Here is a 144,179-nt window from a genome sequence, read left to right on the forward strand (position 1 = left end):
ACCGATCATTTACAGCAATGAATATGCGGCTCCTCCTCTATGGGAGGTGGAGCCACCTATTCATTTCTGTAATGAGCGGTGCCATGTGGCCACTCAGTACAGGAAGAATCTGCAGCGCCAGGGACTGCAGGGACCGCGCCGCAGCAGGTAAGTATAACTACACAGCCCCCACTCCCCCTCACCTGCCGACCCCCGGGTATATGACTCAAGTATAAGCCGAGAGGGGGACTTTCAGCCCAAAAAAGTGGGCTGAAAATCTCAGCTTATACTCGAGTATATACGGTACTTAAATGCGCTGTCAAATCTCAGATACAGGTAAATGGCATGATCTCTGGCTTCCACCAGATACTCGCAACGCCATTGAGGGGACATGATGGGTTGCAATGGCAGCCATGGGCCTGCTGAAGGCCACTGTTGCCACTACTTTGGTACTCAAAACTACAACACCCCAAAAACAAGCCCTCATATGTTTGGCAAAACATTTAAAGGGAATCTGTCAGTAGGATTTTGCTGCCTCGTCTAAGAACATTCCCGTGTAGACAAAGAAGCGGAATCCAGAGTTATTAGATTTAGCAATGAAGCAGAGCTGAGGAAGCTAACCCCGCCCACACCAAACTCTCTACATACAGTGTCCATAGACAGTGAGGTGCCTATCACAGGAGGGAGTTTGTTAGACCAGGGCTCAAGTGACCAGCTAGCCACAGCAATGATAATCTACTGGTACTAAAATAATCATTGTAAGCAAACAAAACCTGGAACTTGGGCATAGCTGAAATCTATGTATTATACCCTATAGCATGCTGTCTTCAGATTACATAGCAAAAACCTGCTGACACATTCCCTTTAAGTTATGGCTCTTGGAAGGAGGGGAGGGAGGACGAAAACACGAAACCAGAAATTCTCCTGGAGTTAAGAAGACAATGACTTTGTACTGCTTTGGAGGACAATAAATCGTCAGGAGAGACAAATGTTCACTTTATTTATTTCACTGTGGATTAGGTGGAAACTTTATTATGTCAATTTTGAAATAAAAAAGCAAATCAAAACAATTCCTCCAACTCACACATATCAATCCATTTTAATAAAGCAAGTTATATTTTTCCACCTTTATTTTGGATGAACTATTCCATATTTATTGAAGTCAGCAATTCATTTATAATACAGCTCTGAAAAATAAACAATTCCAACTCTAAAATCATACTTGTATTAAAATATGAAGTGGGTATTATATTATTTTACAAGCTTGTAAGCCATAGTATACTTTGGTAAAATTGTAACATTTGACAATACACCACACTAAAAACAAAATCTGATTGAAGCAAACCTCTACTACATTACTTTGTCTATAGACATGGGATAGCGTTTTATATAACATGCTCTAGTTCAGTAATTTGGCACAAAGAACCCATAATGACCACTGGATGAAGGTTTTTAGTAAACAGCAAAATGGATGAAATTCACATAGAAAGATTGTTTTTCCATACTCATCATAAAAGACTCTAGGACTTGCATATAAAAACTGGTGCAAATAAAAAGTGTAGCAGATGCCTAATACAACCAATCAGATCAATTCATTCATTTATTTACTGGAAAAAAAACCTGAAAGCTGAATTCTGACTGGTTAACATGAAAACCACTTACTATATACTGTTTTTTTTATACATTAAAATTCCCATTTCTAGAAAGTATACAACACTTTCTTACAGAATCAGTAGGATTAGTATAGGTAGTTTGAGGCTATGAATGGGTGGTAGCCTCGGACACGGCTCAGGTGGGATATGGCACGATCATAAGCCACCTGCACAGATTTGCGGATGCTTGTTTTTCGACCTTCCAACATTTTCAGCTTGTCTACTGTATCATCAGCTCCCAAAGGTAATACCTTATTACTTGGAAGCCATTGCCTATAAGAAAAGAAGATGCATTTTATAATGCAACGTAATAAAATGGAAATTAAACTAAAGAAAACAAACATGATTTTGCAAAAATTTACAAAGTCCCAAGCATTATACATTTTACAAATAGTCAAAGTCTGGTGAGATTCTTTGCTAACAAACACTATACCAAGCAACAAAAAGCCTAAAATGCTTAAAGGGAACCTGTCACCTGGTAACAGGTTCGCTTTAACCCCTTAAAGACTTGCCTATATTAGGCCTTCAGGACAGAGAAATTTCTTCTTTGTCTCCTCATTGTCACATTCCAGAAGCCATTTTTTTTTATTTCATCGTCATTATATCAGTAGGTCCCTGACCGGAAAGGTGCGGTACAGTGTCAGAATGTTAAACTAAGAGCCTCGTCTCCAGATGTGTACATTTCTGCTTATCCGCAGTTCATTAATGAATTACTTTTGGATGTGCGGTCCATGTCTTTCTTCAGCTATGATAAAACAGATTCATTTTTGTTTTTTTCTCGCAGTAAAGAGTAAATAAAAGTAGGGTAATATATTATTTAAGAGTTCCTAAATTTTCTGACAGCCTTACATTTTGCAATTTTTTGTCAATGAAATTGTATACTTTTTGAGAGACAAGATATTTGTTTTCAGTGGTGCAGTTTTCTGATAACAATGATCAAAAAGTCGTATATATTACAATGTTTTGGAGGTGGAATGTTCAAAATTAATTATGGAATTTTTGTAGTTTTTCACTATCCAGCTTACTTGACATTGACTTTATTCTGCAGTTCAATACAATAATGACAGTACCCAATTTATATAGTTTGTTTTATCATTATTCACAATTTATTTTTTCTTCTCAGCCCACATTCACACGTCCATTATTTTCAGTCTCATGGATGAAAAGTACCAATATAAGGCTATGGGTCCATGAAAAATACATACAGGTATGGCTGAAAGTGTTGGCACCCTTGAAATTGTTCCAAAAAATTAAGTATTTCTCCCAGAATATACTGCAATTAGAAATGTTCTGTTTACAGACATGTTTATTTCCTTTGAGAAAAAAAAAAAGAGAAAAAAGGCAAATTGGACATAATTTCACACCAAACCCCCAAAATGGGCAGGACAAAATTGCTGGCAGCCTCAACTTAATGAGGTTGTTCACTACTTTTACACTGATGACCTCTCTTTGATAAAGACCTATGACAGCTTGGAACATGGTTATAAGATGACGGAATAAACCAAACTTTTGAAATGCATCACCCTGGACTGGACGTCGTTTGCTTTTCTTTATGCTATCCTTAGGATAGGTCATCAAATTCTGAACGGCTGGGGCCCGACACCTCACCAGCTATTATTAGTGTCAGGAGCCAGTGACAGAAAGTACTCACTTGTCAAGCTGCTCTGTCTACTTGTAGCCGGGGTTTTGTACTGCATATCTGCCTTGTGTTCAAATCAATAGGAGGCGGATGTGTAGTACTCTGCAGCGTCTACTACAAGTAAACGGAGCAACTTGGTAAGAAAGTGCTTCCTGCCAGTGGCCGCCGACACCATTGAGAGCCGATCAGCAGGGGTGCTGGGTGTCAGACCCCAGCTTTTGAGACATCGATGACCTATCCTAAGAATAGGTCATCAATGTAAAAGTAGTACACAACCACTTTAATATTTGCTTGCGCAACCTTTGGACTAACTGAAATGAATAGCTTCCTATAACCATCAGCAAGATTCTTACAACTCAACTAGAATTTTGGACCACTTTTCTTCTGCAAACTGCTCCAGGTCTCTCATATCTGAAGGGGGTCTTCTCCCAACAGCAATTTTAAGACCTCTCCACAGATGGGATTTAGATCTGGACTCATTGGCAGCCACTTCAGAACTCTCCAGCGCTGTTTCCATCCATTTCTGGGTGCTTCTTGAAGTATGTTTGGTGTCATTGTCCTGCTAGAAGACCCATGACCTAGAATGCAAACCCAGCTTTCTGACATTGCGACTCAAAATCCATTGGTATTCTTCAAATTTCATGATGCCATGCACTATTATGCCATGCATTATTAACCAAAAACCTCTATCTTGGTCTCATCTGTCTACAAGACACTTTCCCGCAAGGATTTTGACTTGCACATATACATTTTGGCAAATGGCAGTGTAGCTTTTTTAAGTCTCTGTGTCAGATGTGGGGTCCTCCTGGGTCTCCTGCCATAGCGTTTCATTTCATTACAATGTTAACAGATTGTTCTCGCTGACACTGATGCACCCTGAGCCTGCAGGATAGCTTGAATTTCTTTTGAACTTGATTGGGGCTGCTTATCCAAAATCTGTACTATCCTACATTTCAACCTTTCATCAATTATTCTCCACCGTCTACGTCCAGGTAGATTACCTACGATGCCAAGGGTTGTAAACTTTTTGATTGTGATACGCCATGTGGACAAGGTAACATCAAGATCTTTGGAGATTGTTGAAATTTTTCAACAATTTTGGTTCTCAAGTTCTCAGACAGTTCTCTTCTCCATGATTAGTGTGGCATACACAGACAGAATGCAAAGATTGAGTCAACTTCTTATCTTTTTACCTGGTTTCAGGTGTGAGTTTCATATTGTCTACACCTGTTACTTGCCACAGGTGAGTTTGAACGAGCATTATATAAGTTGATTACCCATAAATTTGGGAGGGTGCCAACAATTTTGTACAGCCATTTTTGGGGTTATGTGTGAAATTATGCTCAACTTGCCTTTTTTATGTTGTTCCAAAACACACAAAGGAAATAAACATGTGTATAACAAAACATGTGCATTTGCAGTAATTTATTGTTTGAGAAATACTTTATTTTCTGTAACAATTTCAAGGGTGCCAGCACTTTCAGCCATGTCTGTCCACAGCACACAGATTATCATTCATGCGCTGTCTGTATTTAACATTGCAAACGATAGGAGAAGCTTTGTAATTTATCCATCTTGGACTCAAACCAAACACTGATACTAAGCGTACCATTTTTTCACATACATGTTTAAACACCAAAGTGTGAATGAGGTCTTAAAAGTATTTTTTGTGTGGGGGTGGGGAGCAAGCAGCATTTTGGTGGGATGACGGACCCAGAAGATCTGGACGATGAGAAAGAGTCCAAGGTACATCTGCCAAAAGGTTCAATTAAGTCCATGTACCAAGCACTCCGAGGCCAATCTGGTGCAATGAGGATAACTGGAATTCCCTCTGTCTTGACTTTCTTGAGGAGTCTGGGCAGAAGAGGAAGAGGTGGGAATAGCTAAGGTAGGAAGAACTGAAATCAGGGAATTGTCAATGTGTCGGTCGTGACTGCCTGAGCTTCCAGAGATCTTTTGACGAATCTTGGTCCCTTCTGGATACTAACAGATTGACATCTGGTGTGCCCCACCAACGACAAATCTGCGTGAACACCTCGGGGTGAAAAGTCCATTCTCCTGTTGCTACCTGCAGGCGACTTAAGAAGCCTGCTGCCCACTTGTCCACTCCAGGCATATGAAACGCCGAGATCTGAGGAACATTGTCCTCTGCCCATCTCAGTATGTCTGCTAAGTCTTCTATGGCGGATAGAGTCCACGTCCCTCCTTGGCTGTTGATATAGGCTACTGCCGTGGCACTGTGACTGGATCCTGATGGACAATCCTAGAACTATGTGCTGCCAATGTAGAAGAGCCAAAAGGACGGCACTGAGCTTCAACACATTGATTGGAAGGAGTCTCTCCTGACTGTTCCAGGATTCTTGATCCGACAAGTGGTAGAAGATGCCCCCATCCGATAAGGCCGGCATCTGTGGTCAGAACTAGTGATGAGCAAGTGTACTTGTTGCTCGAGTGATCTCCGATTATTTGTTAGTGTTCGGAGATTAAGTTTTCATCGCCTCAGCTGAATGATTTACAGCTATTAGCCAGCCTGAGTACATGTGGGGGTTGCTGGTTGCTAGGGAAAACTCACATGTAATCAAGCTGTCTAGTAGCTGTAAATCATTCAGCTGCGGTGATGAAAACTTAACCTCCGAACATTAACAAATACTAGGAGGTCACCCGAGTGTGCTCGGGAAAATGAGCAATGAGTACACTCGCTCATCACTAGTGAGAACATGCCACTGGTGGGGCACAAGGAGCTGGTTATTAAGTACAACGTCAACCACCACCAGAGAAACTGGAGACAGCAAAGTGCAAGGAAGACTAGACTGACAAAAGACTGTATTGACCTGTCCCAACAGGCCAAAAGTGTGTTCTGTACAGGCTTTGAATTAAATTGTGCAAACGGGACGGCCTCGAATGTTGCTTTTCATCTTTCCTAGGACTCCCATGCAAAACAGGAGAGAATGTCTCTCTGGAAGGAAGAATGACGCTTGAGTTGTATAGAGTATCATCCCTAGATACCGAAGCCTCCGAGTTGGAACTAATATAGACTTTGCCCTGTTTACAATCCATCCGAATTGCTCAAGAGAATCTAGAACAATTTGCACTCTCTCTAAATTCTGAGAAAATGAATACGCCTTGACCAGAATTTCATCCAGATAGGGGATTACAACCATCCCCCTAGTCCGAAGGTAAGCCATAACTGGGGACAGAACCAAGGGCACGGTTGCAGCTCAAAGAGAAGGGCCCTGAATTGAAAGTGATCTTGCTTTGCTGTCAACCAGGGAAACTGAAGTTGAGCCAGAAAGATAGACATTCAGGACTCCCATCTTCATGTTCCCATTAGGCTGTGTGCACACGATGCAGATTTGTTGCAGAATTTTCTGCATAAAATCTGCACTAAATCTGCATCTCCTGGCAGAATCCGCAGGTGCGTTTTTTATGCGTTTTTTGTGCAGATTTTACCAATGGATTTCTATTATGGAGGGGTGCAGAAACGCTGCAGAACTGCACAAAAGAAGTGACATGCACTTCTTTGAAATCTGCAGCGTTTCTGCGCAGATTTTTCAGCACCATGTGCACAGCTTTTTTTTTTTTTTTCACATTGATTTACATTGTACTGTAAATGACAGTGCAGTTCTGCAGCGTTTCTGCTGCAGAAAAATCTGCTGCAGTTCTGCACTAAATCTGCATCGTGTGCACATACCCTTAAGGACAAAAACTCCCCAGCCTCCATGGGTGCTATAACCGATCGAAGTGACTCCATCCTGAAGTGACACAGATGTACCCAATTTGTTCAGCTATATAAGATCCAGAATGGGTCGTACCGAACCATCCTTTTGGGAATGACAAATAAGTTTGAGTAGAAACTTCTGAAGTGTTCTGAAGGAGAAACCTTCATGATTACTCCTGCTTGAAGCAGGGAAGCTATTGCTTGATCAAAACTGACTCTTATACTGGGGGGACAAGATCTGAAAAACGATCTTGTGGAAGAGTGATAAACTATTTTGTTGCCAGAAGAGACAACCTCTCTAACCCATAAATCACTGACAGGCAAACTTGTAAGAGACTTCTTTGAAGCCAAATTTGGTCTCCATACTTTGAGCCATAAAATACAATGAATAGCCACTCAATTGCTTGCCGACTGGGCAGCGCACTCAGCCGCATCTAATAATGTCGAATATAAGTATCTGCCTGCCTGTGAAATCTGATCCACAACATCAGCCTCCTGGGAACCAGACAAAATATTGTGCAGTAAATGCTTTGCCCAAGCAGTAACTTTCTTAGAAACTCAAGTAGCAGCAAAAGTAGGTCTTTCATCTGTCTGTGGGGTCCTCCAAGTGCCGCTACCTCAACAAGAGGTAAAGTAGATGTCCTAGATAGGCAAGATATGGGAGTATCAACCAAAGGCAGAGCAGACACAGATTCTACCAACTACTTTGGTCTCATCTGACCACATGACCTTCTCCCTTGCCTCCTCTGGATCAACCAGATGGTCACTGGTGAACTTCAAACGGGCCTGGACATGTGCACGCGTGAGCAGGGGGACCTTGCGTGCCCTGCAGGATTTTAATACATGACGACGTGGTGTGTTACTAACAGTAATTTTGAGACTGCTCCCAGCTCTCTTCAGGTCATTGACCAGATCCTACAGTGTAGTTCTGGGCAAATTCCTGACTTTTCTCAGAATCATCCTCACTCCTTGAGCTGAGAACTTGCATGAAGCCCCAGACCGAGGAACATTGACAGTCATCTTGTGTTTCTTCCATTTTCTAATAATTGTGCTAACAGTTGTTGCCTTCTTACCAAGCTGCTTGCCCATTACCCTGTACCCCACTCCCAGCCTTGTGCAGGTCTACAATATTGTCCCTGATGTCCTTAGACAGCTTTTTGGTCTTGGCCATGGCGGAGAGGTTGGAATGTGATTAATTGAATTTGTGGACAGGTGTCTTTTATACAGGTAATGAGTTTAAATAGGTGCAATTAATACATGTAATGAGTGCAGAGTAGGAGGGCTTCTTAAAGAACAAACTACTAGGTCTGTGAGAGTTAGAATTCTTGTTGATTGGTAGGTGATCCAATATACTTATTTCATGCAATAAAATGCAAGTTATTTAAAAATCACACAATGATTTTCTGTTTTTTATTTTTAGAGTGTCTCTCACAGTTGAAGTATACCTAAGATTAGAATTACAAACCTCTACATTCTTTGTAGGTGGGAAAACTTGCAAAATCGAAAGTATTAAATACCTATTTTCCCCACTGTATATTTGGAAGTAGTTATAGGTGCTGGTCTAGAATTCTGACATGGGTAACAGATAAGACCACAAAATAAGAATACAAATATCTAGGTAATTCCAAAGAGTTAACATACTTTTTTTCCTGCAATTATTATATTCTTATACATAATATTATTGAGTGCATTAGTAGAGCAAATTGCCATTATCAGAACAAAGTAGCTTTCTCACCAGGTTCTTTTATTGTCAAAAAATAAAACCAAAAAGAGTTTCTGTCCAGCATTTTCCAGCTGGCGCTGCTCCCCCAACTTAAGAACATCTAATGGTGGCACAGGAATGGGTATTCCGTTGTGAAGTAAGCCCTCTCTAGGCATGTTCGGATCAATAATCTGAAGTAAAAAAATAATAGTTAACAGCATGCTTAGCAACTCAGGACTGACAATCATCACCAGATGTGTTTCTTACCAAGGCAGGATAAGAGGGATATCCGCGGCATTTAGCCCAAACTAACTGAAGAGGCTTAAGCTCTGCACAACTATCCAATGTCATTCGACGACTTTCTGTTAAGAAAGGTGTACAGATTTCGAAAAGTTCAAAAATATTTTCAAAGTACTACAGATAAATATAACTAAGTTCATTCTTAAACTGGTTGTCCACAACTTGGACAACCACCCCCAGTTGCTATATTCCACTGTGTAACATAACACAAGCGTATACGCACCTGAGGTCTTGTTCCATCAACGTCAGTGTCTGATCTCTCAGAGCTTGCGTGACTTTTTATGCCATGAGAGCCCTGCATCCAGTCAGTGGCCACTTTACTTTCTTTAGACAAAACTAATTTGGAAGTAAGAGCTGCTGTCTGACTTCCTCCGGATGTCTGTTTGGTTTGATAGAAGTGAGAATGAAGCAGCCGCTGATTGCCTATATCACGTGAGGCATGCTGCAAATATCACACGAGCAACGGGAGACCAGACACAGATATGGCTGGAACAGCGTCGGTGGAGAGTTCAGGTCGTTATTTTATTTTTATGGGGGAATATATAGCGAGTAGTGGGCAACCCCTTTAAGAGTTTGTTCTCAACATGATAAATGGTTATAATTGCAAAGCGCTTTTAAAACCAAGTAACTTTGGAATATATTAACCACTTCCTGCCACAACCAACTTTTACTATATCACATAAGGTTTGATCACATAGTATAAAATGAAGTGACCTAGACCATGGTACTTGTAAAAACAACAGTTTATTAGAAAATAATTATAATATAAAAACAGAGTATAACTTATAAAGAAGGAAGGTACTGGACCATGTAAACGAGGGACAAAAAAGCCATAGGCTACACCCAAATAGTGGGCCGACATAACATACAGGCATAATAAATACACCAATGAAAAATATACCATATGTACATAAGAACCTGTGATGAGAAAACCATCTACTCAAAGTGTGCTCATATTATCCATGCTATTCAGAGGTAGGCTACGCTCATCCTCTAATATGGCACATGATTATCTGCAACAGGCACTGTGTGTTGTACTAGGGTGGATAAATTACCTTAAAGTCAGCCACATGGGTAAATGCCCCGGCGTCCCTCTGGCAGGTGCCTGTTGCAGATAATCATGTGCCATATTAGAGGATGAGCGTAGCCTACCTCTGAATAGCATGGATAATATGAGCACACTTTGAGTAGATGGTTTTCTCATCACAGGTTCTTATGTACATATGGTATATTTTTCATTGGTGTATTTATTATGCCTCTATGTTATGTCGGCCCACTATTTGGGTGTAGCCTATGGCTTTTTTTGTCCCTCGTTTACATGGTCCAGTACCTTCCTTCTTTATAAGTTATATTCTGTTTTTATATTATAATTATTTTCTAATAAACTGTTAGTTTTTACAAGTACCATGGTCTAGGTCACTTCATTTTATACTATGTGATCAAACCTTATGTGATATAGTAACTGTTATGGTACCAAGTCCCCCAGTTAGGAAGGACATTGATAGTATGATATTGAGCAAACTATTGTGAATATACACAACCAACTTTTGCATTATGTTTTTTCCTCCCCTTTGTCCAACACCCATAACTTTATATTTTTCCATCAACATACTGTGGCCATCTGAAGGCTTGTTTTTTTTTTTGTGAAGTCGTAGTTTTGTTTGACACCATTCATTTTATAATATAATGTACTGGAAAACGGAATAATACAAAAAAAAATTGAAAAAAAAATTAAAGTACATTGTAATTGAAAACAAAAAACAAACTTCAATTTCTCCATTTTTGGAAGTTTTATTTTTACAATGTTCATTGTGTGATAAAAATGACAAGGCATCATGATTATTCAGGCAAATATGATTACGGTGATACAAAATTTGTATGCTTTTCTACTTTGGTAGTGAAATAAAATGTGAAAAAATACTGTTTTAGGTTGCCATTTTCTGGGACAAATAAATGTTGTTTTTATTAATACTAATTTGGGGTATACACAATGTTTTGATCACATTTTTTTTTTTTTTTCCATATTAGAGGATGAGCGTAGCCTACCTCTGAATAGCATGGATAATATGAGCACACTTTGAGTAGATGGTTTTCTCATCACAGGTACACTGAGGTACACTGACCAAAAAAAAACCAAAATGACACTTAAGAGTTTCAATTTTTTTTTTTTTGCTCTATGATGTTGGGCTATAAATTTTAGATTTTTGTAGATCTAACTTTCACAAATCTGATCGCTTGTCCTACAGTACTGTCTAAAAGCTTTAGGAAGTTGTGGAAAAACTGCTGCAAAGAAAGAATGCTTTCAAGACTGAACATCTTCCGAGTTTAAAGGGAAATGGTTCTCAAGGTTTCCCAAATCTTGGTGTCCTAATAGCTGAGAAATACATGCCTATACTTCAGGTACGACCTGGGGCTGAAATTCAGTCCTGGCATTTGAAATCACACAGGCCCATGTTGTCCCAGTCCCCCTGAACCAGATGCGATATATTACTAATATTACCCTGGATGAAGGAAAGGATGATTTTCTACAAGACCAGTATTTCTAATGATTCCCGTGGCATGCTGGGGTAAGTGATGGAGTCAGCAACTTTGTGCTCCATCACAACTCTTAACAGCATTGGTGTCTTGAGAACACCGAGTCTGTTAGCAACTTAGCAGAGAAGGCAGCCCATGACCAGACAGGCCATTCTGGCATTTGCCAGAATGGCCAGTCCAGCCCTGCTATACTTACAGTGGGAGGAAATAATTATTTGATCCCTAGCTGATTTTGTAAGTTTGCCCACTGACAGACATGAACAGAGTATAATTTTAAGGGCAGGTTAATTTTAACAATGAGAGATCGAATATCAAAAATAAAATCAAGAAAATCACATTGTATAAATTACATACATTTATCTGCATTTTGCAGTGAGAAATAAGTATTTGATCCCCTACCAACCATTAAGAGTTCTGATTCCTACAGACCGGTTAGACGCTCCTAATCAACTCATTACCTACATTAAAGACAGCTGCTCACGGTCCTATGGGCGTTGGTTCTGGCCCCTCTCCCCACCCCAAGTCGGCGTGCTGTACCCATTCCGTTCTGTGAATAGCGTTGTTCGCGTACAGGCCCGCACGTGCACCTGGGATCCAACGGCATTGTGCAGATGAGCGCGCGGCTGCCGCTATCTTGAGTTCCCAGGATGCTTTGCGAAATTACCCATATGACTTAACGGTCTCGCGAGACCGCTAGGTCTTATGGGTAATTTTGCAAAGCATTACATTCTTTTACTATTGAAGCCGCATAGGCAGCATCAATAGTAAAAGGTTGGGGACACACAGGGTTAATAGCGGCAGTAACGGAATGCGTTACTGCCGGCATTAACCCTGTGTTAGCGGTGACCGGAGGGGAGTATGGAGCGTGCGGGGAGCAGAGCGCCGGGGACACAGTGCGGGGGAGCAGAGCGCCAGGGACACAGTGCGGGGGAGCAGAGGGCCGGGGACACAGTGCGGGGGAGCAGAGCGCCGGGGACACAGTGCGGGGGAGCAGAGCGCCGGGGACACAGTGCGGGGAGCAGAGCGCCGGGGACACAGTGCGGGGAGCGGAGCGCCGGGGACACCGACTACGGGGAGCGGAGCGCCGGGGACACTGACTACGGGGAGCGGAGCGCCGGGGACAGTGACTGCAGGGAGCGGAGCGTCGGGGACAGTGACTGCGGGGAGCGGGCGCCGGCCACTGACTGCGGGGAGTATGGAGCGGCCATTTTCTTCTGGACTGTGCCTGTCGCTGATTGGTCGTGGCTATATTGCGGCAACCAATCAGCAACTTGGATTTTCATGATAGACAGAGGCCAGGACCAATGAATATCCATGACAAAAGGATAGACAGACAGACGGAAGTACCCCTTAGACAATTATGTATATAGATGTTTTTTTGCCTTTTTTAATTTTTAACATGAACTAAAAGCTTTATATATTTTTATCCATATGGTTCTCTTCTTCGGGCAACCCGTATGTTGGTCCGTATGGAATTATGTACAGTCTTTGTATTGAATTCTTACAGATAGGTGTTGCAAAAGTAAAAACAAAACCTTCCATTCTGCTAGTTATGTTCAAAATATTCAATTCCCTTCTATCAATGGAAACCATTTTATTTTAATCCAGGGGGAGAAACAAAAAATCTCTCCATGTTACCGACACACAGATTCATACTGTTCGCAAGCTTCAACCAAAACAGATTGTTCACAATGGAAAAAACATACACAATAAAAGATTGAAAGTACAGATGGTCACAACTGTTCGGAATGTCTACAGAAAATATGTTGCAAATTGGATCCCTTTTCTTCATACTAGGCTTTATTTGCTCATGCTGTAATCACTTACCTTGATTGTCATCGCCATTCATGGTTTCAAGCAGCGGTATGTGTGAGAGCGCTGGTTTTCCTAGAGGAGTTATATTCCTGAAATAACAAACATCGCATTAACTAATAAGCCAATCTTACACATACTTACATTCTTTCCTCATTATCTGTAACGGATTCTCAGTGAGAAGATACAGACAATGGTTATTGTTAGATTACAAATACTTACATGCATAATGATGTTAGGGGCCCATTTAGACAGGTCGATTATGGGGGAACCAGTGTTCACAGGACATCCAGCCAATTACGGTACCCCACGAAAGAACAAGGTGTTCATTCGTTGAGTGATGATTTTTTAGCAGACCTAAAAATCATTCTCGGCAGCACATTGTCTTGTGTAAACAGGGCAGGCGCTGCAGATAACATGATATTCTATGTGCACAGAACGATTGTATTAATAATCATTGTGTGCGCATAGAATTGCGGTCTGCCTGTCTAAATAGGCCAATAACTGGAACCTAACAAGTGATTCCTGCTGTCCAAATCATGGGCAGCATGATCAGTCACTGACTGTATGATCACAGCTATAAACGATTGTCTCCGAAACATCTAGCAATTCAGAGAAAAACACACTTAATAGCCGTTGGGGACCGACTCGCCCGGTGCACTGGTCGTACAGTTGGATCCCTGGCATATGAAAACCATGTGCGCAATGTCAGAAAAAAAAAGTTCACACTAGTATGGCTGCTTTTCAGTTTCCACATTATCTACAAAAAATATAGAATAAAAAGCTTAAAAAATGGCAACAAAAATGTCTAATGCAAATAAAAAAAAAAGCCCTCAGCCTGTTCAACAGAAGGAAAAAACGGTAGCGTATGGAGGCTCCTATTGGTTTTTCTCTGCAGGAGATATATTATACATATATAGCTTTGGGACAACAACCAAAGAGAAGCTCACAATTACATTACAACATTAGTATGGATATTCACTAAAAGCACAATTAGCATGCCTACTCAAAATTAGTGAATAAACCAATTAAAAAGTGTAAATAAAATATATAGTTTCATTAAATCATAATATTCAAATATTACAAGACATTAAAAATAAAGGGGACCAAACGACAAAATATACAGAGACCACTGCACAAAGATTTTAGTAATGGGTATACTGACTAAATAATGATCATACATATTAAAGTCCCATATAAATAGCCTATTAAATAAATATAGATAAGTATAGTAAACATACACATCTGAAAAAAGGCATAGAAAAAGAAGGGAGTATAATAAGATAATATATACCAGTGGTCAGTGCCCAGTGGATCCTGTGACTCCAACACACGTTTCGCCTAGTGGCTTTGAGATATTTTAATATTATGATTTAATAAAATTATATAGAGTACAGACCAAAAGTTTGGACACACATTCTCATTTAAAGATTTTTCTGTATTTTCAGGACTATGAAAATGTAAATTCACACTGAAGGCATCAAAACTATGAATTAACACATGTGGAATTATATACTTAACAAAAAAGTGTGAAACAACTGAAAATATTTCTTATATTCTAGGTTCTTCAAAGTAGCCACCTTTTGCTTTGATGACTGCTTTGCACACTCTTGGCATTCTCTTGATGAGCTTCAAGAGGTAGTCACCGGAAATGGTTTTCACTTCACAGATGTGCCCTGTCAGGTTTAATAAGTGGGATTTCTTGACTTATAAATGGGGTTGGGACCATCAGTTGTGTTGTGCAGAAGTCTGGTGGATACACAGCTGATAGTCCTACTGAATAGACTGTTAGAATTTGTATTATGGCAAGAAAAAAGCAGCTAAGTAAAGAAAAAAAGAGTGGCCATAATTACTTTAAGAAATGAAGGTCAGTCAATCCGAAAAATTGGGAAAACGTTGAAAGTGTCCCCAAGTGCAGTTGCAAAAACCATCAAGCACTACAAAGAAACTGGCTCACATGAGGACCGCCCCAGGAAAGGAAGACCAAGAGTCACCTCTGCTTCTGAGGATAAGTTTATCCGAGTCACCAGCCTCAGAAATAGCAGGTTAACAGCAGCTCAGATTAGACACCAGGTCAATGCCACACAGAGTTCTAGCAGCAGATACATCTCTACAACTGTTAAGAGGAGACTTTGTGCAGCAGGCCTTCATGGTAAAATAGCTGCTAGGAAACCACTGCTAAGGACAGGCAACAAGCAGAAGAGACTTGTTTGGGCTAAAGAACACAAGGAATGAACATTAGACCAGTGGAAATCTGTGCTTTGGTCTGATGAGTTCAAATTTGAGATCTTTGGTTCCAACCACAGCGTCTTTGTGCGACGCAGAAAAGGTGAACGAATGGACTCTACATGCTTGGTTCCCACCATGAAGCATGGAGGAGGAGGTGTGATGGTGTGGGGGTGCTTTGCTGGTGAGACTGTTGGGGATTTATTCAAAATTGAAGGCATACTGAACCAGCATGGCTACCACAGCATCTTGCAGCGGCATGCTATGCCATCCGGTTTGCGTTTAGTTGGACCATCATTTCTTTTTCAACAGGACAACGACCCCAAGCACATCTCCAGGCTGTGTAAGGACTATTTGACTAAGAAAGAGAGTGATGGGGTACTACGCCAGATGACCTGGCCTCCACAGTCACCAGACCTGAACCCAATAGAGATGGTTTGGGGTGAGCTGGACCGCAGAGTGAAGGCAAAAGGGCCAACAAGTGCTAAACATCTCTGGGAACTGCTTCAAGATTGTTGGAAGTCCATTTCGGTGACTACCTCTTGAAGCTCATCAAGAGAATGCCAAGAGTGTGCAAAGCAGTCTTCAAAGCAGAAGGTGGCTACTTTGAAGAACCTAGAATATAAGACATTTTCAGTTGTTTCACACTTTTTTGTTAAGTATATAATTCCACATGTGTTAATTCATAGTTTTTTTAACCAATCAATGTTTATTGAAAAATTTTGCATATTAAACAACACATAAGACGGGGGGGAGGAAAGGTAATAAGGGGAAAGGTCCAATGCATAACATATTAAAGACCACAATGTAATCAGTACAAAATACACAAATACAGTGTCAGATAAAGCCAAAAAGAACAGAATTAGAGAAGCATACAATTTAAATAAGGGAGAGAGCAGACTGGGATATATATGCCGAGGACATCCAGGGGTCCCACCACGAGAGGACCCTAGCTCTCCTCGATAGACCCTGAGCCATAATAACCTCATAGCAGAAGTGTAAGTCGATCCTGGAGATCAGCTCTGCTCTGGAGGGGACATCCGAGGATTTCCAATGCTTCGCGATACATTGTCTAGCGGCAACTAGGATATTAGAGACTATGGGTTGAAGGGGGGAGGGGAGATCAATGAGGGAGATGCCCAGAACAGCGAGCTGACCACTCAGCACAAGGGGGAGACGGGTCAGATCAACAATCAAAGCCTCCACTTCGCGCCAGAAGACCTGAATCTGCGGGCACGACCACCAGACGTGAGAGGAAGAAGGCGCCGCATTGTCTCCAGCAGAGAGGGGAGGAAGCTGGGAAAACCTTCGCCAGGTGGACGGGGGTGAGGTACCAATGGAGCTGAATTTTTTGCACCTGTTCCAAGTGGCCAAGGCAAGACGAAAACCTGGGAGGGTGAACCATAGCAAATTGCCAATCCTCCAGGGGGGCCTCAAAACCCAGCGCGGACTCCCAGGAAGACATGAAAGGAAGCTTGTCAGTAGAACCAGATGAAATGAGGGCTTTATAGATTATGGAGATGCCATGTGGCATAATAGTGGCCGGTCTGAAGAATCTGTGGGCCGGATCCTCTGTCAAAGGCGGGGGCGCCCCGAATGGCCGACATGTCCTGAGAAAGCTGCGAATCTGCAGGTATTGAAAGAAGTCATACTTAGTAAGGGAGAATCTCCCTGAGAGGTCCTCAAACGACAAAATGCCGTCCGAGCCGAAAAGGTCCGCCACCCGGAGCACCCCACGCCTCGTCCAGGAGGAAAGAGAAATGTGGCCAATGGCACACTCCAGAGCCTGCAAAGAAACATAGTCAAACATAAACATTAGATGGGAAGTACTGAGCAGCGCCCATAGTTTAGAAGCATTCCTAATTGAACGGAGACAGGGGCCCACAAGAGGGACTTGAAGCAACTGAAGCTCCAAGAGCAATCTAAGCGAGTTTTTGGGGGCAAAATGAGATTCAATCAAAAACCAGGGCAAACAAGAGTTCCCCTCCCACCATATTTTAAGGGGCTCAAGGATCGCCGCCCTATAGTAAGACTGCACCGCAGGAGCTCCCAACCCCCCCACAGAGTACGGTAGGGACATGATCCGACGCTTGACCCTATGGGGCTTCTTATTCCAAATAAACCGGTCTATAAGGGATTGAAAAGCTGAAATAAACTTCGAGGGTATGAAAAGGGGGAGGCACCGAAAAAGGTACATTATTTTGGGAAGGAATAGCATTTTCGCCGTTTGTATGCGGGCCATCCACGAGAGGGACGCACTTGATAATTGCTCCATGCCCCTCCTAACCTCCAAAAGAGTTTCTTCACAATTCATACGGACTATGTTATCTAGCTTAGTTATCCTGATGCCTAGGTACGTAAAGCCCAAGGGAGCCCAAATAAACGCATATTGAGATTGAATTTGAATCTGAAGGGGAGCGGGGAGGAAAAGGGGAAAAATTGTGGATTTGGACAAATTAAGCTTATAATATGAAACCGCCGAAAACTCAGATAGGATGGAAGTGATCGCATTCAGTGAGGTTAAGGGTGAGGTGCAGGTCAGGACCACGTCGTCGGCATAGAGACCGATTTTATGTTCAGATCCCCCCACCTCGACTCCCTTTATGTCCGCGCACTGCCTGACCATGGCAGCCAAAGGCTCCATGATCAGAGCAAAGATGATAGGGGAGAGGGGGCAGCCCTGACGAGTACCATTCCGAATAGGGAATGTCCGAGACCTGAATCCCGCCGATCGAACCGACGCGCAAGGATTGGAATATAATGCCATAACCGCTTTGCCAATCTGCCTGGTGAGCCCAAATTTCTCCAGTGTGAGTTCAATATAACCCCAGTGCACCCTGTCGAACGCCTTTTCGGCATCCAGCGACAGGAATACACTGGGGAGGCTCCCCCTCTCCACCACATCCAAGAGATCAACCAGGCGCCTGGTGCCATCCCTGGTCTGTCTGCCAGGAACAAACCCAACTTGGTCGGGGTGGATGAGACTAGGAAGGACCGAGAATAATCTGTTGGCCCAGACTTTTGCATGAAACTTCACGTCGCAGTTTAGAAGTGCTATCGGGCGGAAGTTCCCCGAAGATGTTGTGGGTTTCCCTTGTTTGGGGAGAGTCGCAATGGAAGCCTCCAACCCCTCCGCCCTAATACTGCCAACCGACGACCAATTATTAAAAAGGCGCAAAAGATAGGGCGAGAGGATAGAAAAGAACCGAGCATAGTAAAGGAAAGAAAAGCCATCAGGCCCCGGGGAAGAACTCTTATTGGCCTCTCTAACAATCTGCGAGAGTTCAGACTCGACAATGGGAGCGCTTAGGAAAGAGAGCTGCTCCTGGGTGACCGAGGGGAGATTAGCCCTCTCCAAGAACGCCAAAATTGACTCCCGCGAAGGCTGGGGAATCCCTGGGTCAGACCCGAGGTCATAGAGAGAGGAATAATAAGATGCAAACTCCTCAGCAATCTGAATCGGGTTGCGAACCTGGGAGCCGTCAGGCCTGAGCAAAAATGGGATCTTGGATTGAGCCTCTCTCTTCCTAACACGTCTGGCCAGAACAGCGCCCGCTCGATCCCCCATTGTGTAAAATTTGGCTCTAGTTTTCCTCAGGGCCTTCTCAGCCTTGTGGAGGAGTAGATTACGAACATGCATTCGGGCTTTAGAAAGGTCAGAAAGAAGCGCTGGAGTGGGGGCTAGTTTATGGGCAGACTCCAAACGAGATAATTCGTCTAGGGCTATATGGAGGGCCGCATTGTACTTCCTCTTAGCCTTTGCCGCCAGCTTAATGAAATGGCCCCTAATTACCGCCTTGTGGGCGAACCAGAGGGTGTCATCACCTATGCCAGGGGTGTCATTGGAGGCAAAAAATTCCCCCAAGGCCTCCTCTATACATTGGGAGTTGGATTGGTCAGCAAGGAGATGGGCATTGAGACGCCAGTACGCAGGGGGTCTGATGGCCAAGGGGTCTTTCAGGGCAAGGGACACCGGGGCATGGTCCGACCAGGTGATACTGCCTATATCCGATGAGATGCAGTGAGGAAGAGCCACGTCATTCACCAGCACAAAATCAATCCTGCTATAGGAACCGTGCCTGGGAGACAAAAATGTGTAATCTCTCTCACCGCAATGCAGATATCGCCAGACATCATGCAAGTGGAAAGAGTCAGCTAGAGGCCCGATCTCGCATCTAGTCAGGGAAGAGGCAGAGCAGTCAAGAACCCTAGACATTGGGGCATTGAAGTCACCAGCAATCAGTTTGTGACCGTGTTGGATGTCGTGTAGAGTTTTGAAAACGCCCTCCAGAAACTTAAGCTGCCCTACGTTAGGAGCGTAGATCGAGGCAATAGTATAGGGGGCATTATTAATAAGGCATAGAACCACAATGAATCTACCCAACGGATCCGCTATAGAGCGAACCAGCTGAAAGGAGTTGGACCTGCTGAAAAAAATGGCTACTCCCGCCTTTTTTGACGGGCCATTGGCGAAAAACTGATGCGGGTATAAACCTGATTGCATTCTGGGATTATCACATTCCAGCAAGTGAGTTTCCTGAAGACATACAATATCATGGTGGGATTTGCCCAACTGACGCCAGACCACAGACCTCTTGCCCGGCGAGTTGAGGCCATTAACGTTAATTGAATACAGTGAGATACTCATTGGAAAGACATAAAAACAGTTTTACAATCCTCAGACACCGATAGTCTGTGCAAAGGCATAGAAAACATGTGGCCAATAGACTAGGACATAAGTAAGGGCAGACCGGGAACAGGGAGGGGAGAAAAAGGGAAACAAACAAGACATACGACAAATAAACCAGTGGACCGAGGTCCATTCAGGGATACCCTGAGTCCAGAAGGTGAGAATCAGAAAAACAGTTCACCTATGGGGCAAACAAATGCTGCGGGAACTCTCAAAAGAGAAACCAACGCAGCTTCAAAAAAAAAGAAAAAGGAAAAACCAAGTGTATCCGTGCGGGAAAATAGCCAGGAACCATAGTTGCAGTGGGCTCAGGCCACCTCCCAGTCCGGTGTAATGCGGGCCCTGAAGCCTCCGCCAGCTCCAGGCTTAGAAAGGTTCACGGAGATCGAGGGGTCTGGAGTCGGGAGTCCCCATTTAGAGAGAGCAGAAGCTGCGTGGGACGGAGTTAGGCAGGTGGTGATTGATCCGTCTTTGCGGATGAGCAGCTTGGTAGGGAACCCCCAACGGTACAGGATGCCCTTCTCTCTAAGGATGGTAGTGTAGGGGGCAAAGGCCCTCCGCAGGGCCAAAGTACCCGGGGAAAGATCCGGAAAGACTGAGATGCTTGCAAATCTTTCAGGGAGAGCTGGGTTCCTCCTCAGGGCCTGTAGAAAGTCCTCTTTCATTTCGAAAAAATGTATGCGTGCCAGCACATCTCTGGGGATGGAGGGCCCCAGGCCAGAGGGTTTAGGGATCCTATGCACGCGGTCAATTATGAAGTCCTTTGGCGCGAACTGCGGTAGGGCCGCCGCCATAAAGTCCTGCAGAAATAGCTTCAAATCCCCTGCTAGGACAGACTCCTCAATGCCTCTAAGTTTGACGTTATTTCTCCTGGACCTATCTTCCAGGTCCAGGGCTTTAGAGTGAGTTTTAGCGGCCAGGGTTTGCAGGGTCTCATGGGCGTCCCAGAGATCGTTATGAGAAGAAACTAGCTCTGCCATCTTGCGTTCCAAACGGTCCGTGCGATTACCCAGCTCCGCCACCTCCCCTCTCAACTCAGCCAACATAGTGCGCATATCGTCTTGGATGGAGGTTCTGAGATCTCCAAGTAGTCCTTTGAGGAGAGAAGCAGTCACCGGACCGTCGGCCGAATCAGACGCCGTACCGCTTGAATTTAACGCTGCTCCGCCTGAATGCGACGCTGCTCCGCCTGGATGCGACGCTGCTCCGCCTGAATGCGACGCCGCAGCGCCGGACTGCGACGCCTGAGCGTTGCGTTGTGAAGAGCGGGAAGGCCTGGGGGAGGACGGCGCCATCTTGGATACCGGCGGTGGCTGTGGGGTGGCCGCAAAGAAGTCAGGAATTCTCCTGGAGGGGTCACGGGTGCCAGCTCTGGATTTCCCCATACACTCACCGACGCACCGGGAGCCAGTACCGATGTTTTGGAGGCAAACGAGGACACCGGAGAGGTAGAAATGTGCCGCTTTAAGGTTCCTGGCTGAGGAGCTCCCGCTCTGTGCGACCTACTCCATCGGCAGACAGGCCACGCCCCACTGTTAATTCATAGTTTTGATGCCTTCAGTGTGAATTTACAATTTTCATAGTCATGAAAATACAGAAAAATCTTTAAATGAGAAGATGTGTCCAAACTTTTGGTCTGTACTGTATTTTATATACACCTTTTTGATTTGGTTTATTCACTAACACCAAGTAAGTTTACATAAATAGCTTAACAAAATGTACAGAAATACAATCTCAGATTGGCACACACATCTCAGGTAAACAGACACACACGAAGCTTGGGTGAGCAGACACACACACACACGAAGCTTGGGTGAACAGACACACACGAAGCTTGGGTGAACAGACACGAACAGACACACACGAAGCTTGGGTGAACAGACACACACACGAAGCTTGGGTGAACAGACACACACACACACACGAAGCTTGGGTGAACAGACACACACACACACACACGAAGCTTGGGTGAACAGACACACACGAAGCTTGGGTGGACACACGAAGCTTGGGTGAACAGACACGAACAGACACACACGAAGCTTGGGTGAACAGACACACACGAAGCTTGGGTGAACAGACACACACACGAAGCTTGGGTGAACAGACACACACACACGAAGCTTGGGTGAACAGACACATGAAGCTTGGGTGAACAGACACACACGAAGCTTGGGTGAACAGACACACGAATCCTGGGTGAACAGACACACGAATCCTGGGTGAACAGACACACGAATCCTGGGTGAACAGACACACACACGCGAAGTTGGATATACATACAGCTCAGATTGTACACACTGCAGCAAAACAACAAGGGCTGTGGATGGCGTCCTAGTGGAATTGTAACTTCTTACTGACTTTTTTTAAAGTAACAAATTTGCAAATACTAATATATTTTCATTTCTAAAGCAACGAGCAAACATTTAAGTCTTCGGGAAATCCCTTCCACAAGCAAAACAATAAAAAAAATGCTAATTTAGTGAACTGGAACAAAAAGGTCCAATAAAACATTTTTTTCTTTATACTACAATTGTTTAGTGGAAAGTGGTGGTGTAGTCTGTATATGCTGAAATGTGCCAATAGCAGACATTACCTACCCAGAGGAATAGAAGGTTGATTCTTCAGGGCATTCACAACTCTTGACTAAGACAGAGCCACTTCCTGCACCTCCATTACTGACGTCTGGGGCACACAATGTAGGTCAAAAAGTTAATATGTTATACATATTTACAATAAAAAAAAAAAACGCGATTCACATTTAAAAAAATACAAAAAACAAAACATATCCTTTATGGAGAAGGTAAACTCCAATACATCCTAGATGCAAAAATAAATGCAAATGTGTCCACAAACAAGTTTCCGATAAACAAACTAACTCCTGGCGCTGCAGAAGAGCCTGCAGTCCTACTGGAGCACTAGTACATTATTAACCACTAGATGGTGGCCTGATTCCAACGCATCGGGTATTCTAGAATATGCATGAACACGTAGTATATTGCACAGCCCACGTAGTATATTGCACAGCCCACGTAGTATATTGCCCAGTGACGTAGTATATTGCCCAGCGACGTAGTATATTGCCCAGCCACGTAGTATATTGCCCAGCCACGTAGTATATTGCCCAGCCACGTAGTATATTGCCCAGCCACATATTATATTGCAGTGACGTAGTATATTGCCCAGTCACGTAGTATATTGCCCAGTCACGTAGTATATTGCACAGCCACGTAGTATATTGCACAGCCACGTAGTATATTGCACAGCCACGTAATATATTGCACAGCCACGTAGTATATTGCACAGCCACGTAGTATATTGCACAGCCACGTAGTATATTGCACAGCCACATAGTATATTGCACAGCCACTTAGTATATTGCACAGCCACTTAGTATATTGCACAGCCACGTAGTATATTGCACAGCCACGTAGTATATTGCACAGCCACGTAGTATATTGCACAGCCACGTAGTATATTGCCCTATGTAGTATATAGCAGCCACGCGGTATGTTACACAGCCCATGTAGTATACAGCAGTGTGGGCACCATATCCCTGTTAAAAAAATAATTAAAATAAAAAATAGTTATATACTCACCTCCTGGGATCCAGTGGAGCTCCGGCGCTAGGCTGCCGCCATCTTCCGTTCCCAGGATGCATTGCGAAATTACCCAGATGACTTAGCGGTCTCGCGAAAATGCTAAGTCTTCTGGCTAATTTCGCAATGCATCGCCAGGAACGGAAGATGGTGGCCCGCGCAAGCGGCTCAGCGGACAAAGGAGGGTGAGTATAGCAGGTTTTTTGTTTTTTAATTATTTTTAACATTACATTTTTTTACTATTGATGGCGGCATAACGCGGTCCGTTACCGCCAGCATTAACCCCGTGTGAGTGGAGGGGAGTATGCGGGCGCCAGGCACTGACTGCGGGGAGTAAGGACCGGCCATTTTCTTCCGGACTGTGCCCGTTGCTGATTGGTCGCAGCAAAACAGCCACGACCAATCAGCGACTTGGATTTCCAGGACAGACAGAGGCCGCGACCAATGAATATCCGTGACAGAAAGACAGACAGACAGAAAGACGAAAGTGACCCATAGACAATTATATAGTAGATTGTCGGCCCGGCAAACACAGCATCTAGGGGTTTCGTCAGCGGGAGTGGGCTCCCTTTGTTTCTCTAAGGGTGCCATATCATGATCACCGTGACACATTTTTTCCTACAATTCTGTTAAAGAAGTGCATATGTAAGATATCACTGCATATATAACAAGTAACAATGATAAGGTAACACTACAAAAGGCATGGTGAAGAATGTTACAATTATCAGAAAAAGAACACCAAATGAATTACCTCCATATGGTAACATTAAAAATTGACCCAGTGTTGTGTAGCATATTATTATTTACAACTAGCTGAAGAGCCCGGCGTTGCCTGGGCATAGTAAATATCTGTGGTTAGTTATAGCACCTCACTTCTCTTATTTTCCCATCACGCCTCATTTTCCCAATCACATCTTTCATTTTCCCCCTCACATCCCTCATTTTCTCCCGCACACCTCTCATTCCCCCCTAACACTTGTCATTTCGACCTCACATCTGTCATTTTCCGATCACTCCACTATTTTCCCTCACTCCTCTCATTTTGCACTCACACCTTTTCATTTTCACCTCACACCTCATTTTCACCTCAGTATATACAGGTTTGTCATCTCCCTTAGTATACACCTGTTTGTCATCTCCTGTATATAGTATATACCCGTATGTCATCTCCCCTGTATATAGTATATACCTGTATGTCATCTCCTCCTATATATAGTATATACCTGTATGTCATCTCCTTCTATATATAGCATATACCTGTATGTCATCTCCTCCTGTATATAGTATATACCTGTAGGTCATCTGCTCCTGTATATAGTATATACCTGTGTGTAATCTCCTCCTGTATATAGTATATACCTGTGTGTCATCTCTCCTGTATATAGTATATATCTGTGTATCATCTCCCCTGTATATAGTATATACCTGTGTGTCATCTCCTCCTGTATTAGACCTCGTTCACACGTTATTTGCTCAATATTTTTACCTCAGTATTTGTAAGCTAAATTGTCAGCCTGATAAATCTCCAGCCAACAGGAAGCCCTACCCCTGGCAGTATATATTAGCTCACACATACAGATAATAGACAGGTCATGTGACTGACAGCTGCTGTTTTCCTATATGGTACATTTGTTGCTCTTGTAGTTTGTCTGCTTATTAATCAGATTTTTATTTTTGATGGATAATACCAGACTTGTGTGTGTTTTAGGGCGAGTTTCGTGTGTCAAGTTGTGTGTTGAGTTGCGTGTGGCGACATGCATGTAGCGACTTTTGTGAGATGAGTTTTGTGTGGCAACCTGCGTGTAGCAACTTTTTGTGTGTCGAGTTGCATGTGACAGGTTAGTGTAGCAAGTTGTGTGCAGCAAGTTTTGCGCATGGCGAGTTTTGCGCGTGACAAGTTTTATGTGTGGTGCCTTTTGAGTATGTGCAAGTTTTGTGTGAAGCAACTTTTGCATGTGTTGCAACTTTTGTGCATGTGGCAATTTTTCCGCATGTGCAAGATTTGCGTGTGGCGAGTTTTCCATGAGGTGAGTTTTGCACTTGTGGCGAGTTTTGCGTGAGCCTAGTTTTTGCATGTGGCGAGTTTTGCGCGTGGCGAGTTTTGAGCGGCGACTTTTGTGTTTCGACTTTTATGTGGCGAGGTTGGTGTATGTGTGGTGAAATGTGTCCTGAGGGTGGTATGTGTGTTCAAGCACGTAGTAGTTTGTGGCGCATTTTGTGTGTGTGTTCATATCCCCGTGTGTGGTGAGTATCCCATGTCGGGGCCCCACCTTATCAACTGTACGGTATATACTCTTTGGCGCCATTGCTCTCATTCTTTAAGTGCCCCTTGTTCACATCTGGCACCTGTCAATTTGCCTCCAACACTTTTCCTTTCACTTTTCAACATTATGTAGATAGGGGCAAAATTGTTTGGTGAATTGGAAAGCGCGGGGTTAAAATTTCACCTCACAACATAGCCTATAACGCTCTCGGGGTCCAGACGTGTGACTGTGCAAAATTTTGTGGCTGTAGCTGTGACGCCTCTAACACTTTTCCTTTCACTTTTTCCCCATTATGTAGATAGGGACAAAATTGTATGACGCTCTCGGGGTCCAGACGTGTGACTGTGCAAAATTTTGTGGCTGTAGGTGCGACGCCTCCAACACTTTTCCTTTCACTTTTTCCCCATTATGTAGATAGGGACAAAATTGTTTGTTGAATTGGAAAGCGCAGGGTTAAAATTTCACCTCACAACATAGCCTATGACACTCTCAGGGTCCAGACGTGTGACTGTGCAAAATTTTGTGGCTGTAGCTGCGACGGTGCAGATGCCAATCCCGAACATACATACATACACACACACACACACACACACACACACACATTCAGCTTTATATATTAGATGCAACCCTATGGGTGATGATGTCACTGTATGGCATCCATCATAGATCTCCATCATACATAATACCTAGTGAGTGGTATGTCGGACTGTGGCTACTCCTTATCTGAAAGCCTCGCTCTGTAATACATGGCCTAAAATGACTGAAAAATGTGATTGAGCACAAGGTGAAGCCCGAAATTACCCAATTTTAAATTTACAAAAATGACCAGCCATTGTTACGTCACAAACTATATACGGTAACCTGCAGAAACACAACAAATTGACAGCATCACCAGTGGCCGATAAAATGAAACATCTGGCTCTCTAGCTCTGTACAAAGGCTTTAAGCAGGTTACAAAGCTTTAAAAACAAAAACAAATGGAGTTGATGCTATGTTCCCACAATGATTAATAGTCACAGAAAATCTTCAACATCAAAACCGCACCAATTAGCTATATTAGGTAACTTTTTTATGCATTTGTGGATTCTTTTTAAATGTTTTTGATGTTGCAGTGTTAGGCTACTTCCCCACGATCAGGAACAGTAGCGTTTTGGATGAAGCGTATTTTCGAGGCGTCCAAAACGCTGCATTCTACATTACACACACAGTGCACAGGATTTATAGGAATCTCATGCCCACTGTGCTTCTGTTAAACCCTTCCCGACCTTTGACGCAGTGTATGCGTTATGAAAACCTGTGCCAATCCGACCCGTGACGCAGCATATGCGTCATGGTCGGATTGCGCTCCTGCAGGCCGGGTGAAAGGGTTAACTGTAATTTCACCCGACCTGCAGAGACAGGGGGGAGTGGTACTTGAGCCCAAGGGGGAGTGGCTCCGCCCCCTCCCCCCCCCCCCTCCCGAGGCTACAATAGCTCTGATTGGCTGTTGAAAGTGACGTTTCACTTTCAATCAGAGCGATAGTAATATTTCACCAATGAAAATTGGTGAAATATTACAATCCAGCCTTGGCCAATGCTGCAATAGCATCAGTCCAATCTCCCCCTCCGCAGTCCAATCTCCCCCTCCGCAGTCCAATCTCCCCCTCCGCAGTCCAATCTCCCCCTCCGCAGTCCAATCTCCCCCTCCGCAGTCCAATCTCCCCCTCCGCAGTCCGATCTCCCCCTCCGCAGTCCGATCTCCCCCTCCGCAGTCCGATCTCCCCCTCCGCAGTCCGATCTCCCCCTCCGCAGTCCGATCTCCCCCTCCGCAGTCCGATCTCCCCCTCCGCAGTCCGATCTCCCCCTCCGCAGTCCGATCTCCCCCTCCGCAGTCCGATCTCCCCCTCCGCAGTCCGATCTCCCCCTCCGCAGTCCGATCTCCCCCTCCGCAGTCCGATCTCCCCCTCCGCAGTCCGATCTCCCCCTCCGCAGTCCGATCTCCCCCTCCGCAGTCCGATCTCCCCCTCCGCAGTCCGATCTCCCCCTCCGCAGTCTGATCTCCCCCTCCGCAGTCCGATCTCCCCCCCCCCTCAGAGTCCGATCTCCTCCCCCCATGGGCGCCGCCATCTTCCGGCCGGCATATTAGTTCCAGGTACATTTTGATCGCTGTGATAAAACCATAGAATCACAGAGATCAAAATAAAAAAAAATAATAAATAACCCCCCCCCCCCCCTCGCTTTATCATCCCCATAGGTAGGGACAATAATAAAATAAAGAAAAATTATTTACTTTTATTTTTCCACTAGGGTTAGGGTTAGAATTAAGGTCAGAACTAGGCTATGTGCACACGGTGCAGATTTGGCTGCGGATCCGCAGTGGATTGGCCGCTGCGGATTCGTAGCAGTTTTCTGGCTGGGGTTAGGGTTAGAATTAGGCTATGTACACAGTGCGGATTTGGCTGCGGATCTGCAGCGGATTGGCCGCTGCGGATTCGTAGCAGGTTTCCATCACGTTTACAGTACCATGTAAACCTATGGAAAACCAAATCCGCTGTGCCCATGGTGCGGAAAATACCATGCGGAAATGCTGCGTTGTATTTTCTGCAGTCAATGTTTTGTGCGGATTCCGTGGCGTTTTAAACCTGTTCCTCAATAGGAATCCGCAGGTGAAATCCGCACAAAAAACACTGGAAATCTGTGGTATATCCGCAGGTAAAACGCAGTGCGCTTTACCTGTGGATTTTTCAAAAATTGTGTGGAAAAATCATCACACGAATCCGCAACGTGGGCACATAGCCTTAGGATTAGGGTTGGAATTAGGGTTAGGGTTGGAATTAGGGTTAAGATTAGAGTTCGGGGTGTGTTGGGGCTAGTGTTGGAGTTAGAATTGAGGGGTTTCCACTGTTTAGGTACATCAGGGGTCCCCAAACGCGCCATCATTGATTTTCAGCCAATCTTGCGTTCAAAATGTCAAATGGTGCTCCCTCCCTTCCGAGCCCCAACGTGCGCCAAACAGTGGTTTACCAAAACATATGGGTTATCAGCGTACTCAAGAAAAATTGCACAACAACTTTGGGGGTCTAATTTCTCCTGTTACCCTTGGGAAAATAAAAAAAGGGGGCTAAGAACTTATTTTTGTGGAAAAAAGATTTTTTATTTTCACGGCTCTGCGTTATAAATTTCTGTGAAGCACTTGGGGGTTCAAAGTGCTCACCACACATCTAGATAATTTCCTTGGGGGGTCTAGTTTCCAAAATGGGGTCACTTGTGGGGGGTTTCTACTGTTTAGGCACATCAGGGGCTCTGCAAACGCAACGTGATGCCCGCAGACCATTCCATCAAAGTCTGCATTTCAAAACGTCACTACTTCCCTTTCGAGCCCTGACGTGTGCCCAAACAGTGGTTTCCCCCCACATATATGGTATCAGCGTACTCAGGACAAGCTGGACAACAACTTTTGGGGTCCAATTTCTCCTGTTACCCTTGTGAAAATAAAAAATTGCTTGCTAAAATATAATTTTTGAGGAAAGAAAAATGATTTTTTATTTTCACAGCTCTGCTTTATAAACTTCTGTGAAGCACTTTGGGGTTTAAAGTGCTCACCACACATCTAGATAAGTTCCTTGGGGGGGTCTAGTTTCCGAAATGGGGTCACTTGTGGGGGAGCTCCAATGTTTAGGCACACATGGGCTCTCCAAACGCAACATGGTGTCCGCTAACGGTTGGAGCTAATTTTTCATTCAAAAAGTTAAATGGCGCTCCTTTCCTTCCGAGCCCTGCCGTGTGCCCAAACAGTGGTTTACCCCCACATGTGAGGTATCGGTGTACTTATCCTGTTGCCCATATAAAAATGAAAAAAATGAGGCTAAAAGAATTTTCAGAACAGGCGCCGGAAAGCCTCCTGAACTGCCTGTCAGATCGCTGATCTGACACACTGTTATGCAAAGTGTCAGATCAGTGATCTGATGAAATATTGTGATGTCCCACCCTGGGACAATGTTCTAAGGTGTAAAAAAAATAAATAAAATGTATAAAGAAAAAACAAAATCCCCAAATAAAGAAAAAAAATAAAATAATTTTCCAATAACTCCATTTATGTAAAAACAAAAGCAATAAAAGTACACATTTGGAGTCGCCGCGTCCGTAAAGACCCGCTTTATAAAACTATCCCACTAATTAACCCCTTCAGTGAACACCGCAAAAAAAAAAAAAAAAAAGAGGCAAAAAACAATGCTTTATCATCATACTGCCGAACAAAAAGTGTAATAAAATGTGATCAAAAAGACGGATATAAATAACCATGATACCACTGAAAACATCATCTTGTCCCGCAAAAAAAAGCCGCCATACAGCATCATCAGCAGAAAAATAAAAGTTATAGCTCTAAGAATAAACTGATGCAAAAACAATTATTTTTTTATAAAGTTTTTATTGTGTAAAAGCGCCAAAACATAAAAAAGACATCATTTATATATCGCTATAATCGTACTAACCCGAATAAAGCTGCTTTATCAATTTTACCACACGCGGAATGCCCCCCCCCCCCCCCTAAAAGAAATTCAGGAATTGCTGTTTTTTGTTCATTCTGCCTCCCAAAAATTGGAATAAAAAGCGATCAAAAAATGTCATGTGCCCGAACATGGTACCAATAAAAACGTCAACTCGTCCCGCAAAAAACAAGACCTCACATGACTCTCTGGGCCAAAATATGGATAAATTATAGCTCTCAAAATGTGGTGATGCAAAAACTATTTTTTTCAATAAAAAGCGTCTTTTAGTGTGTGACGGCTGCCAATCATAAAAATCTGCCAAAAAAATATGCTATGAAAGTGAATCAAACCCCCCTTGATCACCCCCTTAGTTAGGGAAAAATAATAAAATTTTAAAAAATGTATTCATTTCCATTTTCCCATTAGGGTTAGGGTTGGGGCTAAAGTTAGGGTTTGGATTTAATTTTAATGTTGGGATTAGGGTTAGGGGTGTGGTTAGGGTTATGGTTGGGATTAGGGTTAGGGGTGTGTTTGCGTTAGGGTTTCAGTTAGAATTGGGGGGTTTCCACTGTTTAGGCACATCAGGGGCTCTCCAAACGTGACATGGCATCCGATCTCAATTCCAGCCAATTCTGCGTTGAAAAAGTAAAACAGTGCTCCTTCCCTTCCGAGCTCTCCTGTGCGCCCAAACAGGCGTTTACCCCAACATATGGGGTATCCGCATACTCAGGACAAATTGGACAACAACTTTTGGGGTCCAATTTCTCCTGTTACCCTTGGGAAAATACAAAATCGGGGGTGAAAAAATAATTTTTGTGGAAAAAAAAAAAGATTTTTTATTTTCACGGCTCTGCGTTATAAACTGTAGTGAAACACTTGGGGGTTCCAAGTTCTCACAACACATCTAGATAAGTTACTTGGGGGGTCTAGTTTCCAATATGGGGTCATTTGTGGGGGGTTTCTACTGTGTAGGTACATCAGGGGCTCTGCAAATGCAATGTGACGCCTGCAGACCAATCCATCTAAGTCTGCATTCCAAACTGCACTCCTTCTCTTCCGAGCTCTGCCGTGCACCCAAACGGTGGTTCCCCCCAACATATGAGGTTTCAGCGTACTCAGTACAAATTGGACAACTTTTGGGGTCCAATTTCTCCTGTTACCCTTGGGAAAATAAAAAATTGCGGGCTAAAAGATCATTTTGTGGGAAAAAAAATAGGTTTTTTTTTTAATTTTCACGGCTCTACATTCTAAACTTTAGTGAAACAATTGGGGTTTAAAGTGCTCACCACAAATCTAGATGAGTTCCTTAGGGGGTCTACTTTCCAAAATGGGGTCACTTGTCGGGGGTTTCCACTGTTTAGGCACATCAGGGGCTCTCCAAACGCGACATGGGCTCCGATCTCAATTCCAGCCAATTTTGCATTAAAAAGTCAAATGGTGCTCCTTCCCTTCCGAGCACTGCCATGCGCCCAAACAGTGGTTTACCCCCACATATGGGGTATCAGCATACTCAGGACAAATTGCACAACAACTTTTGTGGTCCAATTTCTCCTGTTACCCTTGGAAAAATAAAACAAATTGGATCTAAAGTAAAAATTTTGTGAAAAAAAGTTAAATGTTCAATTTTTTTTAAACATTCCAAAAATTCCTGTGAAGCACCTGAAGGGTTAATAAACACTTTGAATGTGGTTTTGAGTACCTTGAGGGGTGCAGTTTTTAGAATGGTGTCACTTTTGGGCATTTTCTGTCATATAGACCCCTCAAAGTGACTTCAAGTGTGAGGTGGTCCCTAAAAAAAAAAATGTTTTTTCAAATTTTGTTGTAAAAATTTGAAATTGATGGTCAACTTTTAACCCTTCTAACTTCCTAACAAAAAAAATTATGTTTCCAAAATTGTGCTAATGTAAAGCAGACATGTGGGGAATGTTATTTATTAACTATTTTGTATGATATGACTCTCTAATTTAAGGGCATAAAAACAAATTTTAAAAATTGCTAAATTTTCTAAATTTTTGCCAAATTTTCATTTTTTCACAAATAAACGCAAGTCAAATCGAAGAAATTTTACCACTATCAAAGTACAATATGTCATGAGAAAACAAATCTCAGAATCACCAGGATCCGTTGAAGTGTTTCAGAGTTATGGCCTCAAAGTGACAGAGGTCAGAATTGAAAAAAATGGCCTGGTCAGGAAGTTGAAAACAGGCTTCGGGGTAAAGGGATTAAGTACTCCCTGTTGTAAAAAAAAAAAAAAAAATAATTATATATATATATATATATATATATATATATATATATATATATATATATATATATATATATATATATATATATATATATATATGTAATTGTCTAAGGGTCTGCTTGTCTGTAACCGAAATCCCGCGTCGCTGATTGATAAACTACATACATATACTATTCCTACAAAGACCACGAAGTAATGCCATAGTAGAAGATTAAAATGTCATTTTATTACACATATGCGTACAATACAATAATCAAACAAAAAGGAGAGGGGGGGGGGGGGGAGGGAAAGCAACACAAAAATAGCCACAATACCAAAATATAATGCACTCCAAAGTGCTAAAAAGATGTTTGAATAATATACACCAAATGCTTTTCCTGTTCACTACATACATATACTAGAGGGAGAATAACATGAAGGACAGTGAGGGAGAGAATAACATGGAGGACAGTCTGTGAGGGAGAGAATAACATGGAGAACAGTCTGTAAGGAAGAGAATAACATGGAGAACAGTCTGAGGGAGAGAATAACATGGAGGACAGTCTGTGAGGGAGAGAATAACATGGAGAACAGTCTGCGAGGGAGAGAATAACATGGAGGACAGTGTGAGGGAGAGAATAACATGGCGGACAGTCTGAGGGAGAGAACAACATGGAGGACAGTGTGTAAGGGAGAGAATAAAAATTTTCCCTGTTTTTAAGTTTATCATATGATTAAAAAAAATGTCTTTGAAAACTATAAGTCATCCTGTAGAAAATGAGCTATCATACAGCGATAGATGACTAAAAGTTTTGACTCTTAAAATAAAGACAGGAGAAAAACAATGAGTGTATCCAATGGGTTAAAAAATAAATGTAAGCACCAATGCTTATATGAATACTAGATGGTGGCCCGATTCTAATGCATCGGGTATCTACTATATAATCGTCTAATTCTGTCTGTCTGTAATGGACATCCCACATCGCTGATTGGTCCCGCCAGCTGCCCGCGACCAATCAGCAACAGGCGCAGTCCGGCCGCAAATTGGGGCGGGATTTGAACCACGCTTCGCAGATTGGTCACGCCTGACAGAATTTGCCGGGTAAAATATATACATTATCAGTGAAGCGGTGTTTAAATCCCGTGCCAATATCACTGATTGGTCGCGGTCGGAGGGATATGGAGATATATATATATTTTCGAGTATAAGCCGAGGTATTCAGCCCATTTTTTGGGACTGAAAGTCCCCCTCTCAGCTTATACTCGAGTCGTCCCCGGGGGTCGGCAGGTGAGGGGAGGCGGGGGCTGTCTAGTTATACTTACCTACTCCCGGCGCGGTCCCTGCAGTCCCTGCTTCTTCCAGCGCTGCATCTTCTTCCTGTATTGAGCGGTCACATGGTACCGCTCATTACAGTCATGAATATGCAGCTTCACCTCCCATAGAGGTGGAGCTGCATATTCATGACTGAAAATGAGCGGTAACTGTGACCGCTCAATACAGGATGAAGATGCAGCTCCGGGAGAAGCCGGGATCGCGCCAGGAGCTGGTAAGTATACGGGGAGGGGAGCGCTGCGCGATATTTACCTGCTCCTCGTTCCGGTGCGGCTCCGTCTCCAGCGTCCTCTGGCAGTGACGCTCAGGTCAGAGGGCGCGGTGACGTAGTCAGTGCGCGCCCTCTGCTGAGCGTCAGTACTGGAGACGAAGCCGCACGAGGAGCAGGTAAATATTGAAAGCGCCGGCGTCCTGAGCAAGAGGTGAGTGTGATTTTTTTATTTTTTTTTATTGCAGCAGCAGCATATATTGGACAGCTTTATATGGAGCATCTATGGGGCAATAATCAACGGTGCAGAGCATTATATATGGCACAGCTTTATAAGGAGCATCTATGGGACCATAATGAACGGTGCAGAGCATTCCACATGGCACAGCTTTATGTGGAGCATCTATGGGGCCATAATGAACGGTGCAGAGCATTCCATATGGCACAGCTTTATGTGGAGCATCTATGGGGCCATAATCAACGGTGCAGAGCATTATATTTGGCACAGCTTTATATGGAGCATCTATGGGGCCATAATGAACGGTGCAGAGCATTATATATGGGGCACAGCTTTATATGGAGCATCTATGGGGCCATAATGAACAGTGCAGAGCATTATATATGGCACAGCTTTATGTGGAGCATCTATGGGGCCATGATGAACGGTGCAGAGCATTTTATATGGGGCACAGCTTTATGTGGAGCATCTATGGGGCAATAATGAACGGTATGGATCATCTATTTTTATTTTTGAAAGTCACCGGTAGCTGCTGCATTTCGTACCCTAGGCTTATACTCGAGTCAATAAGTTTTCCCAGTTTCTTGTGGCAAAATTAGGGGGGGGGTCGGCTTATACTCGAGAGAGAGATATTTTATATATATATATATATATATATATATATTGTGATGCAGCGGTTGGACCATACACAGTGAAACGGCGGTGACCCAGGCAAGTTCAAATAAAACGTTCTTTTATTGTGTTACTTCACACAGTCAATATAGTATTCAGCTTCTTCATACAGTCCATTAATAATGCATGGCTATATGACGCAGTCAATACACAGGCTGAACTTCCCTCTGTCCAGTTTCCCTGGGTGACCGCACGCCGGAAACAAGTCTCTGTACTCACTCAGCGCACTGCACTCTTCATCCTCTGGAGTGCAGCCGGGTACACATAAGACAGCCCAAGACGCAGGGTGTCAGTCTCTCTGGTTCCTTTAGCCTCTGTGTTGCTCCACACAGAGACACCTCTGCAGACAACTGCCCTGTCTGCTTCCAAGAACACACTGACACCATTCCCCCAATACTACAGGGCTTTTTAATCAGTCACTGCTTCACTCTTCTAATTACAGCCACAGCTGTGGCTGTAGCACGCCATCATGGCTTCACTACGATTCCTTGCACGTTCTGGAGAGCACATACAGCGCCCCCTAGCTGTAACAGGGGTCACTGCCTATATATATATATATATATATATATATATATATATATATATGTTAAAACTTTTGCACTGCACATCAGAGGCCATAATAGAGAATTACAGTTTGATTTGCATACTTTTGCACTGATTAGGTTGAAATTCATCTCCACAAGTATTACACAAATTCAACTGTCCGAGAATAAATACAACTCTCAATAAAATAAAGTTATCGCACTGCCCACCACCATATAGTATCAACTACAATATACTATTATAAAGTAGAAAGGCACCTGTAGGCGGATGGAAGATAGTTTTCTCTTCATCACTTCCACTGCCACCGAAAGATTGTCGAGTTTTTACAGATGTTACTTTTGTGTTATTCTGGGATTTTCCCAATGTTAAAGAAGTCCTTCTTGAATTGTGAACAGGCGAGAGATTCTTTGCCTTATGGACAGGATTATGAGCTATACGTTGCAGAGAAGGGGGGTGCTCATGAGCAGTGGCATTTTGCATTGGCAGACTTGGATTTGCTGGTTCAAGCATAGGAGGATGCACTGGTTTGCCTTCTAAAATGATAAAAGTTGCACATACGACTTATGAATATACACTGAAAAGGGACGGCTATAAACTATAGATCACATACTCTGGCTACTGAATTTGCAGTTTCATATACACACGGTGTGCACAATTATTAGGCAAGGGAATATTTAGACCATATCATTTTTAGGAAGATTTTCCAACGCCAAGCTGTAGAAACTTGAATGCTTATCGGGGGAAGATGATCAGGTGATGTGTTATTTGTGTGATGAGCGAGGATGTGACCTAAGGATATCCGCACCCTTTATCAAGGTATACATAAATATTAGGTAGCTTATATTCAGGCAAAATGGGCCAAAAATAGGAACTAGCCCTACCGGTAATTGTATTTCCATGAGTCCATCATGACAGCACATCAGGTGGGTAGTCCTACTCATCCTCTAGGGACAAGAAAAACACGATTGGTAAAACACTGAGGGTGAAGTGGAGAGGTGGGGTTTAACCTATCACCACACCAGGATGGATGCAACTCGCTTTTATTGAATTCTCACACACAAATGTTAATTTCACTTAAGTATTCAGAATTCAGGGGAGGGAAAGTAATGGTGCTGTCATGACGGACTCCTGGAAATACAATTACCGGTAGGACCAATTCCTATTTTCCCAGGACGTTCCTCATGACAGCACAATAGGAGAAATACCAAATACGTGGCATATCACGGTGGGACTACTGCCTGAAGGACTTTCCAGCCGTAGGCTAGCTTTTGATCTGATATTATGTCTAGTTTGCAGTGCCTAAAGTAGTTAGGTTAGACCAGGTTGTGGCCCTGAGGTTCTGGTCTACTGAGGCTCCCGCTCTTTTGGCCCAAGACACAGAAATTGCTCTTGTGCATTGAGCTTTAATGTTAGCGGGGATTCACTCTTATCCGATTCGCATGCCAGAGATATGGCTGAAGTAATCCATTAGTATAAGGTCGCTTTGACACTTTTCTGGCCTTATTCCTTCCTGAATACTTTAGAAACAGATTGGAGTCCGGTGTCCAGCATTCTGTACCTTCCATGTAAAAGCATCATTGATCTTATTTTGTCCAGAGTGTGGAATAAGCTTTCCTTCTCGTTCTTTGGAAGCAGACAAAATGATGGTAGAACAATCTCTTGGTTCAAGTTTCTTTAGACACTACCGTCGGAAGGGAAGAAGCGTTGAGTGTGAATATTAATCGGTCCTCAAAGATTTGCAGATAAGGATCCCTTACTGACAACATCTGGATCTTCCTCCAACCGTTTTGCCATCTTTGGGTTAGCTGATGAAGCACTTCCAGATTTAGCTCCTATTTGGAGAACCAGACTTTCCTGCTGAGAAAAAAATGCCTCCTGGTTTTAAGAACCCTTAAAGTGCACTGCTGAGATGGAAAGAACGGTTCTTTCTGCTCATTGAAATATTTGCTGCTCTAGGGCCTGCAGGAGGAAAGGAAACTGTTGTGGCGTTGTCTGAAAAAGCCTTTATGTGATGATCTTGGCATTGTTGGAGTATCTCCCAAACTGCCCTTAACTCTCTGTAATTGGACACTTTATTTCAATCTTCCAGGAACCATGCACCCTGAAGGTATTGATCTTCCACTTCTGCTCCCCAGCCTATCTAGCTTGCGTTGGTGTTAATGCAGATGAAGGGGGATAGGATCTATGGTACTCCTTCCTGGAGTTTCTTCGGGGATGTCCACCATAACAGAGAATCTCAGGCCTGCCGGGTCCTTCATTCTCTTGTCTAGACCAGATGGATGTCTGTTCCAGACTAACAGGATTGCTTCTTGTAACTGTCTTGATTGGGCCTGACTCCACCGAAAGCTTGGGATAAAAGAGCTCATCAGGCCTAGGATCCTCACGGAATACCTGATGGAGACCGTTCTTTTTCTGAAAAGTATGAATTCTGTCCTTGATTTTGTCCTACTTCATAAGGGGTAGGGAAGGCATTCTGTGAAGTAAGGCGAGGAGAACTCCCAAGAACACCTTTTGAGTGTCTGGTTGTAAGTCAAACTTTCCTCAATGAAAGGGCCACCCTACATCTTCTATTGTGTCGCTAGTCTGGGCAAGCTGTTGATTGAGGAGGATGGTTGAATCGGTCACTGAATGGAAATCACCCAGATATGGGATTACAATAATTACTTTTTTTTTCTCAAGAAGGCTGCCACCTTCGTCATTATCTTTGTAAAGATACAAGGTGCTGAGGAAAGGCTGAATGGTAGAAGCCGGAACTGGAAGTGGTGGATTGTTCCCTGATGTTTTATTGCAAACCTCAATTGTTAGTTGCTGGGGTAAATGGGCACATGGTAATAAGAGTCTCTCAAATCTAATGTGCACATTACTGAATCCCTCTCTATCAACGGGATGCTTGATTTTACTGTCTCCATTTTTTAATTTCTTGTACCTGACCCATTGATTTAGGCATTTCAGATTTATAATGGTACGGTATTTGCCCAAAGGCTTTCTTATGGAAAAAAGGGAGGAATAGCGACCGTGTCCTATCTTTGAAAGGGGTACTGGACTTATTGTCCCTGATTTCAGAAGGTCTCCGATATTCCCCCCGGAGTTTTTTTGAGGCAAAGAGGGACTGTTACATGGTACTATTGTGGGGGGGAGATGGGAAAAAGTCTATTCTGCAAGCTTACCCTATGGTTTGCAGAATCCACTGGTTGTTTGTAATGGACTGCTACCCTTACACTTTCCTGACGTCAGGATCTCTCTGATGGGCCGGAAAAAAACTGGGTGGATCTACCCTTAACTCCCTTGGGATCACTCCACCTTCCCATTTTACCCTTTGACCTGTAATCCTGTGTGTGGGACTCACGGGGTCTATGAAAGGAATAATACTTTCTTGATTTTTCATCTAGGAACCTTTTTGGTCATCGCAGGCCATTTCTAAAATGTCATTTGAAACTGCACTGAAGACATGTGTGTAAGAGAACGGGATAGAACAGAGTTGGTTTTGCAAACTTCACAAATTCCGCAGAGGCATCCACCATGAATTGTGTCACAATTTTCAACATAGGGAAGGAATCTAGCATGACCTCTCTGAGGGTGTTGGATTTTAACTGGGCTGTTAAATGGACTTGGCTACTGAGGTGGCAGCCATATTGGACTTAGTGATAGCAGCTGAAGACTCCCAACTTCTTTTTAGTAATCCCTCTGCCTTCCTATTCATAGTATCATGAATACAGGAAGATTTCTCAAAGGGTATTGAGGTCTTTGTCGCTACTTTGGTGATGGGAATGTCAACCAATGGCATCTATTCACAAATCTTTCCATGAGGATCCAGATCGTGAGGGGGCCTCTGTCCTATTGTAAAAGAGATAGGAGAATTGTACATTTAAATATAAGGTTTCAGCCTTACAGAAAGGGACAGAAGTAACTATGGGGGATCACTTACACTGTCCAGGGACTGTTCAGCTGGTGTGTCTGAGAGAAGGATTAGTATCAATTGTTCAGACTGCACACGCCAAACCCCATGACAGCACCCTTTTTTAGGGCCTTGCCTTGTCCAGATCTATCGATATCCCCATCTCCTTTCCTTGTGTTCCCTCCTCTAAACCGGATATGCCATTCACCTGGAACGCATGCGCGTCATCAAAAGGTGTACGGACCGTAAATGAGTTTCCATACTGGAGCGCATGCACACCTGGAGGTTCCGCCATCAGATGCAGTATAACACTGAGATCGCTCCGGAGAAGGAAGCAGCGAAGTTAGGAGCCGTGTCTCGCTCTACTGAGGGACCCATGCCCAGCGAGGTATCAGCCTGGAGCCTCTTGACAGAGGGAAGGGAGAGATCGACCCCCTCCGATACCACAGAGTTCCCAGATAAATCTTTGCACTGATGAACCCTCTCTCCTGCTAGGGACAGGAAAACACTGAGGGAGAGGTATAGGGAGAGGGTTTACCTCTCATGGGTTTCCTGTCCCTAGAGGATAAGTAGGACTACGTCCTGTTGTGCTGTTGAGGGACGTCCTGGGAAAAAGATTTAACTGACTCTGAACAATCAAAAAGAGAAGGATGCATCACTCTTCACATTGCTAAGATAGTGGAGTGTGATCACAGAACCATCAAAAGTTTTGTTGCAAATAGTCAACAAGGTAATAAAAAAACGTGTTGGGAAAAAAAAAAAAAAAGACGCATATTAGCTGCCAAAGATTTGAGAAGAATCAAACATGAAGCGATCAGGAAACCATTATCAGCCAGTGATGTCATTCTAGGACTGCAACCTCCTTGGAGTGCCCAAAAGTACAAGGTGATTAGCACTCAGACATGGCCAAGGTAAGGAAGGCTGAAATCTTACTACCATTGAACGTAAACTATAAGTCGTCAAGACAGGAAGACAGGGCCAAGAAAAAGCTGTAGACCTATTTTTTTTTAAGGCTTTATGGACTGATGAGATGAGGCAACTCTTGACAGATCAGATGGATGGGCCTGTGACTTGATCAATAACAGACACAGACCTCCACTTCAACTAAGATGGAGGTGGTGTACTGCTAAGGGCTGGTATTATTAAAGATGAGCTTATTGGACCTTTTACGGGTGAAGATGGACTCAAACCTACTGGCAGTATTTCTAAGACACTATCTTCAAGCAATGGTACAGCAAAAAGACTGCATCATTCAAGAAAACCATGATAGTTATACAGGACCATGCTCCATCATATGCATCAAAGTCTCCAATGTTTGGCTAGATAGTAAAGGCCTTAAAGATAAAGAATAATGAAATGAGCCCCCTTCCTCAACTTTTGGGCCCTTCTTAAACAGGAAATTTGCAAAGAAAAAACAGTCACCACTCTGAACAGTGTCTGGTGTTGTTCAAAAAGTTGTTAATCAGCAGATTAAGAAACTGAATCTCCATGGTTGGAAGGCTTATGGATGTTAGTTTTAAAAACGGTGGCTATATCGGTCACTGATATTTATAGATGAAAAGAAATAATGGACTTTTACTGTCTTAAATATTCTGGTTTCAGGTTTTTGACAGACAGAACTCTAGATGTTCAATAATAAAAATAATCATCAAAAATACAAATTGCCTAGTAATAGTGCACACCATGTAGTTCTAACCCTGTAGTGTAGGGGTGGGGAACCTTTTTTCTGCCAAGGGCCATTTGGATATTTATACCATCATTTGGGGGCCATATAAAATTATCGACATGAAAATGACCCTGCTATACTTGGTTGAATATTTAATTAACTCACCCCTAATGTGACGTCTGAAACTGCTTCTCTTTGGTGCTGCTGTGAGGTTAGGTGTATAGATGATGTTGCTACTTATAACTGCTTTTCCAGATTTACATTGGTCTGGAGAGCAGGCCACTCTTTCCAATGATAAGTTTTGTAAAGAACTCACAACAGTAAGTTGTACTAAACAAATCTATATTACGCTGCAAGTCTACTCATAGTGGGAAATTCATCACTGCTCACTTTACATTTATAGAAGTCAGGCAGTGGGAGATCTGCAGTATATACATCACACAGGAGCCACGGGAAGGGGGGGCATGGGCATAGACATCACAAAGGAGCAACAGGGGCTTGGCCTCAGACATTAAATAGGAGCCATGGTGGCGTTGGCGTAGACATCACAAGAGACACAGGGGCTGCGGCATAGACATCACAAGAGACACCGGGGCTGCGGCATAGACATCACAGAGGACACCGGGGCTGGGGCATCGCCATCACACAAGACACACATGGGCTGGGGGCATAGACATCACAGGAGACACCGGGGCTGGGGCATAGACAACACAGGAGACACTGGGGCATAGACATCACACAAGACATGGGGGCTAACTCTGCCCAACGCTACCAACTTCGCCCACAAAAGTATGTCCTGATCAGAGTGGTCGTAATCATTCATTACATGCTACGAGGACATATTCTTTCACTGCATGCGCCACAGCATTCAATAGTAAATGCTGCGTGTGCATGCTGGCAGAGTAAAAAGAAATTAGAGTAGGCGGCTATCAAAATGCAGTAGCCTGCTCGATCACGGAGGTCTCCAGGAATCTGCCCGGGGCCGAAGAAAAGGTGATCACAGGCCTCAGGTTCCACACCCCTGCTGTCATGGGTGCACTGGTCCTGTTATATAAAACACAACCAATGCACCATTTTGGACCAGACTATCTTTTCCTGCTAATGCTATGGACTACAAAAGAGGCAATAACAATAAATAGAGGGTGGAATATAATATATGGTCCTTGTAATTAACAAGTGCTTTGTTAAGAGAGGTTATCCAGGATTTTTTTTTCACCAATGTGTCTAAAAAACCTGCATGTTGTACCCAGCGCTGGCTCAGAGTAGCCACTGACCGCTTCTGCTAGCGATTCATCTGCTCAGTGTCAACAAAGTCAATCTTCAGGGCTGCTCTGTCGTCAGGGTGTGACAGCTGGTGGCATGCTGATCGACAGCTGGCTTCCCATGGTTAGAAGCAGACTGTCAATCAGCATGATGTCCGCAATGACACCCCGTCAACAGAGCAGATAAGAAAAGCCGGAAGCTGCTGAATCGCCAAAAAAAGCGGACTGTAACTACTCTGTACCAGCAAAAATTGGCACTGAGTATAACAGGCAGATAGTTAGCAACTAACTGCCTGTTATTGTATAAGAACATTTTTTTTTTTTATAAGAACCCAGATAACCCCTATAAAGAAAAATTAAAGGTAAAAATGCTTACCTTCGTTACATGGTTGGTAATTCATCCGGTCATGATTGGTATATATTGCTGCCATAGGTAAATTGCTTGACTAGGCGCGTTTTACCCCAGATATATCAGTTGATCACTATATAGCCAGCTTTGTAACAACTCATTTACATTTTTTTTTTTTTTTAAACCTTTAAAGAATTTTTCCAGGGGTTAAAACATTGAAAGTCCTTAGAACAGGTCAAAATGTGTGAGGTTTTGGTATACCATCTTATAACAAACCATAACAAAGGCATCATATCACTTGCTGGTGCTGGAAAAGCGACACCACCCTTTCATTGCTCACGCAGATACAGAGGCTCATCCATATGTGCGGCTCAGGATTTATGCTACGCTGATCAGCAAAATTCTGGGGTCAAACATCCACCAATCATATGGGAAAGACAAAAATGTTGGCAGAAGGGTAGGGTTCCAAAGACTAACGGAGCAAAATGGAATATGTACTAGCACTGTTTTTTCCAGATGGGAGACCAGGATCTCACGTTCTGGTAATTGGTAGACACAGCAAACGTTGGACCCCAAGTATTATACCTTCATTGCAGATAAAATGGTCTAAATTTATAAACGTTTAATTTGCATAAATGAAATGAAAAAGTATTCACCTGTGCAAGCCTCCAGGACTTCATTGTTACATGGTATAAGCCTTTGTCGTAGAATGTTTATTTCCCTGCGTAACGACCTCAGGCGCCTTGTCCGGGCTCCACTAGATCGCATGTTGCTGACTATGTCCAGTTTCTCCAAGAGTTCTTTGAGCTGGTATTCGGGGGGCAGGTGGGCCCTGTTTTCTGGACATAAGAGCTCATCCACTGAAACAATACAGAACATAGCAAGTTACTACAATAGCCCACACGTTCTCACTGTACTAGTACTATTCATACCGTGTGAAGAGAAAGGCACAGGGACTGAGACACAGACACTAGCACTCTCCGGATTCCACAGCTCCCTGTATAATGAGCATATGGCACGATATAATTTAGCACTGGGTATATTAGATTGGAAAAGGTTTCCGATTCTAAAACCGCAAATTCATTGAAATATTCATTCTAAATATAGGCCAAGCGAGTTATTGTTTCAGTAATGAAGCAGTCGACGGTGGAACAGTCTTGGGAAGAGAATATAATGGCTACCATCTTGTGGGTTAATTCAGAATGAAGGTTAATTGTCTCTTCTTAGATAAATTCTTTTTGGATGTGTTTTAAATTGAAATATATTCCCCCGACGCCTACACTGGGCTGCTAGGTTGCCAACCATCACATAGACAGTCTGTAAAAATCGGGCAGATTTTTCTTCTGCAAATACCAAACATGTGAACATGCCCTATGACGGATTTCCAATGTGTCCAGAAATACATATGTTGGCTGCGTTTGATTTTTTGATAAGCAGTCCAGGAAAATACAAACTTGTTAGCCCTGCTTATGTACCTTCACTGCCGGGGATAAATCATCGATTGAGAAGGCGCAAGTCTCCGCTATTGGAATGAGCCAGGCAACCAACCCCGGTCATACACGGCACTGTTCACACTGCTTGACAGTATAGATTTTACATTTAAAACACCGCTAAAAAAACCTTCGTTTTCTAACTGGACAACCCATTTAACCGATTCTCGACTAGACACAGTTATGAATTTGTGCTGGAAAAAGGGAAAACATTTCCAACTGAAAGGGAAAAAGCGAAGTGTGTATTCAATGGGCAGTAAAACCGCATTAGCAACATGAATATGGCAATAGCAAGCTTACACAGATGTTTAACGTATATATTGTATACTGCATATTGAGGAATTGTGCGTTTCGTTTTTTTTTTGTTTAATTTCACCTAATTTGGTAAGGTCTTTCCTTTTTTCAGTATATATGGTAAAATTAATGGTGCTATGCAAAAACAACAGGCTGTTATACAGTCTGCCATATTATGAAAAAATATTGCCACTCTCTAAAACTCAAACTTTAATTTTACAGTTGATGAAGTGCATGCTTACAAGAGTGGAGGGAGGGGGCTTGCTTTTGCTTGGGGAGCTGTAGTTTGTATTGGTACCATTCACTGTGTTTGTTTTTCGGATGTGAAATGAAAGATTTTTAGATTTATTTTAACCCCTTTACCCCCAAGGGTGGTTTGCACGTTAATGACCAGGCCAATTTTTACAATTCTGACCACTGTCCCTTTATGAGGTTATAACTCTGGAACACTTCAACCAATCCCGGTGATTCTGACATTGTTTTCTCGTGACATATTGTACTTCATGATAGTGGTAAAATTTCTTTGATATTACCTGCGTTTATGAAAAAAAATGGAAATTTGGCAAAAATTTTGAAAATTTCACAATTTTCAAACTTTGAATTTTTATATAATTAAATCACAGAGATATGTCACACAAAATACTTAATAAGTAACATTTCCCACATGTCTACTTTACATCAGCACAAAAGTTTTTCTTGTTAGGGAGTTATAAGGGTTAAAAGCTGACCAGCAATTTCTCATTTTTACAACACCATTTTTTTTTTTTTAGGGACCATATCTCATTTGAAGTCATTTTGAGGGGTCTATATGATAGAAAATGCCCAAGTGTGACACCATTCTAAAAACTGCACCCCTCAAGGTGCTCAAAACCACATTCAAGAAGTTTATTAACCCTTCAGGTGTTTCACAGGAATTTTTAGAATGTTTAAATAAAAATGAACATTTAACTTTTTTTCACAAAAAATTTAATTCAGCTCCAATTTGTTTTATTTTACCAAGGGTAACATGAGAAAATGGACCCCAAAGGTTGTTGTACAATTTGTCCTGAGCACACTGATACCCCACATGTGGGGGTAAACCACTGTCTGGGTGCATGGCAGAGCTCGGAAGCGAAGGAGCGCCATTTGACTTTTCATTGCAAAATTTACTGGAATTGAGATGGGATGCCATGTTGCGTTTGGAGAGCCCCTGATGTGCCTAAACATTGAAACCCCCCACAAGTGACACCATTTTGGAAAGTAGACCCCCTAAGGAACTTATCTAGATGTGTGGTGAGCACTTTGACCCACCAAGTGCTTCACAGAAGTTTATAATGCAGAGCTGTAAAAATAAAAAAATCATATTTTTTCACAAAAATGATCTTTTTGCCCCCAATTTTTTATTTTCCCATGGGTAAGAGAAGAAATTGGACCCCAAACTTTGTTGTAAAGTTTGTCCTGAGTACGCCGATACCTCATATGTGGGGGTAAACCACTGTTTGGGCGCATGGCAGAGCTCGGAAGCGAAGGAGCGCCATTTGACTTTTCAATGCAAAATTGACTGGAATTGAGATGGGATGCCATGTTGCGTTTGGAGAGCCACTGATGTGCCTAAACATTGAAACCCCCCACAAGTGACACCATTTTGGAAAGTAGACCCTTTAAGGAACTCATCTAGGTGTGTTGTGAGAGCTTTGAACCCCCAAGTGTTTCACTACAGTTTAGAACGCAGAGCCGTGAAAATAAAAAATCTTTTTTTTCCCCACAAAAATTATTTTTTAACCCCCAGTTTTGTATTTTCCCAAGGGTAAGAGGGGAAATAGGACCCCAAAAGTTGTTGTCCAATTTGTCCTGAGTACACCGATACCCCATATGTTGGGGCAAACCCCTGTGTGGGCACACGGGAGAGCTCGGAAGGGAAGGAACACTGTTTTACTATTTCAACGCAGACTTAGCTGGAATTGAGATCGGACGCCATGTCGCATTTGGAGAGCCCCTGATGTGTCTAAACAGTGGAAACCCCCCAGTGGAAACCCTAATCCAAACACACCCCTAACCCTAATCCCAACCCTATTCCCAACCGTAAATGTAATCCAAACTTTAGCCCCAACCCTAACGTTAGCTCCAGCCCAAACCCTAACTGTAGCCTTAACCCTAGCCCCAACCCTAACCTTAGCCCTAACCCTAGCCCTAACCCTAGCCCTAACCCTAGCCCTAACCCTAGCCCTAACCCTAGACCTAGCGGGAAAATGGAAATAAATACATTTTTTAAAAATGTTTTATTTTTCCCTAACTAAGGGGGTGATGAAGGGGGGTTTGATTTACTTTTATAGCGGGTTTTTTAGCGGATTTTTATGATTGGCAGCAGTCACACACTGAAAGACGCTTTTTATTGCAAAAAATATTTTTTGCGTTACCACATTTTGAGAGCTATAATTTTTCCATATTTTGGTCCACAGAGTCATGTGAGGTCTTTTTTTTTTGCGGGACGAGTGGACGTTTTTATTGGTAACATTTTCGGGCACGTGACAATTTTTGATCGCTTTTTATTCCGATTTTTGTGAGGCAGAATGACCGAAAACCAGCTATTCATGAATTTATTTTAGGGGGGTGTTTATACCGTTCTGCGTTTGGTAAAATGGATAAAGCAGTTTTATTCTTCAAAACAGTATGATTACAGCGATAACTCATTTATAATTTTTTTTATGTTTTGGCGCTTCTATACGATAAAAACTATTTTATAGAAAAAATTATTTTTGCATCGCTTTATTCTGAGGACTATAACTTTTATTTTTTCGCTGATGATGCTGTATGGCGGCTCGTTTTTTGTGGGATAAGATGACGTTTTCAGCGGTACCATGGTTATTTATTTCGTTCTTTTTGATCGCGTGTTATTCCACTTTTTGTTTGGCGGTTGAGTTGTTTGCCTTTTTTTTTTTTTTTTTTTTTTTTTTAACCGCGTTCACCGAAGGGGTTAACTAGCGCGACAGTTTTATAGGTGGGGTCCTATAAGTGCGCCACCGCTGCCTGAAGAATCCTTCTACCCAGACTCGCATCTGCAGAGGTCTGAGAGTGGATATTGTATTGTTTGGAAAAGGTATGCAGACTAGACCATGTCGCAGCCTTGCAAACCTGTTCTGCTGAGGCCTAGTGCCGAATTGCCCAGGAAGCCCCCACTGCTCTAGTGGAGTGAGATCTGATTCCAGCCGGAACCACCATGCCCCTGGCGCGGTAGGCTTCCTGAATAGCTGAACGTATCCACCTGGCCAAAGTAGATTTTGAGGCCGCAAATCCCTTCCTGCGACCCTCCGGGAGGACAAACAGAGCATCCGTCTGTCGAAAAGGAACTGTCCGAGAAATGTACCTCCTCAGCGCTCTCACTAGATCCAGCGTATGGAGGGCTTTTTCCACACAGTGCGTCGGTTCCGGGCAAAAAGAGGGAAGAACTAGATCCTCGTTAATGTGGAACGAGGAAACTACCTTTGGCAAGAAGGAGGGCGCTGGTCTGAGAACCACCTTATCCTAATAGAACTGTAGAAAAGGAACACGACAAGAAAGAGCTGACAGCTCTGATACCCACCTAATGGAGGTTATGGCCACCAAGAATACGACTTTCCAGGAAAGGAAAGATAAAGAAATGTCCTGAAGGGGTTCGAAAGGACCTTCCTGTAAGGCCTTTAAGACTAAATTAAGGTCCCAAGCCTCCAGAAGAGTCCTATAAGGGGGACCTTATGAGCGACTCCCTGAAAGAAGGTCTTTACCTGAAGGTTAGTAGCGATCCTGTGCTGAAAAAGCAGCTGTACTAGGTCTGCATACCATGAACGACGTAGCCAATCCGGGGCGACCAGAATAGCTGGCACTCCCTCTGACTTGATTTTCTTGATCACCTTCGGGAGCAGTGCCAGAGGGGGGAACAGATATGGGAGATGACATTGGTTCCAAGCCAGGAACAACACATCCACGGCGATAGCCTGTGGATCTCGATACCGGGTGACAAACCTGGGCACATTGGCATTCCTCCCGGAAGCCATTAGATCCACGTCCGGAGTCCCCCATTGATGACATATTTGTTGAAATACCCCCGGATGGAGAGACCATTCCCTGGACGCAAGGCCCTGTCGACTGAGGAAATCCGCCGTCCAGTTCTCTTCGCCCGGAATGTGGACTGCCGAAATTACTGAGTGATTCCTCTCGGCTCAGTAAGGTATTTGCTTTACTTCCTGCATGGCCGCCTTGCTGCTGGGGCCCCCCGATTTATATATGCCACGACCGTGGCATTGTCCGATTGAATCCGGACAGGATGGCCCACCAGAAGATGATGGAAATGCTGCAAAGCCAGTCGAACTGCCCGAATCTCTAAGATTGATCGGGAGACTTGACTCCCAAGCGGACCAGCGCCCCTGAGCTGTGTGGTGAAAGAACACTGCTCCCCAACCTAGGAGACTGGCATCCATTGTCACCACTAGCCAATGGGTCAGAGGAAAGGGTTTCCCCTTTAGTAGGGACGAGCTGGTTAACCACCATGAGAGAGCCTGTCTGACCTGGGGGGACAGACGTGACCTGACGTTGAGGGAGAATGGATTCTTGTCCCATGCTGCTAAAACAACATGTTGGAGAGGTTGAAGATGAAGTTGCGCAAATGGTACTGCTTCTATTGTCACAACCATCCTCCCTAAGACCCTCATGCAGGACCGGATTGTATGACAGCTTGGCTGCCAAAGGACCCTCACCTCTCGCCGGAGAGCCAGGACCTTGTCCTAGGGCAGGATCGTAAGATCCTGAGAGGTGTCAAAAATTAACCCTAGAAACGAAATTTTCCGAGATGGTACAAGGGATGTCTTTCTTAAATTCACTAGCCAACCCAGACGAGAAAGAGTGTCTAGAGAAATGCTGACATTTTCCTCGCAGGCCTGAAAAGATGGCCCCTTGATAAGAAGGTCGTCTAGATATGGTAAAACCAGTATGCCTCAGGAGTGCAGAATGGCCACAACTGTCGCCATGACCTTTGTGAACACCCTGGGAGCGGAGGCCAGCCCGAAGGGTAAAGCCCTGAACTGGAAATGTAGGTTGTTTATGGCAAAACGTAGAAATCTTTGATGTGAAGGAAATATGGGAATATGCAGGTAGGCATCTTGAATGTCTATTGAGGCTAAGAATTCCCCCTTTTCCATTGACGCAATGACCGACCGAAGAGATTCCATTCGGAAGTGACGAATGTTGACAAACCTGTTTAAGCGTTTCAGGTCCAGAATGGGCCTTACCGGTCCATCCTTTTTGAGCATTACAAACAGGTTGGAATGGAACCCCTGAAATCTCTCCTCCTTTGGAACTGGAATGATAACCCCGCGGAGTTGAAGGGACTCTATAGAATTGAACAGGGCTTGACGTCGGGATTCGGACCTGGGGAGATGGGACGGAAAGAACCGGTGTGGCGGTTGACAAACCAACTCTATCTCGTATCCTGAAGACACCAGCTCTCCCACCCACCTGTCGTGAACCGAGTTGAGCCAGGCCTGGTGAAACAAAAGTAGGCGTCCGCCCACTCTGTCGGCGGAGATCCGAGGATGCCTCCAGTCACTTGGCCGAAAACCTATGGGACCTAGATCCCCTCGATCTAGGGAGCTGGGAACGCATTCTTCCCAATGGATTAGCTCTATAGGAGACCCGATTATCTTGGTCCTAGTTGGGTCGACCCTGCGCAGGGGTTTGAAACGGGCCTGAAACTGGCGACTAAAAGGCTGTCTAATCCTTGGGATAAAATTGCTTTTCCCTCCTGTGGCATCAGAAATGAGCTGATCCAGCTTCTCTCCGAACAAACGACCCCCCTGATACGGGAGGGTTGTAAGGGATTTCTTAGAGGTAGAATCTGCTCGCCATGTTCTTAACCAGAGAGCCCTTCTAATGGCAATAGCGTTTGCTCCCGATGATGCAGCACAGTCTGCTGCATCTAAGGACGCATTAATCAGATAGCTCCCTGCAAGAGCCATCTGATTTGACATTTCGTTCAACTCCACTGGCAAGTCCCTCTCTTGAAGGGCCTTTGTCAAAGATTCTGACCAAAACATCATAGCCTTAGCAACCCAAGTTACCGCAAAAGGAAAAAGGGCTGAACCTGAATCCTCAAAAACGGAACGAGTCAAACTTTCTATAAGGCGATCCTTAGGATCCTTAACAGAAGAGCCGTTGGGAAGGGATTACAGAGTGTTAGAGGCCAGGCGGGACACCGGAGGATCGACCGAAGGGGATTCTGCCCATTTATTCCGTAGCTCAGGAGTAAAAGGGTATCTTGCCTTCAAGGCTTTTTGCCCTGAAAAACGTCTGTCCTAGTGCTCCCGATGCCGCTGAACCAGATCCTCAAACTCAGGGTGAGATGAAAAAACCTTATGAGACTGTTTGGCCCGCTTAAACGAAATTTTGTTTTCCGAGGTTAAGGCGGGTTCATCATCTATTCCCAGGATCTGGTTGACGGCCTCAATCAGGCTGTCTACAGACTCCTGAAACCCAGGAGTCTCTAAATTAAGGGACTCCTCCGAATCATAGTCTGACCCGAGTTCCCAGCTTCCTGCTGGGGAAGGTGAGCGAGAGACGGAACTCCAGGATGCTGATGCACCTGATGACCCGGGAGATGCTGTGAGAGTTCGCTTCCCCCGCGTCTGCCTAGCGTGGGTGCGGCCCCTACAGGCCGGAGGTTCCTGAGAAATGGAGGATCTCTCTAAGACAGATGAACTGCTGTCCCTGACTCCAGCAGGGGTCTGAAGGGACTCGATTGCCTTAGTTTGGGACGCCATGGATTGCAATAATGACATAACCCATTCCGGTGGAACCACCCCAGTCTCTGTCTGAGATGCAGGAGTAATCGCAGGGGAAATTGCTGGGGAACTCGCAGGGGGGGGGGGGCTCCTGAGCGCGTTCAGAGTCGCAGGCTTCGCAATGACGATTACTCTGGGCATGCGGAAAAGGAGACAGACAGGCTACACATACGGTATATAGGACTGTGTGAGATTTGATCCTTCTAGACATGGTGATCTGCAGATGCTATAAATCGGGGGCTCTAAATTGGGGAAAAGGAGATGCTTCTGCTGTCAGGTTGGGGGAAGAAGCACTTACCCCAGTCCTGTGTCCCTGCACGTACTGTGGAACTGATCATCAAAACGGCGAGAGTGTGCCACCTTTATTCTGTGCCGACATCCGGGGGAGGAACCGCCGGGATTGCAGCGCCGCTGCGGCCTATGGCAGGCTGAAGCCAGGACCTAGATTTCCCCTCAGCGAAGAAAGGAGGGGCGGACCCGGACCTAGATGCGCCAGAGGGGGCGGGGCCTCTGTGTGCAGCCTATCCCGGCCGGAAGCCGGGGAAACGACCTCATGATTGCTCCGGAAGAGCACGCTGAGATGCTAGGTAGCAGCCTGGCGACGCGCTGGAAAGGCCGCGGTGCCGGCTGCACTGACCCGGCTGCGGTGCCGCCTGGTGTCGGAAGGATAGCGGCGCCGCCTAGAGTTTGGGAGGATCGCGGCGGCGGTCCGGCAAAGGGATGCGGTGCTGTCGTCCCCACCGCCAGCCGACCCTGCATAGATGCCTTTTCAAGGTAGCCCGTGCTGTATCAGGAGCCCCCCCTTCTGCAATCTGTACCTGGTCAGTGTGCTTAAAGATTTAGCGGGGGGGAGGGCAGAAGAGAAGACGGTGCAGGAACCCCGGCTCCATCTTCCCACCCTGGGATGAGGAGAGGTACCGTCCACCACCCCTCTATCATCTCTGCTGAATCATTGTTGTAGTAAACAGGGGGTCGCATGGACATCCGCGAGCACCTGAACAGCCTATGGTTTTTGTTACCTTAGGGTGGTCAGGACTAAGTCCGGTATGTAATCCCACGTCGCGGGAAAGGACACGTGGAGAGTACTCGCACGTGCTCGCCCGTTGCTGGTTTGGGGAGATCGGACCCCTTCAAAAAGGGTCCGTCGCCCCTCTCAATCCTTTAAGATGTAGAGAAGAAAAAAAAGGGGCCCAAAGGTTCCGGGACCCAGACGTGTACCTCCTTCAGACACCAAGCCTGAACTGGATTCTCTGGTAGCCAGTGTCAGGGTGTATACGACGGGGGAGGAGCTTAACTTTTTTATGTTTACTTAGTGTCAGCCTTCTGGCGGCAGAAGTATACACCCACAGTCCTGTGTCCCCCAATGAGGCGGAGGAGAAATATACCCGTGACATATTCAATACTTCTTTCACCCGCTTTATTCATGTACATAAATGTATAGATTTGCATCCAGTAGGCCCCGACCTACACAGTAACCAATCTACAACCCTCAAATCACATTAGAACCATTTAAAAGCCACTGTCAGAGACAGACAGAATCATCTGAATGATTCAATAGCAGTGATAGGAACTAGCTCTGCTGTTAGAGGCAGGTGCCAGCAGAAGACTGCCGCCAGCCTCTGCTGCGTATGGAATGCTCTTATTTCCCGAGAGTATTTCATACAAATGCACCTGACGAATGTTAGGAATGGGATCAAATTTACTATTTATTTTTTATTAGTAAAATGCCATTTATAATTTCTAATTTAAAAAGTGTTCCTACAGAAAGGAAAACATGCAGGAAACGTGTTGCTTAAATGCGCAGAATCTGTGAGGTCACGGATGCAGCCTGTCAAAAACTGCGGGACCAGGGGAGGACGAATAGAGCTGGATTTATTGTTTCTATCAAAAGCAAGCCGATAGGCATTACAAACCTATTAATAAAAAAAAAAACTCTATACTTTTGCTATTATTCTTTCAGAAATTTAAAATTTGTAAGTTAGTTTCCTTACCCTCCTCCCATGAAAAACGATAGTAGTCATCACTAGGAGGCTTCTCGGGAAGATGCGCCATTGTGCATGGATCATAGCCAATGCTTTCTGCTTGGTGCCTGGCATTACATAGTATTGCTGTGCCCAATTGGTGAAGATGTAGAGCAGCTTGATGAAACACAGTATCCCGAGAATTATAACGCAAGCAATTAGAAACCATTAAATTAAAGTCATTCTCAAAAGCTAGAAAGGACGAGTACTGGTGACACTCTAGTTTGTGGCGCATTGTTGAAAAGTCCATGGGCTGCAGAACAAAATCCATGTAGTCTGGTACCTAAGAAAAAAGTTGAGTTGTTACAAAATCTTTAAATCACATCTTAGTTAACAATTAAAGAAAAAAAGAAAAGTTACCTCTTTGAGGTTAACTGGTTCATTAAAGATGTTGGCAGAGTCTTTTTCCTGTAACCGGTCCAGAGTGGTCCGGAGGAATACATTGAATGGAGTCAACTGCAACTCCATAGCTGCTTGGTGTAACTTTACCTAAATAAAAACAATAGAAACAGTGAGATTGGAAGAAAAAAGACAAACATGCACCCAGCTCACCACATTATCATGTAGAAAGATCCAGAGAAAGCCCAAACGCCCACCATGAAAAACATGACAATTGTCCTCGAAAAATCCTTTTGGACACCAAATATGATCAGTGACATGAGAACATACAACTGATCAATAACCCATTACCAGCAGTCTAGTAGCCATAACTGTAACCAAACCTGAACGCTACTGGGAGTAATACACTTCATTCCCTCCTGGCAGCGGGGATCTAAGTGCAGGCGCCGGACAGGTTCAGAGCGCGATTAATCTGCACATTAACCCCATATCTGCAGGTTAAGTGTGTTTTTTTTCACATGACAGGTTCCCTTTAAAATGAACCTGATGCATGTATCAGGCACTGGCTGTACAATCTGAGCCATGTATGTTTTACTCTGAAATCTGCAGTGCGTCAGAGAATAGCATACTTTAGTAGCTGGCAGGAGCGACCCGCACTGTAGACTAGCTGGACAGGTGGGTCCCGGGGGCTTCTCCCTGCTCTTCTATTAATATCACAATATTCTATTATAGCAGGGTTTTCTCTTAAATGCTGCAGCGTTCCAGAGTAAAACATATGGCCAAGGTGATACAGTCAGTGACTGACACGCGGCCCACAGATTGAGCATGTATCAAGTGTTATCCTCTTTTTATAATTAAAATGAAACTAAGAAGAAAATACAAGCAAAAATGCAAAACAAAAGACTTTTTTAAACAATGCCAAGTAAAAAGAAAAAAAAACATTTAAACTCAGACTTTCCATACTGGCACAGATTACATTACAATCAGCACTTGGCTGCACTGATCTGCACAATCCGCTTATCATCAAGGTATCATTCATCTACTAATTAATCATAAAGATGCTCAAGATCTCGGCTCACTGAGCCACTTCACTTCACAGAAAAGAAATCTCACTTACTTGTTCTCTTTTTAGTTTCTCCCTTTTGCGGATTAGTTCTGTAAGCAATCTGGCCCTTTCAAGGTCATGACGAAGTTTTTGCCAGTACTTGATTGCCTCCTTGACTGAAGAAGACTGAGTGTTTCTTTCTTTCTGCAGGTCAAAATAAGGTAGGTTATATTTCCTAGAAATGGGTTACTAAGGCAGGTGGGATGCCCAACTAAAGTTCTCTGCTGCCACTATCTTAATTTATAGAGGTTATTATCAATTTCACTATATACTGCAATATTAAAGTGCATATAATCCTATGTAACACCCATAAAAATCCAGTAAAAAGGTGTTACATATCTTCGGAACTATAAAATATGCATCAAGAAAAACTAAAGCTTGCCAAGCAAAAAACAACCACCCAATACAGGTCCATTAGATTCCTTGAAGTTTTGAGGGGTTTATGTAAGCTAATAAAATATAGTTTGATGTCTCCGTAATCGCACGGACCTGAAGAATTCTTTTTACCACTGAATCTGTCACCCCGGAATGCTGTAGATAAGCCCCGATGTAACCTGAAAGATAAGAAAAACAAGTTAGATTATACTCACCCAGGGGCCGTCCGGGTCCGATAGGAGTCTGTGTCCGGATCCAGCGCCTCCCATCTTCATGCGATGACGTCCTCTTTGCTTCCTGTTGTGGCTCCTGTGTAGGCGTAATTCTCTGCCCTGTTGAGGGCAGAGCAAAGTACTGCAGTGCGCAGGCGCTGGGCTTCTCGGACCTTTCCCGGCACCTGCGCACTGCAGTACTTTGCTCTGCACTCAACAGGACAGAGAATTACGCCTACACAGGAGCCACAACAGGAAGCAAAGAGGACGTCATCACATGAAGATGGGAGGCGCTGGACCCGGACACCGACGCGTATCGGACCCGGACAGGACCGCCCCTGGGTCAGTATAATCTAAGTTGTCTTTCTTTTCAGGTTACATTGGGGGCTTATCTACAGCATGACAGCAGTGGCCGCAGCTTATATGCGAAAAATGAGGTGACAGATACAGTAATAAAAGAACCCAAAAACAATTTTTTGCATCTTCTTCCTCACTAATTCACACTAAATTTTATTCCCCGCCCCCCACCCCCCCGTTTCTCAGTAAAATATATATAGTAAAGAGAATGAGGCCATTCCAGTCTACAATGTGTCTGACAAAAAAAAAAAAACAAGCCCTGCACGTCAACATAAAAATAAAAAAATCAAAGTGTTGCTAGGAGTCTAAAGGTACCGTTACACTAAGCGACGCTGCAGCGATATAGACAACGATCCGACCTAAACTAGATCGCTGGAGCGTCGCTGTTTAGGTCGCTGTAGAGACGTCAAACACAGCAACTCCAGAACGATGCAGGAGCGATCCAGTGACGTAACGGCGACTCACTTATCGTTCTCGCTCCATGTAAAACGTTGCTGGCGTCGTTGCTTTTGATGTCAAACATGACGAATCACGCCAATAAAGTTCTGGCCTTCTAGCTCCGACCAGCGATATAACAGCAGGATCCAGATCGCTGCTGCGTGTCAAACACAATGAGATCGCTATCCAGGACGCTGCAACGTCACAGATTGTTGTCGTTCTCGTTGCAAAGTTGCTCAGTGTGACGGTACCTTTAGAAGAAGATGAGGGAAAAATAAAAGCTCGGCTCCTGAGCCCCTCCACCCCTTCCCATAATTTCGCAGGAAAGGGTTGAAATCGGGGTTGTGGAGTCGGAGCCCATTTTGGTGGAGTTAGAGTTGGAGTCATGGAAATTGAGGAGTCCGAGTTGGAGTCGGAGGTTTGGCTTACAGACTCCACAGCTCTGGTTAAAATAATTGTGGTTGAGGAAACAGACCCACAAAAGTCCTTCATCAGGTTTATTATGGATCACTACTACCAACATTCTTATGGAATTCTGTATCTCACCTGTCCACCTCTTTGGGACTGTGTGTAAGAGTGAAGTCGTCGGATTAGAGGGGCTCCATTCCTAGACTGGCGTTTCAGTAGCCAATAGCTATGAAGATGTTGCAGGAATTGAGTCTTTTTCTGCAAGCAAACTCCACCAGATATCTTAATTAACCTAATAACAAAAACATACAAACTACACATTGTAATCACTAAAAATATTAATATACTATGTACACACCCAAAATAATTTTTAATGAGTAAGAATTCTCCGCTCCTGCATGTACATAGATTAGAAGTCTGTCTATTGTTGCAACTGCGGGGCAATAAGGCCCGTGGTATTGCCATCTTCTGGGTTCAATGCTTAGCACAAGAAAAACTTCAATTCAGTGAATTTTATTGGACTGGTTTCTATTTGTGCACATGCCGCTTAAAAAAAAAAACCCCAAAGAAAATAAACGCCCAGCTGAAAAAGTCTTTGAAGAATTCTCTCTAGTCTTGTCCACGGCCCAAGTGCATTTTTATCAGCCATAACAAAAGCCAACTTTATACAAGAGCTGGAGAAAGACTATAATATGACTTTCACAAATTCCAAACTATGATCAGAAAAACATCAATACAAGGCAATAAGGGGAGAAAACAAGACGAAATTAGAAAGAGTAGAGAAAGAAGGACCGTGGGTAATGACATCAAAGGAAATAAAAAAAACACATCAAGTCTTAGAGCCCACATCTGCAGGAACTTGTGTTAGACATTAGCAATATTAAATAGCTTATCATTTGTCATTATTCATCACGGTTTAGATTTAAGGTACATCGCTAAGCTTTAACCCCTTCGTGACCAAACCAACGGATCCCACTGAGTCAGACTGATTTTTCGTGAAATATTGTACTCCATGTTAGGGGTAAAATTTCTTTGCTAAGATTTGCGTTTGTGAAAAAAAAATGGAAATTTGGCAAAAATGTTGCCATTTTCGAACTTTCTGATTTAAGGGCACAAAAATTAAGAGACAGGCCACACAAAACAGTTAATAAATAACATTTCCCAAATGTGTACTTTACATCAGCACAATTCTGGAAACAATTTATTTGTGTTATGAAGTTATAAGGGTCAAAAGTTGACCAGCGATTTCTAATTATTCCAACAAAAAATTTTTTATTTTCACAAGGGTAACAGGAGATTTTGGGGTCCATATTATGTTGTGCAATTTCTCCTGAGAACACCAATACACCCATATGATGGGGAAAGCCACTGTTTGGGAGCATGGCAGGGCTCAGAAGGGAGGGAGCACCGTTTGACTTTTTGAATGCAAAATTGGCAGGAATTGATGGCAGGCACCACGTCGTGCTTGGAGACCCCCTGATGTGCCTAAACAGTGGAAACTCCCAATTCTAACCAACCCTAGCACAGCCCTAAACCCAACCCCAACAGTAACCCCAACCCCGGCAGTAACCCCATCCCCGGCAGTAACCCCAACCCTGGCAGTAACCCCAACTCTAATCCCAGCTCTAAGGTCAACCACAAACAATTGGGAAATTTTTTTTTATTATTTTTACCTAACTAAGGGGTTGACAAAGGGGGGTTGATTTACTATTTTTTTTTTGTAATTTTGATTACTCTGATAGGATCTATCACAATGATCGAAATGAACCAATAGGAAAAATCTCCTATTGTTGCCGGCTACCGGCCAGCAGATCTCAGCAGGCACACTGCATTTTCTTCCAGGAAGATGATGTGAAAGGCCGGAGGACGGAGTAGGAAAATCCGGGAACCCCATTTCTTTCTCCTCTGGTATCCTAGATCATATCAGAGGCGAGATAAATCAATGGAAAACCATACTTTTTTGTGATTGCCATTACTCAGTTTATAACAGTGATCACGTGACAGGTGATTGTAAAAAAACAACCGAATCATGTTTCCGACGTTGGGGGGGAACTATACACTTATTTCTCAGAGGCGCTGAGGAATAAGTACCCTTAACTGCTGCCGTTAAAAGGCGAATCAGCAGTTGTTAAGGGAATTTGTCAGTAGGCTCAGCCCTCATAAGTCGTCTATATGTGCATGCAGGTCATAGGAAGCTGAATAAAGTGATACATTGATATCTGTGATCCGATGTCTTATTCCAGAAAAATCCACATTTTTTTTTTAATATGTAAATAAGTTGGACACTGGTCTGCATGAGAATCTGCCTCCAGAGAGTATTTTAAACAATTGTCTAAGGGTCACTTCCGTCTGTAACGGATATTCATTGGTTGCGGCCTCTGTCTGATTGTTTGCGGCAAAAACAGCCACGACCAATTAGCAACGGGCACATTCCGGAAGAAAATGGCCGCTCTTTACTCCCCGCAGTCAGTGCCCGGCGCCCGCATACTCCACTCCGGTCACCGCTCACACAGGGTTAATGCCGGCGGTAACGGACCGCGTTATGCCGCGGGTAACGTTACCGCTGCTATTAACCCTGTGTGTCCCCAACTTTTTACTATTGATGCTGCCTATGCGGCATCAATAGTAAAAAAACGTAATGTTAAAAATGATAAAAACACAAAAAACCTGCTCTTCTCACTCTCCGTAGTCCGCTGAGCCGGCCACCATCTTCTGTTCCCCGCGATGCATTGCGAAATTATCCAGAAGACTTAGCGGTCTCACGAGACCGCTAAGTAATCTGGGTAATTTCGCAATGCATCCTGGGAACGGAAGATGGCGGCAGCCGTGCGCGTATCGCCAGAGCTTCGCTGGATGCCAGGGTTGAGTGTATAACTTTTTTATTTTAATTATTTTTTATTTTTTTTTAACAGGGATATGGTGCCCATACTGCTGTATACTACGTGGGCTGTGTTAGATACCGCGTGGCTGCTATATACTACATAGGCAGTGTTATATACTATGTGGGCTGTGTTCTATACTGCGTAGGCAGTGTTATATACTACGTGGCTGTCATATACTGCGTGGGCTGTGTTATATACTACGTGGCTGCCATATACTGCGTGGGCTGTGTTATATACTACGTGGCTGCCCTATACTGCGTGGGCTGTGTTATATACTACGTGGCTGCCCTATACTGCGTGGGCTGTGTTATATACTACGTGGCTGCCCTATACTGCGTGGGCTGTGTTCTATACTACGTGGCTGCCATATACTGCGTGGGCTGTGCTATATACTACGTGGCTGCTATATACTGCGTGGGCTGTGTTATATACTACGTGGCTGCCATATACTGCGTGGGCTGTGTTATATACTACGTGGCTGCTATATACTGCGTGGGCTATGGTATATACTACGTGGCTGCTATATACTGCGTGGGCAATGTTATATACTACTTGGCTGCCATATACTGCGTGGGCTGTGTTATATACTACGTGGCTGCCATATACTGCATTGGGCTGTGTTATATCCTACATGGCTGCCATATACTGCATGGGCTGTGTTATATACTACGTGGCTGCCATATACTGCGTGGGCTGTGTTATATACTATGTGGCTGCTATATATTGCGTGGGCTGTTATATACTACGTGGCTGCTATATACTGCGTGGGCTGTGTTATATACTACGTGGCTGCCATATACTGCGTGGGCTATGGTATATACTACGTGGCTGCTATATACTGCGTGGGCAATGTTATATACTACTTGGCTGCCATATACTGCGTGGGCTGTGTTAGATACCGCGTGGCTGCTATATACTACATAGGCAGTGTTATATACTATGTGGGCTGTGTTCTATACTGCGTAGGCAGTGTTATATACTACGTGGCTGTCATATACTGCGTGGGCTCTGTTATATACTACGTGGCTGCCATATACTACGTGGCTGCCATATACTGCGTGGGCTGTGTTATATACTACGTGGCTGCCCTATACTGCGTGGGCTGTGTTCTATACTAAGTGGCTGCCATATACTGCGTGGGCTGTGCTATATACTACGTGGCTGCTATATACTGCGTGGGCTGTGTTATATACTACGTGGCTGCCATATACTGCGTGGGCTGTGTTATATACTACGTGGCTGCTATATACTGCGTGGGCTATGGTATATACTACGTGGCTGCTATATACTGCGTGGGCAATGTTATATACTACTTGGCTGCCATATACTGCGTGGGCTGTGTTATATACTACGTGGCTGCCATATACTGCATTGGGCTGTGTTATATCCTACATGGCTGCCATATACTGCATGGGCTGTGTTATATACTACGTGGCTGCCATATACTGCGTGGGCTGTGTTATATACTATGTGGCTGCTATATATTGCGTGGGCTGTTATATACTACGTGGCTGCTATATACTGCGTGGGCTGTGTTATATACTACGTGGCTGCCATATACTGCGTGGGCTGCGTTATATACTACGTGGCTGCCATATACTGCGTAGGCTGTGTTATATACTACATAGGCAGTGTTATATACTATGTGGGCTGTGTTCTATACTGCGTGGGCTGCGTTATATACTACGTGGCTGCCATATACTGCGTGGGCTGTGTTATATACTACGTGGCCGCTATATAATGCATGGGCTGTGTTATATACTACTACGTGGTGCTATATACTGCGTGGGCAGTGTTATATACTATGTGGCTGCTACAGTGGGGCAAAAAAGTATTTAGTCAGTCAGCAATAGTGCAAGTTCCACCACTTAAAAAGATGAGAGGCGTCTGTAATTTACATCATAGGTAGACCTCAACTATGGGAGACAAACTGAGAAAAAAAAAATCCAGAAAATCACATTGTCTGTTTTTTTATCATTTTTTTTGCATATTATAGTGGAAAATAAGTATTTGGTCAGAAACAAACAATCAAGATTTCTGGCTCTCACAGACCTGTAACTTCTTCTTTAAGAGTCTCCTCTTTCATCCACTCATTACCTGTAGTAATGACACCTGTTTAAACTTGTTATCAGTATAAAAAGACACCTGTGCACACCCTCAAACAGTCTGACTCCAAACTCCACTATGGTGAAGACCAAAGAGCTGTCAAAGGACACCAGAAACAAAATTGTAGCCCTGCACCAGGCTGGGAAGATTGAATCTGCAATAGCCAACCAGCTTGGAGTGAAGAAATCAACAGTGGGAGCAATAATTAGAAAATGGAAGACATACAAGACCACTGATAATCTCCCTCGATCTGGGGCTCCACGCAAAATCCCACCCCGTGGGGTCAGAATGATCACAAGAACGGTGAGCAAAAATCCCAGAACCACGTGGGGGGACCTAGTGAATGAACTGCAGAGAGCTGGGACCAATGTAACAAGGCCTACCATAAGTAACACACTACGCCACCATGGACTCAGATCCTGCAGTGCCAGACGTGTCCCACTGCTTAAGCCAGTACATGTCCGGGCCCGTCTGAAGTTTGCTAGAGAGCATTTGGATGATCCAGAGGAGTTTTGGGAGAATGTCCTATGGTCTGATGAAACCAAACTGGAACTGTTTGGTAGAAAAACAACTTGTCGTGTTTGGAGGAAAAAGAATACTGAGTTGCATCCATCAAACACCATACCTACTGTAAAGCATGGTGGTGGAAACTTCATGCTTTGGGGCTGTTTCTCTGCAAAGGGGCCAGGACGACTGATCCGGGTACATGAAAGAATGAATGGGGCCATGTATCGTGAGATTTTGAGTGCAAACCTCCTTCCATCAGCAAGGGCATTGAAGATGAAACGTGGCTGGGTCTTTCAACATGACAATGATCCAAAGCACACCGCCAGGGCAACGAAGGAGTGGCTTCGTAGAAGCATTTCAAGGTCCTGGAGTGGCCTAGCCAGTCTCCAGATCTCAACCCTATAGAAAACCTTTGGAGGGAGTTGAAAGTCCGTGTTGCCAAGCGAAAAGCCAAAAACATCACTGCTCTAGAGGAGATCTGCATGGAGGAATGGGCCAACATACCAACAACAGTGTGTGGCAACCTTGTGAAGACTTGCAGAAAACGTTTGACCTCTGTCATTGCCAACAAAGGATATATTACAAAGTATTGAGATGAAATTTTGTTTCTGACCAAATACTTATTTTCCACCATAATATGCAAATAAAATGTTAAAAAAACAGACAATGTGATTTTCTGGATTTTTTTTTATCAGTTTGTCTCCCATAGTTGAGGTTTACCTATGATGTAAATTACAGACGCCTCTCATCTTTTTAAGTGGTGGAACTTGCACTATTGCTGACTGACTAAATACTTTTTTGCCCCACTGTATATACTGCGTAGGCTGTTCTATATATTATGTGGCCAGTGTTATATACTGCGTGGGCTGTGTTATATACTACGTCGCCTGTGTTATATACTGCGTGGGCTGCGTTATATACTACGTGGCTGCCATATACTGCGTGGGCTGTGTTATATACTACATAGGCAGTGTTATATACTATGTGGGCTGTGTTCTATACTGCGTGGGCAGTGTTATATACTACGTGGCTGCTATATACTGCGTGGGCAGTGTTATATACTACGTGGCTGCTATATACTGCGTGGGCAGTGTTATATACGTGGCCGCTATATACTGCATGAGCTGTGTTATATACTACTACGTGGTGCTATATACTGCGTGGGCTCTGTTCTATACTACTACGTGGCGCTATATACTGCGTGGGCAGTGTTATATACTATGTGGCTGCTATATACTGCGTGGGCTGTGCTATATATTATGTGGCCAGTGTTATATACTGCGTGGGCTGTGTTATATACTACGTCGCCTGTGTTATATACTGTGTGGCTGCTATATACTGCGTGGGCTGTGTTATATAGTACGTGGCTGTGTTATATACTGCGTGGCCACTGTTATATATTGCGTGGCCTGCATTATCGCATCGGGTATTCTACAATATGTATGTATATAGCAGTCACATAGTTTATAGCACAGGCCACGTAGTATTTGTCTGTTATATACTACATGGCTCCTATATACTACGTGGTCTGTGCTATATACTATGTGGCTGCTATTTACATACATACATATTCTAGAATACCCGATCCGTTAGAATCGGGCCACCATTTAGTTTTAAATAAAAGCAGACATTACCAGTGTGAGACATGTAGGTAATACAGAACAGTAGAACTGAACTCTCTTCTTGCAAGCACATTTTTTGCAGCTCTCTGAGCACTGCTGTATTGCAACAACATCACCACCCTGTCTGCCTGTGAGATGGAAGTAGAAGGTGAGAGGAACCTGCAGATGTGTTAGTTATAAACACACACAGCTCTGCAGTGAGATCAGGAGAGCAGAGAGGGGGCATTATATATCACATTGGTAACTCCCTTTTAGTTGCAATAAACTCGAGGTAGATTATCTTGCTGATCAGGTCACAGATATCAAGGACCATATATTCGGCTTCCTATGACCTACATGCCCATATAAACTGCTTAGAAGGGTTGATCCTACTGACAGATTTCCTTAAAATTGGAGATCCCCTTTAAGAAAACTTTTTCATAGGCTGCAGTAGGTGCGATGTCAGCGCTGCAGATAAACCACAGAGACCGGGGAAGCAGAGAAGAGCCGGTACTAGACCCAGTGAGTTAATACTTTTTTTTTTTTTTATAGCAATCACAGCAAAAGGAAGAATGTTTTTTTGAAAGGGAATAATCTCTTTAAACACCTTCCTGACATCCGCCGCACAAGAAGAAAGCGGATGCATGGAGCGGGCTCACGGGGAGAGCTCGTCCCACACGCAGTAGGTAATGGCTGGGGTTAGAGCCAGGATCTGCCTCTAACAAGCATCACCCACAATTGTTAACCTGCTAAATGCCACTGTCAAACCGGACAGCGGCATTAACACTGCACTGGCATGGGGCACATCATTCTAAGCGCCAACTGGTGCACCTATGACAATCACGGATTGCTGAGGGGTTGCTGAGGGTCTGCGCCTGTCATTACAACAGACAATGAGTTAGCACTGCGGTATATGGCCCAAGTGATCAAATGATCGCAGCTTCAGGTCCCCTAAGAAAAGTAATAAACAGTGAAAAAAAAAACCCCCATAGAATTCCAAGTTACCTCACTTTCCCTCCCATTAAAAATAAAGATAAAAAGAAAATCTGAAAAAAAATTAGACATCTGTGGTATTGCCGCATTAAGAAAAGTCCAACGTATCAAAACATAAAAATAATGAACTCTATCGGTAAACACCATAAGTGGAAAAAAAAAATAACCACCACCAAAATTACGTGTTTTTTTTTTTTGGTTGCTGCAATAAGCAACCAAAACGTCATGTGGCTATAATTATCATTGCGGTTAAGAGAATAAATGAAATGGGTTTCTTAAAGGGAAGCCATCATCAGGATTTTTAAAATACAATTATGTTTTGTTCCCATCACCATCTTTATTGAAAAGAAAAACCCCAAAAATAAATTAGTAATCCTGAAATGTTCACACTTGCCACTAGGACTTTTATTTTAGACTCCTAATGCCTATAATTTCAGGAAAGGTTTTTAGAGGAAGGATCACACTGACATGTAACACATCTATACACAAGTCATAACACAGGAGCCACCAATCACAGTAGGCACACGTCAGCCTGCTCCACCTCACTGCCCAATGACGTCTGCTCAGGCAAACGGACACTTCAATGCAAGAGACAGGATCAGGTTCTGACCATTATGGTTATGTACACGTGTTGTTTCTTGAAACAACAGGAAGTTAGAATCTAAACAAGCTCTAGACTCTGCTAGTGTGATAAAAAAAGAATTCTTGCAATTTTATCTCTAAACACAAATTGCAACAAAGGAAGAAAAATTAAAAAGTATAGAAAAAAAAATTACAATAATACTGGATTTAAACTCTAGATTATTTTCTGATGGTAACTCCCCTTTAATGTCTTTAGAAACTTTAAAGGGAATCTGCCACCCCAAAATTTGCCTATAAGCTGCGGCCACCGGCATCAGGGGCTTATCTACAGCATCCTGTAATGCTGTAGATAAGCCCCTGATGTATCCTGAAAGATGAGAAAAACAGATTATATTATACTCGCCCAGGGGCGGTCCCGGTCTGGTCCGATGGGTGGCGCGGTCCTCTTCTTTTCTTTCTGTCGCGGCTCCTGCGCACTGCAGTACTTTGCTCTGCCCTCAACAGGGCAGACAAAGTACACCTGCGTAGGAGACGCGACAGGAAGACAAGAAGAGGACGTGATCGTATGAAGATGGGAGGGGCTGGATCCGGACCGCGAAACCCATCGGACCAGACCGCCCCTGGGTGAGTATAATATAATCTGTTTTTCTTATCTTTCAGGTTGCATCGGGGGCTTATCTACAGCATTAAAGGGAAGGTGCCGCAATTTTGTTTTTGTATTAAAAATGATTGTTTATATAAACAATTATTTTTAATACAAAATCATTTTTTTTAACTTTAATATATTTTTTATTATTAATTATTTTTGCAGCCACTGGGCGCCGCCATTTTGCTTTGCAGCAGTGTAAGAGTCCCAGCAGGACACTTAGGCCGGCTTCACACTTGCGAGTTTTACGGACGTAAGAGCGCAGAAACTACGTCCGTAAAACTCGCAAAAAATACGGCACAATTATTCTCTATGCCTCTGCTCCTATCTGCCGTATTTTACTGATCAGTATTATACGGCCGTACAAAATCGCAGCATGCTGCGTTTGTCACCGTACTGCGCAAGAAATACGCCAATGAAAGTCTATGGAAGCGTGAAAAATATGGATTACACACGGACAAGCAGTGTGACTTGCGAGAAATACGCAGCACTGTTAGAGAGAAAAGCCGGCAATTCAGTGCAGTGTACAGTAAAATCACACTGACAGCTTACAGTAGAATAGGTAGAATAAATGTGTACACATAGAATAGGTATATATATATATATATATATATATATATATATATATATATATATATATATATATATATATATATATATATATATATATATATATATATGTCAGTGAGACACATATATGTATATATATATATATATTACTATTTATTCCAGCGCTATACAGCTTGAAAGCCGGTAATTCAATTACCGGCTTTTTCTTTCTCCTTCCTAAAACCCGACATGATTTGAGACATGGTTTACATACAGTAAACCATGTCTTCTCTCCATTTTTTTTGCAGATTCCATTTTTTTTTGCAGATTCCACACTACTAATGTCAGTAGTGTGTATCTGCAAAATTTGGCCGTTCTAGCTCTTAAAATAAAGGGTTAAATGGCGGAAAAAATTGGCGTGGGCTCCCGCGCAATTTTCTCCGCCAGAGTAGTAAAGCCAGTGACTGAGGGCAGATATTAATAGCCTGGAGAGGGTCCACGGTTATTGGCCCCCCCCTGGCTAAAAACATCTGCCCCCAGCCACCCCAGAAAAGGCACATCTGGAAGATGCGCCTATTCTGGCACTTGGCCACTCTCTTCCCATTCCCGTGTAGCGGTGGGATATGGGGTAATGAAGGGTTAATGCCACCTTGCTATTGTAAGGTGACATTAAGCCTAATTAATAATGGAGAGGCGTCAATTATGACACCTATCCATTATTAATCCAATTGTAGTAAAGGGTTAAATAAAACACAAACACATTATTAAAAATTATTTTAATAAAATAAAAACAATGGTTGTTGGAGTATTTTATTCTACGCCCAATCCAGTCACTGAAGACCCTCGTTCTGTGAAAGAAAAAACATAATAAACCAACAATATACTTACCCTCCGCAGATCTGTAACGTCCAACGATGTAAATCCTTCTGAAGGGGTTAAAACATTTTGCAGCAAGGAGCTTTGCTAATGCAATGCTACTCCTCGCTGCAAAACCCCGGGGAATGAGTCTAAATATAGATCAATGAGCTATATTTAGCTTCATTTGCGGTGAGGCGCCCTCTGCTGGATGTTCATAGATCGTGGGAACTTTGATCATTGATCTATATTTAGACTCATTCTCCGGGGTTTTGCAGCGAGGAGTAGCATTGCATTAGCAAAGCTCCTTGCTGCAAAATGTTTTAACCCCTTCAGAAGGATTTACATCGTTGGACGTTACAGATCTGCGGAGGGTAAGTATATTGTTGGTTTATTATGTTTTTTCTTTCACAGAACGAGGGTCTTCAGTGACTGGATTGGGCGTAGAATAAAATACTCCAACAACCATTGTTTTTATTTCATTAAAATAATTTTTAATAATGTGTTTGTGTTTTATTTAACCCTTTACTACAATTGGATTAATAATGGATAGGTGTCATAATTGACGCCTCTCCATTATTAATTAGGCTTAATGTCACCTTACAATAGCAAGGTGGCATTAACCCTTCATTACCCCATATCCCACCGCTACACGGGAATGGGAAGAGAGTGGCCAAGTGCCAGAATAGGCGCATCTTCCAGATGTGCCTGTTCTGGGGTGGCTGGGGGCAGATGTTTTTAGCCAGGGGGGGGCCAATAACCGTGGACCCTCTCCAGGCTATTAATATCTGCCCTCAGTCACTGGCTTTACTACTCTGGCGGAGAAAATTGCGCGGGAGCCCACGCCAATTTTTTCCGCCATTTAACCCTTTATTTTAAGAGCTAGAACGGCCAAATTTTGCAGATACACACTACTGACATTAGTAGTGTGGAATCTGCAAAAAAAATGGAGAGAAGACATGGTTTACTGTATGTAAACCATGTCTCAAATCATGTCGGGTTTTAGGAAGGAGAAAGAAAAAGCCGGTAATTGAATTACCGGCTTTCAAGCTGTATAGCGCTGGAAAAAATAGTAATATATATACATATAGGTGTCTACTGACTATAATATATATATATATATATATATATATATATATATATATATATATATATATATATATATATATATATATATATATATATATATATACACACACAGTATATATATATTTTTTTTTCTTTTTGGGACACATGGATCATTTCTATAGCGGTATGTTGGTTTTGCAAGCCTGCGAGAAAACCACGCAGTACGGATGCCATACGGATTACATACGGAGGATGCCATGCGCAAAAAACGCTGACACACCCTGCCTACGGAGGAGCTACGGACCACTATTTTCGGGACATTTCAGCGTATTACGGCCGTAATATACGGACCGTATTTTCATACGCTGAGTGTGAAGCCGGCCTTACACTGTGCTGCCCTGGACATAGGAGGCTGCAGTCGGCGTCCGACCCATTAGCTACAATTATAAACTGCTCTCTGCTCTGATGTGGCCACGCCCCCTGGGCTGTCTCCACATCACAGCAGAGGCAGGAGATCGGCGCCATCTTGCCTCAGCCCACAGTGGTGTGTACCTGTGAGCTCCACTGTGACTGAGAGCTGCTCCCCTCACACTGTCAGCGGCCGTTCCCTGTCCTCTGCTGCCTGGTGTGTGGCTGTAATCCCTAGAGAGGGTGAAGGAATGCTGCCGTCTGATGTCCTCTTATCTGGAGCTGCAGAGAGGTAACAGAGGGGGATGGGGGAGGCTCTGTGCTGCTCCGACCTCACTGCAGCTCCTCACAGGACATCAGACCCTGCATCTATCAATATACTGTGCTGAGCCAAGTATCTAATCCTCTCCTGTGTGATAGTGTCTGCTGGCCCGTGTATCTAATCCTCTCATGTGATACTATGCTGAGCCATGCATCTAATCCTCTCCTGTGTGATACTATGCTGAGCCGTGCATCTAATCCTCTCCTGTATGATACTATGCTGAGCCATGCATCTAATCCTCTCCTGTGTGATATTATGCTGAGCCGTGTATCTAATCCTGTCCTGTGTGATACTGTCTGCTGAGCCGTGTATCTAATCCTCTCCTTTGTGATACTGTCTGCTGAGCCGTGTATCTAATCCTATACTGTGATACTATGCTGAGCCATGCATCTAATCCTCTCCTGTGTGATATTATGCTGAGCCGTGTATCTAATCCTGTCCTGTGTGATACTGTCTGCTGAGCCGTGTATCTAATCCTATACTGTGTGATACTATGCTGAGCCGTGTATCTAATCCTATACTGTGTGATAGTATGCTGAGCCATGCATCTAATCCTCTCCTGTGTGATATTATGCTGAGCCGTGTATCTAATCCTGTCCTGTGTGATACTGTCTGCTGAGCCGTGTATCTAATCCTCTCCTGTGTGATACTGTCTGCTGAGCCGTGTATCTAATCCTATCCTGTGATACTGACTGCTGAGCCGTGTATCTAATCCTATACTGTGTGATATTATGCTGAGCCGTGTATCTAATCCTCTCTTGTGTGATACTGTCTGGTGAACCGTGTATCTAATCCTCTCCTATGCACTCCTCTCCCCCCTGCATATCTTTCCCCATTGCACACACAACTCAATGCGTGCGATAACAGGAGCTGCGGGCGTCATGCTGTATTATGGCATTATGTGAGATCTATATGACGGTATTATGTGATCTGTATGGTGGTATTATGCTTGATCAGTATTGTGAGAATTATATGGTGGTATTGTGTGTGTGATCTATATGGCAGTATTATGTGAGAACACTGGCAGCATTATGTGTGATCTATATGGCGGTATTATGTGAGAACAATGGCAGCATTATGTGTGATCTATATGGCGGTATTATGTGAGAACACTGGCAGCATTATGGGTGATCTATATGGCGGTATGTGAGAACACTGGCGGTATTATGTGTGATCTATATGGCGGTATTATGTGAGAACACTGGCAGCATTATGTGTGATCTATATGGCGGTATGTGAGAACACTGGTGGTATTGTGTGATCTATATGGCGGTATTATGTGAGAACACTATGGCAGTATTATGTGTGATCTATATGGCGGTATTATGTGAGAACACTGGCAGTATGTGTGATCTATATGGCGGTATGTGAGAACACTGGTGGTATTATGTGTGATCTATATGGCGGTATGTGAGAACACTGGTGGTATTATGTGTGATCTATATGGCGGTATTATGTGAGAACACTGGCAGTAGTATCTTCAGAAAGGGGACCCATTCTATGGTGGTTCTGGCTGAGCACCTGCACGCGGGTCTGGGGTAATAGAGGGGGCAGCATGACCTCCAGTTAGGTGCAGTCAGGGCTGGTGAGGCAGCTGAAGAGAGGGGTCTCATTTTTATCATTACTATATGGCTACATTTCCTTCCCAACGTCATCCCAGACTGCGCCTGTCACCTCGCTTTCACACATCGCCAGGACAGGATGGAGAAGACAGGATCTGAGGAGGGGAATGGGGTCTTTGCATGCAAAGTCTGGATCAGACCAGGCCATCAATCCGCAGAAATGTTTCCTGGATTTCTGTGGAGCAGACGGTCCATCCATGTGTATAAAAGACAGTGCTCTATGTACAATCCCTGGTTGCTCCGCGCACCAAACAGGGGGCCCCCCCATAGACCAGCACACTGCTCTCCTGAAATACTCTGTGCGGCTGTCACCCTGCTCCATCCACCACATATCTCCCAGAATCCTTGCTGCCTGCCATCCTCGGTGACTGTCTACTTGTCAGTATAAGGCTGCTTTCACACTAGCGTCGGTACGGGCCCGTTGCAGTGCGACGTACTGACGCATGATGTGAAAGAAATGCCCGATGTGGGCAGCGGAAGCAGTCTTACGACGCTTCCGTTGCCCCATTGTAAGGTATGGGGAGGATGGGGCGGAGTTTCGGCCGTGCATGCACGGTCAAAAATGGCGGACTCGACGCACAAACAAACGTTACATGTAATGTCGGTAATGTTAGTCTATGGGGAAAAAACGCATCCTGCAGACAACTTTGCAGGATGTGTTTTTTCTCCTGAACGACGCATTACAACGTACAGCCAACAACGCTAGTGTGAAAGTAGCCTAAGGCTGCCGTCCACGTTCAGTATTTGGTCAGTATTTTACCTCAGTATTTGTAGATAAAACCAGGAGTGGGTGATAAATACAGAAGTGGTGCATATGTTTCTATTATACTTTTCTTCTAATTGTTCCACTCCTGGTTTTGGCTTACAAATACTGAGGTAAAATACTGACCAAATACTGATAGTGTGATGGCAGCCTTACTCTGCAGTCACCAACAAAATGGCTGCTCACTGGGTCCCTGAATCTCATCCTCTCTAATCCCTTAGCAAACACCCAGAAGGGGAGGAGACATCACACAGGTCAGCAGACTCCGCCCATAATTACTGCAGTGCTGTAATGTGAGCTATTTGTACATTAGGTTTTTCTGAAATTTCAGCAGCTGCTCCCCCTAGTGTTTAAAAGTGGAAATTCCAAAACTTTTCAAATTATTTTTCATATTTTACTAAATTATAAACAAATGATAATATTTTTTAAGAACATGTAATCATTAATTCTTTACATTTTTACAATTTCTGCAAAAAAAATTTTTTTGATGGCACCTTCCCTTTAAATAATGCTGTAGATAAGCTCCTGATGCCGGTGGCCGCAGGTTATAGGCAAATTTTGGGGCGACAGATTCCCTTTAAAAAACAAACATGTTAAAAGTGCTTGTCCTGGGTAAATTTTCAGACAAACTAAAGTAACAGAATAAAGGAAATTATTGACTATAGGTGAAGAAGTTCTGCAATACAAAATACTCCCACCAAATGCACAACTGAACCAACACCTGCTCCTAAAATTTTAAGGGTGGTACATCTTTTGGAGGAGTAGTGGTACTAGGCATTAGCTAAATGGGACTTCATAATTAGCTTCAAGAAGTGAGACATTTATAGATATTTTAGAAACCTATTTAACAGTTCTTTAATGGAAAATTATATTATGTCAACATTTATGCCACTTCGGACTCAAGCAGACTAGCATTTAAACGTGCTGCCAAAGGTTTTCGATCAGGTAGCACACTGACCCATGTTGTTCAGATGGATGATTTGTTTGTTCCAACCGTCTGTAGGGGGGGAAAAAAAAAAAACACAGCCAGCACTAGATTGGCCCGACTTACAAACAAGAACAGTGCATGTAAATGGCTGGCAGTTCTTGCACACAGTCACAATCGGAACCAGTCAGGTCTGCGATTTGCAGGGGTGATTGGCCCGAGGTTTCATACACTCGTCTTCAGCTGGCCTTACACCAAGAAGGCATGCTTACTCTAGGTTCCGTATCCCTTTGATTGGATTTTTTTTTCTTTTAGGCCAAGTTCACATTAGGTGTTTTTGCATTTTTTTTCCATGCTAATTTTCAGCTGCGCTTTACAGTACCAGCAAAATCTAGGAGATTTCAGAATCTCATGCACGCATGTTTTTTGCACCATGGAGCATGTCACTTCTTTCAGCATTTTTCACCCACTGAAATAAATGGGTGGTGAGAAAAAAAAAAGCAGGCATCAGGTTTTGCTGTGCATTTTGTGCCACAACCTGATTCTATAGAATAGGACTTTTTTGTCTCCAACAGCCGTAGCCCAGTGTTCTGGCAGCAGCTGTCAACCATTCAGATGCTGCGGTCTCTGACAGCAGCATTTAAATGGTAAACCTCAAAGAGTGTATACCATGCCTAGATCCATGGCACTTCCAAACATTACATAAATCAAAAAAATAGACGGGAAGCTATATGCCATAAGATTACATGAACATTTTTATTGATACAATATTAAAAGATTCAACGTACAACCAGTTAGTATGGGGACAGCAATATGCAAAAAAACAGCCAAAATAAAGTACACAATTTACAGGTGAATCATCACCTTTAAGAATGGAGCTGCTATTAGAATTGAAGTGAAGATTAAATATTTATAAATTTGTGGAGCAATGAAGCTTCCAAATTATTTTTATATATCATACATAGTGAAGTAGTCAAAATATAACAAGCCTCATAACAGTGTTTGTAATATCCTTTGACATATTCCATTGTCAATCCCTATAATAGTAACTGCCTCCACGTGATTCAGCCACAGAAAAAGTATGAAAATGTTTTCAATTAGTGCCCAATTATGATGTATACAACAAAAAAATCCATAAAAAGGGGGCATGATAGTAAGAAACAGGGATAGGAAACCTTAAAAATGGAAGTAAAGATAGTAAGTACTGTGGCACCCGACGCGCGTTTCGCGTTTAAGCTTTTTCAAAAGGAGTGTGCATGTGCACGTCAACACCCAGCACTCAGGAGCGAAGCATGCGGAGGCATGTATTCCTATGCGGCTGCACGCTCCGATCTGAGTGCCGGGTATTAACATGCAAGACTCATCAGAGTTTCTCGCAAGCGAGTATGAGGCCTAACACTCTAAGCTCAGTGGCCACTTCCATCTGAGAACATCCTGCTTGAAGCCTCGGTACTAGGGTTGAGCGACCTTCACTTTTATAGGATCGGGTCGGGTTTCACGAAACCCGACTTTTGGAAAAGTCGGGTCGAGTGAAATCGGCCGATCCTATAAAAAAGTCGGGGTCGGGCGAAACTCGAAACCCAATGCAGTGCATTGGGTTTCCATGGTTCCCAGGGTCTGAAGGAGCGGAAACTCTCCTTCAGGCCCTGGGATCCATATTTAAGTGTAAAATATAGAATTAAAATAAAAAATATCCTTATACTTACCCTCTGACGCGCCCTGGTACTAACCGGGAACCTTCCTTCCTTAGAATCAGCCTTCCAGGACCTTCGGTGACGTCGCGGCTTGTGATTGGCCGCGCGGCCGCCCATTTGACCGCTCGCGCGGCCAATCACAAGCCGCGACGTCACCGAAGGTCCTGGAAGGGCTGATTCTTAGGAAGGAAGGCTGTCGGAAGGAAGCAGGGCGCTTCCGAGGGTGAGTATATTCCTATTAGGTATATACTCACCCTCGGAAGCGCCCTGCTTCCTTCCGACAGCCTTCCTTCCTAAGAATCAGCCCTTCCAGGACCTTCGGTGACGTCGCGGGTGACGTCGCGGCTTGTGATTGGCCGCGCGAGCGGTCACATGGGCGGCCGCGCGGCCAATCACAAGCCGCGACGTCACGGCAAGGTCCTAGAAGCGCGGATTCGAAGGAGGAAGGCTGCCGGTTAGTACCAGGGCGCGTCAGAGGGTAAGTATTGCAATATTTTTTATTTTAATTCTATATTTTACACTTTAATCTGAATTCCGATACCAATTCCCGATATCTTAAACATATCGGGAATCGGGATCGGAATTCCGATTCCAGATTCAAAAGATCGCCGACTTCATGGCCGACCCCCCCACTGGGGTCGGGTCGGGTTTCATGAAACCCGACCTTGCCAAAAGTCGGCGACTTTTGAACAATTTCGACCCGTTTCGCTCAACCCTACTCGGTACAATTGTGACGTGTCGTCTTGGTCTCGTGATATCAAATGTGAAGAGCATGATGAGGGGGACTGTTTAATATGAATTATAACTACACCCCGAAATGTATTGGCCGATTCGTGGATCAGATACCTGTTGTGAATTTTGCCATTTAGCTCCTTGTTAGAGATCAGCAAGTTGTGCAGAAAGAACTGAAACATTGAACAGTAGGGTGTGTGCATTCAAAGGGTTTAGACACGTCACATTAAGGTCTCCTGACAAGACTAGAGTGCATTTTAGGTTCATCCTGAAATTTCACCAGAAAGCCAAATATCCCTAACTATACACATGTTTGCTATCGCCATAATTGTACTGGCCTGGATATTCTTGTTTCCTGGTAACTTTACCACACAATGAATGAGGCGAAACAAAAAAAAAAAATAAAGGTGGAATTGCATTTTTTTTTTTTTTCAACATTTCGTCCTATTTGGACTTTTTTCCCCAATTTTCAGTACATTATATGGTAAAATGGATCGTATCATTCAAAACAACAACTTGTCCACAAAAACAAAACAAGCATTCATACACATGTCAACAGAAAAATAAGTGAAGGAAAATAAAAACAGACAGAAGTGCAAACACAAAAAAAAAAAATGCCCCGTCCTGATAGGGTTAAAGAGGCACTGACATTTTGTGAAAAAGAAAGAAAACTGTATATAGTTTGATTGGATTCAAGACGAGATATTTCCATAGATGGAAAGGAGGGTTCTACTAGACCACAATATGTTGAGACTCCAGTGAAATCTTCCTCCTACAGTTACATCAGAAGGGTCTATTCCTTGACACTTTTAGTGCTCTAGGTAAAGAACATGGTCACATTTTCATCTGCTAATGAGTTTGTAGAATTATAGGAGCTAGACGCTTACATCTACTTAAAGGGAACCTGTCACCCCGTTTTTTGAGATTGAGCTATAAATACTGTTAAATAGGGCCTGCGCTGTGTGTTCCTATAGTGTATGTAGTGTACCCCGATTCCCCATGTATGCTGAGAAATAACTTACCAAAGTCGCCGTTTTCGCCTGTCAATCAGGCTGGTCAGGTCGGGAGGGTGTGGTGACATTGCTGGTTCTTCCTCAGCTTTACGTTGGTGGCGTAGTGGCGTAGTGGTGAACAAGCAGCGCGCGATCTGCGCTGTCATCCCTTTCGTCGGTGGGGGCGGCCATCTTCCTGGGGCCGCGCATGCGCAGATCGAGTGCTCTGCTGCACGGGGCTTCAGGAAAATGGCCGCGGGAGGCCGCGCGTGCGCATTAGAGATCGCGGCGGCCATTTTCCCAAAGCCGAGTTTGCATCTCGGCTTTGGGAAAATGTCCGCCGCGATCTCTAATGCGCACGCGCGTCATCCCGCGGCCATTTTCCTGAAGCCCCGTGCAGCAGAGCACTCGATCTGCGCACGCGCGGCCCCAGGAAGATGGCCGCCCCCACCGACGAAAGGGATGACAGCGCAGATCGCGCGCTGCTTGTTCACCACTACGCCACCAACGTAAAGCTGAGGAAGAACCAGCAATGTCACCACGCCCTCCCGACCTGACCAGCCTGATTGACAGGCGAAAACGGCGACTTTGGTAAGTTATTTCTCAGCATACATGGGGAATCAGGGTACACTACATACACTATAGGAACACACAGCGCAGGCCCTATTTAACAGTATTTATAGCTCAATCTCAAAAAACGGGGTGATAGGTTCCCTTTAACATAAGAAATTTTTATGTATTAAAGACAGTCAGCAGGTTCACCCCCCACTCCCCAAAACTATTGAAACATGCATGTCGCCCTCTCAGACGGGTCCAGTAATACCTTTACATTGCTAGTCTGTCCCTCTGTTACTGAGAAATCAGAGTTTAAATTGCTATGAAAATGAGGATTTAAATCTGAATCCTATGTCACTCCAGCTCTACTCTGCATAACACCACATCCTCTGGCTTGACTAACACAGCCTGTATATGGTGTGACTTCTGGCATAGGAGCAGTCTGTCAAGAAGGAGGCGGCCATGCTAGGAGGGTAATAGAGATGGAGTGACAGAGTCTTCAGAACTATAGAATAATTTGCATATCAAATACAATGCCGATTTCTCAGTAACCGATGAACAGACTGGCCATATAAAGATATTCCTGGACTGGTCTTTGAAACAGCTACATGTGTATATAAATAATTTAAGGTGTGATACCAAGCTGACAGGTTCATTTTAAAAAATATCAATTACATGTATTTTATCACCAGACATTTAAGTATTACAAATCCTCCCCCACATCCCATTATTTTTAGTATTAATTCCATTAGTAATTTGTTTCATTACCCGGTGGCTCAGTGGTTAGCACTGCAGCCTTGCAGCGCTGGGGTCTTGGGTTCAAATCCCACCAAGGACAACATCTGCAAGGTTCTCCGGTTTCCTCCTACACTCCAAAGACATACTGATAGGGGAATGTAGATTGTGAATCCCAATGGGGACAGTGCTGATAATGTCCAGAACGCGCTGTAGAATTAAAGGGAACCTGTCACCCCGTTTTTTGAGATTGAGCTATAAATACTGTTAAATAGGGCCTGCGCTGTGTGTTCCTATAGTGTATGTAGTGTATCCCGATTCCCCATGTATGCTGAGAAATAACTTACCAAAGTCGCCGTTTTCGCCTGTCAATCAGGCTGGTCAGGTCGGGAGGGCGTGGTGACATCGCTGGTTCTTCCTCAGCTTTACGTTGGTGGCGTAGTGGTGAAGACACAGCGCGCGATCTGCTCTGTCATCCCTTTCGTCGGTGGGGGCGGCCATCTTCCTGGGGCCGCGCGTGCGCAGATCGAGTGCTCTGCTGCACGGGGCTTCAGGAAAATAGAATTATTCTTACCGTTAATTCGGTTTCTAGGAGCCTTCCACGACAGCCACCAGGAGGTTGTCTCCATTCCCTAATGGGGGACAGGAAGCACAAGAGGTTAAAAACCCCTCCCACCTCCCATTAACCAGTGACTTACAACAGAACCCATAGCACCGGTTACCTTTAGGTTCTCAGAAAAATATCCAAGAACATCGGGAGGGAATTAATGCTGTCGTGGAAGGCTCCTAGAAACCGAATTAACGGTAAGAATAATTCTATTTTCTCTAGTAGCCTTCCACGACAGCCACCAGGAGGAATGCCAACCAATTCTGTATTTAGGGAGGGACCACAGCTTGAAGAACCTTTCGGCCAAAAGCAAGATCCCGATTGGACCAGAAGTCCAATCTATAATGCTTAGTAAAAGTGTGTAGGGAAGACCATGTTGCTGCCCTGCAAATCTGCTCCGATGAAGCGCCAGCCCTTTCAGCCCAAGAGACAGAAGTAGATCTGGTGGAATGGGCTTTTAGGCCCGCAGGAACAGCAATATTCTGAGTTGAGTATGCTTCAGAAATGGCCTTTTTTATCCAGTTGGCAATGGTACTCTTCGCTACCTTCTTGCCTTTGTTTCTGCCAGAAAGATGAACGAAGAGATTGTTGTCAATTCTAAATGATTTAGTATGTTCTAAGTAATATAACACTATACGTCGTACATCCAAAGTATGGAATCTGTGTTCTTCCGGATTTGAAGGATTGTGACAGAACGATGGGAGGACTATATCCTGTGATCGATGAAATTCTGACACTACTTTCGGTAGGAAACAAGGATCTGGACGGAACACAATGGAATCATATCTTATGGCAAGATAAGGTTCTCTTATTGAAAGGGCTTGTATTTCCCCTACTCTTCTTGCAGTAGAAATTGCAACCAAGAAGGCCGTCTTGTAGGACAGAAGTTGCGAGGAACAAGATGATAATGGCTCAAATGGAGGAGCCGTAAGACCCTTTAGGACTATGTTTAAGTCCCACGATGGCACGAAAATTTGTCTTCTTGGACAATGTCTTGATGCTGCGACCATAAACCTCTTTATCCAACGATGACCCGCAAGGTCCCGATCAAAGACGGAACTTAAGGCTGACACTTGAACTTTCAAGGTACTTGGCTTCAGCCCCAACTCTAATCCTTTTTGTAAAAAATCTAATATTTGTGAAATATTAGGATGAAAAGGGTCAGGTTTATGAGGATGACACCACGAGGAGAATCTATTCCAGATTTTGCCATATATGGCATTGGTAACAGGTTTTCTAGATTTCTGTAGAGTAGATATTACCGACTCTGAAAGGCCCCTAGCTCTTAGTACCTGGGCTTCAATAGCCAGGCTGCCAGTTTGAACTTCTGTGGTTCTGGATGATAAAAGGGGCCCTGGCAGAGGAGATCTTCTGATACTTGAAGAAAGACTGGACCGTCCACCTTCAATTCTTCGATGAGGTGGTACCAGCTCCTCTTCGGCCATGCTGGAGCTACTAAGATAGTCTGGACTTGATCGTCCCAGATCTTCCGGAGGGTCTTCGCAAGTAACGGTATTGGAGGGAACCCGTATGCTAGATGGAACCTCCAAGTATGAGCAAAGGCGGCTACTCCTTGAGACCTGTCCTTGGGGTTTAGGGAGAAGTAGTTCTCGACTTGTGCATTCTGGCTGGACGCTAGAAGGTCTATATCGGGAAGACCCCACCTGTCTGTCAACATTTTGAAAACGTCCGCCTTCAGGCTCCACTCTCCTGGATGTAAGACGTGACGACTTAGGCGATCTGCCTGAACGTTCACCGACCCCTTGAGGTGTATCGCTGAAAGTGAGAGGAGATGTTTCTCTGCCCAGCAAAATATTCTGTTTGAAATTGCTCTTAGTTGGTTGAACTTTGGACTCCCCTGGTGTTTTAGATGCGCAACAGTCGTCATATTGTCCGAGTACACTCTGACATGTTGACCTATAACGAGACTGCTGGCTGCCAGAAGGGCCCTCTCCACTGCCAACAGTTCTCTGGAGTTGGAGGAACCTGAGCTTTCCTTCTGATTCCAGAGACCCTGGAATGGAATTTGCGAGACCACTGCTCCCCAACCTTTTTGACTGGCGTCCGTTGTTACTGTAATTAGCGGATCTTGCACCCAGTCGACCCCCTTCAGTAGGTTTGATTGGATCGCCCACCAGGTTAACGAGGCTTTTACCTTCCCTGGAGTGTAAACTCTTCTGTTTAGGGAATTTGGATTCCCGTTCCAGTTCCCTAAGATGTGCGCCTGCAAAACTCTGGAGTGGCTCTGAGCCCACTGGACTGATTGTATACAGGCCGTCATTGAACCCAGAAGAGACATCGCAACCCGTAAGGTCGGAGAACGTTGTTTCCTGAAGTCTGAGACCTTGGAAATTAGATTCATCCGATGTTCCTCTGGTAGGAAGGATTTTTGACCTTCTGAATCCAAGAGGACTCCGAGGAATTTCCTCACCTTTGATGGTGATAGCTGAGACTTTAGATTTGGAATCCAACCCAAAAGCTGTAAGATGTTCAGAGTTTTGGAAATTCTCTGATTGAGAACTTCGGCGGAAGGACCAATTATTAACAGGTCGTCCAAGTATGGTACTATAGCGATGTCTTGGCTCCTGATATGGGCTACTGCTTCCGCCATGACTCTGGAAAACACCCTTAGGGCTGAGGAGCTCCCGAAGGGGAGAACATTGTACTGGAAATGTAAGATTTTTTGGTTGAATTGGACCGCAAATCTCAGGTATTTCCTGTGCCGAGGATGTATTGGAATATGGAAATAGGCATCCTTGAGGTCTATTGTTGCCATATATGAATGAGGAGCTATTAGAGGGATGGCTGTTTTTACTGATTCCATCTTGAACTTGCGGTAAGTTATGTATTTGTTGAGAGCTTTCATATTTATTATAATACGAGATTGCCCGGAAGGCTTTTTTATCATGAAGATACGGGAATAGTGTCCTTCCCCTTGCTCGTTCACCGGGACTATGGATATAGCTCTTGAGTCTAGCAAGTCCTGTATTCCAGCCATCATCAACTTTTGAGTCTCCCGAGATGACGGGGAGGTGACTCTTAAGATCCTGGGAGGAGGCGCATCGAACTCTATCAGTAGACCCTGTTGGATTACACTCACCACCCAGGGACTGTTGGAGATATTCTGCCAACTGTGAACGAAGTTCGAAAGCCTCCCCCCCACCGGATCGGAGTCATTGCTTTTCTTGTTGTGTTTGTTGGGGAATAAGGATGTTCTTAGGCTTCCCCTTAGCATAACTCCACCTCCCGGTCTTTCCTTTCCCTTTACCCTGGGAGGGATGGGGCTGGGAGGGTCGAAAAAAACGCTTCCTGGGAGGTCTCTGTTCAGGAAGGGTTTTCTTTCTGTCTGTGGCTTTCTCTAAGATGTCACCCTTGAAGGGAATAGAACACAGTTTTATTTTTGACGTAATGTCTCCGCTCCACATCTTTAACCAGAGAGCTCTTCTGGCTGAATTTGTCTGGACCAAGGATCTGGCGGCCACCCGGATAGATTCTAGTGAGGCATCTGCAAGGAAACCTGTTGCCCTGTGTAAGATAGGCAAAGAGTCCAGTACCTCCTCTCTTGGGGTACCCTGAGAGATGTGGCTTTCTAACTCTTGTATCCAACGAAAGAGAGCGGGCCACGCAGGTGGATGCTATATTGTACCTGAGGGCTGAGGTAGACGTTTCCCAGGATTTTTTGAGAAGGCTCTCAATCTTCCTATCCAAGGGGTCTTTTAATTGGGAGGAATCCTCGAACGGCAGAGCCGTCGTTTTAGCCACTCTAGCCACCTGGACATCAATTTTTGGAATGTCCCATTTTATTAGGTCCTCCTCAAGAGGGAACCGATGCTTAAAGTCTGGAGGCGTTGTTAGCCGTTTCTCAGGCAATTCCCATTATTAATCATATCAATTATGCTTTTATGGACGGGGGAACCCGGGTTGTTTTTCAGTATGTATGCCGAACAGTTCGTCTTGTATAGACTGAGGAACTGATTCCTCTTTTAGCCCCATAGTGTTCCTCACTGCAGATACCAACTCCTCAATATATTCAGAGGAAAAAAGGTATTTCCTAATTTCCGCAGATTTACGGGGTACCGCATCTTCCCATTTGACAGAGGAAGACGTATAAGACCCCTCAGACTCTGACTCAGAGTACTCCTGGATTTTCCTCTTTTTAGGGAGTGATGGACCAGGTGAGGATGGTGGTGGCGGTGGAGGTGGGGCGAGTGTGGCCAAAGAGGTTTGAACCTCCTGCCTAACCAAGGAGCGAATTTCATCAAAGAAGGGTGTTCCGCTCTGACGATTTTATCCGTACAAGGTTGGCATAACTTTTTCTCCCAATCTGGTGGCATTTTTACATTACAGGTGGCACATTTGCGCTTGGTAATGTCTTTAGGGCCAGGCTTGACTCCCTGCAATGAGAGAGGAAGCCGTGTAAGAAAAGGTATATTAAAAAATGTGCCTTTAAATGGGACCCCCTCTGCCGTACTTACTAGGGCTTGGGGAGCGCTGGGCTCTGCAGCTGCAGGGCAAGACGCATCCATGCTTACAGCAGCTTACCTGAGACGTCTTCGCAGCTTATGTAGAAAATAAGCCTGCACCAGCGCGTGGCAATTAGCCGCCCCTCCCCCTCCGGAGTCCCAGGCAGGCAAGAAAACTAACACAGGTACTCTGCTTAGAGCCGCCGCAGCAGCGCACCAGGAACCTCTCCATGCCCCATGGGGGACAGGAAAGACACTGGTTAATGGGAGGTGGGAGGGGTTTTTAACCTCTTGTGCTTCCTGTCCCCCATTAGGGAATGGAGACAACCTCCTGGTGGCTGTCGTGGAAGGCTACTAGAGAAAATGGCCGCGGGATGCCGCGCGTGCGCATTAGAGATCGCGGCGGCCATTTTCCCAAAGCCGAGTTTGCATCTCGGCTTTGGGAAAATGGCCGCCGCGATCTCTAATGCGCACGCGCGGCATCCCGCGGCCATTTTCCTGAAGCCCCGTGCAGCAGAGCACTCGATCTGCGCACGCGCGGCCCCAGGAAGATGGCCGCCTCCACCGACGAAAGGGATGACAGCGCAGATCGCGCGCTGTGTCTTCACCACTACGCCACCAACGTAAAGCTGAGGAAGAACCAGCGATGTCACCACGCCCTCCCGACCTGACCAGCCTGATTGACAGGCGAAAACGGCGACTTTGGTAAGTTATTTCTCAGCATACATGGGGAATCGGGGTACACTACATACACTATAGGAACACACAGCGCAGGCCCTATTTAACAGTATTTATAGCTCAATCTCAAAAAACGGGGTGACAGGTTCCCTTTAATGGCGCTTTCTGCTCTTCTGGTGCTTAGGGGCTCCGTATATGGAGTTCCCAAACTGTTCTAGGAAAATGTGTTTGCCAGGAAGCAAATAGAAATCTGTCCCTCCCGAGTCTCGTCGTGTGGCCAAGTAGTACTGTACAGCTATGTTCAGCAAAAATCACGTGACAAATTTTGGTGCCATCTTTACACATTTCACTTTGAAAATATGTAAAATTTGGGGCTAAAACTAAATATTTGTGATAAAAATTCAATTATGTTTTTCTTCACCACCCAATGGTATAGCATGGTCACACACTTGTGTCAATATGATCACTGCACACTTCGATTGAGAGGTGTACAGTATTTTTTGGACTATAAGACGCACCCCAAATTTTCAAAAGGAAAATAGGGGGAAAAAAAATAATGTGTCAAATGGGGGTCCGTCTTACAGTCCGAATTCAGCTTACCGGGGGGGAATAGGCACAGGTGCAGGAGTGGTCACAGGGGTTGTTTGGTGGTCCAGGCTGGTGCGGTGGCCTCTGGGAAATCCCATCCCAGGCTGGTGCGGCAGCAGCAGCGCCCTCTGCTGGGACAGCGGTGCTCTGCCGGCATTTTGCCAGAGCCCAGAGGCCCCCGCAGCTCCATTGCTGTGATGCGGTGGCCTCCAGGAAAAACGGCCGCTAGGAGCAGCATGCTCAGATTCAGATCTCGGGGACACCCCAAAAAATATATATGTTTAAAAAAAATGATGCTAATGTAGACATGTGGAAAATGTTATTTAACACCTATTCTGTTTGATAAAACTTAATGGTCTAAGGGCATAAAATATCAAAGTTTGAAAATTGCTAAATTTTCAACATTTTTTGTCAAATTTTAGATATTTTCACAAAAACAAAACTTATAATATAGACGTAAATTTAGTACCATCATGATGCATACTGTGTCACGAAAAAACAAAAACCTCAGAATCAGTGGGATCCCTTGAAGCGTTCCAGGGCTATTACATCATAAAGTTGCAACAGGAACAGAATAGCCGGTCTCAGGAGTGCAGAAGGAGAACACAGACACCAGTTTAGGGTAAAACCACAACGCGTTTCAACGGCGTGCGCCGTCTTCTTCAGGTGGCTATTGGTTGAAACGCGTTGTGGTTTTACCCTAAACTGGTGTCTGTGCTCTCCTGCGCTCCTGAGACCGGCTATTCTGTTCCTGTTGCAAGTCTTTCTCCCCCGTTGTGGGGTATCCGGCTGGAGCTGCGGGGACCTGTGCACTTATTTCCTCCTCATTGGGACGGCCGCTAGCGCTCCTTCCACAAACCGCCATTTGTTGTTCTACATTACATCATAAAGTGACACTGGTCAAGAATGAAAAATTTGGCCTGGTCAGGAAGGTGAAACGAGGCTTGGGGGTGAAGGGGTTAAAGTTACCATCACACTTGATATATGAATTAAATTCCCACTTTTTTCTTTTCTATCCCTGGGTCGTCAATAACTTACATGCTAATACTCATCATGAGTAGGGACTAGAAAGCAGTAAAATGTTACCTCGATAGGAACAATACATTACCGGAGCCACAGATTGCATTCAATACCATTGAGTAAACCATATTACACCACAATCTGTTTTTAGTTAATTGGATTATTTATTTTATATTCTTTTATTTTTCAACAGATTTTTGATGAGGTTAAGAGGTCTGTAAATTCCCTTAATACTAATTAATAGGGGTGGGGAAGGGGGTCATCATTTTACTTTCTAGTTATCTCCATTACAATAAAATGTCATAACACAATTCCCACCACAAAACATTTAAAAAATGTAGATATTTATAGTTATCTTCACTACGGCGCCAGCCATTTTCCTATAAAAAAAAAATATAATATTCCTTTTGGACAGTATTGATCACCTTACCTACACAAAGGAATCTGTATGACAGTCATAAGTGGCACAGGACCTCTCCTACGCAATGACTCCATGTTGCTTTTTTCAAGGATCTTCTGATGGAACTTCTTCCCATTTTTCCTCTTCTTATTTTTCTCATCTTTATCTGTTATTACCCTGTCCTGGTCAATGACTTCTTCAAGATAACTCTTGATGGGTCCCTTCTGTGGGCTGTCAGGGGGGCAATGGGCATCACAATATGCAGTCTTGCGGACAGTGTAGGTGGTGCCATTAAGCCCAGTTTCACGGAGTGGTTCCACCTTCATAAACAATCCAGCTCTTTGTGCACATGTGACATGAAATGCTGCGTAACAGTTCACCTTGTGACACTGAATGGATGCACCATGTCCTTTCTGCTTACAGATGTAACAGGTTAGCTTCCACCGAGCAGGGGGAATATTATCCACACCTTCAATGGGTTCAAGAAACACTGTATTAGCAAAGCATACCTCTGGAACCCAAATTGCACATACTACATGAGCCCATCGGCCATCAGTAGTCTGTTTAAATGCACCGCCCTGGTTGGGGCAAAGAACACAACTGACCGGTTTGGATGGTGACTGCAGACAGCAACGACAGAGCCACTGTCCTTCTGGGATGTATGGTACACCATAGCACTCTTGATGAACTGCAAGGTTGCACATGTCACAAAACAATATAGCATTACTATTATGGCACTCATCATCCAGGCATACACAACAAAATGCATTTTCATCAATAGGTGAATGTGTCACACCAATACAGCGGTTTTGAAGGTAGGACTCCTTCTCCAACTTGTCCAACAAAAGTTCAAATGTGTCAGCAGGTACTGTAGAAAAGCCATCACTCTGACGTTTCTCATTGATCATACCCAACCAGGCCAGATCAGTCTCATCAAGATCATACTCAACATCTTTGTCTATCTCTTCCACAGGACGCTCAATAAAACGATAAAATTTGTCAGGCAAAATAGGGTTTTCCAGTGTGTTTTCTACAGAAACGGTCTCTACTACACGGAACACGGGGTGTGGTAGCTGTTCCAAATTGGCATTCACTGCATGTTGTGGGCACAGCTCACGCTTTTTACCTTTGGTGGAGGTTTTCCGACAGTTGATTGAAAGCGTTAACTCAGTGTTTTCCTTATTGCTATTGCACTCGGTTATGTCTTGAGCTGTAAGTTCATCCTCAGAAACAATCCGAAGAGGTTCAAAAATACTGATTCTGTGGAGACGCCCTTCAATCTCAACATCTACCATTCGCTGTGCTTGAGCATAGGTCAGAGTCTCTCGGGTGGGTGCACATGAAAAACAGCAAGGGGATGAAGAGTGTGGTCCGCCGACATCTTGATGAGCTTTGCGCCTTGGTTTTCTCATGTCCGTAAAGTGCGTTTCTGAAAAGGAGAAAATTATAATACAATGAGAAAGATAAGACTGGTTACAATGGAATCTAGAAACAGGAGGCAATAAACACCAATAAGCTTATTATAATCAAGTCACATAAACCCCTAGAGACAAAGCATAGGGTGTTTTCTATGCCTCTCAGCAAAAGACTATCCATGTGAAGTATTCTAGGAGTGATACCTTTATTGGCTAACCAGAAAATAATATGTTTGCAAGCTTTCAGAGCACAGTGGCAGAAGACTGAAATCTGCTGCTTTATTTCAGACCTTTGTATAATTTGAAAAAGCAAATAGAAATCCTAAAAGTTTTTTTTTTTTATTATGAAGACATCTACATGTTCATGATTTACTCATTAAAGTCACTTTCAAATGGGTGTATTTCAGTCTGTACTTTGCGCCCTATAGATGAAGGTGCTACCCAACATGGACATGTCGCAGTTAAAAATGTGGTTTACAGCTTTATTTCAATTTGTATGTTGGATTTCCACAATTTATATGATAAAAATATATAAATAATCTAATTCTATTTTATATATAGATTCTAAAACAGGCATTTGTTTTGTTTTAAATGTTTTTACTGTGTATTAACAACATTGATAGGAAAACAGAAACGGAACATTCTCTCTGGAACTGTCTGACAGGTGTGAGCAGGGCTGCCACTAGGAATTTCAGGGCCCCATATTGGAAAAATTTTCAGGCCCCCTTGAGACTCCACCCCAGCTCTGCCTTCATCTTTCGAACATTCCACAGTCCCACCGCCCACTCTTGGAAAAACTCCACTTCATCACCAATCACACATTAACAGTTCCCATCAAACACCAGATCACATACATAACCAGCAGCTTATGTTTTGGCCAAAAGATTTTTTAAGCCGCCATCACGACAAGGTAGACTCTTTTGGCCGGGCCCTACTCTACTCCAATCCAATACTCTGTTTAGGTATATTTGTATTTATTTTTCTTAAGGGAATGGGTCACATACATTTTTTAAATAACCAATAATACCATAAACAAGGGACAAATACAGTCACATCATGACCAGAACCCATATTACCACCACATAGTGACTGAATAATTCCACATACAGGGACAAATACTGCCACACCAAGGCTGGACCATATATTACCACCCCATAGTGACCGAATACTACCATATACAAGGAAGAAATACAGTCACACCATGACCAGATCACATATTAACATCACATAGTGACTGAAAACTACAATACTGATCATTAATAAAAAAAACATAACACTAATATTGCCATAAGTGCCATTATACACAGGAACTTTGTACATAGTGTCTGTGGGAGAGAAGGAGAACACGCCGAGAAATATATCACAAGCCACTGCAAATTAATATAGCTGGTGGGTGCCGTACCTGCCGGTGATTTCAGCCGAATTGAGGAAGAAAGGGCGTTTCCAGCACGTCCATCCAGTTTAATGAAAGTTTTTCATTAGAACAGTTTAAAAACCAATGGTAAAAATGAGAGAAAAACTCTCAGCTTAATACTTTTCTGACGCACCTCGGCACCCTTAATCATAGGATAACAGTTTTTAAACTGTTCTAATAAAAATAATAATAATAATATAACCCCTTTCCGACATCGGGCATAAGAGTACACCGATGTCAGACTCCCTCCCTTTGATGTGGGCTGCGGCGCTGAGCCCACATCTTTTCCTGGCACATTTCAGCCATTTTGAACAGCTGACATGTGCCTCTAACATCTGCGGGTGGAAACACGATCCATCCGTGGCTGTTAACTAGTTAAATGCCGCTGTCAATCTCTGACAGCGGCATTTAACTTGTGCTGCGGACTAGGATAGCGCTATATAAGCAAAGCATAATAATGTTACACCAAGCCAAGATACACCGAGCGCCTGTACTTTTTTGAATACTCACTTTGTGCTGTCAAATTCCCTTTAAGAAAACGCTGTGCCAGATGCCTAATACTAGCATCTGTCACCCAAAGGGTAGTATGACGTATATGTCATGAGCTTTTCCTTGACTGATCCATTTAATGGATGTCATTATGGGTGACAGGTGCCACTATTAAACACCAGTTTATTTGATCCAGTAAACAGATGCCAATATGCCATATGGGGGACAGATCCAATATCATAGGCTAAAAACTTCTGATAACTAGATCCCTCATTAAGAACTATTAAGCCTACAGTGGATCTGTTAAACAGATAGCGGTGACACAGACCATGCATCACCCATAGACTTCATGTTAAAATAAAAAACATTGAAGATATGCATTTTTTTTTTTTTAAAAGAGCAGCCTGGGAGATGAAAAGGTGTAGTATACTACACTACTCTGCACCTCCATAGGTTACAGGTGTCCAGTGGCTGCCGATAAGCAATGTCGGATGAGCGCTGCAGCCTATGGCTGCCAGGAGAGCAGAGCAGATGCACAGATCTGGAAAGTGCGCTTTATTATTATTTTTTGCAGCAATTTGGGGACATTCATAACGAAATATCCAGTAATGGACAATCCCTTTAATCCCACAAATCTTTCAGCACCAATAAACTACAGATGTGCTCTCATTTCAAACAACTATGCTTTAGGTTACTGTCTGAAAGGGGGTTTAATACCCTAAACCGACAGCATCAATGATACCTAGGATCCAGTTATTTCAGGTTATCAAACCTCACTTTGGACAGGACTTGCAGGTATACGTCCAGACATCTGCCACCATCATGTTCATCAGAAACTGGACTGTCTGAAATGCTTAAATGGTACTTATGAGCTATGTAAAGGATCGGTCAGTAATAGATTGGTGGACCAACAACCCACGGATCAGCTATTTGCTCATGACAGATCTCCACATTCTGAACAGAGGGGCTGCTGCCTAAAGAAAAGGAGCTGTGCAGCAAGACCTAGCAACTTCCGGCATAGGACACTAGAGTAGAGCTGTGCAGCAACACCTAGCAACTGCCGGGATAGGACACAAGAGCAGGGCTGTGCAGCAAAACCTAGCAACTTCCGGCATAGGACACTAGAGCAGAGCTGTGCAGCAAGACCTAGCAACTGCCGGCATAGGACACCAGAGCAGGGCCGTGCAGCAAGACCTAGCAACTTCCGGCATAGGACACTAGAGCAGAGCTGTGCATCAAGACCTAGCAACTGCCGGCATAGGACACCAGAGCAGGGCCGTGCAGCAAGACCTAGCAACTTACGGCATAAGACACTAGAGCAGAGCTGTGCAGCAATACCTAGCAACTGCTGGCATAGGACACCAGAGCAGGGCTGTGTAGCAAGACCTAGCAACTTCCGGCATAGGACACGAAAGCAGAGCTGTGCAGCAAGACCTAGCAACTGCCGGCATAGGACACCAGAGCAAGGCTGTGCAGCAAAACCTAGCAACTTCCGGCATAGGACACCAGAGCAGGGCTGTGCAGCAAGACCTAGCAACTGCCGGCATAGGACACTAGAGCAGAGCTGTGCAGCAAGACCTAGCAACTGCCGGCATAGGACACTAGAGCAGAGCTGTGCAGCAAGACCTAGCAACTGCCTGCATAGGACACTAGAGCAGAGCTGTGCAGCAAGACCTAGCAACTGCCTGCATAGGACACCAGACCAGGGCCGTGCAGCAAGACCTAGCAACTTACAGCATAAGACACTAGAGCAGAGCTGTGCAGCAAGACCTAGCAACTGCCGGCATAGGACACCAGAGCAGGGCTGTGCAGCAAGACCTAGCAACTTCCGGCATAGGACACGAGAGCAGAGCTGTGCAGCAAGACCTAGCAACTGCCGGCATAGGACACCAGAGCAGGGCTGTGTAGCAAGACCTAGCAACTTCCGGCATAGGACACGAGAGCAGAGCTGTGCAGCAAGACCTAGCAACTGCCGGCATAGGACACCAGAGCAAGGCTGTGCAGCAAAACCTAGCAACTTCCGGCATAGGACACTTGAGCAGAGCTGTGCAGCAAGACCTAGCAACTGCCTGCATAGGACACCAGAGCAGGGCCGTGCAGCAAGACCTAGCAACTTCCGGCATAGGACACGAGAGCAGAGCTGTGCAGCAAGACCTAGCAACTGCCGGCATAGAACACGAGAGCAGAGCTGTGCTGCTATAACAAGCAACTTCCGGCATAGGACACGAGAGCAGAGCTGTGCAGCAAGACCTAGCAACTACCGGCATAGAACACGAGAGCAGAGCTGTGCTGCTATACCAAGCAACTTCCAGCATAGGACACTAGAGGAGAGCTGTTCTGCATATCCTAGCACAGGACACTAGAGCAGAGCTGTGCTTTAGGACCTAGCACCTGCCAACATAGGACACTAGAGCAGAGCTGTGCTGCTATACCCGGCACTTGCCGGCATAGGACACTAGAGCAGAACTGTGCTGCAATACCTAGCACCTGCCGCATAGGACACTAGAGCAGAGCTGTGCTGCAATACCTAGCACCTGCCGGCATAGGACACTAGGGTAGAGCTGTGCTGCAATACCTAGCACCTGCCGGCATAGGACACTAGGGCGGAACTATGCTCAGTAGCTCAATTTAAAGTGTTTACATCCGTCAACATTAGAGGGAATGGTGGGTTAGACCCCAAACTGCTATTGATGATCTATCCTGACAGGTGATCAATATTATATGCCCGGAAAAACCCTTAAGGCTGGGATTACAGTTGCGAGTGCAATGCGAGAAACTAGCAAGTGTGACCCCGGCCTTAAAAGTGAATCAGCCAGAAGGATAAATCCTCCTACGCCGCTCATAATGGCACACTGGCAAGCGTTTTGTTTGTTTTCCCATGATCTAATTGCGTTCTTCTTCATGTCATACACACATCAGAACATCACGTAATAAGTACAATTTATGCATCAGGCATGTCTCCTATGTTATAGAGATGGGCGATAAGACATGGGGTAAACAAACATCGTATATGGCAACGCGCATCTCATGACGGCAATATGGTGTCACATACATCTAACAAGACTCAAGTATAGCTATAGCAAAAGTATACATATATACAGAAATGCCCATTAATCCCGCCCCTCTATTGCTCTGGTGACATATGTGTTAACTCACATCTGTATATAACTTCAATATTGCTGCTGTTTAGCAGTGAGAGATGACACATGATTATTAAACGTGCATGCATCAGACGACACATGAGCATACGCAGGAGCATCAGATGACACATGATTATAATACACACACACACATTACATGGCTGTACATACACACACATATTACATGGCTGTACATACACACACATATTACATGGCTGTACATACACACACATATTACATGGCTGTACATACACACACATATTACATGGCTGTACATACACACACATATTACATGGCTGTACATACACACACATTACATGGCTGTACATACACACACATTACATGGCTGTACATACACACACATTACATGGCTGTACATACACACACATTACATGGCTGTACATACACACACATTACATGGCTGTACATACACACATATTACATGGCTATACATACACACATTACATGGCTATACATACACACACATTACATGGCTATACATACACACACATTACATGGCTATACATACACACACATTACATGGCTATACATACACACACATTACATGGCTATACATACACACACATTACATGGCTATACATACACACACACATTACATGGCTATACATACACACACACATTACATGGCTATACATACAAACACATTACATGGCTATACATACAAACACATTACATGGCTATACATACACACACATATTACATGGCTGTACATACACACATTACATGGCTGTACATACACACACATATTACATGGCTGTACATACACACACATATTACATGGCTGTACATACACACACATATTACATGGCTGTACATACACACACATATTACATGGCTGTACATACACACACATATTACATGGCTGTACATACATACACACATTACATGGCTATACATACACACATTACATGGCTATACATACACACATTACATGGCTGTACATACACACACATTACATGGCTGTACATACACACACATTACATGGCTGTACATACATACACACAGTACATGGCTATACATACACACATTACATGGCTATACATACACACATATTACATGGCTATACATACACACATTACATGGCTATACATACACACATTACATGGCTATACATACACACATATTACATGGCTATACATACACACATATTACATGGCTATACATACACACATTACATGGCTATACATACACACATTACATGGCTATACATACACACATATTACATGGCTATATACACACATATATTACATGGCTATACATACACACATATTACATGGCTATACATACACACATATTACATGGCTGTACATACACACATATTACATGGCTGTACATACACACATATTACATGGCTGTACATACACACATTACATGGCTATATACACACACATATTACATGGCTATATACACACAGATTACATGGCTATATACACACACATTACATGGCTGTACATACACACATATTACATGGCTGTACATACACACATTACATGGCTGTACATACACACATATTACATGGCTGTACATACACACATATTACATGGCTGTACATACACACATATTACATGGCTGTACATACACACATATTACATGGCTGTACATACACACATATTACATGGCTGTACATACACACATATTACATGGCTGTACATACACACATATTACATGGCTGTACATACACACATATTACATGGCTGTACATACACACATATTACATGGCTGTACATACACAATTACATGGCTGTACATACACACATATTACATGGCTGTACATACACACATATTACATGGCTGTACATACACACATATTACATGGCTGTACATACACACATATTACATGGCTGTACATACACACATATTACATGGCTATACTTACACATCAGCAGCTGCTTCCTTTCCCTCTGAGCGGCTCTCGGCGCCTCCTTGGCATTAGCCCTAGCAGAGCGGAGCCGGCAGGACACACGGAGAAGGGCGGTCAGCTGCAGCACGGCAGGGAAACATGGCTGACCACACACGGGGAATGTGCGCCGCTCTCACAGCTGAGAACGGCCGGAGGGCAGACACAATCCTGCTGGAAGAGCCCAACAACATGGAAGGAGACGGCTGACCGTTCACCACAGCGGCGCACGGAGGAGGGAACGGCCATATACGTGCGTGGATCACATGATTCGGTCACGTACGTTACACAGTCCGTGCACTGTGCAGTAACTGATCTAACCGTGCAAATGACATCAACAGCCACGGAGAGCGACACAGCGAAGGAGGAGCTACGGGAAAGGGGAGGAGCACCAGAGGAATCCAGGGAGGAAGAGAACATTTCCCAGCCGCCGCCGCCATATTTCCGCTTCCGGAGCACAAAGTGAACGCTGCGGCGTGATGAGGGAACAGCAGACATGGCTTCCGTACACTGTGGAGAATGGATTGTGCTTATTGTAAGGGCTCCTGGTGGGTCCTCCCTGCAGCCCATACAGTACAGTAGTGACAGTGAGGGGTCTATCGTGTTCTCCTGGTTTGTCCTCCCTGCAGCCCATACAGTGCGGTAGTGAGGGGTCTATCATGTGTGGGCTCCTGGTGGGTCCTCCCTGCAGCCCATACAGTACAGTAGTGAGGGGTCTATCATGTGTGGGCTCCTGATGGGTCCTCCCTGCAGCCCATACAGTACAGTAGTGAGGGGTCTATCATGCGTGGGCTCCTGATGGGTCCTCCCTGCAGCCCATACAGTACAGTAGTGAGGGGTCTATCATGCATGGGCTCCTGATGGGTCCTCCCTGCAGCCCATACAGTACAGTAGTGAGGGGTCTATCATGTGTGGGCTCCTGATGGGTCCTCCCTGCAGCCCATACAGTACAGTAGTGAGGGGTCTATCATGCGTGGGCTCCTGGTTGGTCCTCCCTGCAGCCCATACAGTACAGTAGTGAGGGGTCTATCATGCATGGGCTCCTGATGGGTCCTCCCTGCAGCCCATACAGTACAGTAGTGAGGGGTCTATCATGCGTGGGCTCCTGGTTGGTCCTCCCTGCAGCCCATACAGTGCAGTAGTGAGGGGTCTATCATGCGTGGGCTCCTGGTTTGTCCTCCATGCAGCCCATACAGTACAGTAGTGAGGGGTCTATCGTGTGGGCTCCTGTTTTGTCCTCCCTGCAGCCCATACAGTGCAGTAGTGAGGGGTCTATCATGTGTGGGCTCCTGGTGGGTCCTCCCTGCAGCCCATACAGTACAGTAGTGAGGGGTCTATCATGTGTGGGCTCCTGGTGGGTCCTCCCTGCAGCCCATACAGTACAGTAGTGAGGGGTCTATCATGTGTGGGCTCCTGATGGGTCCTCCCTGCTGCCCATACAGTGCAGTAGTGAGGGGTCTATCTTGTGTGGGTGTCAGGATTCCCTGACCGCTGCCACCAACTTGTCACGATTCACACCGTGATAGTCACCCCTACGTCACGGATCGGGGTGACTTTGGGCCAACAGACGGCTATCACATGTGCAGGGGGGCTTATCTTAGTTATCCCTCCACTCCACAATGTGATGAAAAAAAACACAAGGCTATTGACCTCTTAGTTTACAGCAGGGGCTTATTCTAGGTATCCCACTGCTCTTCAATATACCACAAACTGCAGGGATTTATGTATATCCTGCTTACAGTTCCACTTAAAACTTGCAGCTTTCTGGCGCCCCCCTTACTCTCAGGTCAGATGAGGTACTGCACCTGGGGTAATTAGTCACCAGAAAGGCTGCCTGCTATGTACTGGCTATTGGGCACGCTGCAGCGACGCAATAAACTACTCCCACTCAGGCAGGAACAATAATTATCAACGCCGCAGTCGCTACAACATCCAAAAGCCTGCACACAGTATCGCTGCCACCAGCTCCAGTTAAACGGGTCCAAAGCTAACCCAACACAGTAGCGTAATTCCCTTCAAGAGACAGGGTATGTTTACAGCATGGAGAATGAACTAATATTAAATATTATGTCCCATAAAAATTAGGCAGTGCTTTATCAAAAATATTTTATAAAGATGTTACAAATGAGACAATTGCAAATATGTACAGGGTAATTATAACATAAAGGGGATTAAAAGAGAAAAGATAACACTCACATGTTCTCAGTTCATTGCATTGCAGGCAACCATACGTCCCAGTTCATTGGACGTGCTCAGGTCTCTCCAAGAGAAGGCAAGAAATCAAGAAGACTGAGCTGGGGATCTTGGCAGACAGTTATAGCTTCAGCCTGTGACATCCCAGAAAGGGGTTGGATCACCTCGTCCCTCCTACCTCTTCAGTCTAACTAAACTTTAAACTATTTTCTCTAATTTCTATAACTTCGCTACAAAACATGTCATAGTCATTAACAACCCAGCATTCATCTCGGATTAACGTGGGCATTCTAAGGAGATCAAATATGTCCTATCTGGGATACATATTTACAGAGAAATCCCTACTTCTTTACCAGATGGAGTTAGAAGCCCGTGTTTAGAGGGATGGGCAGATCCACCGAGGGACAGTAAGAATATATATTTTCGTGTTCTTAACGTAAACGGTTTGCATAATATCTTACCAAAACAGAACAAAGAACTTCCATGGATTTCTGGAAACTTCTAGACACTTCTAAACAGTTCTCTGCTAGAGGAAGATTTGAGCCTAGTCGTAAATACCTTTCGGCCATAAAACTTCCCCCAGTACATTGGCAAGGCAGCTCGACTGAGTGAAAGGGAAGGGGGGCTTTTTTAGCCCGCAGCCTGCTAAAAAGAGAAACTACTTATATGATATTTCATACCATATCGTCACACCTCCTTTTTGGTGTGCGCTAGGGAGGTAGAACCCCACGGTATGCCTCCATGAGCATCTCAGTAGGTTCACCCTAGCGGGACAGTCCATCTGCATTCCCATGCTCCTTGCCCGTTTTGTGTTCAATGGTGAAGTCAAACTGCTGAAGGGCAAGGCTCCAGCGTAGCAACCTGCCGTTGGTTTCACACATGGCGTTTAGCCAGCGCAGAGGGTTGTTGTCGGTCACCACAGTGAAGGGGCGACCGTACAAGTAGGGCTGCAAGCGCTGCAGGGCCCAGACTATGGCCAGGCACTCCTTCTTGATAGTGGAGTAGGCCACTTCCCTCGGCAAAAGTTTCCGGCTCAGGTATAACACGGGGTGCTCTTGGTCCTCCGAGTCAATCTGGCTGAGCACAGCACCAAGGCCAAACTCGCTGGCGTCGGTCTGCACCAAGAACGGTCAACTGCTGACGACTTCTTTCACCACAGGGGCGTTGCACAGTGCGGTTTTCAACGCCTGGAAGGCCCCCTCACAGCCATCTGTCCAGTTGACGATGTGGGGTAGATTCTTCCTGGTGAGGTCCGTCAAAGGTTTTGCCAGGCTGCTATAGTGCTGTACGAAGCGCCTATAGTACCCTGCAGTGCCCAAGAAGGACATCACCTGTTTCTTGGTCCTGGGAGTGGGCCAGTTCACGATCGCGCCCACTTTCTCAGGCTCTGGCTTTAGGGTGTTTCCGCCTACCCGGTGCCCCAGGTAGTGGACCTCCCTCATGCCCATCTGGCACTTTCCTGGCTTGATAGTCAGTCCTGCTTGGTGAATTCGCCTGAGCACCTCCTCGAGATGCTGCAGGTGTTCCTCCCAGGAGAACTGAAGATGGCAATGTCATCCAAGTACGCCACGGCGTACTTCTCCAGTCCCTGAAGCAGGAGAGTGACCATCCGCTGGAAAGTGGCAGGGGCATTCTTCATGCCGAAGGGCATGACCGTGGACTCGTACAGTCCAAAGGGTGTGATAAAGGCGGACTTCTACTGCGCCTCGGGGCTCAGGGGAATCTGCCAGTGTCCTCGACTCATCCATTATGGTCAGGTATTTCGCGCCAGCTAACTTCTCAAGCAGCTCCTCGATGCGCGGCATTGGGTGCGCGTCAGAGGCTGTGATGGCGTTGAGCCCCCTGTAGTCCACGCAGAACCGGGTGGTCCGGTCCTTCTTTGGCACGAGAACTACAGGTGATGCCCACGCGCTCTTTGACCGTCGAATCACCCCCAGCTGTAACATCTCATCGATCTCTTGGCGCATCTGCTGCACCTGGTCAGAGATTCGATAGGGTGTTCGTCGTAGTGGGGCGTGATTCCCGGTGTCCACCTCGTGGACTGTTAACTTAGTCCTATCAGGTCGGTTGGAGAAAACGACCCGGAAGGGTTCCAGTGTGGTTTGCAACTGTAAACGTTGGGGTTCAGTTAACGAGGCACTTACCTCCACGTCCTCGATGGACCCATTGGCCTTGGCTTGGGCCAGCATGTCCAGGAGGGTGTCTTCCTCACCGTCTTCGGGCAAGCTGCAGACCGGTAGGACGAAAGGTTCACGTTCGTGATGAGCCTTCATCATGTTGACGTGAAAGGCCTTTCGCCTACCCCGAGCGTGGTCAAGCGTGACCACGTAAGTGACCGGGTTGAGCTGTTGGTGGACGACGTACGGGCCCTCCCAGGCTGCCTGAAGCTTATCCGTTGGTACGGGGATCAGCACCCACACCTTTTGACCCACGTGGTAGGTCCTCTCTCGGGCGTTCTGGTCGTACCAGTGCTTTTGGTCAGCCTGAGCCTGCGTCATGTTGTCATGCACCAACTGCGTCAAGGTCTGCATCTTGTCACGGAAGCACATGACATACTTCACTATGGACACTTCAAAAGGGTTCGGCTCCTCTTCCCAGGATTCTCTTACCAACCCAAGGGGTCCCGGACTCGCCTGCCGTACAGGAGCTCGAAGGGGGAGAACCCTGTCGAGGCCTGCGGAACCTCTCTGTAAGCGAACAGCAGGTGTGGGAGGTACCGCTCCCAGTCGCGCCCTTGAGTCTCAACCAGCATGCGTAGCATCTGTTTGAGGGTACCATTGAAGCGTTCACACAAGCCATTGGTCTGTGGGTGATACGCACTCGATACCAGGTGCTTCACCTGCATTCTCTTACAGAGAGCCTCCATTAGGCGAGACATAAATTGGGTCCCTTGATCAGTAAGCATTTCCCTGGGAAATCCTACACGTGAAAAGATGGCCAACAGGGCATCCGCCACCTTATCTGCCCTAGTTGACGACAGAGCTACTGCCTCTGGGTACCGGGTAGCGTAGTCTACCACAGTAAGGATATATCGCTTTCCAGAGCTGCTGGGGACGGCCAGCGGGCCCACAATGTCCACTGCGATCCTCTGGAAAGGCTCATCTATCACTGGTAAAGGAATCAGGGGAGCCTTAAGAGCAGGCCCCGCCTTCCCCACTCTTTGACAAGTGATACAGGAGCGGCAGTAGTTTGACACATCTGTCCCCATCTTAGGCCAATAGAAGTGTTGAGACAGCCGGGCCTTAGTTTTGCTGATCCCCAAGTGTCCAGCTAGCGGGATCTCATGGGCAATCCGCAACAACTAACCCCGGAATTGCTGCGGGACGACCAGCTGTCTTTCCCTCAACCACTCCTTTTGTGATTCTCCGGGTACTGTCTCCCTGTACAACCTTCCTCGTTCCCAGAACACCTTCTTATCAATCTCGGAGAAGAGCGTCCCGGCAAGTTGTCTCAAACTCTCTAGGCTCGCATCTGTGTGCAGAGCGGCCTGAAACTCCTGGCTAGGGGAAGCCAGAAGCGATGTCAGGGTCCCTTCCCCACGGGAACCCTCTTGGACCTGCTCTGGGTCCACCTCTGGTTCAGTCACAGTGATGACTGAGGAGGGTCCGGAAGGCAGACAGTTATCTGCGTTCCGGGCACTCTGACTGCGGGTGACAGCAGCTACGTAGGCTGTCTCCCCGGGGTTTTCTACAGACCCATCAGCCGGCGCTGCTATGGGCTCTACCTCCCCATCCACCCCAACACTCCAGGGGCAGTGCTACTTATGGGCCAGTTACCTTCCTCGGTGGCACTGGTCACTTTCATGGCATCACCTTCCTCACGGTTCCCATGTATCTCCCCATTTCCTGTAGCACCGACACTTGCCCCTGTTAGGGGTTCCTCAGCTGTCTCACTCCGCAGAGCGACGTGGCTGAGCACTCCTGTACCTATGGACACATCAACTTTCACAGAAAAATCATCAGGTTCAGTTGGCACAGGTACAACATTTTCACCATCAATCCTAGGGAAAAAATGGTTATCAGATGCATCATTACAAGGTAAAGCATGGTCAGGTAACATGCGATTTCCCATCATCATCATTATCAGGGTTAACATTACCCTTGTTAGTAGATTGGGGAGGGGTGTCAGGGACATAGTGTGCAACCAACCTCCCCAAATCAGTCCCCAACAAAACATCAGTGGGCAAATTATCAGACAGCCCCACTTCCTTCACCCCGCTCCCGGCACCCCAATCAATATAAACCTGGGCCATCGGTAAGGGACAGCTGATGCCCCCAATCCCCGTGACAGGGTTTTCCCCGGAATGATTTCTTCAGGGGCCACCAGTTCGGGTCGGATGAGGGTTCGTTCAGCCCCGGTGTCCTTGAGGCCTGTAGCAACATGGCCTACCACAGTGATGTGCTGTACGTTGTCACACACCCTCCCAGCCACACCACCCACCAAAAGAACTGCATTAGGCCCTGGGGCCTTGGATGAGGGGTTTTTCTGCTTGACTGGACAGAAGGGACTGATATGACCAGTCTGATTGCAGTGGTAACACTTGCGGGGTTCGGTGGTAGGTCTGGTGCTGTTGGCTACGGGGACAGGACCTCTGGTGTGCTGACTGGCAGGGGTACTGGCGTTGGTTGCAGGCTTACCCCCTCTCCAGCTTGTGGTGACTGGCTTCCGCACTTCCGATCTACGGTTGGCCTCATAGGCATCGGCAATCTGCGCTGCTTTCGTCACGTCTTTGGGTTCTCTGTCCATCACGAACTGTCGCACCTCAGCTGGGCAAAGATGAAAGAACTGATCTTTGATCATCAGGTCTCGCAGCTGTGCAAAGGTGGTCACTGACAGTCCTTGGGTCCACTGGTCAAAGTGGGTCCCCAGTCCATGCACCACATCACTGTAACTGTCGTGTGGACCACGTTGGAGGGTACGTGTTGTGAGTTCTGTTTTTGGGCTCCCTCTGGTGGTTACTGATGGTACTGGGTGACTTGTCTTTCCTGGGTTTCTGGGTTCCACCTGTTCCATCAGCATATGGGAGTTTCCTATTTAACCTGGCTTTGCTGGCATTTCCTCGCCGGTTATCAATGTATCCAGTGTGTCTTGTTACCTCTGCTCCCTGCTCCTAGAACCTTCTGGACAAGCTAAGTTTGGATTTTCCTGTTTTGTGTTTTGCTTAATTTGGTTTTTAGTCCAGCCTGCAGATATGTGATTCTCTGCTGCTGGTTGCTCTAGTGGGCTGAAATTGCTTTTCATGTACCATGAGTTGGCACATGAGTTCAAGTAATTTCAGGATGGTTTTTTGAAGGGTTTTTCGCTGACCGCGCAGTTCACTTTTGTATCCTCTGCTATCTAGCTTTAGCGGGCCTCATTTTGCTGAAACTGTTTTCATACTACGTATGTGCTTTCCTCTCATTTCACCGTCATTATATGTGGGGGGCTGCTATTTGCTGTGGGGTATTTCTCTGGAGGCAAGAGAGGTCTGTGTTTCTTCTGATAGGGGAAGTTAGATCTTCGGCTGGAGCGAGACGTCTAGGATCATCGTAGGCACGTTCCCCGGCTACTTTTATTTGTGTGTTAGGTTCAGGGTCGCGGTCAGCTCAGGTTCCATCGCCCTAGAGCTTGTTTGTATCTGTGCTTGTCCTTTTTGTGATCCCCTGCCATTGGGATCATGACAGTATAACCGGCCCACAAAGTGTTAATTGTATTGGCTGAAGTAGGAGGATAAGTAGTCTGAGGAAGTTTTTTTTTTTTTTTTCCCCTCAGAGTTTGCTGCCTAGCCTTATTGCAGCCTGGCTACTTCCTCCTCCTCTTAATCTTTGAATGGCTCTGATCTCAGCTGTTTATCATGGACGTCCAGAGTTTGGCTTCCAGCCTGAATAATCTTGCCACTAAGGTTCAAAATATACAGGATTTTGTTGTACATGCTCCTATGTCTGAACCTAGAATTCCTGTCCCAGAGTTTTTTTCTGGAGATAGATCTCGTTTTCTGAATTTTAGGAACAATTGCAAGTTGTTTCTTTCTTTGAAATCTCGCTCCTCTGGAGACCCTGCTCAGCAAGTCAAGATAATTATATCTTTCCTGCGGGGTGACCCTCAGGATTGGGCATTTGCATTGGCACCAGGGGACCCTGCGTTGCTTAATGCAGATGCGTTTTTTCTGGCATTGGGTTTGCTCTATGAGGAACCTAACCAAGAGATTCAGGCTGAAAAAGCTTTGTTGGCCCTCTCTCAGGGGCAAGATGAAGCAGAAATTTATTGTCAAAAATTTCGGAAGTGGTCGGTACTTACTCAGTGGAATGAGTGCGCTCTGGCTGCAAAGTTTAGAGATGGCCTTTCTGAGGCCATTAAAGATGTTATGGTGGGGTTCCCTGCGCCTGCTGGTCTGAATGAGTCTATGACTATGGCTGTTCAGATTGATCGGCGTTTACGGGAGCGCAAACCTGTGCATCATTTGGCGGTGTCGTCTGAACCGTCACCTGAGATAATGCAATGTGATAGAATTCAGTCCAGAAGTGAACGGCAAAAGTATAGGCGGAAAAAAGGGTTGTGCTTTTATTGTGGTGATTCAGCTCATGTTATATCAGCATGCTCTAAACGCACAAAAAAGGTTGATAAGTCTGTTGCCATTAGTACTTTACAGTCTAAGTTCATTCTGTCTGTGACTCTGATTTGTTCATTATCATCCATTTCCGTCGATGCCTATGTGGATTCAGGCGCTGCCCTGAGTCTTATGGATTGGTCATTTGCCAATCGCTGTGGGTTTAGTCTGGAGCCTCTGGAAGTCCCTATTCCTTTGAAGGGAATTGACTCTACACCTTTGGCTATGAATAAACCTCAGTACTGGACACAAGTGACCATGCGTATGACTCCCGTTCATCAGGAGGTGATTCGCTTCCTGGTACTGTATAATTTGGTCTGCCATGGTTACAAACTCATAATCCAGTCCTTGACTGGAAATCAGTGTCTGTGTTAAGCTGGGGTTGTCAGGGGGTTCATGATGATGCACCTCCGATTTCTATCGCTTCATCTACTCCTTCTGAGATTCCTGTGTTTTTGTCTGACTATCGGGATGTTTTTGAGGAGCCTAAGCTCAGTTCGCTTCCTCCTCACAGGGATTGCGACTGTGCTATAAATTTAATTCCAGGCAGTAAATTTCCTAAAGGTCGTTTGTTCAATCTGTCAGTGCCAGAGCATACTGCTATGCGGGATTATGTTAAGGAGTCCTTGGAAAAGGGACATATCCGTCCATCTTTGTCCCCTTTGGGAGCAGGTTTTTTTTTCGTGGCCAAGAAAGATGGTTCCTTGAGGCCTTGTATAGATTATCGTCTTTTGAATAAGATTACCGTAAAATATCAGTATCCTTTGCCATTGTTGACTGATTTGTTTGCTCGCATTAAGGGGGCTAAATGGTTCACTAAGATTGATCTTCGGGGTGCGTATAATCTTATACGAATAAAGCAAGGTGATGAGTGGAAAACCGCATTTAATACGCCTGAGGGCCATTTTGAGTATTTGGTAATGCCTTTTGGACTTTCTAATGCTCCTTCAGTCTTCCAGTCCTTTATGCACGATATTTTCCGTGAATATCTGGATAAATTTATGATTGTGTATTTGGATGATATTTTGGTTTTTTCTGATGACTGGGAGTCTCATGTTCAGCAGGTCAGGAAGGTGTTTCAGGTCCTGCGGGCCAATTCCTTGTTTGTAAAAGGCTCAAAGTGTCTCTTTGGAGTCCAGAAGATTTCTTTCTTGGGGTATATTTTTTCCCCTTCTACTATTGAGATGGATCCCGTCAAGGTTCAGGCTATTTGTGACTGGACGCAGCCTACATCTCTTAAGAGTCTACAGAAGTTCTTGGGCTTTGCTAATTTCTATCGTCGTTTTATAACTAATTTTTCTAGTGTTGTTAAGCCTTTGACGGATTTGACTAAGAAGGGTGCTGATGTTGCTAATTGGTCTCCTGCGGCTGTGGAGGCCTTTCAGGAACTTAAGCGCCGGTTTTCTTCTGCTCCTGTGTTGCGTCAGCCAGATGTTTCGCTCCCTTTTCAGGTTGAGGTTGATGCTTCCGAGATTGGAGCGGGGGCGGTTTTGTCACAGAGAAGCTCCGATGGCTCAGTGATGAAGCCATGCGCGTTTTTTTCTAGAAAGTTTTCGCCGGCTGAGCGGAATTATGATGTTGGTAATCGGGAACTTTTGGCCATGAAGTGGGCATTTGAGGAGTGGCGTCATTGGCTAGAGGGTGCTAGACATCGTGTGGTGGTCTTGACTGATCACAAAAATTTGATTTACCTTGAGTCTGCCAGGCGTCTGAATCCTAGACAGGCTCGTTGGTCACTGTTTTTCTCTCGTTTCAATTTTGTGGTTTCATACCTGCCAGGTTCAAAGAATGTGAAGGCGGATGCTCTTTCTAGGAGTTTTGTGCCTGACTCCCTTGGAAATTCTGAGCCCTCTGGTATCCTTAGGGATGGGGTGATTTTGTCTGCTGTCTCCCCAGACTTGCGACGTGCTTTGCAGGAGTTTCAGGTGGCTAAACCTGATCGTTGTCCGCCTGAGAGACTGTTTGTTCCAGATAATTGGACCAGTAGAGTCATCTCCGAGGTCCATTCTTCTGCGTTGGCAGGTCATCCTGGAATATTTGGTACTAGAGACTTGGTGGCCAGGTCTTTTTGGTGGCCTTCCTTGTCGAGGGATGTGCGTTCTTTTGTGCAGTCTTGTGAGGTTTGTGCTCGGGCTAAGCCTTGCTGTTCTCGGGCCAGTGGATTGTTGTCACCTTTGCCTATCCCGAAGAGGCCTTGGACGCACATTTCCATGGACTTTATTTCGGATCTCCCTGTCTCTCAAAAAATGTCCGTCATCTGGGTTGTGTGTGATCGCTTTTCTAAAATGGTTCATCTGGTACCCTTGCCTAAGTTGCCTTCCTCCTCTGAGTTGGTCCCTCTGTTTTTTCAGAATGTGGTTCGTTTGCATGGGATTCCTGAGAACATCGTTTCTGACAGGGGATCCCAGTTTGTGTCTAGATTTTGGCGGACTTTCTGTGCTAAGATGGGCATTGATTTGTCCTTTTCGTCTGCATTCCATCCTCAGACGAATGGCCAGACTGAACGAACTAATCAGACCTTGGAAACTTATTTAAGGTGTTTTGTTTCTGCTGATCAGGATGACTGGGTTACCTTTTTGCCGCTGGCCGAGTTTGCGCTTAATAATCGGGCTAGTTCTGCTACCTTGGTTTCTCCTTTCTTTTGTAATTCGGGGTTTCATCCTCGTTTTTCCTCTGGTCAGGTGGAACCTTCTGATTGTCCTGGAGTGGACATGGTGGTGGATAGGTTGCATCGGATTTGGAGTCATGTGGTGGACAATTTGAAGTTGTCCCAGGAGAAGGCTCAGCAGTTTGCTAATCGCCGTCGCCGCGTGGGTCCTCGACTTCTTGTTGGTGACTTGGTGTGGTTGTCTTCTCATTTTGTTCCTATGAAGGTCTCTTCTCCTAAGTTCAAGCCTCGGTTCATCGGTCCCTATAGGATCTTGGAAATTCTTAACCCTGTGTCGTTTCGTTTGGATCTCCCGGCATCGTTTGCTATTCATAATGTGTTTCATCGGTCGTTGTTGCGGAAGTATGAGGTACCTGTTGTTCCTTCTCTTGAGCCTCCTGCTCCAGTGCTGGTGGAGGGAGAATTGGAGTATGTTGTGGAGAAGATCTTGGATTCTCGTGTTTCCAGACGGAAACTCCAGTATTTGGTCAAGTGGAAGGGTTATGGTCAGGAGGATAATTCTTGGGTGGTTGCCTCGGATGTTCATGCTGATGATTTGGTTCGCGCTTTTCATAGGGCTCATCCTGGTCGCCCTGGTGGTTCTCGTGAGGGTTCGGTGACCCCTCCTCAAGGGGGGGGTACTGTTGTGAGTTCTGTTTTTGGGCTCCCTCTGGTGGTTACTGATGGTACTGGGTGACTTGTCTTTCCTGGGTTTCTGGGTTCCACCTGTTCCATCAGCATATGGGAGTTTCCTATTTAACCTGGCTTTGCTGGCATTTCCTCGCCGGTTATCAATGTATCCAGTGTGTCTTGTTACCTCTGCTCCCTGCTCCTAGAACCTTCTGGACAAGCTAAGTTTGGATTTTCCTGTTTTGTGTTTTGCTTAATTTGGTTTTTAGTCCAGCCTGCAGATATGTGATTCTCTGCTGCTGGTTGCTCTAGTGGGCTGAAATTGCTTTTCATGTACCATGAGTTGGCACATGAGTTCAAGTAATTTCAGGATGGTTTTTTGAAGGGTTTTTCGCTGACCGCGCAGTTCACTTTTGTATCTTCTGCTATCTAGCTTTAGCTGGCCTCATTTTGCTGAAACTGTTTTCATACTACGTATGTGCTTTCCTCTCATTTCACCGTCATTATATGTGGGGGGCTGCTATTTGCTGTGGGGTATTTCTCTGGAGGCAAGAGAGGTCTGTGTTTCTTCTGATAGGGGAAGTTAGATCTTCGGCTGGAGCGAGACGTCTAGGATCATCGTAGGCACGTTCCCCGGCTACTTTTATTTGTGTGTTAGGTTCAGGGTCGCGGTCAGCTCAGGTTCCATCGCCCTAGAGCTTGTTTGTATCTGTGCTTGTCCTTTTTGTGATCCCCTGCCATTGGGATCATGACAGGTACGGAACTTTCTACGGTACACCTCGGGTGTAAGCTGGTACTTGGCTATCAGAGCCTGCTTGATGGCCTCATAGTCACCATCTTGTTCTTGAGGGAGGGCAGCAAATGCCTCCAGAGCTTTGCCTGTCAGCCCTGGTGTCAGGTATTGGGCCCATTCTTGTGTAGGCAGCTGGTACTGTCTGCAGGCTTTCTCAAAGGCCCGCAGAAAAGTGTCCAAGTCCCCATCCTTTTCCATAACCGGAAAGTGGTCCGGCCGGGGCCTCGGTGTCTGAGCACTGCTGGGCTCACGGCTCTGGGCGGTGGGAGGCATCCCCCCCTGCCGGAGCATCTCCCGTTCATGTTCTCGCTGGGTTTGGTGCTCGGCTCTATCAGCCTCTCGCTCGGCTCTCTGCCTCTCGCTGGGCCTGGGCCTCTCGCTTGGCTCGGGCCTGGTATTGCTGGATCAGCTGCAGTCGTCTCTCTAGGTCATCCGCGGAGCATTGTTGCAGAGCCAGCTGCAGGAGGAAGTCTGTGCCCCCCTGGTTGCCAGTAGGGCCCGTATTCAGTGGTGGGACCTCTGCTGCAGCACCATGTTCGCTTGTGCTGGCTTCTGCGGCCTCTGAGCTCTGTGACCTGGCTTGGTCTGCTTCAAATTGCACCAGTTCAGCGACCATTTGAGTCTTGGTCTTGCCCTGGGAGTTCAGGCCATGGTACGTGCATATCCCAGCAAGAGCGTCCTTCTGCTGGGCGTACCAGGCTTCTCCTTTCACAGCCATGGTTGCCAAATAAAAGATAGGATAGAAAAACGAAGAGAAAGGGAGGGGATAATTACCAGTACACAATTGTCTCAATACTAATAAAACACTGAGTTCGTTCTCCAAATTTATTTGCGCAGAGTCCTCGCAAGAACTTTCTGCAAGTTTTTAGTGAGAGGAATGATTGCTCAAACCAAATCACTAATGCTCTAATATCCCACCGCCTTGCCCCCAATTTGTCAGGATTCCCTGACCGCTGCCACCAACTTGTCATGATTCACACCGTGACCGTCACCCCTACGTCACAGATCGGGGTGACTTTGGGCCAACAGACGGCTATCACGTGCAGGGGGGCTTATCTTAGTTATCCCTCCACTCCACAATGTGATGAAAAAAAACACACAAGGCTATTGACCTCTTAGTTTACAGCAGGGGCTTATTCTAGGTATCCCACTGCTCTTCAATATACCACAAATTGCAGGGATTTATGTATATCCCGCTTACAGTTCCACTTAAAACTTGCAGCTCTCTGGCGCCCCCCTTACTCTCAGGTCAGATGAGGTACTGCACTTGGGGTATTTAGTCGCTAGAAAGGCTGCCTGCTATGTACTGGCTATTGGGCACGCGGCAGGAACAATGATTATCAATGCCGCAGTCGCTACAACATCCAAAAGCCTGCACACAGTATCGCTGCCACCAGCTCCGGTTAAACGGGTCCGAAGCTAACCCAACACAGTAGCGTAATTCCCTTCAAGAGACAGGGTACACTTAGAGCATGGAGAATTAACTAATATTAAATATTATATCCCATAAAAATTAGGCAGTGCTTTATCAAAAGTATTTTATAAAGATGTTACAAATGAGACAATTGCAAATATGTACAGGGTAATTATAACATAAAGGGGATTAAAGGAGAAAAGATAACACTCACATGTTCTCAGTTCATTGCATTGCAGGCAACCATACGTTCCAGTTCATTGGACGTGCTCAGGGCTCTCCAACAGAAGGCAAGAAATCAAGAAGACTGAGCTGGGGATCTTGGCAGACAGTTATAGCTTCAGCCTGTGACATCCCAGAAAGGGGATGGATCACCTCGTCCCTCCTACCTCTTCAGTCTAACTAAACTTTAAACTATTTTCTCTAATTTCTATAACTTTGCTACAAAACATGTCATAGTCATAACAAACCCAGCATTCATCTCGGATTAACGTGGGCATTCTAAGGAGATCAAATATGTCTTATCTGGGATACATATTTACAGAGAAATCCCTACTTCTTTACCAGATGGAGTTAGAAGCCCATGTTTAGAGGGATGGGCAGATCCACCGAGGGAGAGTAAGAATATATATTTTCGTGTTCTTAACTTAAACGGTTTGCATAATATCTTACAAAAACAGAACAAAGAACTTCCATGGATTTCTGGAAACTTCTATACACTTTTAAACAGTTCTCTGCTAGAGGAAGATTTGAGCCTAGTCGTAAATACCTTTCGGCCATAAAACTTCCCCCAGTACATTGGCAAGGCAGCTCAGCTGAGTCAAAGGGAAAAAGGGAAGGGGGGCTTTTTTAGCCCGCAGCCTGCTAACCAGAGAAACTACTTATATGATATTTCATACCATATCGGGACAGTGGGCTCCTGGTGGGTCCTCCCTGCAGCCCATACAGTGCAGTAGTGAGGGGTCTATCATGCGTGGGCTCCTGGTGGGTCATCCCTGCAGCCCATGCAGTACAGTAGTGAGGGGTCTATCATGTGTGGGCTCCTGGTGGGTCCTCCCTGCAGCCCATACAGTACAGTAGTGAGGGGTCTATCATGTGTGGGCTCCTGGTGCGTCCTCCCTGCAGCCTATACAGTGCAGTAGTGAGGAGTCTATCATGTGTGGGCTCCTGGTGGGTCCTCCCTGCAGCCCATACAGTACAGTAGTGAGGGGTCTATCATGTGTGGGCTCCTGGTGGGTCCTCCCTGCAGCCCATACAGTGCAGTAGTGAGGGGGTCTATCATGTGTGGGCTCCTGGTGGGTCCTCCCTTCAGCCCATACAGTGCAGTAGTGAGGAGTCTATCATGTGTGGGCTCCTGGTGGGTCCTCCCTGCAGCCCATACAGTACAGTAGTGAGGAGTCTATCATGTGTGGGCTCCTGGTGGGTCCTCCCTGCAGCCCATACAGTACAGTAGTGAGGAGTCTATCATGTGTGGGCTCCTCGTGGGTCCTCCCTGCAGCCCATACAGTGCAGTAGTGAGGGGTCTATCATGCGTGGGCTCCTGGTGGTTCATCCCTGCAGCCCATACAGTACAGTAGTGAGGGGTCTATCATGTGTGGGCTCCTGTGGGTCCTCCCTGCAGCCCATACAGTGCAGTAGTGAGGGGTCTATCATGTGTGGACTCCTGGTGCGTCCTCCCTGCAGCCCATACAGTGCAGTAGTTAGAAGTCTATCGTGTGGGCTCCTGGTGGGTCCTCCCTGCAGCCCATACAGTTCAGTAGTGAGGGGTCTATTATGTGTGGGCTCCTGGTGGGTCCTCCCTGCAGCCCATACAGTGCAGTAGTGAGGGGGTCTATCATGCGTTGGCTCCTGATAGACCCCTCACTACTGCACTGTATGGGCTGCAGGGAGGACCCACCAGGAGCCCTTACATGATAGACCCCTCACTACTGCACTGTATGGGCTGCAGGGAGGAGCTATCATATAAGGGCTCCTGGTGGGTCCTCCCTGCAGCCCATACAGTGCAGTAGTGAGGGGTCTATCATGTGTGGGCTCCTGGTTTGTCCTCCCTGCAGCCCATACAGTTCAGTAGTGAGGGGTCTATCGTGTGGGCTCCTGGTGGGTCCTCCCTGCAGCCCATACAGTACAGTAGTGAGGGGTCTATCATACGTGGGCTCCTGGTGCGTCCTCCCTGCAGCCCATACAGTGCAGTAGTGAGGGGTCTATCTGGAGCCCACGCATGATCATTAAATTAGTTAACTGAAGAGGTAGGAGGGACGAGGTGATCCAACCCCTTTCTGGGATGTTACAGGCTTAGCTATAACTGTCTGCCCACATCCCCAGCTCTTTTTCTTGTCTTCTCCTGGAGAGCCCTGAGCACGTCCAATGAACTGGGACGTATGGTTGCCTGCAATTCAATGAACTGAGAACATGTGAGTGTTATCTTTTCTCCTTTAATCCCCTTTATGTTATAATTACCTTGTACATATTTGCAATTGTCTCATTTGTAACATCTTTGTAAAATATTTTGATAAAGCACTGCCTAACTTTTGTGGGGTATATTATTTCATGCCAGTTCTTTCTCCATGCTCTAAAAACATACCCTAAGTCTCCTTAAGGGAATTACGCTACTGTTTTGGGTTTTCAGGCTTTTGGGGTGATGTTGTAGCGACTGCGGCGTTGATAATTATTGTTCCTGCCTGAGTGGGAGTAGTTTACCTCGTCGCTGCAGCGTGCCCAATAGCCAGTACATAGCAGGCAGCCTTTCTGGCGACTAATTACCTCAGGTGCAGTACCTCATCTGACCTGAGAGTAAGGGGGGCGACAGAGATCTGCAAGTTTTAAGTGGAACTGTAAGCGGGATATACATAAATCCCTGCAGTTGGTGGTATATTGAAGAGCAGTGGGATACCTAGAATAAGCCCCTGCTGTAAACTAAGAGGTTAATAGCCTTGTGGGGTGTTGTTTCATCACATTGTGGAGTGGAGGGATAACTAAGATAAGCCCCCCTGCACATGTGATAGCCGTCTGTTGGCCTAAAGTCACCCCGATCTGTGACGTAGGGGTGACGGTCACGGTGTGAATCGTGACAAATTGGTGGCAGCGGTCAGGGAATCCTGACAAATTGGTGGCAAGGCGGTGGGATCTTAGAGCATTAGTGATTTGAACTGGATTCTAAGTCTCCAGAATTCCAAAGAAGTTCTTTGTTTTGTTTTTGTAAGATATTACGCAAACCGTTTACGTTAAGAACACGAAAATATATATTCATAATCTCCCTCGGTGGATCTACCCATCCCTCGAAACACGGGCTTCTAACTCCATCTGGTAAAGAAGTAGGGATTTCTCTGTAAATATGTATCACAGACAGGACATATTTGATCTCATTAGAATGCCCACGTTAATCCGAGATGAATGCTGGGTTTGTTATGACTATGAAATGTTTTGTAGCAGAGTTATCGAAATTAGATATAGGTTAGGCTACTTTCACACTAGCGTTTTTCTCCGGGCGTCGAAAAGCGTTGTTGTGACGCATTGACGGATGCTTCGCAAAGACAGGAAAACGGATACAACGCTTCCATTTTTTCGACGGATGCTTCGGCGATTCGCTAGACGGTTCCGTTGAAAAACTGGATCCGTTGTATCCGTTCTTTCCGTTTTTTTCGTCCGTTTCATCCATTTTTATGACGGATGCGTTTTCCAAACCTACAGGTGGGATTGTCCTTGTAGGTGATTGGCTACTGGAAAATATGGGAAAGTATATATAGACAGTTTGTACAGCCCATCTTTGAAAGGGTTTAGAGAAAGTGGCAGAGATGGAAGGAGTGCTTGGGAGGATTGCGAGCGTGGTTACCGATGTGATTTTTGAGACCAATCGCCTGGATATCATGGTTCGGGATCAGGAGGCGGCAGCAGAAAGATTGTGGATGCGTCACCGTCGACGTCGCAGACTATGGATTCATCCCATTAACGCACTGCGGATGACCCGGGGCGTCTATTCTACCCTGTACATGGAGTTACGGCAGAACCCGGAGAAATTCTATTAATATCTTCGGATGAGGCAGGACCACTTTGATGTGTTGCTTGAAAAAGTCGGGGATGACATCCAAAGGCAGGACACACGCATGAGGTCTGCCATTACACCGGCAGAGCGGCTGATGGTGACCCTGCGGTAAGTAAATTTTTTGGGTTACCAAATTGCTCATATGTAATGCCATGGCAGCATATTTTAACGAATAGAAAACAACATACTATGGTCCCCAAAATACGGCACTGTACACAGCGTTGCATTTTCTGGACCATGCAAATATTTACCGTGTATGGGCCCATGTATGCAGATATATAAAAATTTTGATGTTTTATGTGCACTGCAACATCCTCACCCCACAAAAAAGTGTAATTTTTAAATTGGTTCCAAAAAAATACATATATTTCTTTAAATTGCTTTCAAATGTCATTTTAAGCTGTCTTTACAATCTTTTCTAACTATTCTTTTGCTTTTTCACAGCTTCTTGGCTACCGGAGAATCTCTAACGTCACTACACCACCAGTTTCGACTTGGAATATCGACCATTTCCGGAATTGTGAAAGTGACCTGCCTGGCGATATGGGATGCCTTGCACACGGAGTACATTCCAGAACCAACAAGGGACATCTGGCTGCAGAGCGCAGAACAGTTTGAAAAAGTGTGCCATTTCCCTACTTGCTTGGGGGCAATCGACGGAAAACACATCCATATAGCAAAACCGGCAGGAACAAGCTCTGAGTACTACAACTACAAGAAGTACTTTTCTATCGTACTCATGGCCATAGCGGATGCCCACTGCAATTTTCTGGCTGTGGACATTGGAGCCTATGGACGGTCCAACGACTCCCAAGTGTTCAAAATGTCACCGATGGGCCGTTGTTTGTATGGCGATACATACGACTTTCCACCTGCCAGACCCCTCCCGGGAACAACAGGGCCACCTATGCCGTATGTCTGTGTGGGTGATGATGCCTTTCAGTTGTCTCCACACCTCCTCAAACTGTACTCAAGCCGAAACTTGACCAGAACCAAAAAAATTTTCAATTATCGCTTAACTAGAGCACGTAGAGTGGTGGAGTGTGCATTCGGCATTCTTACAGCAAAGTGGCGCGTACTGCTCACCGCCATATCTCTAAACATACGAACTGTGGATGAGGTTGTGAAGGCCTGCGTGGTCCTCCATAACTATGTACTTTCCAAGGAGCCCGTTTCCGTGGATGATGAGGATTTGGAGACCACCCTGTGGAATTACCACAGCGGCTCTGTACGTTCTGCCGGTTCTGTAACCAGAATGAGCAACGACTTTGCCGAGTATTTTGTTTCACCTGTGGGTATGGTGCCCTGGCAAGATAACATTGTGTGAACTTTAATTTAAGTTCTTGTTGAATTGCCACCAACTTCATATTAAGTAGAATACACTTTTGTATATGCGGTGTAATAAACCCAATGTTTATACGTTCAAACGTGCGGTGTGTTTTTATTCACAATTATTAACATACCAAATGAATCAACCATAACCAATTTTTTTTCAAACAAAACCATAATTTATTGAAAAACTAAATTTAACAAAGATTATCAAACTTTATAGGTTGGTCGACTGACCAAATAGTGTCAACCTTTTTTTTTTTTTTTTTGCAATTTGTTAGGGTACATTCTCAATTTTTTTTTTTTTTGGTGTAACCCATTTTTTTTTTTTTGTGAACCAAAAAGTAATACAGACAAAACATAATATTTGCAAATCTGTAAAATGTGTGGTGGAGATATCACCGGAGGGGCTATCTTGTTGGACCACGTCGATAGGTGAGGACTGTGTTGGTGGGGCAGATTGATGGGGAGAAAATGCAGTAGCCCGAGCTGGGGAGGGTGTTGTAGGGCTAGGGGTAGGAAGAGTAAACGGGGAAGGAAAGCCAGTCGAGGAAAACATTGGGGAACACAATGTTCTTGGAGGCCGGAATGGGAATTGGGACTGGGTTTGGTATTGGGACTGGGGTTGGTATTGGGGCTGGGGTTGGTATTGGGACTGGGGTTGGTATTGGGACTGGGGTTGGTATTGGGACTGGGGTGGGAAATTTGTAGTGCCAGTGTGGGGAGGTGTGGGAGTGTGGGTCATCACCCGCAGTAGAGCAGTATGGCATTCGTGCATTACCTGCATCTGCTGGTCAAGGGTTAGCTTTTCCATGCTCCTGAGCATTGATTGAAAAAAAGATTGGCCGGTGATTGGCCGACTTACATCTGAATGCAGCCTATCCAAGCGACTGCTGGTTTCAGTGTGGGTTTCACTGATGCGTGCTTGCACCATGCTGAAACCAGCAGTCACTTGCTCTCCCAAAATCTTGAGAGTTTTGAAAGGATGCATTCAGATGCAAGAACTCATAGCTCCTTTCCGGACCCCTTTGTCGCTGCCGCCACGAACCTAACGGTGGTATAGAGGTGGCAGGATAAGAGGGGTGTGGTAAAGGGAACGCTACGTCTGTACCAGCAGATACAAGTACCGAGGGATGCGATGCTGCTCCACTGCTGGTGGATGTGGATGGGGCAGAGGTACCGTAAGGGACAGCTGAGGGGTCAGAGGGATGTGTCCTACCGACGTGGCCCTCGGTGACGGACTCCTGAGAGATCGCTACAGAGGGGTCCGAGGTTGTTGCAAGCGCACGGTGGCTGGAGAAGGTGCTGTGAAATAGACAAAAAAATAACAATTAATATTGATTTGAGACAAAGCCCTGACTGAAACCAAACAAGTAAAGTACAATTGGTCATTCGATGGCCTGTTGAATACTTACTCTCTTTGCAGCATACTCTCACGTAGGAAGGACAGGGCCGGCCCATGTTTATATGTAGTCCTTCTTCGGCGTCCTGATCCACTTTGTGCCTGCATCTCCTTGTTGAACTCCCTCTTGTAGCGATCTCTCAGTGACCGCCACGCTTCCTAACCCTTTCACCTATAAAGACAAGAATACAATCAAGTTAGTTGTAACGCATTACATTCTGTTCAAAACATAACTGTAAAGTTCATACTTACATTCTTTAGTCTGCTGGCTTGGATCAAGGTCCTCCCACCTTGGCAAAACATTCAGGCATACTTCCTCCCAAAGCCTACGGGTCACATATGTGTCTGCATGGCGGCGGTCACCCATATGCCAGAGTGGCTGCCGTTCACGGACCTCCTCTATCAGACGCTCAACATCGATGCCCATAGTGTCCTCTGTGTCTGAATCGGCAGGGCGCTGTTGATATTTATTAAAAAACATACAAAGAACATTACTACACTGAATCCCAAAAAAATTGTAATTGACGCAAAATAAAAACAAAAACACACACCTGACGGCGACCACGGCCACGAGAACGTCGGCTCCGGGAGCGGCGGGAAGTATCTACCCGTGCAGCAGACTGTAAAACATTAAAAAGAATTACGTTAAAGTTTTGCATTTGATGTAAAGTGGGGCAAAAAAGTATTTAGTCAGTCAGCAATAGTGCAAGTTCCACCACTTAAAAAGATGAGAGGCGTCTGTAATTTACATCATAGGTAGACCTCAACTATGGGAGACAAACTGAGAAAAAAAATCCAGAAAATCACATTGTCTGTTTTTTTAACATTTTATTTGCATATTATGGTGGAAAATAAGTATTTGGTCAGAAACAAACAATCAAGATTTCTGGCTCTCACAGACCTGTAACTTCTTCTTTAAGAGTCTCCTCTTTCCTCCACTCATTACCTGTAGGAATGGCACCTGTTTAAACTTGTTATCAGTATAAAAAGACACCTGTGCACACCCTCAAACAGTCTGACTCCAAACTCCACTATGGTGAAGACCAAAGAGCTGTCAAAGGACACCAGAAACAAAATTGTAGCCCTGCACCAGGCTGGGAAGACTGAATCTGCAATAGCCAACCAGCTTGGAGTGAAGAAATCAACAGTGGGAGCAATAATTAGAAAATGGAAGACATACAAGACCACTGATAATCTCCCTCGATCTGGGGCTCCACGCAAAATCCCACCCCGTGGGGTCAGAATGATCACAAGAACGGTGAGCAAAAATCCCAGAACCTAGTGAATGAACTGCAGAGAGCTGGGACCAATGTAACAAGGCCTACCATAAGTAACACACTACGCCACCATGGACTCAGATCCTGCAGTGCCAGACGTGTCCCACTGCTTAAGCCAGTACATGTCCGGGCCCATCTGAAGTTTGCTAGAGAGCATTTGGATGATCCAGAGGAGTTTTGGGAGAATGTCCTATGGTCTGATGAAACCAAACTGGAACTGTTTGGTAGAAACACAACTTGTCGTGTTTGGAGGAAAAAGAATATTGAGTTGCATCCATCAAACACCATACCTACTGTAAAGCATGGTGGTGGAAACATCATGCTTTGGGGCTGTTTCTCTGCAAAGGGGCCAGGACGACTGATCCGGGTACATGAAAGAATGAATGGGGCCATGTATTGTGAGATTTTGAGTGCAAACCTCCTTCCATCAGCAAGGGCATTGAAGATGAAACGTGGCTGGGTCTTTCAACATGACAATGATCCAAAGCACACCGCCAGGGCAATGAAGGAGTGGCTTCGTAAGAAGCATTTCAAGGTCCTGGAGTGGCCTAGCCAGTCTCCAGATCTCAACCCTATAGAAAACCTTTGGAGGGAGTTGAAAGTCCGTGTTGCCAAGCAAAAAGCCAAAAACATCACTGCTCTAGAGGAGATCTGCATGGAGGAATGGGCCAACATACCAACAACAGTGTGTGGCAACCTTGTGAAGACTTACAGAAAACGTTTGACCTCTGCCATTGCCAACAAAGGATATATTACAAAGTATTGAGATGAAATTTTGTTTCTGACCAAATACTTATTTTCCACCATAATATGCAAATAAAATGTTAAAAAAACAGACAATGTGATTTTCTGGATTTTTTTTCTCAGTTTGTCTCCCATAGTTGAGGTCTACCTATGATGTAAATTACAGACGCCTCTCATCTTTTTAAGTGGTGAAACTTGCACTATTGCTGACTGACTAAATACTTTTTTGCCCCACTGTATGTGTACTGTTATGTATGTTATGGTTTTTATGTGTTGGTTGCTCAGTGATGCGTGAAGCTGTTTTGGTTGCTCAGTGATGCGTGAAGCTGTTTCAACAAAACTTACACTCTGTGCGCCCTCTCCTTGTGTCTCTCCACCCCTCTCGTCTTCTTCTGAGAGTCCCTCTGCAGATTCAGCTTCCTGTGAAAAAGAATAAAGGCATATAGTGATAAGAAAACATGTTATACGTGCAGCTACAACATATGTAAACATCGATCATCACCGCAACACGCTCCCGTTGTGGAGAAGGGCTCTCAGTAGAAGACATTGTTCTTGACCTGTGTATTTCTGTCCCAGTTGGCTCTGCAAGTATAAAATCCCTTGTAATCTACTATACACATTCAAGTTGAAGCTGTAGTTGTGAGGACTTTATACTTACATCGTCAAAGCGGCTGTGGTCCCTTCCGGGCGGCTGTGGTCCCTGGTTGGCGGTGCTCCTAGGTGGGTGTGTGGGCCTCGGTGGGTGTGTGGGCCTCGGCACTGGTCCCAGTTGGCTCTGCAAGTATAAAATCCCTTGTAATCTACTATACACATTTAAATTGAAGCTGGAGTTGTGGGGACTTTATACTTACATCATCAAAGCGGCTGTGGTCCCTGGGTCCCTTCCGGGCGGCCTTGGACCCTGATGTGCAGTGATCCTAGGTGGGTGGGCGGGCCTCGGCACTGGTCCAAAGTGGCTCTGCAAGTATAACAAGTTAATATTGTTAGAAACAAACCACCAAAGTCAAAAATTTGATGTCATAACCACCCTGCTGGCATTCTCAGAGTAATGTTCATGCAGGCCACCTGCGAAAGTTTGGAGTTAAAAAACGCCCCAAAAAATAAAATGCCCTCCAGTCTGAGCGGAACTCCATAATGGTATTGTATGTGTTACCTTTAAAACCAACCCCCCCCCCCCCAAAAAAAAAAAAAATTAAAAAAAATTGTAAACTTGAAAGGCCTACACACCATTTCAAAATATATATGTGATCTTAAAAAATCCAAATGAACCAGATTTAATTTCCCTTCTTAAAAAAATATTACATAACCTTGACCCCTTCCCGACCTTTGACGCATACGCTGCGTCATGAAAGTCGGTGCCATTCCGACCCATGACGCAGCGTATGCCTCATGGCGGAATCGCGTCCCTGCAGGCCGGGTGAAAGGGTTAACTGTAATTTCACCCGGCGTGCAGGGACAGGAGGAGTTGTACTTTAGCCCAGGGGGGGTGGCTTCACCCCCCCGTGGCTACGATCGCTCTGATTGGCTGTTGAAAGTGAAACTGCCAATCAGAGCGATTTGTAATATTTCACCTAAAAAACTGGTGAAATATTACAATCCAGCCATGGCCGATGCTGCGATATCATCGGCCATGGCTGGAAACACTAATGTGCCCCCACCCCACCGATCGCCCCCCCCCAGCCCTCCGATCTGTGGTCCGCTCCCCTCCGTCCTGTGCTCTGCTCCCCCGTCCTCCTGTCCGCTCCCCCCGTGCGCCAATCCCACCCCCCGTGCTCCAATCCCACCCCCCTGCACTCCGATCCACCCCCCCGCACTGCGATCCACCCCCCCGCACTCCGATCCACCCCCCGTTCTCCGATCCACTCCCCCGTGTTACGATCCCCCCCCCCGTTCTCCGATCCACCCCCCGTGCTCCGACGCCCCCCCGTGCCCTGATCTCCCCCCCCCTTATACTTACCTAGCCTCCCGAGGTCCGTCCGTCTTCTTTCCTGGGCGCCGCCATCTTCCAAAATGGCGGGCGCATGCGCAGTGCGCCCGCCGAATCTGCCGGCCGGCAGATTCGTTCCAGAGTGAATTTTGATCACTGTGATAAAACCTCACAGTGATCAAAATAAAAAAAACAGTAAATGACCCCCCCCCCCCTTTGTCACCCCCATAGGTAGGGACAATAATAAAATAAAGAATTTTTTTTTTTTTTCCCCCCACTAAGGTTGGAGTTAGAACTAGGGTTAGGGATAGGGTTAGGGGTAGGGTTAGGTATGTGCACACGTATTCTGGTCCTCTGCGGATTTTTCCGCTGCGGATTTGATAAATCCGCAGTGCTAAACCGCTGTGGATTTATCGCGGATTTACCGCGGTTTTTCTGCGCATTTCACTGCGGTTTTACAACTGCGATTTTCTATTGGAGCAGTTGTAAAACCGCTGCGGAATCCGCAGAAAGAAGTGACATGCTGCGGAATGTAAACCCCTGCGTTTCCGTGCAGTTTTTCTGCAGCATGTGTACAGCGATTTTTGTTTCCCATAGGTTTACATTGAACTGTAAACTCAAGGGAAACTGATGCAGATCCGCAGCGTTTTCCGCCGTGCATGCACATACCTTTAGAATTAGGCTATGTGCACACGGTGCGGATTTGGCTGCGGATCCGCAGCGGATTGGCCGCTGCGGATCCGCATCAGAATTCCATCAGGTTTACAGTACCATGTAAACATATGGAAAACCAAATCCGCTGTACCCATGGTGCGGAAAATACAGCACGGAAACGCTGCGTTGTATTTTCCGCAGCATGTCAATTCTTTGTGCGGATTCCGCAGCGTTTTACACTTGTTCCTCAATAGGAATCCGCAGGTGAAATCCGCACAAAAAACACTGGCAATCCGCGGTAAATCCGCAGGTAAAACGCAGTGCCTTTTACCCGCGGATGTTTCAAAAATGGTGCTGAAAAATCTCACACGAATCCGCAACGTGGGCACATAGCCTTAGGGTTAGGGTTGGGTTGGAATTAGGGTTGTGGTTAGGGTTAGGGGTGTGTTGGGGTTAGGGTTGTGGTTAGGGGTGTGTTGGGGTTAGGGTTGTGATTAGGGTTATGGCTACAGTTGGGATAAGGGCTAGGGGTGTGTTGGGATTAGTGTTGGAGTTGGAATTGAGGGGTTTCCAACTGTTTAGGCACATCAGGGGGTCTCCAAACGCAACATGGCGCCACCATTGATTCCAGCCAATCTTGTATTCAAAAAGTCAAATGGTGCTCCCTCACTTCCAAGCCCCGACGTGCGCCCAAACAGTGGTTTACCCCCTCATATGGGGTACCAGCATACTCAGGACAAACTGCGCAACAATTACTGGGGTCCAATTTCTCCTGTTGCACTTGTGAAAATAAAAAATTGCTTACTAAAACATCATTTTTGAGGAAAGAAAAATGATTTTTTATTTTCACGGCTCTGCGTTGTAAACGTCTGTTAAGCACTTGGGGGTTGAAAGTGCTCACCACATATCTAGATAAGTTCCTTTCGGGGTCTAGTTTCCAAAATAGGGTCACTTGTGGGGGGTTTCTACTGTTCAGCCACATCAGGGGCTGTGCAAACGCAACGTGACGCCCGCAGAGCATTCCATCAAAGTCTGCATTTCAAAACGTCACTACTTCACTTCCGAGCGCCAGCATGTGCCCAAACAGTGGTTTACCCCCACATATGGGGAATCAGCGTACTCAGGAGAAACTGGACAACAACTTTTGGGGTCAAATTTCTCCTGTTACCCTTGGGAAAATAAAAAATTGCGGGCTAAAAAATCATTTTTGAGAAAAGAAATTTTTATTTTTTATTTTCATGGCTCTGCGTTATAAACTTCTGTGAAGCACTTGAGGGTTCAAAGTGCTCAATATGCATCTAGATAAGTTCCTTGGGGGGTCTAGTTTCCAAAATGGGGTCATTTGTGGGGGATCTCCAATGTTTAGGCACACAGGGGCTCTCCAAACGCGACATGGTGTCCGCTAATGATTGGAACTAATTTTCCATTTAAAAAGCCAAATGGCGTGCCTTCCCTTCTGAGCCCTGCCGTGCGCCCAAACAGTGGTTTACCCCCACATATGGGGTATCTGCGTACTCAGAACAAACTGGACAACAAAATTTGTGGTCCAATTTCTCCTATTACCGTTGGCAAAATAGGAAATTCCAGGCTAAAAAATCATTTTTGAGGAAAGAAAAATTATTTTTTATTTTCATGGCTCTGCGTTATAAACTTCTGTGAAGCACCTGGGGGTTTAAAGTACTCAGTATGTATCTAGATAAGTTCCTTGGGGGTCTAGTTTCCAAAATGGGGTCACTTGTGGGGGAGCTCCAATGCATAGGCACACAGGGGCTCTCCAAACGCGACATGGTGTCCGCTAACAATTGGAGCTAATTTTCCATTCAAAAAGTCAAAAGGCGCGCCTTCCCTTCCGAGCCCTGCCGTGTGCAGAAACAATGGTTTACCCCCACATATGAGGTATCGGCGTACTCGGGAGAAATTGCCCAACAAATTTTAGGATCTATTTAATCCTATTGCCCATGTGAAAATGAAAAAATTGAGGCGAAAAGAAATTTTTTGTGAAAAAAAAGTACTTTTTCATTTTTACGGATCAATTTGTGAAGCACCTGAAGGCTTAAAGTGCTCACTAGGCATCTAGATAAGTTCCTTGGGGGGTCCAGTTTCCAAAATGGGGTCACTTGTGGGGGAGCTCCAATGTTTAGGCACACAGGGTCTCTCCAAACGCGACATGGTGTCCGCTAACGATGGAGATAATTTTTCATTCAAAAAGTTTAAATGGCGCTCCTTCCCTCCTGAGCCTTACCATGTGCCCAAACAGTGGTTTACCCCCACATGTGAGGTATCGGTGTACTCAGGAGAAATTGCCCAACAAATTTTAGGATTCATTTTATCCTGTCGCCCATGTGAAAATGAAAAACTTGAGGCTAAAAATTTTTTTGTGAAAGAAAAAGTACTTTTTCATTTTTACGGATCAATTTGTGAAGCACCTGGGGGTTTAAAGTGCTCACTATGCATCTAGATAAGTTCCTTGGGGCGTCTAGTTTCCAAAATGGGGTCACTTGTGGGGGAGCTCCAATTTTTAGGCACACGGGGGCTCTCCAAATGTGACATGGTGTCCGCTAAAGAGTGCAGCCAATTTTTCATTCAAAAAGTCAAATGGCGCTCCTTCCCTTCCAAGCCCTGCCGTGCGCCAAAACAGTGGTTTACCCCCACATATGAGGTATCAGCGTACTCAGGACAAATTGGACAACAACTTTCGTGGTTCAGTTTCTCCTTTTACCATTGGGAAAATAAAAAAATTGTTGCTGAAAGATCATTTTTGTGACTAAAAAGTTAAATGTTCATTTTTTCCTTCCATGTTGCTTCTGCTGCTGTGAAGCACCTGAAGGGTTAATAAACTTCTGGAATGTGGTTTTGTGCACCTTGAGGGGTGCAGTTTTTAGAATGGTGTCACTTTTGGGTATTTTCAGCCATATAGACCCCTCAAACTGACTTCAAATGTGAGGTGGTCCCTAAAAAAAATGGTTTTGTAAATTTCGTTGTAAAAATGAGAAATCGCTGGTCAAATTTTAACCCTTATAACTTCCTAGCAGAAAAAAAATTTTGTTTCCAAAATTGTGCTGATGTAAATTAGACGTGTGGGAAATGTTATTTATTAACTATTTTGTGTCACATAACTCTCTGGTTTAACAGAATAAAAATTCAAAATGTGAAAATTGCAAAATTTTCGCCAAATTTCCGTTTTTATCACAAATTAACACAGAATTTATTGACCTAAATTTACCACTAACATGAAGCCCAATATGTCACGAGAAAACAATCTCAGAATCGCTAGGATCCGTTGAAGCGTTCCCGAGTTATTACCTCATAAAGGGACACTGGTCAGAATTGCAAAAAATGGCAAGGTCTTTAAGGTCAAAATAGGCTGGGTCATGAAGGGGTTAATAACCCAGCACCAACACAAGTTTTGCCTATTTGTACATACACCATTTACAAATTTACCTTTGTGAAATGATACAACGGAGATATTTCATAAACATTTTATTAATTATTTTTTTGGTTTTAAATTTATTTAGTGTGTTATCATCACAATAGGAGCGATACTGCTCTTTATTTGAAATACAAGTACATCACATGGAAATTAATTCAGCAATAAAACACAAAAAATATATGTTGTAAAATAAAGATCACACACGCTTGACACATGCTGACACACGCTGTCATTAACCACAGGCTGCAGAAATCTCACAACTTGGTAAATATATCACAGTTAAAAAAAAAAAAAAAACACACGCTCAGCTGACTGGATTCACAAGGGCAGGCCTTAGGCTGGAGCAGGACTCTTGGAGGACGGTGGCTGGTGCAGTACGATGTCAGGCCTCTGGCTGTATTCAGGTTTTAGCTCTGGTTCAGGTTTTAGCTCTGGTATAGCACTGACTGTATTAAGTACGTCACAAACACATGCACACACACACACACACAAGCACACAGACGCACGAAAAAATGGCAGTATGTATACTCATGCTGGAATGATGCAGCTTTAGGCCTCTGGCTTCTTGCAGGCTTGGCACCGGCTGGCAAGCTGGGCAGACGCTGGCTGGCAGGCAAGGCTGCCTTCTGGCAGGCTTGGCTTGGCACAGGCTGGGCAGATGTTGGCTGGCTGGCAGGCATGCCCAGTGTAAAAAAACGGATTGCAGTGCTGCATTCCGTCAAAAAACGTGTCCCGACGTATCCGCCGCTCATAGAACGCCATTATAGACAAAGACTCATTAATAAGGAAGCGTCGCGACACGTTTTTGCTGCGCAAACAAAAAACGTTACACTCAACGTTTTTTCCAGATGACGTGTCGGCGCATTCCGACGCATCCGTACAAAAACGTACACAACGCAGGTCAATGCGTCGAAATGCGTCTGTAATGCAAGTCTATGGGAAAAAAACGCATCCGTCGGGAGATTTTGCTGGATGCGTTTTTTTGCCAAAACGACGCTTTTCGACGCCCGGAGAAAAACGCTAGTGTGAAAGTAGCCTTAGGGTAAAATTAGTTAACTGAAGAGGTAGGAGGGACAAGGTGATCCAACCCCTTTCTGGGATGTTACAGGCTTAGCTATAATTGTCTGCCCACATCCCCAGCTCTTTTTCTTGTCTTCTTGTCTTCTCCTGGAGAGCCCTGAGCACGTCCAATGAACTGGGACGTATGGTTGCCTGCAATGCAATGAACTGAGAACATGTGAGTGTTATCTTTTCTCCTTTAATCCCCTTTATGTTATAATTACCTTGTACATATTTGCAATTGTCTCATATGTAACATCTTTGTAAAATATTTTGATAAAGCACTGCCTAACTTTTGTGGGGTATATTATTTCATGCCAGTTCTTTCTCCATGCTCTAAAAACGTACCCTAAGTCTCCTTAAGGGAATTACGCTACTGTTTTGGGTTAGCTTCGGACCCGTTTAATCGAAGCTGGTGGCAGCGACCGTGTGCAGGCTTTCGGGGTGATGTTGTAGCGACTGCGGCGTTGATAATTATTGTTCCTGCCTGAGTGGGAGTAGTTTATCGCGTCGCTGCAGCGTGCCCAATAGCCAGTACATAGCAGGCAGCCTTTCTGGCGACTAATTATCCCAGGTGCAGTACCTCATCTGACCTGAGAGTAAGGGGGGCGCCAGAGAGCTGCAAGTTTTAAGTGGAACTGTAAGCGGGATATACATAAATCCCTGCAGTTGGTGGTATATTGAAGAGCAGTGGGATACCTAGAATAAGCCCCTGCTGTAAACTAAAAGGTCAATAGCCTTGTGGGTGTTGTTTCATCACATTGTGGAGTGGAGGGATAACTAAGATAAGCCCTCCTGCACATGTGATAGCCGTCTGTTGGCCTAAAGTCACCCCGATCTGTGACGTAGGGGTGACGGTCACGGTGTGAATCGTGACAAATTGGTGGCAGCGGTCAGGGAATCCTGACAAATTGGTGGCAGCGGTCAGGGAATCCTGACATAAGGGCTCCTGGTGGGTCCTCCCTGCAGCCCATACAGTGCAGTAGTGAGGGGTCTATCATGGGTGGGCTCCTGGTGGGTCCTCCCTGCAGCCCATACAGTGCAGTAGTGAGGGGTCTATCATATAAGGGCTCCTGGTGGGTCCTCCCTGCAGCCCATACAGTGCAGTAGCGAGGGGTCTATCATGTGTGGGCTCCTGGTGGGTCCTCCCTGCAGCGCATACAGTGCAGTAGTGAGGGGTCTATCATATGAGGGCTCCTGGTGCGTCCTCCCTGCAGCCCATACAGTGCAGTAGTGAGGGGTCTATCATATAAGGGCTCCTGGTGGGTCCTCCCTGCAGCCCATACAGTGCAGTAGCGAGGGGTCTATCATGTGTGGGCTCCTGGTGGGTCCTCCCTGCAGCCCATACAGTGCAGTAGTGAGGGGTCTATCATATAAGGGCTCCTGGTGGGTCCTCCCTGCAGCCCATACAGTGCAGTAGCGAGGGGTCTATCATGTGTGGGCTCCTGGTGGGTCCTCCCTGCAGCGCATACAGTGCAGTAGTGAGGGGTCTATCATATGAGGGCTCCTGGTGCGTCCTCCCTGCAGCCCATACAGTACAGTAGTGAGGGGTCTATCATGTGTGGGCTCCTGGTGGGTCCTCCCTGCAGCCCATACAGTACAGTTGTGAGGGGTCTATCATGTGTGGGCTCCTGGTGGGTCCTCCCTGCAGCGCATACAGTGCAGTAGTGAGGGGTCTATCATATGAGGGCTCCTGGTGCGTCCTCCCTGCAGCCCATACAGTGCAGTAGTGAGGGGTCCATCATGTAAGGGCTCCTGGTGGGTCCTCCCTGCAGCCCATACAGTGCAGTAGTGAGGGGTCTATCATGTGTGGGCTCCTGGTGCGTCCTCCCTGCAGCCCATACAGTGCAGTAGTGAGGGGTCTATCATGTGTGGGCTCCTGGTGGGTCCTCCCTGCAGCCCATACAGTGCAGTAGTGAGGGGTCTATCATGCGTGGGCTCCTGGTGGGTCCTCCCTGCAGCGCATACAGTGCAGTAGTGAGGGGTCTATCATATGAGGGCTCCTGGTGCGTCCTCCCTGCAGCCCATACAGTGCAGTAGTGAGGGGTCCATCATGTAAGGGCTCCTGGTGGGTCCTCCCTGCAGCCCATACAGTGCAGTAGTGAGGGGTCTATCATGTGTGGGCTCCTGGTGCGTCCTCCCTGCAGCCCATACAGTGCAGTAGTGAGGGGTCCATCATGTGTGGGCTCCTGGTGGGTCCTCCCTGCAGCCCATACAGTGCAGTAGTGAGGGGTCTATCATGCGTGAGCTCCTGGTGGGTCCTCCCTGCAGCCCATACAGTGCAGTAGTGAGGGGTCTATCATATAAGGGCTCCTGGTGGGTCCTCCCTGCAGCCCATACAGTGCAGTAGCGAGGGGTCTATCATGTGTGGGCTCCTGGTGGGTCCTCCCTGCAGCGCATACAGTGCAGTAGTGAGGGGTCTATCATATGAGGGCTCCTGGTGCGTCCTCCCTGCAGCCCATACAGTACAGTAGTGAGGGGTCTATCATGTGTGGGCTCCTGGTGGGTCCTCCCTGCAGCCCATACAGTACAGTTGTGAGGGGTCTATCATGTGTGGGCTCCTGGTGGGTCCTCCCTGCAGCGCATACAGTGCAGTAGTGAGGGGTCTATCATATGAGGGCTCCTGGTGCGTCCTCCCTGCAGCCCATACAGTGCAGTAGTGAGGGGTCCATCATGTAAGGGCTCCTGGTGGGTCCTCCCTGCAGCCCATACAGTGCAGTAGTGAGGGGTCTATCATGTGTGGGCTCCTGGTGCGTCCTCCCTGCAGCCCATACAGTGCAGTAGTGAGGGGTCTATCATGTGTGGGCTCCTGGTGGGTCCTCCCTGCAGCCCATACAGTACAGAAGTGAGGGGTCTATCATGTGTGGGCTCCTGGTGGGTCGTCCCTGCAGCCCATACAGTGCAGTAGTGAGGGGTCTATCATGTGTGGGCTCCTGGTGCGTCCTCCCTGCAGCCCATACAGTGCAGTAGTGAGGGGTCTATCATGTGTGGGCTCCTGGTGGGTCCTCCCTGCAGCCCATACAGTACAGTAGTGAGTGGTCTATCATGTGTGGGCTCCTGGTGCGTCCTCCCTGCAGCCCATACAGTGCAGTAGTGAGGGGTCTATCATGTGTGGGCTCCTGGTGGGTCCTCCCTGCAGCCCATACAGTGCAGTAGTGAGGGGTCTATCATGTGTGGGCTCCTGGTGGGTCCTCCCTGCAGCCCATACAGTGCAGTAGTGAGGGGTCTATCATGTGTGGGCTCCTGGTGGGTCCTCCCTGCAGCCCATACAGTTCAGTAGTGAGGGGTCTATCATGTGTGGGCTCCTGGTGGGTCCTCCCTGCAGCCCATACAGTTCAGTAGTGAGGGGTCTATCATGTGTGGGCTCCTGGTGCGTCCTCCCTGCAGCCCATACAGTGCAGTAGTGAGGGGTCTATCATGTGTGGGCTCCTGGTGGGTCCTCCCTGCAGCCCATACAGTGCAGTAGTGAGGGGTCTATCATGTGTGGGCTCCTGGTGGGTCCTCCCTGCAGCCCATACAGTGCAGTAGTGAGGGGTCTATCATGTGTGGGCTCCTGGTGGGTCCTCCCTGCAGCCCATACAGTGCAGTAGTGAGGGGTCTATCATGTGTGGGCTCCTGGAGGGTCCTCCCTGCAGCCCATACAGTACAGTAGTGAGGGGTCTATCATGTGTGGGCTCCTGGTGGGTCCTCCCTGCAGCCCATACAGTACAGTAGTGAGGGGTCTATCATTTGTGGGCTCCTGGTGGGTCCTCCCTGCAGCCCATACAGTACAGTAGTGAGGGGTCTATCATGTGTGGGCTCCTGGTGGGTCCTCCCTGCTGCCCATACAGTGCAGTAGTGAGGGGTCTATCATGTGTGGGCTCCTGGAGGGTCCTCCCTGCAGCCCATACAGTACAGTAGTGAGGGGTCTATCATGTGTGGGCTCCTGGTGGGTCCTCCCTGCAGCCCATACAGTACAGTAGTGAGGGGTCTATCATTTGTGGGCTCCTGGTGGGTCCTCCCTGCAGCCCATACAGTACAGTAGTGAGGGGTCTATCATGTGTGGGCTCCTGGTGGGTCCTCCCTGCAGCCCATACAGTACAGTAGTGAGGGGTCTATCATTTGTGGGCTCCTGGTGGGTCCTCCCTGCAGCCCATACAGTGCAGTAGTGAGGGGTCTATCATGTGTGGGCTCCTGGTGCGTCCTCCCTGCAGCCCATACAGTGCAGTAGTGAGGGGTCTATCATGCGTGGGCTCCTGGTGGGTCCTCCCTGCAGCCCATACAGTACAGTAGTGAGGGGTCTATCATGTGTGGGCTCCTGGTGGGTCGTCACTGCAGCCCATACAGTACAGTAGTGAGGGTCTATCATGTGTGGGCTCCTGGTGGGTCCTCCCTGCTGCCCATATAGTACAGTAGTGAGGAGTCTATCATGTGTGGGCTCCTGGTGGGTCCTCCCTGCAGCCCTTACAGAGCAGTAGTGAGGGGTTTATCATGCGTGGGCTCCTGGTTTGTCCTCCCTGCAGCCCATAGAGTGCAGTAGTGAGGGGTCTATCATGCGTGGGCTCCTGGTGCGTCCTCCCTGCAGCCCATACAGTGCAGTAGTGAGGGGTCTATCATGCGTGGGCTCCTGGTGCGTCCTCCTTGCAGCCCATACAGTGCAGTAGTGAGGGGTCTATCATGTGTGGGCTCTTGGTGGGTCCTCCCTGCAGCCCATACAGTGCAGTAGTGAGGGGTCTATCATGTGTGGGCTCCTGGTGGGTCCTCCATGCAGCACATACAGTACAGTAGTGAGGGGTCTATCATGTGTAGGCTCCTGGTGGGTCCTCCCTGCAGCCCATACAGTACAGTAGTGAGGGGTCTATCATGTGTGGGCTCCTGGTGGGTCCTCCCTGCAGCCCATACAGTACAGTAGTGAAGGGTCTATCATGTGTGGGCTCCTGGTGGGTCCTCCCTGCAGCCCATACAGTGCAGTAGTGAGGGGTATATCATGTGTGGGCTTCTGGTGGGTCCTCCATGCAGCCCATACAGTGCAGTAGTGAGGGGTCTATCATGTAAGGGCTCCTGGTGGGTCCTCCCTGCAGCCCATACAGTACAGTAGTGAGGGGTCTATCATGTGTGGGCTCCTGGTGGGTCCTACCTGCAGCACGTACAGTACAGTAGTGAGGGGTCTATCATGTGTGGGCTCCTGGTTTGTCCTCCCTGCAGCCCATACAGTGCAGTAGTGAGGGGTCTATCATGTGTGGGCTCCTGGTGCGTCCTCCCTGCAGCCCATACAGTGCAGTAGTGAGGGGTCTATCATGCGTAGGCTCCTGGTGGGTCCTCCCTGCAGCCCATACAGTACAGTAGTGAGGGGTCTATCATGTGTGGGCTCCTGGTGCGTCCTCCCTGCAGCCCATACAGTGCAGTAGTGAGGGGTCTATCATATAAGGGCTCCTGGTGCGTCCTCCCTGCAGCCCATACAGTACAGTAGTGAGGGGTCTATCATGTGTGGGCTCCGGGTGCGTCCTCCCTGCAGCCCATACAGTACAGTAGTGAGGAGTCTATCATGCATGGGCTCCTGGTGCGTCCTCCCTGCAGGCCATACAGTACAGTAGTGAGGAGTCTATCATGCGTGGGCTCCTGGTGCGTCCTCCCTGCTGCCCATACAGTACAGTAGTGAGGAGTCTATCATGCGTGGGCTCCTGGTGGGTGCTCCCTCCAGCCCATACAGTACAGTAGTGAGGGGTCTATCATGTGTGGGCTCCTGGTGCGTCCTCCCTGCAGCCCATACAGTGCAGTAGTGAGGGGTCTATCATGTGTGGGCTCCTGGAGGGTCCTCCCTGCAGCCCATACAGATTAGTAGTGAGGAGTCTATCATGTGTGGGCTCCGGGTGGGTCCTCCCTGCAGCCCATACAGTACAGTAATGAGGAGTCTATCATGCGTGGGCTCCTGGTGGGTCCTCCCTGCAGCCCATACAGTACAGTAGTGAGGGGTCTATCATGTGTGGGCTCCTGGTGGGTCCTCCCTGCAGCCCATACAGTACAGTAGTGAGGGGTCTATCATGTGTGGGCTCCTGGTGGGTCCTGTTATGATCTGGTGGTTTAGGAACAACATGAGACAAGCTATGAAGGAGGTGGTATCTGTACTGACCGCAAACCTTGAACCTAGCAGCGCAACTAAAAATAGCCGTGGGGGTTACCTGACGCTCCCTAGACCCCTCGGCACAGCCTAAGATCTAACTTCCCCTAAAAATGGAAAAAGGAAACCTATCTTGCCTCAGAGAAAATCCCCAAAGGAAAGATAGCCCCCCACAAATATTGACGGTGAGAGGAGGGGAAAATAACATACGCAGAAATGAAATCAGATTTTAGCATAGGAGGCCAGTCTAGCTTGATAGATAGGACAGGAAAGGATACTGTGCGGTCAGTATAAAAACTACAAAACAATCCACACAGAGTTTACAAAATCTCCACACCTGACTAAAGGTGTGGAGGGTAAATCTGCTTCCCAGAGCTTCCAGCTAACAGAAATAATCCATACTGACAAGCTGGACAAATATAGAATGCACAGAACAATAAGTCCACAACATGTAGACTGAAATGTGCAAAGCCAGAACTTATCTTTGCAGAACTGGTCAGGAAACCAGGAGAATCCAAGCAGAGATGTGAATCCAGCCAGGAAACATTGACAAGTGGCACAGGCTGAAGAAAGAGCCAGACTTAAATAGCGGAGCAGAAGAGACGATAAGTGGAGGCAGCTGATGACAGCTAACTCCAAGGAGCAGCCATACCACTAGAAACCACAAGAGGGAGCCCAAGAGCAGAACTCACAAAAGTGCCACTTACAACCACCGGAGGGAGCCCAAGAGCAGAATTTACAACAGGGTCCTCTCTGCAGTGCAGTAATGATGGGTCTATCATGTAAGGGCTCCTGGTGGGTCCTCCCTGCAGCCCATACAGTACAGTAGTGAGGGGTCTATCATGTGTGGGCTCCTGGTGGGTCCTCCCTGCAGCCCGTACAGTAGTGAGGGGGTCTATCATGTGTGGGCTCCTGGTTTGTCCTCCCTGCAGCCCATACAGTGCAGTAGTGAGGGGTCTATCATGTGTGGGCTCCTGGTGGGTCCTCCCTGCAGCCCGTACAGTACAGTAGTGAGGGGGTCTATCATGTGTGGGCTCCTGGTTTGTCCTCCCTGCAGCCCATACAGTGCAGTAGTGAGGGGTCTATCATGTGTGGGCTCCTGGTGCGTCCTCCCTGCGGCCCATACAATGCAGTAGTGAGGGGTCTATCATGCGTGGGCTCCTGGTGGGTCCTCCCTGCAGCCCATACAGTACAGTAGTGAGGGGTCTATCATGTGTGGGCTCCTGGTTTGTCCTCCCTGCAGCCCATACAGTGCAGTAGTGAGGGGTCTATCATGTGTGGGCTCCTGGTGCGTCCTCCCTGCAGCCCATACAGTACAGTTGTGAGGGGTCTATCATGTGTGGGCTGCTGGTTTGTCCTCCCTGCAGCCCATACAGTACAGTAGTGAGGGGTCTATCATGTGTGGGCTCCTGATAGCTCCTCCCTGCAGCCCATACAGTGCAGTAGTGAGGGGTCTATCATGTGTGGGCTGCTGGTTTGTCCTCCCTGCAGCCCATACAGTACAGTAGTGAGGGGTCTATCATGTGTGGGCTCCTGGTTTGTCCTCCCTGCAGCCCATACAGTGCAGTAGTGAGGGGTCTATCATGTGTGGGCTCCTGGTTTGTCCTCTCTGCAGCCCATACAGTGCACTAGTGAGGGGTCTATCATGTGTGGGCTCCTGGTGGGTCCTCCCTGCAGCCCATACAGTGCAGTAGTGAGGGGTCTATCATGTGTGGGCTCCTGGTTTGTCCTCCCTGCAGCCCATACAGTGCAGTAGTGAGGGGTCTATCATGTGTGGGCTCCTGGTTTGTCCTCCCTGCAGCCCATACAGTGCAGTAGCGAGGGGTCTATCATGTGTGGGCTCCTGGTGGGTCCTCCCTGCAGCCCATACAGTGCAGTAGTGAGGGGTCTATCATGTGTGGGCTCCTGGTTTGTCCTCCCTGCAGCCCATACAGTGCACTAGTGAGGGGTCTATCATGTGTGGGCTCCTGGTGGGTCCTCCCTGCAGCCCATACAGTGCAGTAGTGAGGGGTCTATCATGTGTGGGCTCCTGGTGGGTCCTCCCTGCAGCCCATACAGTGCAGTAGTGAGGGGTCTATCATGTGTGGGCTCCTGGTTTGTCCTCCCTGCAGCCCATACAGTGCAGTAGTGAGGGGTCTATCATGCGTGGGCTCCTGGTTTGTCCTCCCTGCAGCCCATACAGTACAGTAGTGAGGGGTCTATCATGTGTGGGCTCCTGGTGGGTCCTCCCTGCAGCCCATACTGTACAGTAGTGAGGGGTCTATCATGTGTGGGCTCCTGGTTTGTCCTCCCTGCAGCCCATACAGTACAGTAGTGAGGGGTCTATCATGTGTGGGCTCCTGGTTTGTCCTCCCTGCAGCCCATACAGTGCACTAGTGAGGGGTCTATCATGTGTGGGCTCCTGGTTTGTCCTCCCTGCAGCCCATACAGTACAGTAGTGAGGGGTCTATCATGTGTGGGCTCCTGGTGGGTCCTCCCTGCAGCCCATACAGTACAGTAGTGAGGGGTCTATCATGTGTGGGCTCCTGGTGGGTCCTCCCTGCAGCCCATACTGTACAGTAGTGAGGGGTCTATCATGTGTGGGCTCCTGCTGGGTCCTCACTGCAGCCCATATAGTGCAGTTGTGATGGGGTCTATCATGTGTGGGCTTCTGATGGGTCCTCCCTGCAGCCCATACAGTATAGTAGTGAGGGGTCTGTCATGTAAGGGCTCCTGGTGGGTCCTCCCTGCAGCCCATACTGTACAGTAGTGAGGGGTCTATCATGTGTGGGCTCCTGGTGGGTCCTCCCTGCAGCCCATACTGTACAGTAGTGAGGGGTCTATCATGTGTGGGCTCCTGCTGGGTCCTCACTGCAGCCCATATAGTATAGTAGTGAGGGGTCTGTCATGTAAGGGCTCCTGGTGGGTCCTCACTGCAGCCAGTACAGTAGTGAGGGGTCTATCATGTAAGGGTTCCTGGTGGGTCCTCACTGCAGCCAGTACAGTAGTGAGGGGTCTATCATGTAAGGGAACCTGGTGAGCCTTTCCTGCAGCCCATGCATTGCCACGAATAGAGTTCTCCTACACTTTTTTTTTTTTTGCACCAGTTTTATATGCAAGTCCTAGAGTCTTTTATGATGAGTATGGAAAAAAAATATGTCTATGTGAATTTCATCCGTTATGCTGTTTACTAAAAACCTTCATTCAGTGGTCATTATGGGTTCTTTGTGCCATATTACTGAACCACAGTATGTTATATTAAACGCTATCCCATGTCTATAGACAAAGTAATGTAGTTCAGGTTTGCTTCAATCAGATTTTGTTTTTATTGTGGTGTATTGTAAAATTTTACAATTTTACCAAAGTATGCTATGGACTAACCAAAGAAAAAGATCATGCCCACATATATGGGAGCACCTCAGGATATGGGAAGCATACAATTTTTATTGATGCTCATACAAAATACATATATCAAAACATTTCACACAGAAACATTTTTTTTTAATCATTTAAAAGTGCAACATGCAGCACAAGCCTACACAGAAGTCATACCCTGATATAGGGGAAATGACATGCCACATCCCCCCAAAATATATAATCATAGGGTTCAATGAATTGGAATATATATGTCGGGCATCTTCACACAACATGCTACCTTTCCCTAAGGAAGCCGCGATTCCTGCGGCGATACGCGTGGGAGCCTATCCCACATCCTCCTTTCTTCCCCTTCCCCTTATTCGTCTTTTTTTATTGTGTACAGGGCTTATTCCATTACCTGGACTTGAATGGCGTATGTGAATCCAGGATTTGGGAACCCATGGTTCTGATTATCAGGTTTATTGTTTGGGTCATTTCCCTCTTTCCGCTTTTCCTTCCTTCCTACATTTGTTTTTTCATCATGGTTATAGATCTATCATAGATCTGTAAGGTTTCATTTTTGGAGCCTTTCAGGAAGTGATTACGCATTCTTTGCTAGGACTAATTTTGGTCCTTTTTCTAGGCCCATACGGTACTGAGATATTAGTGGGGACATGTAGGTACAGTGTTTCTTAGGTCTTGGCTTGAGTATTTTCTATGCTACTATACTGACCATAGGCATTATATGGGTATATTCTAATTCGTTGTACCCTATGATTATATATTTTTTGGGGAATGTGGATGTGGGATGTCATTTCCCCTATACCAGGGTATGACTTCTGTATAAGATTGTGCTGCATGTTGCACTTTAAATGCTTTTAAAAAACATTTCTGTATGAAATATTTTGATATATGTATTTTGTATTTTTGTATGCTCATCAATAAAAATTATGTTTCCCATATCCTGAGGTGCTCCCATATACAGTTAGGTCCATATTTGGACAGAGACAACATTCTTCCAATTTTGGTTATAGACATTACCACAATGAATTTTAAACAAAACAAATCAGATGCAGTTGAAGTTCAGACTTTCAGCTTTCATTTGAGGGCATCCACATTAAAATTGGATGAAGGGTTTAGGAGTTTCAGCTCCTTAACATGTGCCACCCTGTTTTTAAAGGGACCAAAAGTAATTGGACAGATTCAATAATTTTAAATAAAATGTTAGTTTCTAGTACTTGGTTGAAAACCCTTTGCTGGCAATGACTGCCTGAAGTCTTGAACTCATGGACATCACCAGATGCTGTGTTTCCTCCTTTTTGATGCTCTGTCAGGCCTTCACTGCGGTGGTTTTCAGTTGCTGTTTGTTTGTGGGCCTTTCTGTCTGAAGTTTCGTCTTTAACAAGTGAAATGCATGCTCAATTGGGTTGAGAGCAGGTTACTGACTTGGCCATTCAAGAATATTCCACTTCTTTGCTTTAATAAACTCCTGGGGTGCTTTGGCTTTATGTTTTGGGTCATTGTCCATCTGTAGTATGAAACGACGACCAATCAGTTTGGCTGCATTTGGCTGGATCTGAGCACACAGTATGTCTCTGAATACCTCAGAACTCATTCAGCTGCTTCTGTCCGGTGTCACATCATCAATAAACACTAGTGACCCAGTGCCACTGGCAGCCATGCATGCCCAAGCCATCACACTATCTCTGACGTGTTTTAGAGATGATGTGTTGTGCTTTGGATCATGAGCTGTACCACGCCTTCGCCATACTTTTCTCTTTCCATCATTCTTGTAGAGGTTGATCTTGGTTTCATCTGTCCAAAGAATGTTCTTCCAGAACTGTGCTGGCTTTTTTAGATGTTTTTTTTTGCAAAGTCCAGTCTAGCCTTTTTATTCTTGAAGCGTATGAGTGGCTTGCACCGTGCAGTGAACCCTCTGTATTTACCTTCATGCAGTCTTTTCTTTATGGTAGATTTGGATATTGATACGCCGACCTCCTGGAGAGTGTTGTTCACTTGGTTATCTGTTGTGAAGGGGTTTCTCTTCACCTTGGAGATTATTCTGCGATCATCCATCACTGCTGTCTTCCGTGGGTGCCCAGGTCTTTTTGCATTGATGAGTTCACCAGTGCTTTCTTTCTTTCTCAGGATGTACCAAACTGTAGATTTTCCTAATATTGTAGCAATTTCTCAGATGATTTTTTTCTGTTTTCGCAGCTTAAGGATGGCTTGTCTCACCTGCATGGAGAGCTCCTTTGACCGCATGTTTACTTCACAGCAAAACCTTCCAAATGCAAGCACCACACCTCAAATCAACTCCAGGCCTTTTGTCTGCTTAATTGAGAATGACATAGCGAAGGGATTACCCACACCTGTCCATGAAATAGCCTTGGAGTCAATTGTCCAATTACTTTTGGTCCCTTTAAAAACAGGGTGGCACATGTTAAGAAACCGAAACTCCTAAACCCTTCATCCAATTGTAATGTGGATACCCTCAAATGAAAGCTGAAAGTCTGAACTTCAACTGCATATGAATTGTTTTGTTTAAAATTCATTGTGGTAATTAGGGTTGAGCGAAACGGGTCGTTCATTTTCAAAAGTCGCCGACTTTTGGCAAAGTCGGGTTTCATGAAACCCGATCCGACCCCTGTGCGGGTTCGGCCATGCGGTACGCGACTTTCGCGCCAAATTAGCGTTTCAATGACGCGAAAAGCGCCATTTCTCAGCCAATGAAGGTAAACGCAGAGTGTGGGCAGCGTGATGACATAGGTCCTGGTCCCCACCATCTTAGAGAAGGGCATTGCAGTGATTGGCTTGCTGTCCGCGGCGTCACAGGGGCTATAAAGGGGCGTTCCCGCCGACCGCCATGTTACTGCTGCTGATCTGAGCTTAGGGAGAGGTTGCTGCCGCTTTGTCAGAAGCAGGGATAGCGTTAGGCAGGGTCCATTAACCACCAAACCGCTTGTGCTGTAGCGATTTCCACTGCCCAACACCACCTTCGGTGTGCAGGGACAGTGGAAGCTACATTTTTTTTTTTTTTCCCTCAGCGCTGTAGCTCATTGGGCTGCCCTAGAAGGCTCCCTGATAGCTGCATTGCTGTGTGTACGCCGCTGTGCAAACCAACTGCTTTTTTCAAAGCACAAATCCTCTTGTTCCTTCCTTTCTGCACAGCTATCTTTTTTGTTTGTACACACTTTTTATTTAATTTGTGCATCAGTCCACTCCTTATTGCTGCCTGCCATACCTGGCTGAGATTACTGCAGGGAGATAGTAATTGAAGGACACTCCCTGTTTTGTTTTTTTTTGTGGGAGATTAAGATTGACATTTCTGCTAGAGTGCCATCCCTGTGTGTGCCATCTCTCACTCAGTGGGCCATAGAAAGCCTATTTATTTTTTTGCTTGATTTGGGTTATAAAATCTACCTGAAAAAATCACTACATCAATCAGTGGGAGAAAAATATTGGCCTCAGGGCTTGTGTGCCACTCTTGACTCCTGTGTGTGCCATCTCTCAGTCAGTGGGCCATAGAAAGCCTATTTATTTTTTTGCTTGATTTGGGTTCTAAAATCTACCTGAAAAAATCACTACATCAATCAGTGGGAGAAAAATATTGGCCTCAGGGCTTGTGTGCCACTCCTGACTCCTGTGTGTGCCATCTCTCAGTCAGTGGGCCATAGAAAGCCTATTTATTTTTTTTGCTTGATTTGGGTTCTAAAATCTACCTGAAAAAATCACTACATCAATCAGTGGGAGAAAAATATTGGCCTCAGGGCTTGTGTGCCACTCCTGACTCCTGTGTGCATCATCACTCACTCAGTGGGCCATAGAAAGCCCATTTTTTTTTTTTTTGCTTTATTTGGGTTCTAAATTCTACCTGAAAAAATCAATAAATCAATCAGTGGGAGATTAATATTGGCCTTTGGGCTTGTGTGCCAGTCCTAAGCGTGCCATCTCTCTCTCTCAGATAGTGGGCCATAGAAAGCCTATTTATTATTTTTTTTATTGGGTTTATAAATTTTCCGTGGACCAAAAAAAAATAAAGTGGGAGATTAATATTGGCCTCTGGGCTTGTGTGCCAGTCCTGAGCGTGCCATCTCTCTCACAAATAGTGGGCCATAGAAAGCCTATTTATTTATTTTTTTTTTGTTTTATAAATTCTCCCTGAAAAAAAAAAGGGAGATTAATATTGGCCTTTGGGCTTGTGTGCCAGTCCTAAGCGTGCCATCTCTCTCTCTCTCTCAGATAGTGGGCCATAGAAAGCCTATTTATTATTTTTTTTATTGGGTTTATAAATTTTCCCTGGAACAAAAAGAAAACAGTGGGAGATAAATATTGGCCTCTGGGCTTGTGTGCCACTCCTGACTCCTGTGTGCGTCATCTCTCACTCAGTGGGCCATAGAAAGCCTTTTTTTGTTTTATTTGTTTTCTAAATTCTCCCTGAAAAAAATCATTTTATTTTATTTGGTTTCTAAATTCTTCCTGAAAAAATCATTTTATTCTATTATTTTTTTTCCTAAAGTCTCCCTGAAAAAAAAAAAAAAAAAACAAATCAGTGGGAGATTAATATTGCCCTTTCTGCTTGTGTGCCAGTCTTGACTCCTTGGTGTGCCATCTCTCTCTCCAATTGTGGGCCATAGAAAGCCTATTATTTTTTTAGCTTGATTTGGGTTCCAAAATCTACCTGAAAAAAATCACTACATCAATCAGTGGGAGATAAATATTGGCCTCTGGGCTTGTGTGCCACTCCTGACTCCTGTGTGCGTCATCTCTCACTCAGTGGGCCATAGAAAGCCTTTTTTTGTTTTATTTGTTTTCTAAATTCTCCCTGAAAAAATCATTTTATTTTATTTGGTTTCTAAATTCTTCCTGAAAAAATCATTTTATTCTATTATTTTTTTTTCCTAAAGTCTCCCTGAAAAAAACAAAAAAAAACAAATCAGTGGGAGATTAATATTGCCCTTTCTGCTTGTGTGCCAGTATTGACTCCTGGGTGTGCCATCTCTCTCTCTCTCTCCAATTGTGGGCCATAGAAAGCCTATTATTTTTTTAGCTTGATTTGGGTTCCAAAATCTACCTGAAAAAATCACTACATCAATCAGTGGGAGCTAAATATTGGCCTCTGGGCTTGTGTGCCACTCCTGACTCCTGTGTGCGTCATCTCTCACTCAGTGGGCCATAGAAAGCCTTTTTTTGTTTTATTTGTTTTCTAAATTCTCCCTGAAAAAATCATTTTATTTTATTTGGTTTCTAAATTCTTCCTGAAAAAATCATTGTATTCTATTATTTTTTTTTCCTAAAGTCTCCCTGAAAAAAAACAAAAAAAAACAAATCAGTGGGAGATTAATATTGCCCTTTCTGCTTGTGTGCCAGTCTTGACTCCTGGGTGTGCCATCTCTCTCTCTCTCTCCAATTGTGGGCCATAGAAAGCCTATTATTTTTTTAGCTTGATTTGGGTTCCAAAATCTACCTGAAAAAATCACTACATCAATCAGTGGGAGATAAATATTGGCCTCTGGGCTTGTGTGCCACTCCTGACTCCTGTGTGCGTCATCTCTCACTCAGTGGGCCATAGAAAGCCTTTTTTTGTTTTATTTGTTTTCTAAATTCTCCCTGAAAAAATCATTTTATTTTATTTGGTCTCTAAATTCTTCCTGAAAAAATCATTGTACTCTATTATTTTTTTTTCCTAAAGTCTCCCTGAAAAAAACGAAAAAAAAAACAAATCAGTGGGAGATTAATATTGCCCTTTCTGCTTGTGTGCCAGTCTTGACTCGTGGGTGTGCCATCTCTCTCTCTCTCTCTCTCCAATTGTGGGCCATAGAAAGCCTATTATTTTTTTAGCTTGATTTGGGTTCCAAAATCTACCTGAAAAAATCACTACATCAATCAGTGGGAGATAAATATTGGCCTCTGGGCTTGTGTGCCACTCCTGACTCCTGTGTGCGTCATCTCTCACTCAGTGGGCCATAGAAAGCCTTTTTTTGTTTTATTTGTTTTCTAAATTCTCCCTGAAAAAATCATTTTATTTTATTTGGTTTCTAAATTCTTCCTGAAAAAATCATTTTATTCTATTATTTTTTTTTCCTAAAGTCTCCCTGAAAAAAAAAAAAAAAAAAAATCAGTGGGAGATTAATATTGCCCTTTCTGCTTGTGTGCCAGTCTTGACTCCTGGGTGTGCCATCTCTCTCTCCAATTGTGGGCCATAGAAAGCCTATTATTTTTTTAGCTTGATTTGGGTTCCAAAATCTACCTGAAAAAATCACTACATCAATCAGTGGGAGATAAATATTGGCCTCTGGGCTTGTGTGCCACTCCTGACTCCTGTGTGCGTCATCTCTCACTCAGTGGGCCATAGAAAGCCTTTTTTTTTTTTTTTTTTTTTTTTTTTTCTAAATTCTCCCTGAAAAAATCATTTTATTTTATTTGGTTTCTAAATTCTTCCTGAAAAAATCATTTTATTCTATTATTTTTTTTCCTAAAGTCTCCCTGAAAAAAAAAAAAAAATCAAATCAGTGGGAGATTAATATTTACATTTGTGCTTCAGTGACAGTCCTGCGTGTGTGGCATCTCTCTCATTTGTTGCCACCGACAACAGAGTGTGTAACATTGTGCCTGATTTTCGTTGTGGTCTCACTCACCTGTAAAGGGTAGCTAAATCATACTGAAGTTATAGCTCACCGTGTAATTTGTGTGACAGCAACAAATACCGTTAGTTTGTTTACGTTTTTAAAACAATGAGGAAGTATGGTGGAAGAGGTCGTGGCCGGGGGCGTTCATTGTCAGCTGGTAATGAGGGTAGTGGTAGTGGTGGAGCATCAGCTGGTCGTGGGAAAAAAAATATTGCACCTAAGTCTGGAGCTGTGGAGCCAGGTTCGTCGTCTGGCTACACAAGGCCTCGAACGTTCCCTTTTCTGGGAGTAGGAAAACCGCTTTTAAAGCCGGAGCAGCAAGAGCAAGTTTTGGCTTATCTTGCTGACTCAGCCTCTAGCTCTTTTGCCTCCTCTCGTGAAACTGGTAAATGTCAAAGCAGCGCGTCGTTAGTGGATGTTCACGGTCAGGGACAAGTCGCTTCCTTGTCCTCTTCAGCAAAAACAACAACAGAGAAGAATGCAGCAGGCGACACAACGGGTTACTCCATGGAGCTCTTTACACATACCGTCCCTGGCTTAGAAAGTGAAGCAGTTAACAGTCCATGCCCATTACAAGTTGAATCTGACATGGAGTGCACTGATGCACAGCCACAGCCAGACTACTATGCTGGTCCTTTGACTCAGACCACAACATTGCCCTCACAGGGTAATGATCAAGAATCAGACCCTGATGAGACTATGTTGCCCCATCACGAACGCTATACCACCGACCGACACGGTGACACAGACGAAGTTGCACACGAGCTACAAGAAGAGGTAATAGATGACCCAGTTCTTGACCCCGATTGGCAGCCATTGGGGGAACAGGGTGCAGGCGGCAGCAGTTCTGAAGCGGAGGAGGAGGGGCCGCAGCAGGCATCAACATCGCAACAGGTTCCATCTGCCGGGCCCGTATCTTGCCCAAAACGCGTGGCAAAGCCAAAACCTGTTGGAGGACAGCGTGGCCATCCGGTTAAAGCTCAGTCTGCAATGCCTGAAAAGGTATCCGATGCTAGAAAGAGTGCAGTCTGGCATTTTTTTAAACAACATCCAATTGATCAGCGCAAAGTCATCTGTCAAAAATGTTCAACTACCTTAAGCAGAGGACAGAATCTGAAAAGTCTCAATACAAGTTGCATGCATAGACATTTAACCACCATGCATTTGCAAGCCTGGACTAACTACCAAATGTCCCTTAAGGTTGTAGCACCCTCGGCCAATGAAGCTAGTCATCAACGCAACATCCCTTCCGGCAGTGTAGGGCCACCATTTTCCGCACCACCTGCAGTATCTGTGCAGGTTTCTTTGCCAGGCCAAAGCAGTCAGGGTCAGGGAATCACCAGTTTCGTAGTAGGAAACACTGCATCTAGGGCATCGGCGGCAACAATACCATCTCCCACCGTCTCTCAGTCTGCCATGTCCACCGGCCCCCCCCCGCTAGTTCCACGATCTCCAGCTCTCCAGTCCAGCTCACCCTACATGAGACTATGGTTAGAAAAAGGAAGTACTTAGCCTCGCATCCGCGTACACAGGGTTTGAACGCACACATAGCTAGACTAATCTCGTTAGAGATGATGCCCTACCGGTTAGTTGAAAGCTAAGCTTTCAAAGCCCTGATGGACTACGCTGTACCACGCTACGAGCTACCCAGTCGACACTTTTTTTCCAGAAAAGCCATCCCAGCCCTCCACCAGCATGTTAAAGAGCGCATCGTCCATGCACTCAGGCAATCTGTGAGCACAAAGGTGCACCTGACAACAGATGCATGGACCAGTAGGCATGGCCAGGGACGTTACGTGTCCATCACGACACACTGGGTAAATGTGGTGGATGCAGGGTCCACAGGGGACAGCAAGTTTGGGACAGTTCTGCCTAGCCCACGGTCTAGGAAACAGTTGGCTGTAGCCGTTCGCACCCCCTCCTCCTCCTCTTCGTCCTCCTGCAGAAGCGAGAGCTCGTCCACAGACCGCAGTCGCACAACCACTCCATCCGCAGCTGCCACTGTTGCACACCAGGGCTCCCATTATGGGGCAGCTACTGGCAAACGTCAGCAGGCTGTATTGGCTATGAAGTGTTTGGGCGACAACAGACACACCGCGGAAGTTCTGTCCGAGTTCTTGCAGAAAGAAACGCAGTCGTGGCTGGGCACTGTAGATCTTGAGGCAGGCAAGGTAGTGAGTGATAAGGGAAGGAATTTCATGGCTGCCATCTCCCTTTCCCAACTGAAACACATTCCTTGCCTGGCTCACACCTTAAACCTGGTGGTGCAGTGCTTCCTGAAAAGTTATCCGGGGTTATCCGACCTGCTCCTCAAAGTGCGTGGACTTTGCTCACATATCCGCCGTTCGCCCGTACACTCCAGCCGTATGCAGACCTATCAGCGTTCTTTGAACCTTCCCCAGCATCGCCTAATCATAGACGTTGCAACAAGGTGGAACTCAACACTGCACATGCTTCAGAGACTGTGCGAACAGAGGCGGGCTGTTATATTTTCGTGGGAGGATACACATACACGGGCAGGCAGTAGGATGGCAGACATGGAGTTGTCAGGTGTGCAGTGGTCGAAGATTCAAGACATGTGTCAAGTCCTTCAGTGTTTTGAGGAATACACACGGCTGGTTAGTGCAGACAACACCATAATAAGCATGAGCATCCCCCTAATGCGTCTGCTGATGCAAAGTTTGACGCACATAAAGGATCAGGCGTCTGCAGCTGAGGAAGAGGAAAGCCTTGATGACAGTCAGCCATTGTCTGGCCAGGGCAGTGTACAGGACGAGTTAGCGGGCGAAGAGGAGGAGGAGGACGAGGAGGATGATGGGGATGATTATATTTTTAATGAGGAAGCTTTTCCGGGGCCACTGGAAATTGGTGGCGCGGCAAGGCCGGGTTCTGGTTTTTGGAGGGACACAAGTGACGTAGATTTGCCTGAAACTGCTCCTCAACCAAGCACAACCGCAGATTTGAGAACTGGAACTTTGGCCCACATGGCGGATTATGCCTTACGTATCCTCAAAAGGGACACACGCATAACTAAAATGATGAACGATGACGATTACTGGTTGGCCTGCCTCCTTGATCCTCGCTATAAAGGCAAATTGCAAAATATAATGCCACATGAGAACTTGGAACTAATATTAGCAACCAAACAATCAACTCTTGTTGACCGTTTGCTTCTGGCATTCCCTGCACACAGCGCCCGTGATCGTTCTCACACGAGCTGCAGGGCCCAGCAGACCAGAGGAGTTAGAGGGGCAGAAATCAGAAGTGGCGTTGGCCAGAGAGGTTTTCTGACCAGGTTGTGGAGTGATTTTGCTATGACCGCAGACAGGACAGGTACTGCAGCATCAATTCAAAGTGACAGGAGACAACATTTGTCCAGTATGGTTACAAACTATTTTTCATCCCTTATCGATGTTCTCCCTCAACCGTCATTCCCATTTGATTACTGGGCATCAAAATTAGACACCTGGCCAGAATTGGCAGAATATGCATTGCAGGAGCTTGCTTGCCCGGCAGCTAGTGTCCTATCAGAAAGAGTATTCAGTGCTGCAGGTTCAATACTAACAGAAAAAAGGACTCGTCTGGCTACCCAAAATGTAGATGATCTAACCTTCATTAAAATGAACCACAACTGGATTTCGAAATCTTTTGCCCCACCTTGCCCGGCTGACACCTAGCTTTCCTATGAAAAGGTCTTGCCTGTGGACTATTCTGAATGCCTTTTCCAATCTCGTAATTTTCTGCACCTGATTGTCCAGCATACGACATGTTTACACCTCACTAAATGGCCAAACTCCCCACACGGGGCCGTGGTATCGACACTTGGCGACAGCACCCGTGAGAGTGCTGTTTGTCTGAAGAGGTGGGTGTGCCCGCTTTTGGTCGACGGCACTGCCACTGGGTCCCTCCTAGTACAATAAAGTGTCTCTGGCGGTGGTGGTGCGCACCCAACGTCAGACACACCGTTGTAATATGAGGGGCCCTGGGCCTGTACCGCCGGCCACAAGACAGTTCCCCCCTCCCCCAGCTCAAACAGTGCTTTACCACTTGCAAAATTATCTCACAGCTCCACCAATGTTTAGTCTATGCGCTGACATCCTTCAATGCCTGCCACTGACAATACCATTGTATTGACATTTTTGTTATGTTAGGCCTTCGAAGCCTGTCTGCGGTCACTCCTTCCACTAGGCCTCCACTGACCACACCACTGCTGCCCGTGTACCCCTGGAACCAATTTAAAATTGCCTACAGCCAGCCCAATTTTTTTACTTTAGGCCTTCGATGCCTGTCTGCGGTCACTCCTTCCACTAGGCCTCCACTGACCACACCACTGCTGCCCGTGTACCCCTGGAACCAATTTAAAATTGCCTACAGCCATGTGTTATTATTTTAGGCCTTCGATGCCTGTCTGTGGTCACTCCTTCCACTAGGCCTCCACTGACCACACCACTGCTGCCTGTGTACCCCTGGAACCAATTTAAAATTGCCTACAGCCATGTGTTATTATTTTAGGCCTTCGATG

At 45.5% G+C, this 144,179-nt stretch overlaps 1 protein-coding gene across 2 annotated transcripts; it reads right to left on the reverse strand.

Annotated features, from left to right (window-relative positions):
• Positions 1 to 954: 954 nt before the first annotated feature.
• Positions 955 to 93,874, reverse strand: BRPF3 (bromodomain and PHD finger containing 3). Of its 2 annotated transcripts, XM_069756488.1 has the most exons (13): positions 93,451 to 93,835; positions 85,126 to 86,524; positions 56,941 to 57,094; positions 55,025 to 55,156; positions 53,929 to 54,057; positions 53,539 to 53,851; positions 43,632 to 43,835; positions 36,061 to 36,336; positions 22,854 to 22,938; positions 13,353 to 13,429; positions 8,958 to 9,052; positions 8,724 to 8,881; positions 955 to 1,904 (listed from the first exon to the last, which is right to left on the reverse strand). In XM_069756488.1, the coding sequence occupies exons 2-13, from the start codon at positions 86,505 to 86,507 to the stop codon at positions 1,718 to 1,720; spliced, it is 3,192 nt and encodes a 1,063-aa protein (XP_069612589.1). In that variant the 5' UTR covers positions 86,508 to 86,524; positions 93,451 to 93,835; the 3' UTR covers positions 955 to 1,717. The 2 variants fall into 2 exon arrangements, with proteins under 2 accessions (XP_069612589.1, XP_069612590.1); XM_069756489.1 differs by lacking the exon at positions 36,061 to 36,336 and having other exon boundaries at positions 93,451 to 93,874.
• Between the last annotated feature and the right edge of the window lie 50,305 nt (positions 93,875 to 144,179).

The sequence above is a fragment of the Ranitomeya imitator genome, chromosome 3, assembly GCF_032444005.1.
Source record: "Ranitomeya imitator isolate aRanImi1 chromosome 3, aRanImi1.pri, whole genome shotgun sequence".
NCBI classification, from domain to species: Eukaryota; Metazoa; Chordata; class Amphibia; order Anura; family Dendrobatidae; genus Ranitomeya; species Ranitomeya imitator.

Coding starts and splice junctions, on each gene's coding strand:
- BRPF3 (XM_069756488.1), bottom strand. CDS start 86,507: ATGAGAAAACCAAGGCGCAAAGCTCATCAAGATGTCGGCGGACCACAC. Junction 54,058..55,024: donor AGAAACTAAAAAGAGAACAA/GTAAGTGAGATT, acceptor GTTTTTATTTAG/GTAAAGTTACACCAAGCAGC. Junction 36,337..43,631: donor AGTCCTGGAGGCTTGCACAG/GTGAATACTTTT, acceptor TTATCATTTTAG/AAGGCAAACCAGTGCATCCT.